The sequence below is a fragment of the Brachionichthys hirsutus genome, chromosome 20, assembly GCF_040956055.1.
Source record: "Brachionichthys hirsutus isolate HB-005 chromosome 20, CSIRO-AGI_Bhir_v1, whole genome shotgun sequence".
Taxonomy (NCBI): Eukaryota; Metazoa; Chordata; class Actinopteri; order Lophiiformes; family Brachionichthyidae; genus Brachionichthys; species Brachionichthys hirsutus.
This window is the reverse complement of record NC_090916.1, coordinates 3744731-3887925: the sequence shown is the minus strand read 5'-3', so window position 1 is coordinate 3887925 and position 143195 is coordinate 3744731. Positions and strand designations below refer to the sequence as shown.

General features: G+C 43.5%; 8 protein-coding genes across 10 annotated transcripts in view; 3 read left to right on the top strand and 5 right to left on the bottom strand.

Annotated features, from left to right (window-relative positions):
* Positions 1-8163: 8163 nt before the first annotated feature.
* Positions 8164-16645, bottom strand: sel1l (SEL1L adaptor subunit of SYVN1 ubiquitin ligase). Its single transcript, XM_068753593.1, has 21 exons — positions 16558-16645; positions 16382-16419; positions 15593-15785; positions 14420-14587; positions 13805-13910; positions 13249-13411; positions 13066-13119; positions 12890-12949; positions 12717-12798; positions 12461-12615; positions 12095-12151; positions 11951-12019; positions 11761-11838; positions 11526-11588; positions 11252-11339; positions 10948-11096; positions 10671-10836; positions 10506-10580; positions 10257-10429; positions 10059-10187; positions 8164-9954 (listed from the first exon to the last, which is right to left on the bottom strand). The coding sequence occupies exons 1-21, from the start codon at positions 16643-16645 to the stop codon at positions 9673-9675; spliced, it is 2436 nt and encodes an 811-aa protein (XP_068609694.1). The 3' UTR covers positions 8164-9672.
* Positions 16646-17753: 1108 nt separating this feature from the next.
* arhgap18 (Rho GTPase activating protein 18) lies at positions 17754-31628 on the bottom strand. The gene is made up of 19 exons (XM_068753795.1): positions 31342-31628; positions 25591-25846; positions 24966-25104; positions 24532-24614; positions 24219-24371; positions 23358-23412; positions 22698-22700; positions 22426-22541; positions 21774-21845; positions 21564-21657; positions 21157-21248; positions 20895-20975; positions 20618-20777; positions 20443-20525; positions 20157-20363; positions 19928-20062; positions 19306-19430; positions 19130-19185; positions 17754-19011 (listed from the first exon to the last, which is right to left on the bottom strand). Exons 1-19 carry the CDS (start codon positions 31476-31478, stop codon positions 18920-18922), a joined length of 2139 nt encoding a protein of 712 aa, XP_068609896.1. The 5' UTR covers positions 31479-31628; the 3' UTR covers positions 17754-18919.
* A 2335-nt stretch (positions 31629-33963) lies between these two features.
* Positions 33964-36987, bottom strand: LOC137909599 (inactive peptidyl-prolyl cis-trans isomerase FKBP6-like). Its single transcript, XM_068754063.1, has 9 exons — positions 36925-36987; positions 36153-36270; positions 35963-36052; positions 35658-35860; positions 35377-35496; positions 35058-35255; positions 34323-34432; positions 34053-34141; positions 33964-33968 (listed from the first exon to the last, which is right to left on the bottom strand). The coding sequence occupies exons 1-9, from the start codon at positions 36985-36987 to the stop codon at positions 33964-33966; spliced, it is 996 nt and encodes a 331-aa protein (XP_068610164.1).
* A 1139-nt stretch (positions 36988-38126) lies between these two features.
* Positions 38127-41505, bottom strand: tmem244 (transmembrane protein 244). The gene is made up of 6 exons (XM_068754020.1): positions 41413-41505; positions 39153-39238; positions 38988-39064; positions 38644-38769; positions 38395-38439; positions 38127-38224 (listed from the first exon to the last, which is right to left on the bottom strand). Exons 1-6 carry the CDS (start codon positions 41503-41505, stop codon positions 38127-38129), a joined length of 525 nt encoding a protein of 174 aa, XP_068610121.1.
* Positions 41506-53332: 11827 nt separating this feature from the next.
* tmem200a (transmembrane protein 200A) lies at positions 53333-55947 on the top strand. The gene is made up of 4 exons (XM_068753997.1): positions 53333-53433; positions 53656-53933; positions 54009-54172; positions 54654-55947. The coding sequence occupies exons 1-4, from the start codon at positions 53333-53335 to the stop codon at positions 55743-55745; spliced, it is 1635 nt and encodes a 544-aa protein (XP_068610098.1). The 3' UTR covers positions 55746-55947.
* Positions 55948-76142: 20195 nt separating this feature from the next.
* epb41l2 (erythrocyte membrane protein band 4.1 like 2) lies at positions 76143-109732 on the bottom strand. Its single transcript, XM_068753559.1, has 22 exons — positions 109640-109732; positions 98854-99077; positions 98551-98730; positions 97543-97779; positions 94983-95087; positions 94849-94891; positions 91845-91920; positions 90576-90672; positions 90349-90473; positions 90153-90240; positions 88390-88542; positions 88198-88295; positions 87549-87721; positions 87048-87112; positions 83134-83193; positions 81362-81529; positions 80165-80233; positions 79252-79881; positions 77697-77825; positions 77377-77475; positions 77145-77225; positions 76143-76250 (listed from the first exon to the last, which is right to left on the bottom strand). Exons 2-22 carry the CDS (start codon positions 99061-99063, stop codon positions 76143-76145), a joined length of 2994 nt encoding a protein of 997 aa, XP_068609660.1. The 5' UTR covers positions 99064-99077; positions 109640-109732.
* An 8541-nt stretch (positions 109733-118273) lies between these two features.
* On the top strand, positions 118274-132458 carry itpkb (inositol-trisphosphate 3-kinase B). Its single transcript, XM_068753963.1, has 11 exons — positions 118274-118320; positions 118608-118773; positions 118931-119224; positions 119366-120262; positions 128408-128507; positions 128731-128768; positions 128862-129037; positions 129707-129911; positions 131130-131231; positions 131643-131714; positions 131921-132458. Exons 1-11 carry the CDS (start codon positions 118274-118276, stop codon positions 132128-132130), a joined length of 2307 nt encoding a protein of 768 aa, XP_068610064.1. The 3' UTR covers positions 132131-132458.
* A 4377-nt stretch (positions 132459-136835) lies between these two features.
* coq8aa (coenzyme Q8A, genome duplicate a) overlaps positions 136836-143195 on the top strand; it is a 14089-nt gene continuing 7729 nt past the window's right edge. For all 3 annotated transcript variants that reach the window (XM_068753509.1, XM_068753510.1, XM_068753508.1), the window contains exons 1-6: positions 136836-136924; positions 140554-140652; positions 140899-140972; positions 141068-141312; positions 141402-141597; positions 141708-141774. In XM_068753509.1, the coding sequence (XP_068609610.1) occupies positions 140559-140652; positions 140899-140972; positions 141068-141312; positions 141402-141597; positions 141708-141774 (676 nt within the window). In that variant the 5' untranslated portion in view covers positions 136836-136924; positions 140554-140558. The remainder of the gene's footprint in view (positions 136925-140553; positions 140653-140898; positions 140973-141067; positions 141313-141401; positions 141598-141707; positions 141775-143195) is intronic.

Below are 143195 nucleotides of genomic sequence, written 5' to 3'. Positions count from 1 at the left end.
GACCGCGGCGGCACCCGCTTTTATAGGACGGCGAGCGAACAGGAAGTGACATCATCCCGGGACAAATGCGTAATGGTGCACCTGGAGACACCTTTGCGGCTGTCACGGCAGCGCAGGTTTAAAGCCCTGATAATAAAGCTGGATGATGAAGGTTTCTATTCAGAGCCATTAAGGGTACAGACCCCCCTTATGTTTGCTCAATGTCTGCTAAAATATACAACGAGATGATATAATGTACTACTATACAGAAGTACTGCCACTAAAGCAGCTACTAGTGAGGGTTAACAGGTAGACAGAGTTATCCTTTATGAAAACATTTATTTCAGCATATAATATGACCATTCTTCATTGTTGTTATGGCACACAAACCGTATGCATAAATAATAATAAAAAGCTAAACCTATCATTTAAAAACTATTATTCCACAACAATACGAGCTAGAAATATTTTCAGAGCAAAGATTGTTGTAATAAAACAATCACTTCAAGGATGAGTCATCAATTTCAAATAAAATATGCATATAATCTATAAGTAAAATGCGTTCTCCAGGAGATATAAATAAAACTTTGTATTCCCCCCCCCCCCAAGCAATGCAATTCTCTTTTGCTATTCAGTAGGGTAACATTTATATTTGATGTTACTGTCATGATGACATTGATAAATATATTAAATGGCAAGTTAGTAATTCTTATTTAAATCAAATAATGCCTTGACCAAAATTTTCACACCCAAATAATAAATGGAAACTATTTGGTGTTTCCAACCCAGCATTAGTAAAAATCTTTTACATTTGCCATAGACTAGTAACAACAATTACCTTTTATTCTTTCAAAATAAAGGCATCTGTATTGTTGTTTTTGTTGATTTGGGTTAGGGTTGTGTTGTTCAGACCCACTCAGGTCACCTTGTGCTGCTTTGACATTGCAGATTTAATGAAAAAGTTATTTACCATTATAATCAACCCAAGTACAATCTATTATGGAGAGGCCTTTCTACTAATATGTATGTACCATAATCCATTAATACAAAATGTCTTGAATCTGCTCAGCCAGTCTGAAAGGAGAAACAGAGATTTCATGGCATTGGCTCCATTACATTGTGTTCCAGCCAGAACAAAGCTGTATGATCAGACAGTTTTTGATGATAAAGTCTGTTGACTATCTGAACGTGTTGCTAGGCGACGGTTCATTGAAAATGATTGCTGTCATGGCTGTTAATGTGGCTGCTATTCTCATTGGAACAGGTGGCCCTTTTTTCCACATTACATACACCAAGACAATGCAGAAGCTACCCTTGTTAACATTTGATCTAAAATGAAACTGTATAAAAGATAACAAACAAAACGTATACATTAAATAAAAACAGTATTCAACGGTGAATAAATGATAACAGTAGGATCATAGATTTGGCAAATTTGCCGACAGGCAATTATATAACTATATTTGTCGTATAGAATAGAATAAAATCAATTCAAATACAAGAAATGCTTGTATTTGAATTTTGTATTTGAATGCATCTCATAAACAGATCATCATGTTATATGACGAGTTATTTAAGATTAATAGGCTGTACCTTGTTTTCTTTTGTAATGGTGTGTTGCCAAACTGCTTTAAATTCCTAATTGATTAATATTAATTTCACATAAAGGATGCATTGTATAATACAACCGACCTATGAAACATTCAAACCCAGTTTGCGTTGAGTAACGAGATGATTTTCTCTATTGTTAACGACACATTCATTAAAAATGACGCACAGGAAGAGTTCAGTTGTGTGGCTAAAGCTGTTTGCCATTTCATATTTCCTGCTGCACTGAGATCCCAAAGCGCTCATTACACTTTCAAAGGGATATTAAAGGGATATTTGCACCCTCCGTAATTGTCTCACATAAAGGCTTATATAAAATCCAGCAGCTGCAAGAACTGATTGAAATTTAAGTAGCTGTAACGTCCAAGATACATGGATGGTAATACAGAAAATACATATTTTAGATACTAAACTAAAAACTAAAAGTCGTTCCTTGGTAATAAATGAAAAGATGTATTTTATTTTTTTATAAATGTAGATTTTTTTTTTTGCTAAGTAAACACAGTAGAAAGGACACATTCAATGTCCTAAAGGTTTTAGTTGCATAATGTACTTTAAGAAATGTTTTACCGTGAAACATGTTTCACAAAACCAACCCATTCTGCTCAACTCGATCAATGCAGAGAACATTCAGTTTATTTTAGCGAGAAACCCGAGACGTTTTCCGTGCAGCATTCACCTGCCTTTACAATCACACTAATCAAACAACACACGTTGTGCTGTGTGCCCTCGGCCAGAAAGCAGTGAATAGGAAGCTCGTCGGTAGTAGATGATTATAAACCACAGCTACTTATCTGTGCAGATAAACAGCAATGAGTCCCAGCAAACATCAGGCGCTTTTGTTTGCTGTGCTGGGTTACTTTGCATCATCCAGAGCACAGTTCCTAATAACGTAGGTGCAGGCGCAGGATGATCTGATGAAGACACATGTGACTAAAATGTCCCTGGCTTCAACGGCAGCTTCTCTACAGGGGATACACTGCCTCCAAACAGTAACCAACGTAGCTGGAACATGCTAGTAATGTAATCCAGCAAAGTGAAAACTTTATAAATCCAAGATGTGCCAAACCCAAGAGGAGCAGCAGCAGGAAGAAGATAACGCTCTGAGGCAGAGACTGCAGGCGAGGCTGGCCTGACTTGGCTGCCATCGGTCGGGTGAAGATAAAAGGATGTTCCTGCAGAAGAACATGGAAGTTAGGATTTACCCTGCGTGCCGTCTCCCAGGGTATATTCAGGATTCATTTATTTTTGCATGCTTAAGCTCTTTAATATTTAATCTTTAAATATTAAAAACCAAATCATGACATTTTACAATCGTCCAGAGAGGATTTCATTCATATCACAACTGCACAAATAAAGAACATTTAATGTATTTTTAGGTTTAAAAATTATTCCATCTTTGAGCTCATTCTCATTGGTGCATGTTAGTCACTTGCAAACTCTTTTCTGCTTTTAGATACGTCTGATATGATACCAGAGAATAGCTGGACAAACAAAACCAGAAGACATTTGCCATTTGGAAATATTTCAGTGAAATATGTCAATTAATATGATCAAAACTGACATCTGAAATTTACAATACAAATATACTGTACTGTATACCTAATATATAATAGCCTCTTGGGACAGATTCTCCAAATCAGGCAAGTTTAAAATTACATTCTGTGCTCAGTAGTCACATTTATGGAAAGGCGACAACCTTTCTATAAATGCAACTACCGTAGCTCTAAACTATTTGTTTTTCTCCATATGAGAAATTATTATTAAGAATGGCTTCATTTGGTTCCTGGCCAGGTTTAGCCGATCATTAAAAAAACAATTTGAATGAAAGTTTTCAGGTTCGTGTGTTAAAATAAAAATGTCGTCCTACCACAGGGGGACAAATGAGACCGATGGGGTCAGAGAAGCTGCTCACAATCATCTTTCCTCCCTCTGGCTGAAACTGTGAACAGAACACAGAGACATGAGGAAAAAGACAATACACGGCTAAATAAATATTTCTAAATATCCTAATATTTGAATGGATTACCCCCAGCTTTTAATAATAAAACCTTCCATTAGATGGGAGATGGATGACCTTTAACCTCCTGTGACAATAACAAGTAGTGTCTTATTGTTCACCATGTTGTTCCAGAGCCCTTTAGCCAGCTCCTCGTGCCCCTTCATGGTGAAGTGGAAGCAGTCGTGAGTGAAGAAGGTCATGTCGATCTTACCATTCTGAAAAACAAAAACCCAATACGAAAGTGGATTAACTGATGGAGCATCTCTCCTGTGACTTTGGCTTATTGCTGTGGTCTCTGGGGGGGGGGGTTACCGGGAGGCGGGGAGGATCAGCGTGTTTCAGAAAGGGCTGAAGAATGACAGCAAAGTCGTTCCTGAAGAACCGGTCGCTGTGCAGCAGCTCCTCCAGTCTTCTCTGTTGATGGAAGAAACCTGAAGGTCACTTTATCTGCCTTTCCCTTGACTTTTACATATTTTTAAATTCGAAAAGGAACTATGAAACTACAGAAAAGGCATGATTGTAATTGCTGTTTTACAACCCTGCCCGTTCAGAAACCTGGAACTCCAGATTGACTTCTACCAGCTGACGGAGTTCCGGAGAACCGTGTCCTGGTTCTACCAGGCATGAGCAGAAAGACCTTAATGAGGGTGACATAAAAACATAAAGATAGCGTAAGGATTTAAAACAACTCAACCATTCTGATGCAGAATAAATGCAACATTAATAAATCCTGTAATATATCTAAAATAGCGGCAGTCGTTTGTCCTGAAAAGTGTCAGTTTCTGCTGGTGTTACTATAAAAGGTCTAATGTTTTAAAACATGCCTGTAAAAAAAAAAACACACCGAATGGTATTTGTCTATTTTTCACTCAGCCCTTTGATTATTTCCCCCAATATGAATTCAAAATTAAATTCTTAATGTAAGAATATACATTTATGTTGTACATTGGCTTCCCATCTGATTGTGATGTCACACAATTCTGTTCCTAAAACACACAAAACACATTACTTATTAACGGGAGGGGGTGGGGGGGTAAATGTTCATGTGAAGAAAGAGCAGCTGACCTTTGCAGCAGGCACCCTGGGGTGGGCTTCTGCACCTCCCTCAGAGTCTGCATGGGCAGGATCTGAACGACGTTAATGATCATCCGGGGAACCTGAAGGAGACAACGGTGAACTCCGGCACCAACACCGATGTGACGCCAACTCACGCAGCAAACGTCGTTTTCACCGGACCTCATTCATAAGCATTTCCAAGGAGACGGCCATATAGTGAATGAAGTTATCCACCGAGAAGAGAGCCTGCACAAAACACAGGAGACTCCGCAGAGATTAATGGCATGCTTGGCAACGAGACGCGTTTGTGTTGTACGAGCGGACACAAAAGAAAAGACCTTGTCTTTGCAGTAATCACAGATATCGTTCATGCCCATTAGGATGGTCAGGAGCTTCCAGTCCTGCTCGTAGTTCAGCCCCTGAGGGAAGAGAAAACAGATGCGAATGCAAAATGTGTTCCAAAACTGATCCGAGGGCAGCAGCAGCTTATCTCACATCCAGACTCACACAACAGGATATTACCGCACCTCATAACTCCTCAGCGTGTCAATCAAGTGTCTCGTCTGGCCAGGGAGGTTGCTAGGGAGTAAAAAAAAAACAAAAAACACTGAACTCTTTCTAATCAATAAAACAGAAGGTCAAAGATAGCACACAAACTCATTTTCTTCCAGCGGGTGGCACAAATCCAACGATGGCTACATTTAGCTGAAAGGGTCTGATGTCATAGGTGGGACTGGAACCCATAAACGGTTCACGTCACGCCGGCGACCCCCTCACAAGGTGTTGTGTCCGGTCACAGCCAGGTTGAATCCCGTGTCGCTGATGTGAGCTTCCATCCCGTGGACGGTCTTGCCAGGAGCTGCACCAAGCAGACCGGGGCTGAACAGCTTCACGATGTCTAAAGAGCACAAGTGTACCGTAAATATGATGAACTGTATCGGCTTTGTTTTACCGACGGCGATTTGATGGGAAGGTGAGATGTTGTCAGTGATTAAAACGTCTTACTTGCCAAAGTAATGACATCCTGAAACGTCCCGTAGCCTCCAACACTGCAGGACACGATACACATTAGTAATAGTACAAAGCCACATTAATAACGCAAACAAAGTACATTAAGCAAGCACAAATATCTTGTTCTGCAACTTTAACACTCTGCTCCGCTACTATGGAGGAAATAAATGTACTTGTGTTACCCATTGACAATTATCAGCATTATACTTTAAATGAAGGTGATTGCACCTGAAACATGTATAACTAAAATGACAGACAGACAAAACAGTCAGAAGATATTCATTTGGCAACTTCTCACTGTTTTCCAATCATCATTAATCATAATTAGCTGCAGTCCCTTAAAATATATATTTAAAAAACCCTGAAATATAAAACAGCTACTGCCGTCCTTTTACTTGCAAAACTTTAAATGCATTTTATTTCTTTATTATATAATAGTTACTAACTAGTTACTAACTTTTTAAAAGCTGGACTTGTAAAGCAACATGTCCATCCTGGGGTATTATTATACTTATACTTATTTCAAGCAAAGGATTGATTACTTATGTCATTTATTAATACATAAATGTTTATTGTTTTGAAGGATTATTAATGAAACACAATATGAGCAGCAGCATCTATTTCTTTATCTATGACATCACACAGAATGTCTCTCACCTCCACGACACGTGACGGAACTCGATGGGTATACCGAGCACAGTGGTGGCGTTGGCACCAATGGCCGTCTGAAAGGCAGATACACATCGGAGGAAAGTGTGAACATCTGGATTCTGTGATTGTCAGTACCGTATTCTGCTTCTTGAGGTTTTTCTAACCACAATAGAAAATTCTATTTCACAGCGGATGCCTGACATTTGAGAATTAACAACGCCTTTACTAAAAATGTGAGACGAGAGAAAAGAATAAAAAACATTGAGAAGTCTTCACTCATCATGATTTTAGTCGCATATTAATTAACCAACATTTCAAACATCACTCAGAGGCGTTTAAAGAAAACTTTTAATGCTTACTGTGAGAGAATCTCCCAAGGCGGCAATGACCTTGATATCTGCCGCCTTGACGAACTCGACTGGACCAAAGGAAGGAAGCAGAGAAAAGACAGAGGAGAAAGCGATGGATGAATGCAGACTGTCAACTCTTGGATAGCGGCTTGTTCTGGGGTCTGGTGTGTGTGCTTGTGTTTGTGTGTGTTTGTGTGTGTTTGTGTGTGTGTGTGTGGCCTTCACAGACCCGAGGAAGGGATGGAGGGAGACGGGCTCATATCTGGGCACTGGAACACGGGATGTTTGAAGCTCACCGGTCGCGTTTTCTCTGGGAACTCCTGGTGAAGGCAGGAGAGTCCTCAGACTTCTAAAAGACTTCCTCTCACACACTGGTGAACTTTGTGTCATACGTTGATATGAAACCTCAGTTGATTTGCATATCTCTCCAACAGCTGCGCTTGTTGTGCACATACTCAGGATGCCTGCTGGACCGTTGTCCCCATGGCAACCTGCCCCTCATGTTAGAAGTGGCATTGTTTGTAGCCATTTTGTTTCTGCTGCTTTCAACTGGTGTATTTGTAGCACAGCTGCCAGTCAAGGCCTCCTGGCGACAGGAGGCCCCGTAGAACTAGATTTGTTTAGATGTTATCAGTATCTAAACAGTTTTAGGATTGAGTAATGGAACCAGGTGTTAACGGTACCTTACTGAGGGACTCCTCGCTGTAGTGCCGGATCCCCTCCTCGTACTCCCACAACCAGTCGCTGCCTTAAAAATGATTCCATTCGAAAGTTTGAAATGCTCCAATACACTTTGTTGTCCAACGAAAAACAAAACAAACACTCAAAAATCACTATTAAAAAAAAAAAGGTACAAATCTCCACTTGTTTAAAACATTGCAACACAATCTGTTCTTTACTTTATTTTATTACAGCCCCTTATATAAGCTGTTAATGAATAAAGCCTCACGTGCTCTGACCTCCTGGATGTTCTAGCACTTACCTTTGACCGAGCGGGACGTGAGCACATATGTTGCCACGGCGATCCAAAGCCACTCCATGGTGGTACGTGTGTGTGTGCGCCGTTCAATGGGTCACCCCGGCCTATGGGCTGCACAATGCCATGCCGTTTTGCAGAGCGGTCACTTTACCCCACCCCCACCCCCACCCCCAGCCGATTGACAACCTGTAGGGTCAATCAGAGCCAGTCTGACCATTCAATCAATGTCAGCATAACAGCAGGAAAACAAGATGGCACACATGTTCTTGTGTAGAAATTGTCTGACTTCTCTAATTTAATAATAATCTAATAATATACGGTAACAGCCAAACTCGATATTGAATTGAAAATAGCACAAAAAGAACATGTCAAATGTGGAGCTGAAATTGTTGCACTGGCAAAGAGTGCAACAATTTAACAGACTTGAAATCACTGAATACGGCCATCATTTACATTTTATACCACATACCAAAACCTTTTGGAAAGAAAATAATAAAAATATGGAAGCGGGCTTTTAAATATCCATATATCATTTATTTAATTTCTTTACAAACTCGTATTTGCGATGGTAAAAATGCAGTCTTTGACATCCTTGAACAGCGTTTCATTGTAAACTCATTCCGAGTCGTTTGGGTATCGATGTGTGAAAGAATCTGTGAAACTAGAACCATTCTTATTGTCCTGCAAATAACATTTTACCATCCCTTGAGACTTCATTCATGCAATCCCACTGGCAGATAAGTGCTAAATAATTCAAACAACAAGCACGCTCTGTAGAATTGAACCAAATCAACTGCTCGTGGCAAAAAAGACAAACTTGTTTTAGAAATAGTGTCTGGCCTGGATTCATCTGAGCTGAAAGATGCAGGCAGAGCACAGAAATCCAACTTTTGTTGAGTGGGTGGAAATTCACACGACTGCTAAAGTTGTGTGAGCATAAGCGCGCGCACACACACACACACACACACCTAACCCACTTCTTCTCAGCTGTAGAATCAGTTCAGAGTTTGAGGCGCCGTTATATTGAAGTCTGCTCCAGTTTCCGCCTCAGCTAACACAAGGCTGCACGATCAAACACTGGTGAGGGATCGGAACAGCTGGGCGACGTTCCAAAAACAAACCTGTAGAATGAAATCAAAACCTGTGTGGAAAAAAAAAGCCACCAGTGTAAAAATAAAAAATAAAAGAACTTCTTTCTTTTGCTGAATTTGCTTTTGTGACGTTTTTCTCTGAATTAAACGCCCGTGATTCTCATTCTCTTCTTAACTACCATACAACATAAATCTCTCATTTCTGCACTAACATCGCTGAATAAACAAAATCCTTCCCTTTTCCTGAATTCCAAATATTTGCACACCTGACTGCTAAATTTAAAATGCACAACTGCAACTGTAAAGATGACTGCCACGTCTGCCCGCTCAATAAATGTCTGAAAATCAGAAGCCCACAATCCAAATCAAAACATCCGAAAACATGATGCTCTACAGCACTTAGATCAGGACTAGCAAAGGACTAGAAGAAAACAAAAAATCTAGTTCACATTTTTCTGCATGGATTTATTTCTAGATGCTCCTCAAAGTAAGGATCAAAGCCCGTCCGCTCGATTATTCTCTCCAGAAAGTGAGAAGAAACGACACACAAATCAGATTCAAACTATGCTTGCAGACTACGTTGATTGGTCAAGTCCCAGATGCTTCAGATGTGACAATCTCAACGTTATTTCCACAGTGGGGACAGGGTGCTTGCTGCAGTATCCCGAGTCTCTGACTAACAGGTCCCAGGTCTGTGGTATTCCTCCAATGCTTTGTTCATCAACACCTCCACCGCCTTTCTCACATACGGGACCAGCATATCTGAACGAGAGAAAGGGAGTCGAGACTGCACAGGCGAGCAGCTCATGTGAAGATGAGCAGGCGGAGTGGGGGAGGAGCCCACATTAGCAGGAATTCAGCTAGCGAGCGCGTGCGCTGCTCCACCGTGTGGCTGGCAGAGCCTCGTGTCCATTTCTGACTGCCCTCACTCCATCTGGTTTCCTCTCACTGCTGCTGCTGCTGCTGCTCCTCTTCCTCTTCCTCCTCCACCTCCTCCTCCTGCGCCGGACCCTGGGTCTCAGGATGCCCTTGCAAATGTTCCTGGGGTGGTCTCGGAGGAGGCGCCGGGGTAGGGGCGGGTGGGCGGAGGGGGACTATGATTTGGTGTTGGCGCTGTCTGTAGGCGATGACTGTGCCCAACAGCAGAGCGATCACAGTCATGAGGTAGAGGTCCCACTCTGGACCCAGAACCTGGTCCAGGTCCACCTGAGAAATGAGCTCGTTCAACTGACCCGAGCCAAACGGGAGAGGATGGAGGAGAAGGATCCATATGAGTCACGTCAATTCATTCTACTGAAGCGTTAACTGCAAATACAAGAGGCAGTACTCACGTTAAGATCCTGCAGGTACTGCAGAGTATAAATAAGACCCAGCTTACAAAGGGCCAAGAAGACCGGGACCTGGGCGTCAGGACTGGCTTCAGCGGCCATGTCGTAGAAACGCTTGGCTAGATGGACGTCCTGCATGAAACAGTCGGAAATCAGTTTGAGACAAACGAGTGAGGCATTCCAGAGGCGCCCTCAGCCCACCCGTTTGATGCCGAGTCCCTTCTCATGCATGTAGCCCAGGTTAAACATGGCCTGAGCGCTGTGCTGCTGCTCCGACGCCAGCCTGTAGTGGATGACGGCGGTCTCGTAGTCCACGTCCGTCCCGTAGCCGTAGAAGTGGTAGTCGCCGAGCTTAATCCTCGCCACGGTGTAACCTTCGAACGACGAGAGCATTAGCGGAAGGTTCCTCACAGGCAAACCGGACGAGAGGCAGATTGTGTGCAGCCTCACCTTGTGCCGCAGCTCGCGTCCAGTGCAGCAAGGCACGAGGGTAGGTCTCATTCTCACTGAAGATATTGACCCCTTCTATTAATGAGTCATACAATGATGTCACTCGTCTACTTTTCCCCACTTCCTTTGCTTCACATCGAGATATTAATGCCTTTTCTTTCTTACTCTGGTCCAGGACGAAGGCCACGTTACTCTGGGCCACCTCGTAGCCCTGTTCAGCCAGCAGCAGGTACTGGACCAGCGCAGCGTCTGTGTCGCCCTCCTTAAAGCTCCCGTAGGCCGTCATCAGGCGCTCCGACCAGCGGCCGCGCTCGCAGACGTTCTTGAAAAGCTGCACGGGCGACAGTCGGAGACAAAGAACATTTAGGTCAGTGTCGTCGAACGTGCAACAAAATAAAAGGGTAACCGTGGAGACTATCCGTCTCTTTCCAGGATGCCTCACCTCCACGGCAGTGTGGCAGGAACGCATCACCCCTGTTCCTGTAGCGTGCATCTGGGCCAAGTTGTAGAAGGCCAGGATGTGGCCCGACTGCGAGGCCAGGTTGAAGAACTTAAGTGCCTGCTTGTAATCACGCTTCACACCGATGCCGTCTGAGAGACAACAGGAGGACACAGGAATCATGAACTCGGGGAAGAAGAAAGACGGATACTAGTCAAGAGAGGGGGGTTCAATAAAGACTGATCAAATCTTCTGATGACGACAAAGGAAAGGGCCTCAGCTGCGCCTCACAGTAACAGACACTCACTGTAATACATGGTGCCCAGCTGGAGCTGTCCGTCCACCCAGCCCTGCTCCGCTGCCTTCTGGAAGTACTTCAACGCAAGCTCGTAGTTCTGAAGACACAAACAAGACAGTAAAACGAGGTGAGGGATCCTGGAAACTTCATTTCTTGAGCCTGAGCTTATTTTTGATAACATGTTTATCAATTATCTGGCAGCCTCTAACTATTCCTCTTAGCATGACGATAATTAGGAGATTAGCACCGCAGGTTGAGCTGGTATTTAAAAGTGTTCTCTTACCACTTGAACACCTCTGCCATATAGATAGGCCATGCCCAGGCCGCTCTGCCCCACTGGATTACCCTGGATTTAAAAACAATAAAAAAAAAGAAACAGAGGAAGTCAACTGAAGAACACGACAGTAAAGCAACAGAAACGTTTCTTAAAGATCAACAATGACCAGAATAGACACAAACACAACATGGTGAATTTTCCATGCTGAGATAAAGACTTAAGTTGTACCGGTAATGCTCACCAAGTCAGACGCCTTCTTAAAGTACTGCAGCGCTGTGTTATTGTCTTGAGCGATATACTCGCTGCCTTCTGAGTACATCTGAAGAACAGGAAGAGGCACACAGCTTAAAAATCGAACGTGTTAAACTGGTGTCATAATCAAATCGGGCAGTTTCCAGATACTAATAAGGCATGAAGCAGATCTCTTTCACCTTGCCAAGGAGAGCCATGGCGTGCGTGTTCCCTGCGTTTGCAGCCTGGGTGAAGTAGTCGTACGCCCTCTGTTGGACAGGAAGCGTCACAAATACCGGTCCACAGGAAGACGACGTTTAAAAGCACAATGAGGGAATGGTCACCTGAGGGTTTTGCTCTACTCCACGTCCTCCATGCAAGTGTAACTGGCCTAATCCCACCTATCGGCAGAAACAAAGAACATAGTTAGAACCATCTTCCTCCAAACAGGAACTGCAATACGGCCGACGTATCTGCATGCGCAGTGAAACATTTTTCATTGTAATTAGGAGCCGCCAACGATCTCTTTGAACAGGATTTACTCATTAGCATTTAATACTTAATCATTTTCCCTCAAAGTATCCATGATCAATACTTTTCAGTCAAATAGATGAACTCTTTGGGCAGGTTTCAGCGACGAAACGGATTTGAATGAAAGAATAAATGTCCGCATTGAACGAACGGCACAGAACGATCGTCGGCTCCTCTACCTGAGCTTGCACGTCTCCTTTCTCAGCCAGGAACTGGTAGTACTGGATCAGGTCCTCCTCCAGCATCCCGCTGTTAGAGCCCGGGTTCTCCACCTCATCCTGTAGCCTGATCCTCTGCACTGCTGAGCCCCCCGTCAGGGACACATCGCTGGCCACTGCGGGCAACGAGGGAGGGTCGAGAGACAGAATAACAGTCAGGGGATCCGCTTGCGAAGAACCGGACGCCATCATATAGCAAGAACTAGTAAATTCTGACCCTGGTTGGCTGCGAGCTTGTAGTGAGTTAGCGCCGACTCACAGCTCTGGGGAACTCCGACACCCCCCCAGTATCTGTATCCCTGATGGAACGATGACGGGAAATCATTTGAGTCTTTTACAAAAGGAAAAAAAGAATGCGTGCGTCTTTGCCGTTTTAACAAATCAACTCACGAGAATCATATGAGCAACCAAGTTCCCGCCCAGCGCACCAAAGGTGTAGTAAACCAAAGCCTAGAAGAGAAGGGAGACAATACGAGACAAGCATCCTTTCTGCAGAGGTCTTGTCCAGTATTATAATAGACATCAAAGTGAAGACATGGTGCCCTGGATAGACTGAAAAAACTAACCTTAGCCTGACTCGAGTTTACTCCAAGTCCCGCCGCATACAGAAATCCAAGCGCCTGTGGGAAAGTCGATAAAACCAAGAGTTATGCGACTTATTTTCAAAGACTATTCAATAAGATGTCATATTAATATGGTTTCAACACTTTCCAGGAGTAACAGTCAAAGTTTGGATGAAGCCTTTTTACCGTCTGAGCTTTTGGCGAGCCCTCGATGGCGAGTTTCTCAAACATTTCTCTGGCTCTCGTGATGTTCTGCTTCATGTAGTCTCCAAACAGCATGGCGTACGCCACCTTCTCCATGGCTTTGTGGTGGCCTTTCTGCGCTACTTTCAGCAGCTTTTCGTATAATCTGATGGCGTGGATAAACAGAGGCCGCGTGAGTCGGGTTGGATCGACTCAGTTAATGAACATTGTGTGTACTTAAACTGCAATAAACCCTAAAGCTAACAAGGACGTGCCAAGCTGGACACATAAAGCCATATCATTACATTACTAATCAGATCCAGGAAGATTGCCTGCTGGAAAGACATGAAGTTTTACTTGAGACAAAAATGTGTTTGTGTTGCAAAACAAAGAGTAATAAAAAAAATAAAAGGAACAAAGGCACGTCATCGTTGGTGGAGTAGGATTACTTGGTTGAATCTAAGATGAAGTAAAATTGCACATTACTTTCATTAAAAAAAAGATTGTTAACTTTTGATTCACATTCACAGAGAGGGAAATTCTGCTGGAATAAACTCACTCTTTCTTCTGGGTCTTTCTGGAGGTGACATTGAGCATGCGCAGGAACGTCTGATACTGCTCCTCGGCCTCCTCCGCTTGCAGCCTCTGCTGCGCCTGCTCCTCCGCTGAGGAGGAGGAACAAGGGAAGCCAATAAGAACAAACAGATGTTTGGGAACATTTGACAGTAAAGGGACGGTACAATTATTTTCATTTTGTAAATGAAAAGTGACATTTAGTAATTTGGGAAACACTTGTGTTATAGAAATACGTGTCAACCCTTCACTGAAAGGGTCAAAATACAGAGATACAAATGATGGATCGAAACAACGTAAAAATATTTCACAGCTTAATTCTAATATTTTGATAGCTTTGTAAATAAACTAGATGCAAAGTTATTCTAGAGCTTGAAAGAGAGACAGCAGGAGCGGTCGAACGAGCTACTGAGTAAATGGAGAGAGGGAGCCGAGAGAGCACAGCAGTGAGTTTCTCAGCACAAACCTATCAGAAGCGTGCGTCACTTAAAACTGATGCTGGTTTTGGCTTCACAATAATAAAACCCAGGTTTCCATGCTAGCTGTCTGTTGGAAGAACATTTCCAACACAATGACAGAGGCCGATAAGCCGAACACTTACTCTCGCAGAATCCCCACTTCTTCTCTGCGTCATAATCGTAGGTTGTGGCGCACCACAGTCGCCCGTCACCCCGCCCGTCAGTGGTACAGTCCGAGTATTCATTCCCCTGGAAACGGAATGGGAAGATGCACGGATCTCCATGGGATGTGCCTCCATTCACCACAGGAACTATATATATATAAAAAAGTATAAGTTTACAACTTCATATTAACAGCCAAAGCCTGCCGTTAGTAAATATACATTTTTGTACAAGATCAATTCTGCACTTGTGACAGAGGCTGGGGGAAATTCCAAAGCAGTTGAGTTAAATGATGCAACTTTCTCTGAGTCACAGGTGCAAGGTGCTGCTAATTTCCCACAGGGTTCAACAGTTCCTCCAGTCCGCCGCTACCCCGAAACCACATCCGCTGAGAATCAACAAACCTTTTGGCAGGTCCACAAGTTCATCGTCAGCAAAGCTTAGAAAATAAGAGTCTTCATTCTGAAGCACAGATGTGATGATTTAAGACAGAAATCCTGAAGGCAACAGAGCAGTAAGTCAAGCTTGACTGTCACCCAAAACAGGCCGAGGGCTCCTCCAGGAAAAGCTTACATAAGACGTAATTTCAGCTTTAACCATTCATTCATTATATAATATAAAGCACAAATATATCAGACCACTTCATGCACTGGGGGAAAAACTTAAGGTCTTAATTTAAGTCATAAGCAGGTACAATTAGTTTGAAATAGTCAGTCGCTATCTAAGAAACTGCTGAGTTCAAAAGCTCAACTTTACATCTCACTCAACCTTAAGTGGTCCTCGTCATCCTGCCACTTTAGTGGCACTCCTGCGGGTTTCCACAGGCAGCCACTTAGCTTAGCAGAGCCACATTTTCCACTGTATCCTCTCATCGGTAGTACAATGACTATTCCTTCCACTTCTGGCTTTTGTAGAACTAAAACAACAGTCGCTAACGTCAGTCATTTGCTTGTCGGACTGGTCGCCGCCACGTGATCCACTTCCACAAGCCGTATAAACAAAGGATGTTTTAAACATTCAACGCACTCGACATTAAAGACACACTTTAGAAGTTATGCGATGTGCAAAGTTACCAAACCGGCCAGTTATCCTGTGGTTTGTTTTTAATCGCTTGCACTGCGTTAAGTATTGAGAGTACCGACTGTGGATCTTACCTTCTTTGGGTTTCTCCTCAGGTGGAGGTGGCTGTTCAGGAAGGTCCTCCTTCACCTCTCCCTCTAGTCCACCCGAAGGCGTCTGGTTCTCCTCTTCTGCTTGGGAAACGTGTCCCGATGTCACAGATGCGCCGGACACAATTGCCGATGCAAGATGCGCTTCTTCCTCTTCAGAGTCCGGGTCATGGTAAGACTAGAACATAAATGATTGTCAATAAACAGATGAATGGGAAAGTCATGTTAGATATTAAATAGGATGACCACTGCAAAGGTAAAACCTATGGCGGGCCATGCCATAGAACATGAAATATTGGTTTAGTGTGAACGCTGGCTTCTCCCTTGCAACACTTACGTTCACACTTTTTGTTTGTTCTTGATTGCATTTGAGAAACTTCAACAATTTAGAAACTTTTTGATTCACGTATGCAGTAAATATACATATGTATACGTGTTCATTTTAGAGCCAATATACTACGCATGTCCTAATGCAATAATATAAAGACTTGCACTCGGACACACTGATGTATCGTCTCCAAAAGAATAACAAAAATGGATGCATTTGGTTAAGATTCAAATGTGAGAGAAAAACAGGTTTCAGGCAATAGCTTGGTTTAAAATCGTGCATCTCTTATCACACGGGGAAAATATCAGGTAATCCACTGGGTCGCTAGGAGAATGTGCCAAACCAAACATTATAGAAACAGATAATACCCCCCATAATTATATACTGGTCCACTGTTCATCCATATAATGCCAATCAGCCTCAGGGTCCCACAGTTCATAGAGTACCTTCAGCTGTGGGTCGTCAGTCTCATGCTGGCCTTCATCTGAAAAGTATTAACAGAGCAAATAAACAAATAAACTTGAGCTGGTCGAACCGGTTCTCTCCAGCTGCATGGAATAGTTGGACGAACGTGCACCCACTGCTGCAAGCACAAATAACAAAGAAAGAAAAACAGACTTACCAGCTGATATTCCTCTGACGAGGACCGCCAGTAGAACAGCGAACAGATAAAACGCTCTTGCCGTCCTTAGGTGTGTTTTATAACCCATCGCTTGGACGCTAACAGTCTGTGCTAGCTGTGGCTGCTATATCTATCACCAAACATCCAGTTAGCAGTTACAAACGGGTCACACGAGGATTCGCAGCATGAATTAACTCAAGACCGTCCCGCTAAAAACGAGCAATGTGCCCCTCGGGTTCAGCGACTTCGTTAATTTTAGCTGTCGTCACGAATTCCAATGCAGACCTCGCAGAGTAGTAAGTATCTGAGATGACGTTTGGGAAGCTAACAAGCTAGTGTAGCTTATCCGCCAAACAGCAACAAAAATGCGTCTTTTTCGCGATGGACGCAACTTCTCTGTCTCCGACTTGCTTGTCCGGTACCTTCCGGAACTTCAAGGGATTCGAGTTGAACAACAAGGTGCAAAAAGAAAAAAAACCTTAAGCCTTTGATTCACATTAAATATATAACAGTTAGCTAGGTTAAGCTACTACTGCTGATGGACACTTCCTATTCTCGCAGTGTGACCAATCGCAGCGCAGTTTAGTTTGACGGTAGCCAATCAAGAGCGAGCACAGATGCGTCAGCGAATCGGGTGCGTACACAGTTATGTTTGTCGCTGATGGGTTTGTCCACGACATCAAACGCTTTACACAGGCAGAGGTGGTTGCCTTGGAGAAACCGCTGGGAACAGACTCACAACGCTAATCATTTAGGTAAATACAAATATATCGATTATCAATGCATTAATGTATGCAACAAATGTGCTACTTTGTAACTTCATATATATATTAAAAAAAATTAAAGTTGAGAGAAAATGGTGTTTTTTAAAACATCAGGCTTGGTATGAGCATATGTTGTAACAAATCTAGGGATCATTGCTGCAAAAGGACTGCAGACACAAAATGGCATCAGTTTGAGGTTTGGGAGGCTGACAGGTCATAATTAATTTACTGTATCTGGTGTTCTAGATTTGGTTATGAATAAAAAAAGCATACATTATGTTTCTTCTTCCTCCTCCTCCTCTTTCGGCGTGTCCCATCAGAGGCAAATCAACCTTCTAGTCGGACACCATTTCTGCCATAACGGACCCGGGTATACAACCATTGTTTAATTTGAGATCATCAGACTGGAAGAATATTCATATAGTCTCACAAAATCAGGTCTTTGCATACATACACACTCAAAGCAGTTTGTGTGGTAATCAATAAGTGGATGTTTATTTACAGACTGATTTAGTGGTCTTTTCAGTGGCATTCATAAGACATCAGCCCATCCACAGTGAAGAGTACAGGAGAAAAATGAAAACAAAAGCTAAAAGTATCAGTGTCCTCGTACATTTTTAACTCATGTTGGAGTATCTTTGAAGAAGAGTCCATTTTTTTTACAATGAATTTGAAATCATTAATAAAGTCTTTGGTACAAAAGCTGAAAGGCCATTGTCTTGATGAATTCCACGTGAGCTTAGTCTCAAGCTGCTAAACATTCACGTAAAAAGTTCAAATGTGTCTGTTCACATTTATACACTGGATGAACAAACAAACATCTGCCAGTAGTTTATGGAGTTGTGATGCACAGCAATAATAAGGTGCCATAAAAACAGGCATTAATGCATGTCCCGGTGAGTTTTTGGTGACAATGAAATGGTAAGTTGCAGCATTAAGGGGTGTCGCAGAAGGAACCCCTCACATATAACACAGTTTAACCCACGCAGCCTTTTCACTGTAAGAGCCACAAAGTCAAAGCCATATCGGTTAAAATGAAATGTTGAATAAATTGCATAAATTAGAAATGTTATTGCTTGAAACGTCATTATTTCAGCAAAACGCTCCAGGGATTAGTGGCAGTTAATCACTGTTTATAACAATAATACTTAAAACATCACACAATATCAACAATTATAATGTGGATAGAGTACTGGGACAAACTGGGAGGAAAATAAAAATATTTTCACAACAGACAACATAGCAGTGTGCTTCAAACCAAACCATCTGACACTTTAGGCTAGTGATACCTGAGGCCCAAATTTACAACAAGAAGCGTGAAGTAGGGTTGGAAAAATTGGAAACCTAAAAGAAAATGAAAAAAAAAAAAAAAGCAAGTCTGGACAAATATTCCACACCGATGTCACCAAAACAATCTCAGACATTTTGAAACTGCCTTTGTACCACTTGTATTTTTGGCAGTTTTCAGGGCTAACAGGACCCACGCAAACAGCGGTGACCAAAATGGTTGGTGGAGAACCAACTAAAACAGGTTCCATTTCTTCTCGGTGAAGCACACACAGTGGTGAAAATGCAGATGGGTCCGACATCGAGCAGGGTTATCTCTGTACGGCCTTAATGACCCACTCTGCAGCAGGGTTCAGCTGGATGAGGTCTTTCATGTACGTCTCCCTATCCAGACATCTCTCTTCTGTGAACATGAAAAGGAGATGGAAGATAAACACTGATGTAATTTAAATACCTTTTAGCCTGGTAGCTGCGTCACTGGACACAAACACAGCAAGGAATTCGATTTCAACAGGACTCACTGATGTTTCCACCGATCTCATAGAGACACAGCTCTTCTCTTTTCTCCGTCTCCGAGCTATGTGGACAGAGAGACAAAGCACGAGAGCGATAGAAAAAGACAGTTGATGATGAGCCAACACTCAGCCGGATACTGGCTGTGTATATTTGTAGGAGGTGCTATAAGTGTACACATTACTTGTCCTGGCTGAAGAAGCGCGACAGCACGTCAGCAGCCTGTAACTCCTCTGTAAGCTGAACCGCCATGGACACTTTCCTGAACTGGGGAGCCTGGACTCGAATAAATCCCTGTGAATTGTCCTGCTGGAGACAAACCGGGAGGGAGAAAGCATCAAGTCAGTCACAAAGCCATGAACTCATTATGATAATGAGGACCAAAACAGTGTTGTCGTTGTTCATAAACACAAACAGGAGATGAGGACGTCGGACAACAAGAATGTGGATTTGGGTAAATTCCTGCTCTTCTGTTTAATAAACTCCAAACAGTCTTAGCTGCAGGACAAGCTTCACTGCAGTTATTCATTCAGCACTACATTAGCCAGTGGAACAGTACTCTCCAGAGGTACTTCTGTGAGCTTTCAGTAATATGTATTAGTAGCTTGCTTGCAAAAGAGTTTGTTGGTTTATTTATATTTTCTTGAACCGAAATATGAAGCGGTTGATTTGTGGAACTGTAAACTAAAAAAAGCTAAACCTGCCAGCTCTTAAACAACACATTATCTTATCGTATTATATCATAAAGCATTAGCAGCACTACTTTTCCCATGAATATGCGGCGCCACAGAATGAGTGACTGCTACCTCTGCGACCGCTTTGTCTGGCGGTTTGTCGGTGGTAATCTTCTTCAGCAGCTTTCTCATCGCTCTCTCTTTGTGTTGCTTGCGCTGACTTTCCATGTTTTGTTGTCTGACCTGGGTCACAATGAACTTGGGAATCTGGAGACAGAAACAACAGAGGAGGTTCGATTGCTTCAATGCACCAACAATAACAGTCCGCTCGTTCAGTTTACAGATGTGATTGGATGCTTACTGTCCACAGCAGATTTTGGTATCTGATCAGCAGCCTGACGATATTGGCCGTGCCAGCTGCCATGAAGCGTTCCTGCTGTTCCGTCACTTTGGAGCGGAAGCCCTTGAACATGAAGATGTTGGGCGCCATGATAACCGAGACGTTGTTCAGGGTCATTTTATTCTTGGCCTGATGGTCAATCACACTCTGGAAAAACTCCACCAGTGCCTGGAGAAGCAAACTAATAATTATAATACAGAAACAGCAGGGATTATCATCATTTATTTCAATCTGAGAATGCGTCTACCTTCAAAGTATCCCGATTGGCCTCGGGTAGCAAAAGGACCAGCAGGTTTAAAGCCTGCAGCTGTTGCTTCTTCGTGGGGAACTCTGTAAACACAAACATGCAATTCTTTTTACTTGACGCGGCGGTAAAGTTCTGCGATTGGGCTGAACACTTCATGAATAGACAGTGGACATACTGTCGACAGCAATAAATGCATTGAGGTACTCCACAGTTAGTAATGGATGGGGCAACTCCCTAATGAACAGCTTCAAAAGGCTGGCGGCGTCGTGCCGTTTCAACTGTTGCCATGGAAACATCCCGTCATAGAAAGAGGATTCGAGCTCCTGGCACAACGCCTGAATTTCAAACACAGATTCACACACAGGTAAGATTCCTTCACAGCTGTATGTGCTTAAAGGCCACGTCTGACCTTCGTAGAAAGCCTTCCATTGGCTGGCGGTGCGTTCACTGACCTTTACTCTAGTGGCCGCTCCAGGGATCCGCAGCAGCCCTTCAGTGTCTAATCCTCCCTCCTCCTCAATGTGGCAGATGAGCTAGGAATATGACAGAAAGAGAGATCAAGGTTATATAAAAACAGGTGGAAATTACTGTTGAGGTAGACGTGCTGGTAATAATAATCGCAGTGCAGCATCAGAGCAATATGAGCTAGTTTAAACGTGACTTTACAATGAACATTCTACAACACATTGACTTTCTGAACAGTTAATGTCTCACCCTCTGCAGTACGAATGGCACTTTGGCCCCGGGAGCCCGTCGCTGGTCCTGTTCCAACACAGTGGCAAGAGGAACACCGAATAGGCCGCTTTCTGCACAAACACAAACAACATGGGAAAGACAAGCACATCTTTATTATGAGCAAACTGTAAAGCACATAAAATAAAGAAAAAAAACTAAGGGGTTGAAAAAAAAGCCAGCAAACATGACAAAAATAGGAGCTAAAACAATTTTAAAGGGCATCTGAGACTGATGAGTGGTTACATCAGTGTGTTTTCAGCAGTGGCAGAAAACATGATCTCTACGCTTATTTGAATGTTTACATTTATAGTTTCAGGCTTGTTCAACAATCTGGCCTCTTTAAGATATGTGTGTGTGTGCGTGTGTATGTGTGTGTGTGCATGTACCTTTAGTCTTAACTTTGACAGGTTTATGAGGCTTAAGGTCAATCCCAGCAGTATCAAAGAGAGCAGCCGACTCTACAAGCACCAGTCTCAACACCTGATTGGGGGGGGGGGGGGGGGGGGGGGGAATTTTTCACATGATAACCCATCAGCTAGATAATCATTACATGTACAAACATGAAGCATCCTGATCTTGTCTCAAGAGCACGTTACCTTTTTCATATCCAGAGCAGACAGATCTCCTATTCTGGTTTGACCTGTTTTATCTCGGAGCAGCTTAAAGTTCTAGAGGAGAAAAAACACACAACATGCATCATACGTGCAAATGATGCATGTTGACAGTACAATATGAATTTAATTAGTAAGTGATACATGATCTTCAATGACCTCTGACAGGTGTTATATCATCGTCAACCACCAGATGGCACTAAAAGCCAGCCTTCAAACAGCTCCAAAACTGAACTATAGGTAGACAGATTATATTCTAAAGCACCTTAATCAACCTGAATAATCTACAACTTAAGAATTGAAGCAATTTAAACAGGAGCAGTAGCCATGCTTTTCCACTAAACGGAGCAAAAACTTGAAAGTTTAGGTTGAAAAATAAGTACTTCATATTATGTGAATTAAAGTTTTATTATGTGTGTTTTATTGAAACAAGACAAAAGCGTTAAAAAGATAACCCATTAAAAATGACTAGCCTGACACACAACAGTGATTACAGCAAGAATGCACTGGATCGGTTTGAAGACCGACAATAAATAATCACAAAGGCTGAACATGGGGTCAGTGTATTCAATTTAAAGAAAGATGGAATGAGGGAGTGAATTTACAGAGCCCGTGTAGACAGGTATGTGTGACTCACCGGTAGCTTGTCATCAGGGGGGTTCGGGTTTGTGACCTTTAACCAGGGACAGTTGTCCCTGTAAGTGAGCGCCTGCTCTGAAAAAGCCACTTCAACATTCAGCTCCGTCTCGGCTTCTGTTGAGATATAACGAAAAGAGAGAAATGAAAAGATACGGCCGCACGAGCCGTAGAGGTGTGAGTAAAGTGTAGTTGTGTACACACGGAGATGGGCGAGTAAGTTTTATTTGCTCAGTGATAAATTGGTTGCAGCTTAAAGGACACCAGAGAAACCTGCTACCTGTAAAACTTGATTGACTGACGTTGCAGCGGTACACAATATCCTCCTGAGATCCACCCAGCCAGTTAGCATGTCCTCTGTAATGGACAAATGTCCACTACAGAGGACATGCTAACTGGCTGGGTCTCAGGAGGATATAGAAGACCTTGTATGTAATTTTTTTTTTCCTAATGCACAATTCAAAGCAATGCAAATAAAGCTAATAATCAGGATAGAATTATAATGAATGAAGATTTTAAATAGAGCCTATGATTTTATTCTGATGCTAAAACAAGCTAGCTAGTATAGCTAAAGAAATGCATTTATATGGTTGCGTGGCGGCGGCTCCATGCTCTGGGTTCTAAACACAAAAAAATATTGGGTTCATTTCAAATTAAGTGCTGTGAAAATACTGGAATAACCAGTCCCGGAGGCAACGTGACCGTTACCCTACTGGAACATGAGCTAATTAGTTACCTTTGCTCCAAGAAAGGAATTGTGTTTCCGTTTCAGCGGCTGTTACAGTGTGTTTGGTATTGTATAGCACATTTAATACAGGCAGCGTTCAAAAGCAGTATGTATTAAAACGGGGTCCAGCAGAGCCTCGTGTCTGGCAACATCCCGGACTTTTGGGCCTCGGTTTGTCCGTCTCCATCGGGACTCGCGCGTCTCACCTGAAGCTGCATCTTTTTGTCCATTCTTACTTCCCTCTTCCAGTTGACTGTTCTGCTGCAGGGTGAGGAGCCCAAACACAAAATGGTTACATTTTATACGTGACGCATCATCTGTCTGTTAATTAGTGACTAAACTGAGTGTTTCTTTGCTACATAAACATAAAGCACATTTTCCGTACAATGACTGTGAATCTAGACTGCCTGGGGTTTTGAAGGAAATGAACTTTATAGCACTGGATTTAAACGTAAATCAAACATTTTGCCGACTGGTTACGGTTCCGTAACTGGTTAAGAAAATGATGACATGGATCATAATTACTAGGAAATTGCAAAATAGCACTTCCCTTGAGCTAAAAAGTTATTCTTCAACTGGTGTGCAGAATAGTCACGCTGCCAAAGAAGGAAGATAAAATGAATCATTCCTTTCTGACGTGACTTCTTGCTGACAGTTCACTCTGATAACAACAAAATAGATTAAGTATAAAGCTGCTTAGCATAAAGGCTACACCGAGCAAGGGGAGGCTGCAAGCTCGCTAGCTCCTCCTGGGGTCTCTGCAGTTTGCCTGCCGTATGGCGATGACAAACCAAACCAAAATTACAGTTTTTGTATGCATAAAATAGAAATCATGTCATATATGATTTTGCAAGGGGATGTAGCTGCCTCAGGAACAGACTCTGACCTAGGATCTGCGGATCGGAAGAGAGAATCCTGAACTCGCAGCCTCTAATATACGGTGCAAAAGTAAAACTATAGATTATATCTAGCAACGGTAAAAAATCAAGCCTTTCTTATAATTCCCAGTACTTTGTGCTTCCATGCTGAAAAAAACAGAATGTTTGTGCTTGTGTGCATCACTCAACCTTTTCAGGAGGTCTGAATATATCCCTGACATCGGGAACATGCTGGCGGTTACGTCGCCGTAGTAACGTCTGCTGTAGTGATGTCACGCGACGTTCTACAGCTGCTGCCTGAGTTCTGGTCAGCGTTGACAGGAACACCACGTTTTCTTCTTCCTGTCAGCATAACAAACAATAAGACTATATCCAATAACGCATTCCAACACGAGCTCAATGCACGACATGCCGTTTATCATACACTTGTGACCTGCAGATATGTACCAGATACACAATGACACAAGTCTGACAGTTTAAATGAGAGACAGACTCCAGATACCTGATCCAGGTCAGCTGCCAGTGAATCATCAAAAAGCCGTGCTAGCCCCGCCTCTGTAAGCCACGCCTCCTCCTGCTCACCTTCTGAAAGAGAAAGGGAACATGACGGACATTTGTTTTACTTTTTTATTAGGCTCCCAAGATGGTATGTTACAATCAGCGGGCTGTGATTCACGGTGATGGAGGCTGGTATGGATGAAAATAAGGGCTTCCGTTTACAGCCATTTATAGGAATATAGGAATGGAAACAGTTTCCTCTAACGGGAGGAGACGGAAGGTGTTATTTTGATAAACATCTAGTATTAACTTTGAGAAACAACCTCTCAGCATCATTGTAGTTCACTAAAGATAAATGAAATAGTGATGCGGTTAGAGGATAGCTTCCGTTCTCATCCTGAACCAGAGATGTAAAACAGCAAAAACATTGTGTCCTACCCTCTGGAATTTTCTGCTGCTCCTCCTCCTGTACTTCTCCTTCTCCTCCGACTTCTCCCCTCCCTTCTCCTCCTCCCGAGCGAGTGATATTCTCCACCTCTGTCCAGTAGTCGTCCATCTCCAGTTCATCCAGAGAATCCTGTGAGGCACACACACACACACACACACACACACACATCAGCATGTTGTATCATGTCAATTAAACTTCCCCTTTATCTTTCATATCTTGATTCTTCCTCAACTATTTTTTGTTGTTGTTGATCAAGTAAAAAAAAAAGACAAAAAAAAACTCCTACAGGCAAGATATCTTGTAGGAAAATAAATAAATAACAATATCAAACAGTCTGAACAAGACTGAAGTAAAATATGGCTGTGCGTGCACACACACACACACACACACACACACACACACACACACATTCACATTTGTATTTTATTCCATCGGTCTCCATTTTGGCCGGTTGCTCATTTAACCTTGTCATCTTAAAAAGCCTGAGATTGAACGAGCAGCTGAGCAAACGGCGTCACACGCCATTGTAATCAGACTCTGCCTGCTGCACGAGATGGATGACTCACCTCAGGAGGAAGGTACTATCAGCAGCATATGACCTCATTCCCAGCCTACCTGGGAGTTGCAGCGCTGACACGTGGGCCGCGGTCTGGACCTGGGGCTGTGCCTGGGGCTGTGCCTGGGGCTGTGCCTGGGGCTGGAGCCGGTCCTGGGGCTGGAGGAGGGCTGAGACTTGGGGCACGTGGTGACGCTGGGGTTGGGTAGTGAGGATGGGTCAGTGCTTGTGCTTTTTGTACCGCTCGTGCTGGAAGGCCCATGTCTGTCTTCATGAGTCAGGTTCTGCTGAACGGTGTACTGGCCTGCTCTGCGGCTGGAATAAACAGATCAAAGTGACAGATACCACCGGTGCATATTTTTTCTAACATATCTCGCGTGACCCACCCTGACAAAACTCGGCTTGATCTGAAAGTGTTGCTCACCAGGCCTGGAGTGAAACGACAGTTTCACTTGCGTTTTGCACCGTCGCACTGCGTACATTATTAAACACCATATACCGGTAAATAAATGGTGGTGTTTTGCTTTGCTTCCTTCCTTCCTCTTGCAGCGGATACGGTGGACGAGCCAGAGGGGTCAGCCGGTCACTCTAACGAGTGTGTCGAGTTCCCTCCCCGTCATCTGACGAGGATTCCAGCCGAGACTAAGAATAGCAGCTCTCACACGGCGACCTCACCAGCCTCCTCTACCGTCAGAATACTACCCGCCTTCAAAAGCAGGATGACCTCACGCAGGTTATCTCATGGTTGCAGCCAGAAGTGTGCACGGTCATATTTATCACTCGCACAGACACTCCCAGTTTGCTCGGCCGCGGCGGAATCGTGTCGGCTTTAAAGTGCCGCGATTTTAGACACAAAAAACAGAATGTCTGACGCTTTCTAAAGGATTTGAACCTCACATGTGGAAAACATCAGCCTCAGTAATAGCTTAGAGCCGTCGCAGCGTTCATGTTTGCAGCATCGGCCTTTAACATCCTTCTGACTCATCCATTCTCTATGGCCCTCCACAAATATGCACACAAATCACAAACACATGACTGCACGGCACCAAATAAGGGAACCCTGCTGCTGCTAGCGCTAACAAGCATTCGCCCAGGGAACGGAGCTGTAGATGTTCCAGCAAAAAACATAAAAAAATAAAGAGGTGTTGGTAAGTGATAAGGCGACTGGAAGGGAAGAGTGTATAATTCTACAAACACTATAATACTTTTCTCATGTAAGGGCTCTTCCTGTCAGGGTTCAAGCCTCTGGAAGAAGAAACGGGCTCGACGGGGGTTCCCCCTCTGGAAAACGCACAACAAACAGAAAAATGGGTGCTAATAGCGAACCTCATTAGCAGAGGTAAAGACACAAGTCTCATGTTTCACTCTGTTGAATCCAACCGAAGGCCCCCTTTGCTGTAGGAGGAAGAGGAAGTTCCATTATCCGACACGCCTTCTGTGTTCCACATCAAGCTACAGAGATGAGCTGGATCCAGCTTAAAGGCCGCACACGTCAACCATCGGGCTGGTCTCGCCTATCCAAGCACAAAGGTTTGTGGTGAACAGCTGAGCTTTCCTCACAGTTACATGCGAAACCGGAAGTGTCAGCAGTTACTGTGAGGTCAGAGCAACCTTCAAGTCTCTGCAAGTATAATTAAACGTCCTCCTGGTGGCTTAGTAAATAAGCCAAAACAAGAACGCAGTTCAAGATCGTGCAAACGCGAAAGCCAGCGATCCTCTTCCAACAGTACAAATTAATCTAAACAAACTGTTACGATTGAACAGCATTAAATTGATCCATGCTGTTCTGTATTAATTAATTTAGGATTATCAGTCCAGCATTACTCTGAGGGTCCCTGCTGAGTCGCATACCATGGCAGACCTCCTGCCACACACACACACACCTATTGTGTTTACCACTGGTACTTATAAACACACAGTCGACCTCCTTCCTTCCAGTGTTCTCTTTTCATCTCACTCCTCCTCTGCTCCTCGTCTACTTCCCCTCTTCCGATCCCTCACCGTAGAGATGGCGTTTCTTCCTTTCTGCTTGCTACTTTGTGTTTAATCCCTGCTTTCCTTTAATACCCTTCTCCTCCTCATAACACCACCTGCTTCCTCTCAGTGGGTCCCGTGCAATAAAACATGCCGCCCACACCTCTTGGTCTCCACAAACCCAACCGTAGCTGCTTACATCCTGATTCGTACTCGTCGATTCATTAAATGCGAGCGGCTGCGAGGAATGGAAAACTCTCTGGGTGTTGTGATGGGATAATGTATCAAATCACAACACGAGTTAATCATTTGCCTTCATTCAGAGCTACAGCATGAACGATGGTTTGACTCAACCATAAATCACAGATTACCAAACACACACACACACACACACACACACACACACCTTGGTCTCATGCAGTTAGTAGTTAAATGTACATTTTCCCTGCGTACGAAGTTAGGTCTGACACTCGGTTACCAATTATGAATTCACACAGATTTTACAGTTGTTTAGTATATGGTTAAGAACAACGTCAGAATGTCCAGAATTTATAATGAACTGCTATAAAAACAGACATTTACAGCCTGTAATGGATGAATGTTGACGACTCTGGTAATCCAATCTAAATCCATCACGAAGCTGACGTCTGTAGTTCTGACACTTGTGTGCTGCAAACTAAATGAACTACAATTTGGCTCACAAACATACAACTCCCCTGAAGAAGTCTTGAGATCACTTGATGGATCCCTCAACGTTTCATGTAGTATAATTATGTCCAACCCTATTTCAACAGTGGCTCTGGAAAGACGCCTGTAAAGCTGATGTCTTATGTGCTAATTAGCATTTACTATTAATTGCTATTACAGTTGAGCATTGTGCTAAAAAGCAGCATATTCATTGCCATTGTGATGATGCTGCCGTGTGTAATTTTATAACTGGTGTTAATCAAAATCTGTCTCTTGCGAGGCTGATTGCGCACTAAACCAGGAGACATGTGATTGGACGAGACACTCACACTTCATTTTCCATTTAAGTATGGACTCGTAGTTGCAGAAAACATATTTACAACCAAGTTAAATATTAAACGGCAGCCTCAGCGCGATTGCTGTCGACCGCACATAGACTTGTGAATCGCAGAAACACGACACGTAGCCTTCCTCCAACAATGCTGGACTTTTTCTGTGTCTTACGCAGACAAAGGTTAAAAGCTATTCAGTACATTTTATATAACATTTCTTTACACGCAATCGTAAAGGTCAGTCAGGCCGCCCTTGAGAATAAAACAAACACACTCGCTCTCTCAACTTTCATTGTTGACCTTTAAAACGCGACAGTGTGATTGTACTTTATTCACTCATCGCCTGCTTGGAACTACAGACGAATGAGGAGCGTGTGTGTGTGTGTGTGTGTGTGTGTTGTAAATGTAAGTCCCACACTGCGAGGAGCAAACAGGACTAGTGTGAAACATTATAACCCCAAAAAAGAGCCGGATCAAGCGCCGTTGGTTTGAATGAGTCACGATAGGAGGAAGGGAACTGAACGGAACGCACATGATCCGAGTGAGTCTGGAAGGAAGCCGTCAGCCGCAAAGCCCTCACCAAACTGAGACCATTTCACTCCAAAGTAGCGTAAATATAAAATACTGCACACAAGTATAGTTAACATCAGCATCACCAGAATGTTTATTGTACATTAACTGATGTACACTGCATAGCCCTAATATAGAGAACAAGCTCATTTATAGCTATTTGATATTGATAATTATTTTAAATCCATCGCATTTGAAAACCACTCATTATAAGCAATACTGTACATATTTTCAAATTGTGGTATTAGGACGACATTTTACAGAAATGTCTTATGAAGACACGCATTGACTTTCTGACTGAATGGCAGCTGTTGAGACGGAAGGACAGAGATTCCATTTTGCCAGCGCTAGAGGGATACTCGCATTCTTTCACATTTCATCATTGTGTCGGTCGCCAGTGTTCTATCGCAGCCCAGACTCCGTGTGTGTGTGTGTGTGTGTGTGTGTGTGTTCGCATCAACAGGTGCCAGCTGCCCTCTGTGGGAAACAGGCCATCTCTGTTCCCCCTCTTAGCACGGACAGGCTGGTTGAACGGATCGTCTTATTTTACTCTTGACGAAGCCACGCTGTGTGATCCGTTCAGTTCGTCTTCCTCGTCCCCGTCTGGTTGTGTCTCTGTCTTTCTGTGTGTTTCTCTGGATTGTATCCTTCTTTCCAGTGTGTCTGGTTACTCCTCTGCTCATATATGGAAGTACCGCCAGTCCCGCTCATCTGTAAATGTGTTAACTGAATCCAAATGACATTGCAGGGCGGCACGCTCCTCATGCATGTCGGACGTCCTGTAATCTTTCACAGCCTGTCCGCAGATTGTCTGTGCAGCATCGTGTTGCTGCTGCACGACACGGTGAATTAATCGAAACTATCTCTGTCCATCGGATACTTTTCTTACCCGGTGCAGCAACGCTGTGAAGCTGTGGTTCCTCTACATCACAGGAAAATACAACAAAAGATCAATTCTCTTTCTATCGGGATGACCAGAATTCACATGATGTGCTACTCCCCAAAGGACAGTGACCGAAGGCTCCGTAGGTCAGATGTCCACCGCTGGGACAAGGCCAGAAAATGTCTGTCTGTCTGTCTGTGTCTCTAATTTCCTGACTAGGGACACACACGCACACACACACACGCTGCTGTGGGAGGTGAGAGACAAAGGCAGGCTGTAATGTGATGCTGGTTTCTTTTCTATCTAGCTGGACAAGCCATCTGGAAAAACACACACACACACACGCATAGAGTGCATGTACACACACAGACACGCACAGGCAGCAAGAATAAACAGGCCCACTCTGTTATATATATATATATTTCTTTTGTTTTTTAGTTTATTGTGCAGCTGGTTCCCGTTCAGTGTGATGGCCACTCACTCACAATAGCAGAAGCTGACACGCAGGGTATCAGTATAAGAATGAATGGAGCAACCGAGGATCAAGAGCTCTTCTAAGCAGTTCACAAAAACCTGCCAATCGCTTTATTGATCGATTCAGCGCAAGCATTTTATGTTTCTTTGAAGAGTAAAAGAAGCTGATCATTGGCAGGTCTTAGCTCATTTTATATTTCCACATGCTGTGTTGTATTTTAGTTTTGGCTCGATGCTCATTTGAAGTATTAGTGATGATGACAGCTTCACGTTAGCGTTCGGACACTCATATAGACTAAACGATTGATTGCAGAAATTTTATTCATGATGGAAATAAAGATCACCTTTAACCTGCTCGTGTTGCTGAACATTTTACAATGTTAAACACAGAGAGGAGGATGAAGTTAACTAAATTATAATTATCAGATAATTTGTAGATTACAGACCAGACAATTTATTTTTATGGAACAATGTAATCTTTGATTTAAGTTTGCATATAAAGGTCTGATAGGCAACTTCTAGCCTTTGAAGGTTAGAAAACAAAGTCAAGGTGAACCTGCAGATCTGGTGATTAGATTAAATGGAAAAACAGAATCTAAGACTGAGAGAGGTCAGCCCCATGCTGGAAATAATACTATCAGGCTCTCTGGGATCGATTAACCAGACTCCAGTTGGGTTTGGGCATCCTTCAGCTAACTTAGTACAGGATGTTAGTTTCATTCACACACACACACACACACACACACACACACACACGCACACACACACGCACACACACACGTCTCCAGTCCATAATGAGGAAAACAATATGACAGTGACCTTTGCTCCGCCTCTCACACACACACACACACACACACACACACACACACACACACACTGATGTGTCCCACCTGGGCGCAGCGGGGTCTGAGTCCGGGGCTGCCGGACAGACCTTAGAACCCGGTCCACTTTTCGGCAACAGTTCCGCGTTGCTGTGGTAACCCGTTAAAACCACTCCCTGGGACTGCTGCTGCTGCTGCCGACTCATGTTTCTCCTCCTTTTCTTCTCTCAGTCTTTTACGCATCCGCTCATTATCCGATAGGTGGTCGATCTATCATTTACATATATATCGAACTATCATTCGGCCTACCTCTCCATCGTTGAGGTGTTCTTTAGCCAAACTCATTCTGGCACCGAACTCCCTCTGGTCGACTGGCGTGTGTTTGAGAGGAGCGGCAGGTCAGGGGCGGGACATCAGATACAAAGCAGACGAGGGATTGGTCGTAAACACTGCGTGACTTTTCGTGTGGTCTAGCGCCCTCTTCTGCTTCTAGAGCGAACTGACCGGCTTCCGGTTTTGAAGAAGGCTATTCAAAAAATCAATCAAAAACTTTTCTATAACTTTTCACACAAATCGTTTATTTAATCAAATGTCTAGACGGACTTTAAGATGCTGTCACACATCAGGAATTTAACATAAACTCTTTATATATCACATTCAATCTATTTATGGCTTTAAGAGGAATTGGGAAGTGTATGCCAGATGTTTTTGTTCCATAATAACTTTCAATGATCAACTTAAATTAATCACAGAAAACACAATGACACGAAAACAAAACAAAAATGCTAATTTCTTTTTCAAAAGACTTTCAGTGACGGACAAATGAAAGGCAAAATGTTCCGCAACAAGCAAGAAGTAATGCTTTCATGTACACCTCAACAGGCATAAGACGTCTGTGGGTTAATGAATAAAAGTACGACAAATGTACACGTCTTATAAAAAATGACTAAGCTGGACCAGGCAAGACTTATCGTTTTTTTATGTATTCAATGTTTTAATACATTTTTGCCGCTTTTCAGGTTATGGTTGGAGCAGAATATTATTTAAATTAGTTACACATTTGCTGCAGAACTGCAGGTTTTTTGTTGCCAAATCAGAATTTAGGGTTCCTGTTCTACACGTCTCATTTTAGCCCAACTGTCTTCATTTTCTCTTTCAGTGTCCGCTGGTTTTTATAGCAGCAGCTTTAATCCATCCATCCTTCTTGTAGACGTTGACGTCCGTTTATCCACCTTGTGGGTCACGGGTCTGCTGGAGCCTATCCCAGCTGACTATGGACAAGAGGCGACTGCGGATGAGACGCCAGCTCATCGTGGGGCCATAAGACATCTATGCAGCTATGTTTCAATAGATATTATATTAATAAATGCAAAGAACAATTTCAGGTCATAAAGATCATGTCGAAATTCTCAAAACAGCTACATACATTTAGATGTACCTCTTATTTCGAAAAAACTCAAGAGCGCCTTTAAATCAGCCACAGCAGTTAGTTACAAGTTACAACAGTAATATTTGGGCACCTAAAGGTGGAGCAAATACATAAATAAAATAAAACCCTCAAAAGCAGAGTGCAGCATCACACACTAGATGTTCTTCTGCTACTCGAGTCCTCACCTGAGCTGAAGGTAGCAGATAATTCTGGAGACCATCGTTTTGTCTGCGTCCAGTCGAGCCGCCTTAACCAGACCATGACCTCCTGGCTGTGTGTCGGAGACGGTGCTGAAACATGTTAGCAAGAGGATTAACCAAAGGAGGTCAATCAGCATGCCTCTCCTCCATCTGCTCCCGTCCACTTCTGATCCACACCCTCCTCTCTTTCCTCCTATCAATACATCCAGCCTCAAACTATCACATGGTGTGGAGCAGAAGATCAATGGTTGTTTACTATGAGAAATCTGAAAAATGACATTTGGATCCTGATAATTAGTTTTATTCATATTAGACTAAAAATGTTGGACAATTTTTAATTATATTATAAAGAAAACCTTACATCTAGTTCAGCCCAAGTCTCCCCTTGTTTATGTTGGCTTCACTGATTAAATGATATCTAACAGTTCAAGGACACGGTTCATTAATTTACCCTTTTATACAATTATTCTCCAAGCTCTTAACACTCTCCATTACTTTACATGTCTATACACAGCCTTTGTGTTTCTATATTGTGTAACTAAATCTTAAAACATGTTATCTGCCGTCATGCTATGGCACAAAATTAAATTCAATTGATTAAAAAGTTTTAATGTCCACACTTGATTTTAGCAAATTACACTGAGAAACACTCTGTGTGTAACTGGAGGTCATTTATTTTATTTCACACTGAATCAATACAAACAAAAAATATATTGTACAGACAAGAAGTTCAACATAGCATGAAAACAACTTATATTTATTTTTATACCACAAAAATGAGCAGTAATCTGACATATATTCCACACAAAATCACTTAGAAACAGAACAGCTTAACAGAACAATACAACAACTAATTTATTCCAGAAAAGCTTTTTCCAGCCTTATGCTGTAAATGTGAAATGTAATTTTAAAAAAGGTGGAAAAAAAATAGAACACAAATTCAAATATTGAGCCCAGATAAACAACATTTCTGATGAGGCAAATTAATTACGTTATAGGAGATTAATTCTACTTTGATTTAAATTGTTGAGAATCTGCAGCACTGGAGAGAAGATCTCCTCTTCACCCTGTAACACACAAACATGACTTTACTGACACTCCATCACAGGCCATACTAATGTTCATCGTGAGTTCTTCATGAGCATCGTTACCCGTTTGCTCGCGGTTCCACTTGTCCCTCAGGTCTCTGAACATCTTGGAGCACATGTCTTTCTCTCTGTCCAGGTTGCATTTATGACATCTGAAACAAGATTAATCATCTTCAGGGTTCCGTAGCCTGGTTTCTTTAACAGCACATGAAACACTACATCAAACAACACATTGAAAACTCTAATAAAGATGCATTAGGCTCAGGGATGTTGAAGCTACCGGTCTAACTCGCTTTAACTCTTTCTGAATGTGACAGCAATGCTTGGCCTTACATTGCCGCTTCTCTCAGCAGGTTGTTGATGTCGCTGTCAAAAGGCTTCTTTGCTTGAGCAGCCGTCAGGCAATCCATGGCGCTCTTGTACTCGCGCAGCTCCAGATACGCCTGAGACGGGCGCGTGGGTAGAAGCAGCAAAAAAGATGTTTGAGGTGGAGGAATACCTGCTCGTCGAAACCAAGGGCCATTTGTGACTCTCGGAATAACAGCAGAGTGATTGTCCAAGTTCAACTGTGCCTAAAATATATAAATAAGTACACCTGGAATGACATGGAACGCGGTAGGGACACTGAAAGAGCAAGTGGAAAGTTTCTTTGAATTCTGTGCATTCGGTGTTTGAGCTGTGGACGAACCCTCGAGCCATCCTCACGACTTTTAGCTACACTCTATAATAACCATTTTTTATTGAAATTAGAATTTAGATTGGGGTTCAACTGAATTAGAAGGTGTTGGTGGATGTATGCATTCTGACTGAACCGAGTGTCCTGGTGTTTAAATGGAGCATTTCACATATTTTAAGATATGCCGCTTCTTCCCTTTAATTTAGTGATTCTAATATATTCAGAAAAGTTAAATTCAAAGATCATGAGGGTGTTTGACCTTTCACTGTAGATTTTATTTGCCGACACAGATTTTAACCTGTATTTGGTAAATAGTTTTTGCTTAATTTGGACTCTGCACAAACCTTCAAGATGAACGATTATTTTTATCCCAGGGTTTGGCCCTTCCTCACCTGTCCGCAGCGGAACAGAGCCTTCGTGTTGGTAGATTCGATCTCCAAGGCGTTTTTGCCATATTTCAGAGCTTTGCTTGGGGAGTCCAGACGTAGCTCGGTGATAGAGAGGTTTAGAAAGAGAGGAAGAAGCGCTGCTGTGATCTTCTCCATCTCTGCGTCGCCGTTTCTTTCCCTGTTTTTCAGCAGCTTCGCCGCCTGATGGCCAGACATGGAATCGCATCACATTTTGGACCTCCTTGACAAGCACATTAACGTGGAACCTCACTAGATACTAAAATGGAACGTAAAAAAAACAATTTAACAGTTCACTATTCACCTGTTTATAGCGATCTTTGGCATTGTCGTAACGCCGCTGGCTGAAGCATCGGTTGCCTAGACTGCGTACGGTGCCGACGACTTGAAGAAGCGTGGACACGGGAGCTGCAATCTGCTCCTCCTGTGGAGAGATGAGGTCAAATGCACCACGGAGGAAGCGACTAAGAAAACGGAAAGCATCTATTGGGGTTTCTTTTTTTACATTATAAAGAAGAGTGCGGGCTATAAATACATCTATTATTCACATTACATTAAGATGTCGATCCCGTGAAGTCTCCCTACCAGACTGAGTGAGACGAAGTCATCCATCTGACCCGTGTAGAAAAAGTCGACGACCTGAACGTCATACAGAATCACGGCGGCAGCAGGGATGAGCGGAGGACAACCCAGCTCACCGTACGCATACTGGGGCTGGAACAGGAACCGGGAGAACTCGTCCTTCCTCATGGTCAACAGACCCATTTCAAGGCCAGCCAAAGTCACATCTGTGGAAATGATGGTTTCAAAAACAGAGACCTTTCTGTCGGGGGGGGGGGGGGTGCTCCTGAATGTCACAATCTTTATATGTTCACAGGCGCATCACCGACCTCGGCCTAACTTCATCATCTGTGGGTACTTGAAGTTCCTGGTTGTTTCAAAAGGATCCGGAGAATGTTCCAAGAAACCAGAGTAGCGCACTCAAGGAAGACAGACGAAAGAGAGGGAGGTTTTAACCAAATAAAATGTGACAAATAATAGGGTCAAGAGGTTTTAGAGGAAAACTGCAGCTGTAAATACTCAATACTGAAGCATTCTGGGGAACAGGTGGACCCTCTCCTGGTTTGATGACTTGTTTCAGGATCCCTCCATCTCCCAACAAATCCTCCATATGCTCGCGGAGATAGTGGAACGGAGTCTGGAGAAAAAAAAAGTGTGTTGAAATAAATTCACAATATTACAACAATAAATTAATTCTGTATTACATCCCAAATTAATTTTAAAATGCTATGAACCAAATCTTCATGAAATATAATTTAAAAAATTCAATTTGAAATTCATGCACAGATGTTAATTCTGAATTTTACAGACACCTGTGTGTGAGGTGGAACTATGCCTTTCTTACTCATGACCTATTAATGGCCTTGCACATCACAGTTGTCTTTATTCATCTTTTCTAGTTATTTAAATACTTAATCTTCTTGGTGAAAATAAATTTTCTTTGCAGGTCAGTCAGGTAAAGCTTGAAATACAAGGAATAAATTGTTGATGATCATAAAATATCTTCTCTAAATGTTTTTTTTATAACCACAGTGTACCCTTTGACTGCAGACTAATAGCAAACATTTCCTGCTGACTGTTAAGACTCATTAATTAGTTTATAAATTTAATTTAATCAGAACAGCGATCTCTGAACGAAAATATATTCCCTTTAAAAACACCAAAGAGCATTCAGAACAATTATCACTTAGTTATTTTGATTTATCTTATTTTTATTTATCAGCCAGCATGCTAGCTTAGCTAGCCGGGCCAACTAGCTTAGCTAGTTAGCTTAGCCGAACAGTGAACCTACCGTGCCAGGCTGCTCGTTTATCATCAGCCTCCGGATGCTGTGTTCCAGTCCGTTTCCCGGCATTTCGTCGGTGTTTGGCCGGTGTTTGGTCGGTGTTTGGTCGGTGTATGTTACCGCTGATAAACTCCACTTTACCGTATTAACACAGGCGGGTATCTTAATTGCTAGCGACAACAGCCGCTTGCGTAGTTTGGGCGCTGAGTTAAACTCAAGGTCACGTGACGGGCGTGAACAAACGAGACTGACCTGAGGTCAGCGCTGTTCCGTTGATATGCTTATCCCAATATAATATAAATATAAATATAAATGCAATAATAATGAAGCAATAACCCCTGATAGTAGATTATTTATGAAAAGGTGAATTACTTTCACTTATTGATTATACAATGTCATAAAGTGAAGTTTTGATGTTTTTCGCCAATTCCAGGAAGAATAGATGGGATCATGCATAACTTAAGTGTTTTGACTTTTTCAAAGAGTTTTTATACGAGGTGTGATGTGGGCAGTAAATGTTTTTAAAAATACATGAGAGTTGAGCTATACTACACGATGAGAGGATGAATGAATGAAAAGAGTAAAACAAATATCATTGCCAAGCTCCATATCGCCGCTTCGAGGCTCTCCGAGGAGGCCCGACTTTTCTCACAAATAATCACACTGGCTGATGTAAATCTAATCACACACACAGACACACGCAATCAATTCTTCTGCTGACAGTATTTAATGAAAAGGTCCAGTAGGTCCAGTAATAAAATTATTATGCATTAATAATATTGATCATCGCTCATCATGAAGCTCTAAAGGATGCAGGTTTGTAAGGAAATAACAAATATCCACTTTCTTCTTGCTGTCTAAGAAGATCATTTTCTTTATTAGAGTAGCATTGCACACTCTGCTATGTGAGAAATATAGACCACCACCTCTCTTAGCTTTCATTTTGAATGTGTTTGTAAAGAAAAAATAGAAAATAACATTCAAACTGTACAGAATATATTAAAAACACTCTTAAAATCGACAAAATCGCATCAGTTTTAGGATGTTAGCTAATCAGCAAATCTGTTGTACAACTATCAATGATATAAAAATGTTTTTGACTGATACCCTGCAGTTACCATGACTCTAACAATACAATCCTTTACATCACAGACATTTATCAAGACCAATAACCAGTAGCCGGTTAAACGCTTTCCTTGTTGAGATCATTAGAAGTTCTGCAGTTCAGCTGGATAAACAAAGTTGCTTCTAAAATATTTATAGGCCAGTAGCTGTCCTCCAAATATCATCATCACCAGACCGGAACCTGCAGAGAGGGGAGGAATGAAGAAGAAGCAAAACAGATCGATCACACCAGTCGGAGAGCAACAATTGTCCTTAAAAGGCCTGAATCTGAAGGGCTCAGTGAGCAGGCAAGAGTAATGGCTCGGGCCAGATAAAGGATGTGGACGAGTGAAGAGAGTGTGGGCGCCTTACCCAGAGCTATCCACCAGTGCTTGTCTGAAGGGAAGTCTGACATCACTGCAAAAACAAAGAAAGTTTAAGGGATAAAAACTACCTGTTGACCGAAATCACTGCACAGGATGTGTGTGTGTGTGTGTGTGTGTGTGTGCGTGCACCCACACATCTTTGGACAATGGCCTGTTATGTAACTAGGTTTCCAATCCAATCAGCTGTTCCTCTCTATTGATCCACTTGTGTGTGTGTGTGTGTGTGTGTGTGTACCTGCTACAGTCATCACGATATGCAGCAGTGTGACAGTTATTGCGTAATCCCAAACCCACTCCTCCACAATCCAGGCAAACACCAGCCCACCCAGAATGTAGGTCACTTCTGTTGATATTACACCGACTGGAAGAAGAGACAAAGCAACATGTACTGAAAGTAAACCTGCTGCAACTGCAATAGAAGACAAGTTCTTGACCGATCATGTAAAAGTAACATTATAATCCATAATATACTGTTTAATTGTAATTCCTATATATATATATATTTTTTTTTAAACTGTATTAGGTAGCATTAATCATATGCAAAGTTACTTTAATAAATGTGCACGGCTGCATTCTCACCCAGGTATTTGGGGTTCTGCCATGACGCTTGTGTTGTGTAATCAAACGGAGTCAACAGGCTGTTGATCTCATGAGCCCTGGAAACACACCAGAGGGCGATCAGCTTGTTCACCAACGGGGAGAGTCCTCGTCAGCCGCAGTAATCCCGAGTGTCTGTGTGAGTACCTGAGCAGGCCGATGCAGACGCTGACCACGATGTAGTACAGGGAGTAGAAGCACACCAAGCACATCAGCAGATTCTGCAGGACAACCTGAGGGGAGGGGAGAGACACCGATGTCATACCTGCTGGGTTATTGAAAGCAACAGATTACAGATTTATATTATTATAATTATTGATATTGGGTAATATACTGTATATAAATATACAGTATGGTATATAATGCTGGAGCCAAACCCAGCAGTCAAGGGGTGAGATGCGAGGTACACCCTGGACAAGCCGCCATGCAGGGCCACGCGCAGGCAGAAAATCATTCACACCAATGGCCAATTTAGTGTAACCAATTTGCCTAATTTGCATGTTTTTGGTGGTGGCAGGAAGCCGGAGAAGGCCGCCTTATTTTTTTCTCAGTGCAGTCATTTTTGATTTTTTTTGGGGCTGTGAGCTAAAATGTTGCCGCTATCTGGCAATGTTATTGGCAATTACGTTATTTTTATTTATGTTGAATTCAAACAGGTTTGTCCCATTGAGATCCAAGCTCTCTTTTACAAGAGATGACAATCTGGATCAGCACCTAAATGGAATGCTCCGCCTCCTCCAAAACAAATAACATTCCTTCACGGCTTTTTTGAGTAATACCAGAACAAAACAAAACAAAAACACCTCCTCATGAGAGACAAAGACAGTATGACACCACAGGACACGCAAACCTTCCGTCAGTGAACTGAATCTGACCAGATAATTTACTAACATAAGGATTCTAGTTCTGCTTCTCCGGGTTCTATATTAATGCGTTGGTTTTATATAGCACTTTTCTGGACAAAGACGCTTTACATTGTGCATTATTCATTCACTCCATACTTGGTGATGCTGAAGCTACTAGCCACAGCTGCCCTGGGGTAGACATCGACCTCTCGCAGACGCTGCTTTAGCTTCCTTTCATGTATGATTAATTGTAGCGTTTGGAGGTCGTGAGCTGCAATACGGCGGTAGATGAAAGAGATACAACAGCTCTCTGTTTTAGGTTGTCAAACACCGGCGTGAGTATTTACACGAGTAACTGTCAGGTCTGCCGGCGACGGGCCATTGCATTATACCTTAATGGAATGGAAGTCAAACCTCTGCAATGATGCAGTCTGTCTGTCTGTCTGTCTGTCTATCTATCTATCTATCTATCTATCTATCTATCTATCTATCTATCTATCTATCTATCTATCTATCTTCCAAGAGGATGTCTTCCAAACTCAATAATAAAACAATGTAGTAATATAAAATGAAGAAAACAAGTTTATTCTAGGCTTTGAGAGGTTAGAATAAAAGGAATATCACTTTGTGTTATCGCTCAAAGGGTTCCAGTATTGCTCTGGTGATATTTTAAAGTTGCAACCCAACAGTGAGGGATTGCTATAACATCTTTCACAGCCCATAGAATAGAGGATGCTGACACATTAGTTTATCTATCTAAATACTATCTGCAAAAATAACATTTCCATAAGCATAAATATCTATGTATTTTACATTTAATGCTAGTTAGCAAACTTTAATGGAAAATATAATCTCACTTTATGTTATTGTTAATATTTATCTTAATCTTCATTTTAATGTTAATCTTGATGTTGAAACAGCAGAAAGTGGTGAAATAAAAATAGAGTTCTATGAACAGGAGCTACGCCTGGAAGATTTACATGTAAATAAACACATGAATATTTGTAATAAAACCCACATGTCACATTGTCATGGCTTACCTCATTCTCAGCCTCAGATAGGTGGAGGCATCTGAGAGCAGGAGAGAGGCTGGGCTTTTGCTAATGCCTTCAGAGACAGCTAAAAACCTTGGTTTCTTTGTCACCTCCAGACTAGACTTTTCAGAAAAGTGATTTAGAAAGCAGCTCTCAGGTCTTAAATTCAACCCTGATGGTCTGATAAAAACGCACAGTAACAGAAATTAGGCTGTGAAATTAGGACATAGACCTCACACCACTCAAATACACAGCAATCATGAGGATAACAGGAATCAATGAACATCACGTAATTGTAATGTTGCTAACTTTGACAATAAAATTGCAGATCAAGTAATCAAATAATAATTGAATTGGACAAACATTTAAATCCTGCATAAAGATCACATCTTGGAAACCCTTGATATCAGTGGGCCGCCCGCTCAGATCAGACTCACTGATCGAGCTCGAGACCAGCTCTGCCCCCCCCCCCCCCCCCCCCCACACACACACATACACACACACTCCCACCCCATCCAGTGCCCTTACCCAGGTATCACTGGGCGTAGTCTTGAGCGAGAAGTGTCCATGGCGTTTTATGAGTGTGAATCCACAACACCGACAGCAGTAGTCCAACAACATGAATGGCTGCTGGTCTGAGCGAGAGGATCTAGGCTACATGCGTGTGTGTGTGAGAGAGAGCATGTCGGGAAGTGGAGAGGGAGGGCTGGATTAAGAGAAATGGGATTATTACTAAGAAGTCTGAGTCAATCCCAAAAGGGATAAAGGTGCACAGCGTATACTGAAGATAACCTAGAAGAAGGCTGCCTGGTTTTGGTATAAATGCACACATTTATATTTGGACATAATTGAGCCACATTATATTATTTATTTTATTTTACTGTGGATTCATCTCTTTTTAAAAATCTTTACTTTTGTCCAATCTTTCCACCCATTACGTTTGTCTTGCTTTCTTCTCCTTACTTTGTTACCTCCTCTTCCTCCCTCCGGTCTTTCTCACAGTGAAAAATAATCCTGAATGTAAATTCCTGATCTGACGGTAAATCCAGAAAACCAAGACCCACCTCTACAAAGTGATTGACAAAAATGCTTGATCACTATTTTATAATTTTGATAAAATAATCATAATAATTAAACACCCAACACATGCAAACAAACATGGAGACGGACGAGTCATGTAACCTCCTCCAACTCTTAATCATGAGCTAATAAAGTTCAGTGTTTACAGTTTAAGTCTCTTTTCAGGCAAACATTAGCTGGTTTTCTGGTTTATTAACTACACAGCTTTGGGTTTTGGACAAAACTCCATCAAGAATAAGATGTGGCGTATTTTAATCTGCAATTTAAGCCATTCTCTAACATTCTGTGGACAAAACGTTTCAGTGCTGACTTAAAAAAAAAAAATCTAATCATTTTATTCAAATTTTTTAGTGGGTTCTTTAACGCGACAGTTAAAAACGGCCTGGCAGTTTTTATCATGAACACTTGGTGGGAGTGTCGCCTCACCGGCAGCAACGACTCAATCCTCCAGTCAAGAGCTAACAAGAGAACAAGCCATGACAAAAACCACATGGACTGGAGATAAGTTGGGCTTGATTCAACACTTATGCTTCTGTCGTTCTGATAAGGCTGCCATAAATCTTATTGCTGTGTGATTTATTGCATTTTAACCTTTCAAATGAATATAAATCCCATTTGGAGGGTCTGCTCATCCATCATCTGCTCATTTAAAGATAACGAAGAAACGAGACACTGTTGTGGAGGAATGACGACAACATCCTCTCCCCCCCCCCCCGCACAAAGCTAAAGAAACCCTCAACGTCACAGCATGCGTCATCCGAATGTGAGGCTTGGTAAAACACACGCACGTGCAGCTGTGTGTGTGTGTGCGGGGTTGACTCGGCTGCCACGGTAACATGCATCATGGTAACCATAGTGATGGGGAGCAGGGAATTGTGTGTGTGTGTTTCACCACAGAAATGAAGGTACGTGCATCTTCATCACCTGAAATGAAAGGAATAAAAGAATTTTCCGAGAGTGATAAGAACAATAAATATGAGGAAAAGGAAAGGGGAAAGCGTGTAAAAGTAATAAAGAGATGTCTGCCACCAACTCCAAAGCTCACTAATTAACACATTATGTCATAGCATCAGGAGATGATAACCCCCCCCCCCACACACACACACACAAACTCACGCACACCTGTCATGAAAGGTGTAAAAGTGCTGCCAGTGAAGACAAAATATATGTTAATATGAGTGACGAAAAAGAGATTCTGCTTTGAAATATTCTGGAAAGCACATTGTACCCGCTTATTAGGTCATGTCCAGTGCAAGATTGTTGCCATGGAAATGTCAAATTAAATTTTCAAAAGAAAAATTATGTGTATTCTTGCTATGCATAAACAATAGAGCCTCAATAACCTCAAAGACAGGCTTAAAAGGAGTCATTATTCTCTCAAAAATAGGTTTGGGTTGAATTATTTTTCCAACATGTATTCCCTTTCCTTTTTGTTTCTTCTTATTTACTTATAAATTTAGTACATTTGGACACAAGACTGAAGCCTATTAGCAGTCCTTACACCTGATCTGAGAAACAGGATTGAGTGGAGCGTTTTCACCGTGTGAGCGTTACCAATCTGAATCGCTGCTTCGGCGTGGAGACGTCTTTCCCCGATATTTGAAGGCTGACACACGTCCCTCGCCCTCGCATGTCATCTGCTGGCCTCGGCTTTCCCTTCCACTCTGTATTCTCTTATCAAATGATGAATTCCTCTTATGTCTTCTCTTATTTCCAACTCATTTCTATTTCCAGCTTTTCGTCTCCTTCTCTCTTTTCCAAATTCCATCTCTTCTCTGTTGCTATTTCCCTTCAGTTATTTCACCGGCGACTCCCGTCCACAGCTGCTAATAATAATAAGGCTATAAAACAAGAAGTCAAAGCATTTTTTTTTTTTAATCCCATAATTCCAAGTGGTCTTGTAAACAAGAACTGTAACGGTTAACAATGTTAGGCTTCGTTTTTCCGCTCTCTCCACACCTCCATCTCCCCCTGGTTCTGGTTCTCCCTGCCCCCGTCTCTGTTTTCATTTCGATGTCTGGTGGAATGTAAATACAACCGGGGTCCGACTCCGGCATGGATCTCCACCAAGAGTTTTACAGCCGGCATGGGTTTTGTGTTTTTACGATCTTTACAGGCTCCAGATGTTTCCACAACTGTATGAGGGTGTTTCAGTGCTCGCTAACTTTATCTCAGCCCTATGAACCAAACATGCTCTCTCTCTTGCTCACACACACACACATGTCAAGCTCACTGTTCAGAAAGCCTGGTGTATTTTTCATTGAATCAGTTCCAGTATAAACACAGGAAATGACAAGCATGCCAACATCTGCAACGTTTTTGCTCTCCACCCCCCCTTTTCTATGCACAACCAAGAAATGTAAAAAGGCAATGCTGTGTTCTGCACATTTACTCTTATGGTTTGAGTCAAATTCTAAATAAGAACTCGTGTTTTGTTCTTTTTTATGTTGAAGGCAGCGGTGGCAGAGCGGGTTGGGAACCGGAGGGTCACTGGTTCAGGTCCCGGGCCCAGATAAAAGTGCGGAGTGTGGACTGATCTTCCTCCAGGGCACTGCTGAGGTGGAGGGCCCATATAGGGTAAGGGCAACTGGCTGTAAATATAAATGCATGCATGTTTCGAGGGGCCCATAGAAGTAGGGTGAAAATGGAATTCCGCCGAGTCGAATGCACAATGACAATAAAAGCTTTCTTCTGCAATGCTTATCTTTAATTAGTAGCAAAAACCACACCAAAACCTTAAACACCATCAATATCGCAAGTCTAACATCTCAGACATGCACAAGCAGAGTGTCCCCCCCCCCCATCAGCAGTGGTAATCCCCCTCCTCCTCCTCCTCCTCTTAGGGGTGCTACCTCATCCTGTGGGATAGTGGCCCACACTCCAGGCAGAGCTTCCTGCAGCGCGTGGAGGATGTTGTACACACACACTCAGTGTGTCTATCGTGAATGGTCCCAGTTGGAACTTGAGCAGCAGCACGTGTTTGTCCTGATTCTGGGTCATGACACACGGTTGACCGGGACACACGGCAGCCTGTCACTGTTCCTCCGGCGATATTAATGCCGGTGCAGAAGCGCCGCTGTGGAATGGTGAGCATTCCGCCACTCAGGGAACCTGTCTGGTCCCCTGGCCCACCTCCAACATGCCAAGAGCACAATCCTCACCTATATGGCCTTCTTAAAGAGGTCATCCGCTCTCCCTGATGTTTCGGCCTTTTTACAGACGTGCGTTGGATGAAGCTATCGTGTAAAAAGAAAAAAATGTTTTCAGACTCAAGATTACTCGCCAAAATGAGAAAAGCATGACCAAGACTCGTGTGTTGAGATCACAAATCCCACATTACAAAGAGACTGGGAGGCAATTTCAAAATAGAGAAAAGTTTTTGTTGTTTTGTCAGATTGGACCAAAGAAGACGCTTCATAAGCATTTCTCCGGACGCATGGACGTGTTGCAGATCTTATAACACAGAAGGAGTCCATCACGGAGCTGTTGGAACTGTCTGGCACGCGCCTGTCCACGCTGCAGGAAAGTTGAATTCCATAAGTGTGTGTGTGTGTGTGTGTGTGTGTGCGTGCGTGTGTTTAGAGTTCCGCTGCTCGAGCTGCGACACCGAATGTCAAGATGATGCTTTTTTTTTCATGACTTCTCCTGTCTTTTCTCCAGACCATGCGCGCCTCTTATCATCTGCACATCAAACGCCTCTTCCTCTCTCTCTCTCTCTCAATCTCCGTCACACACTGGCGCGCGCACTCACACACGCACACACACCCGTGAAAGCCTCTCGCATTCCCACAAGCGCATCGAAGCGCTCTGGAGGAACTACAAAGCCAGCTGCGTCCTCTGCCTGGCTGGGATGAATAAAACGCGCTTTATCCGCCGCTTCTCACTGAACGTATCAAATCTCTGCTCATATACTTTACAAAGTGTTTTGTGTCGTTTTTCCACGTTTGTTTTTGACGTGGAATTAAGTTTCTCAAACGCGTAAACCTGGATATAGTTTTACGCAGCGCAGTCAGCGGGGGATGTAACATCAGAGGCTTTTGGAGTCTCTTTTCCGATGAAACGATGAATATTTGATTGTTTTTTTTCCTGCAGGAATTCCAACCTGGGCGTTTTCAACTTTAAACAGTCGGTGCCGTGTTGACGGATTTTCCTTGGCTCGGAACAGAAGCGCGTTTCTCCGCCCTCGTCCTGAGCGCACATTCTCTTCCGATGGAGCAAGAGGAACAAAGTCCTCGTGATAGACCCTGAAAGCTCGCACATCTGTTTCACCTCATCGGTCTGTGGAGATGGGATTGAGCGCGCATTACGCGGGACCTTGGCGTTGAGTCCATGCTGGAGTAGCGTCCAAAGTGGAAGATGGATTATTACACCCCCCCAGGTTACGGGTTACCCCCCCCTCCGTGCCTGATGACGACACAGTGACCGTGAAAACTCGGCTTGTTGCAAAGGTAAGAACTGATCTGCCCCCCCCCCCCCCCCCCCCGCACACACACACACGCTCTTACAGTCTAATCTTTATATTTATATCCATATTTAATGACGTCTCCTTTAATATTTGATAAAAGAGAGGGATTAGCATGGTAGTTACACCGATCGATAATTTTCTACTGTAATTGATCGTGGTTATTGGACAGGGCTTTATTACCTATATGATATTACATTTGTTGTTTTCTGTGTTCGCTTTATGTATTTATTGATTTATTTATGGGGGAGGGAACTCGCGGTGTCTTGTCCTGACAGGATGTCAATACCTATGTCTTCTAAAATGGGTCAAAGGTCGTCAAATGAAGGGTCAGGGGTCATTTTCTGTGGAACTATTTGGACATAGCATATATTGAAAAGTGCTTCTTGCAATAGGTGCAGTAGTTTTGTGATTGGCTTCCGGCGTGGAGTTTGCATGTTCTCCCAGAGTGTATGCAGGTTCCCTCATGGGTTCTCTGGGTTTCTCCTACAGCCCAAAGAAATGTATTACAGATTAATAGGTGACTGCAAATTACCCATATCTATCAGCACTGTGTTGGAGACCATCAGATGGGATTAGCTCCCTGGAGATCATTTTCAAAGGCTGATGACTTCAGGAGCAAGTATTAATGGAGGGGATGACAGATCATAGAAAAACACTTTTTATGTGGACTATAGTTTGGGGAAAAGAGAACAGTGTCCTTTCTTTTCCAGCAGGAAAGAAAATGTAACTCAACGTGTTTGACTTAATTTACCATACTTGTTCATTGTAAATAAATGATGTGACCTTACCTCCAGACATCTTAAAGGCAGCTTTGATGATACTTTTTTATCAACAGCATAAAAAAAAGTATTAATATCTACTCCTTCCTGCAGAGATGAATGGCTGCATTACGTCTGTTATGTTTTTTTTTTTTCTGTGTTTGTGCCCTTAAAGATTCAGATTTCAACTCCACACTGATTTGAGTGCTTGTTAGACTGCGAGGTTGTAAAATCCAGCTAAAGCATGTTCTAAGAGGAAAACAGTTAAATATAGCCTAGAATAGACGAATACTGCCCTCCAGGGTGAAACGGCCTTAATCATTCTGCAGAGTGAAGGTCACTCATCCAAGGAAAAGCAACAGAATGCACGTTGAATTGAGTGGGGCTTCAACAACGGATGCTTTGTCTGCTTTTATTGTCTTTTTTAACGTAATGTAAATTATACTGGTGAATTTTGGAGTAACGCTCACCTTGAGAGTTGTTCCAAAGACTAGAGTCGTTCACTGAGCTTAACGAGCTCATAATGAGACGCTGCCAAATGTTTAACGCGAAAATGCAGTTTTAATTCTGGAAATCAGATGAAGCTCCTCCACACGTCACCACTCACGGGATAATCCTGTTTAAATACCCCCGAGTCAGCACTTCCTCCCTTCAGAGCAACGGTAAGAGATCATTCTATATGTTCACATCTGATGAGGTTATTCTGGGCTATAACCTAATGCCTGATGAAAAATAATCTCAATAATTTAAATATAAACCCCCACAAAGACCCTCAACACTCTCTGGATGCCACTTCTGCGGTCCAGTTGGGGACAGATTGAGCCTTAAAATGAGTGTGGGGGGGAGTGAAAAGCAGGACTGTGAGGAAGACAGAGTGAGTCATTTTGCTGGAATCAACAGGGGGGCTTCACTCCAGTACTAAAAAAAAACACACACATGCCTGGCAAGTATCTGATGATTGAACTGAATCCTTAATTCAATTGACTGGCTCTGAAAGGATCTCAGGAGTCAGTGACACGGATGAAGCATGGAGGACGTGCGGATTCATCCGAAGAACATTTTATCAATGAAGAAAAAACAAACAAGGCGAAGAAGAGGTCGAAGGATTTGACACCATGAGAAAATGTGCTGCCAAGAGGTCAGTGGGAAAACACACAGTGGCACGTTCTCCAGACGGATGTCTCACCGTTGATCGAGAGCCTGCAGGAGGAACGTGATGCACAAGCAGGAGCGCCGTGTCTGTTTACGCTTCTCATTCCGATCCTCTCAAATTCAGTCAGGATATTTCATCAGACTCGGGTCAGGATGCACCCAAACTTAAAGGCATGTAAAATGTAAAATGCCTTAGGGTCTAATTTATGATTGGGTTTCATTACCCTGTTTAGACCAGGTGTTTGTATCCATTCTGAGTGGCCTGATCAGAACGGGATAAGTGTAAGTACAGGTGCATGCTAATGAATGAATGCTAATGCATCCTGGTCTTTAGAACGCATGCTAAAAATGACATCTGTGAAACTAGAAGGAGCCACAAATGTAGGTGTAATAGTTTACATGCTGTTTGAGGTCCATTTTCTCTGGTGTAAATGACATGTGTAAGAGCTGCCATGGTAAGCAGCAAATGTTTTGTGATATTATTTCACCACTACTAGTAAATAAACTCCAGTGAAATGTGCATGTCTGCATCTGTCTGGTCCATCCTTTCTCTGCAACTCTGAATCAAGACGTAGGAATTACTCATTAAAAGGGTAAAAACAGCAGTAAAGCTGTATTGCGTCTAAACAGTAAGACTGAGATCTGAATAAAAAGAGATCTCGGCCTGCTTTAAGGAACATTATGCTTCATAATTTATGAAAGAGATTGTTTTACCATGATGGGCTTTCATACAGCAGCCCGCCCCCCCGCATTAAACTGCCGATTTTTGGTCAAACTAAGCATAAAGTAATTGCAGAGGTGTGAGTTTTGAAAACTCCTACATGTTGTGCATTTGTTGAAGCTTTAGGGACGTCCAACAATGAGGAGTGCATTAGAGAGTTATTTTGTCTGACCTTTTGTAAAAGGATCGCGGGAACTTCTTCCATTATGGGATGATGCTTTTTGGGTTGTTTGGAGGGACGTTAAGCGGATTTCCCAAAACTATCTCTGCCCGTAACTGCATTTCCTCCAAGAGGCCATTTGTTAAAGTGATTATCTACTGGCTAATGTAATAGTAAAGGCCACACAATGTGTAGTTTAAGGACGGAAACATGCAAAGCCAAGTGCGGCTTTAGATTTGTAAAAGATAACCGGCAGACGTCGAAAGATGCTCTGAAGAAGGTCTGACTTGCCTTTTACCTTGAAGGCAGCAGTGGTTCCAGCTTCGTGATATTATGATAGGTGACCTGAGCTGTCGCAGCGGGGGCTGCGGGGCATTTGTCTCTCCAATTACACACTATTTATCAGGCTTCAGGTTGGCCTCAGTTTACCATGCCAGAGCAGAAGCAAAAACACACCGGGAGACATAATAAATACTTTTATCACTCTTCTCAGCACTCTCCATTTTTACCTTCCTGAACAACCCTCTCGCTCCATCTGGGGGGGGGGGGGGGGGGGTCCCCATACCAGACGCCTTTCTCCATGATGTCTTAGTGAATACCGTGAGACAAACATTGCTCATCATTCTGTTGGAGCGAAATTGAGTTTGTTGTCGGCCAGCGCTCCTCATCTATTCTCTCGTTCCTGTCTTCCACCTCAGGCTTTTTTCTTCAGGACCTGATTTGTCACGTCTGTCCTGTCTCCATCTTTGTCTTTTCCTTCCACCTGTCCTGCGCTTTTTTAACTTTCTGACTCATTTGTGGAATTCAGTGAGGTGTGTAAAGCTTCAGGCACAAATTGCACCAAATATAATACGAGTGGCTCCCTGAGGGTAACGTCACTGTGTACATCCAAGCTTTTTCTTTTTCTTTTTCTGCTAACATCTTACATGCTAAACTGTGTTGTTCTCTCAAATGTGGCGTCTGCCATTCGCCGCCGCCTCCTCTCCTCGTTTCATCCCACTTGCCGATTCCCTGCCGTCACTCCGTGTTCCCTCCCAATTCTACTCCAGCTCCCGTTTGCTGCTTCTCTCCTCCTTTTTTCCCACTCTTCATCACACCTCTCTGAAAATGAATGACGTGTTGTAGCATAATATTTCCTTCATATTTTACACAAAAATAATGATATGCATCGTAATGATCTATAAGGAGTGCTCTTTTGTTAAACTATGGTCGTGTTAATGATATGCTCATTCCTGTGCACACAGCTGGTCGTTGCTATAGAAACCTGTCACTTATTTGGCAGCACGTGTAGTTGCTATAGGGACAGCGCATCAGGCGACGCCTCCTATAGATTACCCCCATTAATAGAATAAAGTAACACTTGAATGATTATTTTCTTTATTCTCCCTGGGTCTCAGGTGTGAGTGGGAATTTATTCCATGTGGTCACTGCACAGGTCCAGCATGTTCATCTGTGCTTTCTCATTAGGCTGCTGGGGCGAAGGCTCTTCATCGTCTCTGCCCCTCTTGTTTCTCACACCTGCCTTGTTAAAAGTACAGCTGCCCTCGCTTTGTTTTTCTCCTCTGTGCTCCATCAGTGAGAAGAGGAGAACTCCGCTCTCCTTTATCGTCAGGCAGAGCAACACCGGTTTGTGTTCTTCAGAAAAGCTTTTACCATTGTTTGACATCATTGAAAATAAGTGCTTCTTTATCACTCGTCTTCATATTTACTTCTCAGAAACTTTCCTTTCTTTCTCACAATTTTTCTTCCATTTATTCCTGTGTATGCCCATCTCTTCTTCTCTCACGAGAGGAAAACACTTACTTTTAAAACACTGTGTGGGTTCTAGACAAACACCAAGGAGTGAAAGAAGAGAATCGTTAGAGAGAGAGAGAGAAAAACAAAACTCAGCTTGGTTGTGTTTGTTCTTGTGTGATTCACCATATGTGGTACGCCACTTTCCTACAGAAGTATTACCAATAACGATCAAAAGGAAAAATGCATTAAGCTGTGACTGTGAGAAAGAGAAAATAGGATGCAAGAAGTTAAAGGCAAACATCTTTGTTTGATTGGGATTGTTGAAGCAGGCTGCAGTGTTCTGAGAGTTATTGAAGCAAAGCATGGATTTAGAGTGAGGAGGAGGAATGTAAGCAACTAACAAAATTAAAATTAGAAACGTTAAAATAGATCTGAGGACTGAGGGGAGGAGGAGGAGAAAGACAAACTGAGGGAGAGAGAGAGAGTGAGAGAGAGAAATAAGTTGAGAAAAAGGAAATTTGGGGAAGGAAATAATATTCATGGTCACATCCAGCATGAATGAGTCGACAGTCTGATGGAGAAAATGGGTGAAAATTGGGAGAGATTTGCAGACAGTGTGTTTTTCGTTGGAAGAAAAAGAAATATGGAGGCAGAAATCCAAACATTGACAGAACAGAAGACGCTCGTGTCTGTTTTCGTCCCCCCATGCTCAGCCTATTTTAGAGATGTGAACATAAAGTCTTAACCAAACGGAGTCATCTCGAATCTTCACCACAATGTTTCTGACATGCATGCGTTTGGAATTCACGAACAAAATAACAAGATGGTATATACGTAAAACATTTAAGTGTCATCATAGCTGTTAGTTCAGAATGGAATCAGCTGACGTTAATACAAAGGTTCAACCTTTGATAAGCTGAGGTGCTACCTCTGACCCACAAAGCCAAAGTGCACGAGCTGCAAAAACACCCATCTGAGAAAAACAGTTTCTCCAGGTTTCCTTTCAGCATTCTATTTTAGCACTGAGTGCACTATTGATCAGATGAGGATGAAGTGAATTTCAAGTATACTGTCGGCTCACTCTCAGGCTGACCTTGGTGGCCGTGCAGCTATAACTGATCTTTGTCTTTTTGGTGGAAAATTATTATTGGATGGATTGTAACTGTATTTAAAAATAGCTGTAGATAATAAAATTACAATGTTATTATTTCCTTTTCATTCAAAGGGGCCAACACAATACTTGTCTTTTCCATAAAGGATGCTGCTCACGAAGGTGTGACCTTTGTAGGTGTGACCTTTGCTAGGGCTGCGGTACCATGGTACGAGAGAGTCAGTAGTTACAGCAGTAATATATATGTTTTAGTTAAATATATTATAGGATTGGAAGAAATAGTGATAAACGAAAAACATTTAAATAACAATCTGTAGCAGAACCAAGCACTGAATCTGTGGCGATAAATTAGCTTTGCTGATTTCATCTGAAGAGCTGCATTTAAAATCTCCATTAAAAATATACATCTACTTAACATAAAATAAAGTTATCTTAATCCTCTTAACACTAAAACAGGACAATGCTAATGCTCAGGCGCAGCCAGATTAACGAGCATTAAAACCCAAATGAAGGCTCCCTTTAAGCCGTCGTTGTTTTCAGACCCTTTTAATTTTAATGTCTATTAATAGAGATCTGAGCAGCTGGAGAGCGCAAGTAAATAACAACAGAATAGGAAGGTACACATTTTAACTAAAATCTATCTGAGATTAAACACAAAAAACGTTTGCAATGTGTGTGTGTGTGTGTGTGTGTGTGTGCGCATTCTCTGTCCCTTGTTTTCTAGCTTCCTGTGTTACTCTCTCTCTCACAGGCAGAATACTGTAAGCAAACATCTGGCGAGGGTTTATCACTGTACAAGAAACACAAACACACACTGACACTCCTTGTCATGTTGTTCTGAAGTGTAGGAAGAAAAGAAAACAAGACGTTTGTGATGTATGTGCACATTTCTGTGAGCAGAGGCCTGCATCTGAATCACTGAGGAACATTTCTCAAGTCTGGAAAGACACAGAGTCTGAAACTTTCCTTCCAACCGCGGGTGAAAACTGTCTCGTGTTGTGTAAAACAAAATAAATGGAGCGGTAATCCCTGCAGGAAATGGTTCAATCCTCCAGATTGTGAGCGATGTTGGATTAATATCAAGACTTTTACTCCTTATTATAAGCACCTAGTTTGGTTTGCATATTTTTCAGTTACATCTTTTAAATGATTTGGCAAGAAACAGCTCTCCATCCCCCCATCATACTGGCATGACAGCACATACACACACATGCACGACATTCATCACAAATTCTGATTCTGCATGCGTGTCTGCAGGTTCAGCATGATGGCGGCAGCAGGTGTGCTGACAGGATTGGCTAAGCTAAAACGCCAAGACTCTGCCCGTTCTCAACACCGACCCGTAGCGTCAGAGGCTCCGCCCAGGTGATTAATACATTAATATAAAGAACAACCCAAGAGGTGTATTTAAAATGAGCCTTTTCACCAACTCACCACCTGTTAGGAACCCTAAAAATATATTTTTTTATTGTCATTAAATGCTCGTCTCAAAAGCTATGTAGAACAATTTGTTTTCTTTCCGTACTTCTCATTGGAATGGAATGGAATTTCCCTCTGGGTTTAATAAAGTATTCTGATTCTGAATAGAAAGCGTAAACGTCGCACCGACGTCGTGGTGGTACGTGGACGACTCCGCCTCTACTCTGCCTCCGGCTTTTTCCTCCTTCTGGGATTGGTGATCCTCGCCGTAGGGATCGGCATGGCGACACTGGGCTACTGGCCTCACAGTGGAACCTCGCCCTCGGCAGCTGAAGGAGCATCTCCGCCAGCGACCAATCGAGGAGCTAAGCTATCTGCCGCAAGTGAAGGAAAAGGAGCCACGGACGAAGAAATAGCGAAGACCAACGCTAGCCAGGATGTCCCAGGTAATTCACTTAAACTGAACTTGCCTTATGGTTTATGGAATAGCTCTGTCTGTCTTCCTTGTGCTCTGCATTTAGGCGCTCCGACCAAGCAGGCTGGAGGCGCTCTGGTGCGGTTCCTGGAGCAGCATCGTCACTCAGAGAGGATGAAGATGTTCGGGCCCTTCACCATGGGGATTGGGATTTTTATTTTCATCTGTGCCAACGCCATTCTTCATGAAAACAGAGATAGAGAGACAAAGGTATGTTATTTTATTAATTAAGGGTCCCAGCGCAACATTCTATGAGGGTATAAAGAAAATTAATGAAAGGAAAGAAACCAATTCTTAAAAAAAAAAGAGCTCCGAAAGCACAAAACCTTAAAGGAAGTAGAAGCATTCAACGTAATGAGATGGCCTCCTTCCTGTTCTTCATCCAGTTCCTACAAAATAAGAGGCACAGCATTCATATTCATTATCACTGCATGCAAATCCTATTTCTGCCAACCTCCTTCCACACATATCTCTACAGTTCTCCACTGGTCACATTTACTCTGTTCTTATAGCCTCTCCTTCCCTTTCCTGATGTGATTAATTCTCCCCCCCACCCCACCCTGCAGGTAATCCATATGACAGTTGTGTACTCCAACGTATCAAGCATAAACACGAATATAAAACACTGTCAGATAAATAAAAAAAGAAGTACTGCTGCTCCCACTAATGCTAGATTCTTCTTCTGCAACAGATCATCCATATGAGAGACATGTACTCCACAGTCATTGACATCCATCGACTCAGACAGAGAGAGCAAAAACGCCACCATCACAGAAACAGCACCTATTCGAGAGAAGCCGGGGATCTTCATGCCTTCGGCGACGATAATGCGGCGCGCTTGGCGGGAAACTCGCTCGGGTTCTCCTCTAGGGTTGGAAGCGGAGGAGGAGGGTCTACAGAAGAGGAGGAGGTGCTTTTAGGGGACGAGGAGTTTCGTCGACAAAAGGAGCGAGCGAAGTTGGATTGTAGCTTCGCAGGACTGCTTGCACCGCTCTACAAGGACCGCCCTTTCTGTAGCCCAGGGACTGGATTGGGCCGCTCAGATTCGGTGCGCCACCAGTGGCCAGTGGATGGAGATGTGGAGAAGGGTGGGCACCATGCACGCTCTATCGTCTCCTCCTCGATCTCTGCATTTACACTTCCAGTCATAAAACTCAACAACTGTGTTATTGATGAGCCGGAGATGGAGGCCATCACCGAGGAGGATAGGGGAGGGGAGAAGAGAGAGGGGGAGAGGTTTCAGCCTCTCAGCTCCATGGAATCTCTGGTGGTTCCTGTACCGTCCGTTGCCAAGGCCTCCAAACCGCCGGCCTTACACCGGAGTAACTCTGCCTCCTCCCACAGCTCGTCGCGCTCCTCTTCCTCCCTCTCCCCTGCTCCCTCCTCAACCTCAGGCTGCTGGCTCTCCCCAGGAGCCGCAAGGACTGACTTTGGCTCTAACTCCTCCCTGCACATGCTCAGCAGCCATTCCAAATCTCTGGACCTGGAGCGCCGACTGAGCATGCTCAGCGTGCACCAGGAGCAGCGGAAGCACCCCAGCTGGCCCCGCCTCGACCGTAGCAATAGCGGCAGCCGGGGCAGTAAAGGCTACGTGCGCCTGGAGGACAGGGAGGAGCAAGGGGAGCGTCTGTCAGATGTACCGCCGTCCGCTTCAGTGAGGCGTGACTACAGCAAGCGGGAGAAGCTGCTAATGATCTCAAGGTCACATAATAATCTGAGCTTTGAGCACGATGAGTTCAGCAGCAGGACACTGAAGAGGGGCAGCTCTGAAACCCGGTTCTGATGACCCTGAACTGAAGGCCGGAGAGTATCCTGTGTGAAAATTGTTCTACAGACAGTACGAGGGGGAAACCGATACGTTTGAGAGGCGTGCCACAGAGAAACTCTAAAACGCTTTCCAAGACTCAGCTGGTTGGAGGCTAGATAGAAATGGACTATCTTACATAGTCAAAGTCGTCCTTTCATCAAGATCAAGGTCCAGTGGTGCCGTTCTGTAGCTGACCCTAATCTGTGACCTCTGTAGAGGGAGGCTAGTAAAAAGATCCCCTCAAGGATAAATACAAAATAAATAAATCACACTGCATCATCATCATCATCATCACTTTAAGAGGAGGAGGCAATAATAATAGCATTAACAGTCATTAGGTTGTAATGTGCTGCGTAGGGTTTGCCTCGAACACTGAGATTGACAACGATTGATTCTGGACCAAATTAAAACAAAGATTGTTTGAAAAAAAAAAGTGCTTCTAAATTTCAAGTCAAAGATATGTTGGTGTTAGTGTTATATGATTGGTTTTAAAGGTGCTATGTGTGTGTGTGTGTGTCTGTCTGATCCTCACATTGTACATCGTAGTGGAATGCACAATACGCACGGAGATCAAAACAGATTCCGTAAACAACCCGACGCAGTCTAACGTTCCTCAAACACTGATTTCTCCCACATGGAAGGCGCAGCCAGAAAACAGTGTTCAATTAGGAAACAAGATTTATGAATTCAGCTGCGTGTAAAGAGGGAGAGGGAGAGGGGGTGGGGGGGGGGGGGGGGGGTCACACCGAAGATTCTCTAGGCCTCTAATTACATAGAGGCACAATGTGTTTGCAAGCTTCACCACCAAGCAGACGTGTCATTTTGTCCCGGTCCTAAATGTTACACATGTAATTTTACCGTCTTTTGTTCCACATTCAGTTTTCATCTTCAAGAGGACAGACCAGTTCATTGCGTAGGAATGACAGCCATGTTATATTGTGGTTATATTAATGGTGGATGTGTCAATGTTGAGAACTGTCCAAACACATTCAGGACCCGGGGTGCGGAGTTCTGTAGGCTACGTTCACACTGCACCCTGAAGTGACACAAATCAGATTTCTTTTTCATGCCAGTCTGAACGACACAGATCCGAAAAAATATCTGAATTAAGCATTAGGTGTGAACGTAGCAGAATCAGGTCTATAGATGTCCAGCATCTTTCAACCAAAGTAAATGTATTCACACAAAAAAATCAACCCAAGTTGAGTTCCAGGTACTTTTTGGGGGGGATACATTTAATTATAATTATTTTTTTATTTGAGTAATTTATGTTTAACTTGTTTCAGAGGGTAAACCGGCAGTGTCCCCCATATGAACAGACTTCCACTGAAAATCAGACAGAGCCATCAATAAGCAACAGCACAGAAGGAGGCTGCAAAACACATTTACAGTCTATGCTGCTCCACAGTTAGAACAGCGCGTCCTTTCCCCAGAACTATAATAAGTGTTTGTGTCCACAACAGGAAACTGTAAGTGACAGCAAGCATCGATGGCTCGGCTTCATTAGAAAAGATCTCAGGTTTAAACTAGAAATGCGCGTTCAGAGTTTGAATTCTTTTTCATTCACTTCAAAAAGGGAAGCAGGGGCCAACCAGCAAGCAAGACCTCTACCCCATTCTTCTCTCAGCAAAAATCTAAACACGATTACAGCATCCAGTCAGTGATTCGGATCAGCGCCAAGAACTTCTTTCTTGTCCATCATGCCTGATCGCATCATGTTTCATGAAAGTCAGACCAGAATTTCTTCTTTTTCCATAATCATGCCAGCAAACGGACTGAAAATGTGACCTGCATGGTCGAAGTAAGAATGTGATGTTCTGGCTCTGGAGTCAATCCAAGAGGAAATCACAAGTTTCACTTTTATCTTGTGTTTATCCAGGAAGTTGTAATCTCAATGTCCAGCTGAAATAACATTTATTTTTGTTGCCTGCTACAGCACACGAGGTCTGTTCTCCTTGAATAAAATAGAATGAAATGTTGATTTATTTATTTGTGGTACCCCCGTGATTCAGCAGAATATATTTATTGTAGAGGCTACATCATCGGTTCAATACAGCCAATAAATGTTTTGCATGAAGCAGTAACACCTGTGTCTTACGCTGGTGCGCACTCTGAGCTACACAATGAAACAAAATGCAGTTTAGTTCTGTACAAACATTCACCAGGGAATCAGACTCCGGTGCACAGTGTATTGGTAATTAGCTGCTCGGCTGCGCGAGCATGCAGACGGCGCTGCCGATGTCACGTTGTTCCAGTCAGATGCCGTCGTGGTTCTCAACGTCTTGACTCAACACGGAGATCTGTGCTTCTTAATTGCAATACTTTTGCATAGTTCTTTTGCGTCCCATTTCTTTCCGTTTCATCAGAAAATAATTAACTAGACACAGAAACACATGCTGACATTACATTTGACTACAAAAGGGAATGTCTACACACGTTTCCCGTTGGACCTGAGAGCCAAGCTGTTGCTGCCGCAGCCCTCAACACGTCTAATCGCACTTTTTAATTCACTTATTTTTGACAATAAATCAGCCGCTGAAGCCTAACATGTCATATATGAGTTAGATGTCGCTCATTGTCTCCGTCCTGTTTCGTGGGTCGGACACATTCATGCATTTATTACTGCAGTTAAAACATTCTGTACTACAGAAATTTCCCAGAACGCTTCACTAACTGGTTTCCAGCGGTTTATGAGTCAATGTTCAATTTTAGCCTCTCTCAAAATAAATAATTCTCAGTCAGTGAGAGGCAACAGGACCCTTTGGGAACATGCAGACACACACACACACACACACACACACACACACACACACACATGGTCTGCCTGTACATGCCCTCTATCTTTCCCTCTTTCTGTTGTCAACTCCTGCATACAAAATAGGCAAAGGGCTGGATGAGTCATCATAAATTATCATATGCTCTGTGGGAAAAGTGCGAACACACACACACACACGCACACACACCTACACACACACACACACAAACGCAAACATGGACACATGAGAGGACCAAAGATTTTGCTTAGATGAAAGCATACATGCATATTCCTCTCCAAAAGCAGTTACGAGCACACAAAAGCAGAAACACACACACACACACACACACACAATGCATTTCAAAGCACAAGCTGATGCTGTCTCATTGTCCGTTACCGAGGGCACAGATGATAATCCTAACCCTTTCTGAAGGCAGAAACACATTTAGGCAGCAGCGATAGCTGAAGTCACATCCAGTTACCAGTCAGCTGAAACGGCCTCGTCCCGTTGAGGCTTGCCTTCACGCCGTTGAGCCAGTTGAGGATTTTAAAGTGAATATGAAAGCGTAGGCCCAAATCTATTGAAACATCAGTTTTGCTCACAGCGTGTGACTCTGTGTGGTTGTTTTCGTACATATAAGATAAAATATAATGCCCTTGTGTACTCCCTCTGCTGTCCATTCACTCTTGAAAGACTTTCAGAACTCTTCAGACATTTCAGTTGAAAGAAAAAAAAAACTGTCTTGTCTCCTTGAAACATGCATCAGAGTCAAATTTCCAAAGAGCACGAAGGCCCTTTGGATACAAAACCGTCTGTTACTACAGTTTGCTTGCAAAGCGCATCTCCCTTCAAGACAGATTAATCAAAGCAACTGCATTAAATGTTTGAAATGTTTTTACTCCGTCTGTAAATCCAGAGGATCTGTTAGCCTTCACGATATTTAAACGTTCCACCGTCTCAGGGACACTGAGACCAGAGACGGCCATGTCTTCCACCACTCGGCTGTTTGGCCTTGAGCCAGATGTGACAGAAAAGCAGTCTGGGCCTTTTTACTGTCTTGGCTGTGTCACACACATCAGCTCGAGGAGCTACTGGGACTATAGTCTTACAAAATACTGTAAAATGTACCCGACATGCGAACAAAACAAAAGCATGGACTCCATTTACCGAAAAGATCAAGTTAAATCTTAAGGCGTTGTCAGAAGATCACAATCATTGTCTGGGTCAATATTGTCTACATACTTGTGCACGTTCCGTCAAGCATTTATTTATTAATTCAGCCTAGATCAAAGTTGTGGACCGGCCAATCACACGACTAGATTCATGAAATGTCACTGAATTGCTATATACAGGCAGAGTCACCCTCTGGTTATAGTTAGACTAAAATATACTGCGGATGAGGTACATTTCATGGAAATACAGGCAGTCCGTCTTCAGATCAGACTGGATAGATGCTGCCAACTATGGAGCCGAGCTACAGACTGAGCTGGAAAACACACTGCTACCTATATTTATGTCCAGTTTTTCAAGCTTTATGAATGTACCAGTAACGGTGCCATACGTGGGCAGTTGATTGACATGATCACTTACTAAACGGACTAATTACTCTGGCACATCTGGAGGGGAAACTGAATGGCTTGCAGATTATCCATTGAGGATGAATCCCTGGAGGGAGAAAGACATTAGAGCTGCTGCCACGGATAACAGAACCGGCGCGGTTTGTTGAAATTGTGATGGAATTGAATCTTCCAGCAGCATGCTGCTTCCTAGAGTGGTGAACGCTCGACTATTTACGTTTCCTGATCAGATAAATAACAGAAAATGATTCTATCAAGCTGGATTTAATATTCCAAACACTCGCGGGTGCTGCAGGCTGTACAGCACCGATTGAAATCTCAGTTAATTTCAGATTTTCAGGAAGTGTTTCAAATCGCTGCAGCAGAATAGCGGATAATCTTGAGTGCCAAAGATCGTTCCTTTCCCGAACGCAGCTGGAGGCACCCTCCTCCTTCACCGCCTTACCATCGCTATGTCATTTTTTTGACTCCCTCCTCGTCTTCCCTTATCCCTTTTGCTCCAAATCCCGTGTAATTATGCGTAAACGTGAGTCTCCACATCAGTGTGTGTCGCTGAAAGAGCCTGTCGGCGACAGATCCAGTGTGAGAGTGTGTATTCATGGGCTTATCCGTGGGTTTTTACACCTGCCATGAGGCAACAGTGGGGGTGCTAGCCTAGTTGCCATAGCAGCCCAAGATGTGCTCTGGACCCCTGCCTGAGATGTAAGCTCACACAAACACACTGAGCATTTTAAATGCATCATAACAGACAACCACAAAACGAATAAATTAATTAATCAATACGGAAAAATCGAGCCGTGATTTTGGCATTGCAATGACAATGGACAAGGTCAGCACAAGATGTCTGAGGCACTTGGTCTGGATTGATCCATTCACCGTCAGTGGGGAGGAATATATTCCTTCAGTATATTGAATAAGTTCAAACATGAGGCTCGGCTGCTGCCTTCCGCTCAGTCTCTATAGAACCATTCTGAAAGGCTGCAGCCGTAAAGAAGCTGCGCTGCAATGATGATGTAGCATCGGCTGAAGTAAAAGTGCATGAGAGAGCAACACACACACGCACACACGCACACACACACACCACCGCCAGCTGATTCACCAGGAGGAATTGCGTCTGCACCACATTCATTTCTGAATGGATTCTGTCTTTCTTCTTTCACCCGTTGGTTGCTTTTCTAAAATGGCATCTTGGGTTTTTTTTTTTTGTCTGCTTTCCCAAATGCTCAATCGCCTTCATCCTCATCTTCTTCACTTTTATCTCCTGTCTCTACTTCCTGCCACCCTGTTGCTTCACTGTTTGTATATGTTCCTGTATTTCTCCTCCTCCAGTTTCTCTCTCGTGTGTAGCACTGATCCCTCCGTTCTTCCGTGTCTCACTCCTTTGTAGTAACGTCACTGTGGAAGCCTGTTAAATTTTTCCCAGTGAATAAGTTCAAAGTATCTGAGATGACTCTTCTTCCATGGCGATGTGAAGCTGCTAAATATTGCAGGAACTGGAGCACGATGTTCATTTCAGAGCGTCCACAACAAGTCGGGTAATAACCGCATGCAGCACATGCAGGAACGTGGATATTTTCAGCTTCTCTATAGAAACCTGTGCATGGCTTATCATAACGCAACTCTCTGATCGAGCTGTTGACACCAGCAAACAGCTCAACTACACAACAACATGCATGCTGCAAACCGCTCACTGCATTTTAACCTGGGATCCAAGAAAATGACATTGAGGGTTTGCCCGTTAAAGCCAGTTCCAACCACCGGCTGTCGGAGGCTGGTCGACAACAACAAGCACACAGGAGAGATCATAAAAGCGAAGACGGGTCAACAGGAAATTCCTGCAGCCAACAGCGCAGCTCTTTGAACTTTCAGCATCTCACGGTGATAAAATTGCACATTTTGGATTTGCCTTTTATTGTGACCAATTCAAAGGATGGTGTTATTTAATAAGCATCATCACATACGCCGTCAGGCGGATGGATTGTCTGGGCGAATGTGTAGGCTGGAGATGGAATAAAAGCAGACGGGACAAGCAGAGGGACGGAGGGAGAGGCTCGTGGGAAATCAAGACATTGGAGAGGATTGTGGGCAGATGCATCCGAGAGTAAAGAGTGCACAAACGTGTGCAGATTGACAGAGAGGTCAGGCTAGTTGCATGCGTGCATGTGTAAACGTGTGGGCGGGTGTGTTTGTGGGATTCATCAGGCTCTTGAGACTCAGCAAACTAAAAGCTTTGTCACAACACACACATAGTAATGCGTTTGCATTCCCTTACTACACACGTATTTATACACACAAGGTACATTAAGTACGGGGCACTGTGCTGCTCAGTAGACACACACACACACACACACACACACAATGTTTTAGTCATTGCAGGAAGATGCTCGGCCTCATTAATAAACTACAGTGAATGCATGAATGGCCTAAGCTGCGCGTGTGTGTGTGTAGGTCATTGTGTCCTAATGTACAGAATGTGTGGACTAATTCACACAGTATACAACATTGTGTGTGTGCGTGTGTGTTCACAAATGTCGGCAAATGTGACATCCAATTACCGGTAGGTACAATATGTGTAAACATGGCTCATATTTGTGGCTGTGTGTGTGTGTGTGTGTGTGTGTGTGTGTGTGTGTGTGCATTTGCGTGTTAGAAAACGCCCCCTGCTGTGATTCCTGTGTCTGGAGGCATCATCACTTACTTAACCAATCAAGAGGAAGTATTCCACAACTTTCTTAACGGGCCAATTAAATTAGTGCTGCTGAAAGAAACGCCTTGCGGGCACTAATGTCCTCTCTCTCTCTCTCTCTCTCTCTCTCTCTCATCTGTGACTCCCTGGCTGTTACTCTCTACTGTCAATTATCCTCTTCCATCATCCTTTTCTCTTATGTTCCTTTGCTGACCCATCTCTGAAGTCAGAGTTATGAATTATATAGAGAGAGGCCTACACAGGACCTAAAAGCTCCTCTAGAAGTGTGTGTGTGTGAGAGAGAGAGAGAGAGAGAGAGAGAGAGAGATCAGAAATCCCAACGTCTGTACAGTAAAACTGTCCATTCTTAATTCAGTTGAGGATAAACTTACCTAAAAACAACCCTGCTTGGAGCAGTAAAAGGTGAGAGGCTTGCGGAGCTACAGAGGAGAGAACATTCTCCTGGGATATAAAGATGCACAAAAAAAACACAACAACATATAAGCTCTACGCTTATAAAATGCTATTAGCTGTGAAAATGATTAAATAAATCACATTTCCATGACAATAATCACAAATTTATGGTATACAAAAGCTGAAGCTACAACAGCGCATTGTGTTGCAACATCATGAGGAGGCTGGAGCGAGAGGTACGTGCACAGAGCCACTTTTTCCCCTCAATATACTATATATATATTTATTATATATTTTACAAAATAAAAAGTGAAATGAAAACTTTCTCAGAAGAACAGATGGTTGCTTCTCGCCACGGCTGCCTCTTTGGTGGGAAGCAATAATAAAACACAGCGCTAGCAAGCTCCATGATAATAATAGAAAACGCTGATAACTCTTTAAGCGTGCACGAGGCACCCATGTGAAGCAAAACGTGTCTCAGTAATATCGAATGCCTCTCGAATGATGGAGTTTTGTGTATACAGAATTTCTGCAGAGCTGGTATTATTAACCATCATGATGAAATGTGGGTTGAAGAACAAGTTAAGGGAATAAAGATGGGAGACAATAAAAAAAAAGTTATGAAGGAATGGGGCAAAACAAACAGGCAACAGGAGACGAGTATCCGACGCGATCTGTTGCAGCAAGGAGCTGCACCGTTGTAGAAGTCGGGATTAGGGATGCACAATATATTGTTTCCGCTTCAACTTTGCAATTAATGACATTTCAAATAAAGCAAATGGCCTCAAACACATCATGTTACATTATATATTATTACTGCTTGGCACAAAAGAAAAACGTTCTTATTTTCATTGACTTCAAGGGTAATCTTTTATTTCCACCACATTGTGATAAATATAGTATTCTGGTATTTAAATGTAAAATTACAGCAACTGAGTCAAAGGTTACCAAGAAAGGTGATGTCTTTATAAATCTACTACTTATTGTCTGCCTCACATCCACGCCGGCAGGCAAAAGACATTTCCCTGTGGATGAAAGTTTTTGCAAGCTTTTTCTTTTTCCTATTCAGAAATTGAAAATGGAGAGAGACGCATCTGTGTCTAAAGATGATCAATATAAGTTTCACCTTCTGAGGGCATCTGAGGATCAGACACAGCTTCAGCAGTTTTTAATGAAACACGACAGGCAGAACGTTTTCAGACCTTTCTGAAAACTATATTTACAGCAATACAGTACAACCCCCCCCCCCCCCCCCCCCCGTCACGCATCCTGTTCCATGCATCTTGTCCCAATATAGTCCCCTTTTTTCTTTCTTTTTACTTAAACTCTTCCCCACTCTTATCTCTTTCCTAAAAATCCCTTTTCTCTAAGTCTTCTCTCTGAATTAGTATTAAATGAAATTGAGGATTAGAGACGCTGCAATCCTCTTTTTAATCCTTCACTCTCAGGGGGACGCCACGCTTCTTGCAGAATGTGTCCCTTTAATGACGGAGTGACCTTCATCTATTCTCAGAAAAACAAACTGAAGGGAGAAAAAAAAAAAGATGTATTTTGAAAAGAATATTTCAAAAACAGGAGTAAATTTGTCAGTGTGTGTTTGCATGTGTTTAGAGAGAGAGAGAGAGAGAGAGAGAGAGAGAGAGCGATGGCTTAAATTTAAAGTAAATCTGAAGTGCCTTCATCCTCAGCCAGACAACTGTTAGCACTAAAGCTACGCAAAGCTTCTTTTCATAAAAGCGGCTCCAAAAATAGAAAGAAGAAAATAACTTGGAGACCCGCCTGGTCTGTGATGACTTTAAGATACCAAAGGGATGAGAGAGGCAAAACGATTTAGTGCTACAGTCCAGATGCAAGATAATAATTCCACCAAGAAACTGCTGTCTCCTAAAATACTGCGTTTCTGGAACGCATGCAGCTCAAACTTCCAAAGCGTTCCCAGGTCTCCAGCTCGGTGTCCCTGAGAATGTTTCTGCAACAATCCAGATTTATATTTCACTGTGATGGCAACGAAAGGCTGTTTAGAATACATCCCCAGAATCAAACCAACAACCTTCTGACATCCAGATGAGGTCAAACTGTTTTCAAACATTTTGATTTCTCAAGATGGACTGGATGAAGCTTTTCGATCTTCTTGGTAAGAATCTGCAATGACTGCGTGCCAGACGGTCCACTGAAAGCTCACCAAACAGGTCTGCATGGAAATCACGGAGGAATTTGGATATGAGTTACAGTCTATTGCCTGTGTGAGAATAATGACATTAATGTGCCACCGGTTCACCGGTTGATAAATGTCATTTGTGCAGCAATATAAATATGTGCACTGTAAATATCCGTTACAATCCTTTCTACTCTAAGTTCTAATCACAGCTTCAATAATAGGAAATGCATTCGGCTTGGAGCTCGCCTGAGAAGGCAGAGGACTCAGACAGGGGAGGGGAATGAGGGAAACGAGAGAGAGAGAGAGAGAGAGAGAGAGAGAGAGAGAGAGAGAGAGAGAGAGGCTGAGAGAGGCAGCAACTCGTCCCATTTTCCTCCCTTTATCTCTGCTCTTTCATTGCGGCCTCCTCCGCCTGAACACCAAATGCTCCCCACGTCTCCCAGCTCTCCCTCTCCATTATCTGCGTTTAAATGACCCCAGCTTCATCTGGGGGCGAGGTAACCTTTGATTCCATCCTTTTAATCTTTCTGACAATGCTTCTCTTTTTGTCTGCATACTTCTACCTCTTCTCTGAAAGTGCCCGAAAATGCATCCAACTTAAATGTCAACGTAACGAGGAGTCCTTTCATTTTCTCCCTCCCTCTCTGGGACAAATGAATATTCCTGAATATAAAAAAACCCCTCCTCCCCCGCCCATCAGCTCCATTGTGTTTGCTGCCTCTCACAGCGACTCTTCATCATAGAATGCGATGCAACCCGACATGCATGAGAGGAGGAAGCCAACGGAGGGTGAAGGTGAGGGAGGCGGCGTGCAGGGAGGCAGAGTCTTTGCACGCTGGCCTTCCTCAGGCTTTACAGTGTCAGACTCAAAACCTCCTCGTGGTCAGAAATGAATATATTTTCAAAAACATATCTCAGCTTTTTTTGGGGGCTTGTTTGGTTTGGATTAGGGAAATAAACAATGAAGAGATGGGAGTAGCTGCTGTCTGTGTTTAACTGACAAAATGTGTTGATATTGTGGCTTAAAGAATGAAATCTGTGTTATGAAATGTTACCTTCCCTTCTGCTGTCAGGATCTTAGCTTGTGTGGATGTGTGTGTGTGTGTGTGTGTGTGTAGATTCTCAGTCATCCAGGTCATAACTCCCGAGTTGAATAAATGCAGCTGGACTTGTAGGAAAAGCTTGAAGAGGTTTCATCTCTCATCCGAGCGTTAACGCCCCACGGGAAGTACAGAGCTGAAGAAGTCTCTTGGATGAGAGGGGAGACATCTTCAAGGTTTCCTTACAAGTCCAGCTGACTTCATTCAACACAGATATCTGTGCGTGTGTGTGTGTGCTTGCAGCAGCAGCGGCAGCAAAACACGCTACCCTCAGTCTTCTCTCTTTCTATATCCGCTCACTCTCTCTCCTCACTTTTGCATTTCACCTTGTCCTCCTTCTCTCCTCTTTCGTTCAGTAGAAATGGGATATGCTGTACTCTGTAGTCTCCCAGCCACTTTCCTCCCCTCCGGTCTGCTTTCCTGACTTCCAACTCTCACATCATTCCCTCCTCAATGTCTCATTCCCTCAGATCTCTCTTTCTTTCTCTCTCTCGCTCTCACACATTCATCCATCAAGTCTCTCTGCCACTCCTGCTGCCCATTCCCCTCTTACAGTCATATCTTTATTCCTCTCCACCCTTGAAATCAGGATTCTGTGATCACTTTCTAAATAAGTGTGAAGCTTTTTCTTTTTTTTAAACACAAATCATGTCAAGAATTTTTTTTTATGCTAAATATATTACCATTGCTATTCACCTTAACACAGGTGAATGGCGACATTTAATGGCAGCAGCTGTGCTGGAGGCTTTTGGAGTGTCTGGGATTGATCCGTTTCTTTTGTGTTAACGCACATCCATTACAAAGTGAATCCACAATCTAGTCAAGTGTCTGATTGTAGGGAAATGTCACACATCTTTACACGATGCTCAGGGCAAATCACATTAACCAAGCTGTGGTAACTATAGCGATGAGGATCACCGGCAAACCCCCCCCCCCCCCCGATGTAACTTGTTCCAAAAGGCCAAGAGGTTGCTATGACAACTAGCAGGAACACAAGAGGAAGTGAGAGAACCAAAGTTAGAGATGGCTCCCCGCACACACACACACACACACACACACATGGAGCAGATTAACATGAATGTTAATTAGGAGTAATATGTGAACATTTTTGACTCTGCTGTGAACAAACCTGCCCGGTCCCATCATCTTCTTAATCCTGAATTTGATTCCTGTGTTGTCTCTTTATCTCACTTCCACTCTCAATGTTCTTCCGAGCAAAAATGTGCTGCAACATGTGACTTCAATTGTTTTCAGCAAAATCTGCATTTCATCAATCCGCTTCTGTTCAGGAACGAACTTTGCCTGAACAAATGACTGAGTCATTAAAAGACAAAGTAATGACAGAAAAGCCCCTCCATATGTTTAATCACAAGGGGGGTGTAAAGAAGCGGCTGCTCCGACTGGACACGTGATCAAAAAAGCACTCGCTTCAACTGCCCAAGCATGAATCCAAATAAGGAACCGAAGACACGAATGATTTAAAAGTGAGGCAGAGACACAAACCAGGAACAGATACCCGAGCAGAGGCTCCACTAATGAACACAGACACTATTCAAGCGAATAATGGTGAGGCAATTTAGAAAATGGATAGTTGGATGCAGATTAATCGTTTCAGGCCCCCTACCTCCACCCATTCCACAGTGGGCTTTTTAAAATTTGAGGTGAAAATTATCATTCTGAAGCCACGCGAAGGGGTAATTATTTATAGTCTATTCTTGTATTCTTGCTTGAAGGCGAGAGAGCAAGATAAAACAAATAACTAGTAATGCTAAATAGCTCAAAAGCTTCCAAGATAGAGTAAGACCCATCTTCAGATTTAGTTTCAGCAGCTTTTCTATAATCCTGCCATCAAAAACAGAATCTCCTTGGCGGAGGTAGTTAGACAAACCAAACAGGGCAGCCACATGGACACCCAGAGAGTGAATTGAATTGGAATGGGATGGGATGGATGGATGGAGACAGTTGTGGTCCAACGCAAGTGTACCCACATTTTTCAAAAAGTCTTTGACAATATCTGCAGTCCGTATCCGATCCGGACAGACAGACAAACAAACGGCGGCGATCACATAGCCCCCCCCCCGCCTCGGTTGAGGTAAATATAGAGAATTATTGGGTCAAGCTGTAGTGGTTTTTATTAAATATGAAATCACATAACCCTGACAAGAAGTTAGTTCAAGCAGTATTTTAGTTGTTTTACAAATATTCAGGGACAAAATCACACTGAAAAATAAAGCTTCAAAATGTGAACAGCTATCAACGCATCAAAATATTCTAAAGTAAAATGCACCAAATCCCATTTTGTTTCTGCGTCATTGAAACTTAAAGGCTTATGAACACATCACAATCAAAGGGAATGGAGCACTTGAACGCACCGTCAAAGTGGCTCCCGTGCAGAACAGCAGCAGCAGCAGCAGCGACTACAGGGCTCCATCTGTGACGTGTTCAGGCACAGCATCGATATACTTTATTTGTGTTTGGCGCATCCTATCGAGCAGACAGATGGTTCCACGAGGAAGAGACATGAGAGAGTCGAGATGGATTCAACTCTCTGCACAATCAATGAACCGCAGGATCTGTTCCCATCACAGCTTTGAGCACACGGACAAACACCCGCCCACACATCACATCGCACAAACGATGTGTCATAACTATGCCATGCCGTGCCGAAAAGATGAGTGAGGAATTCTGAGTCACGCTGAGCAGCCACACCGTTCAAAATTAAAGAACACAACGGCAGGAGATTAAAATTTAGGGAAAGATGGAAAGTGTTGAGATTCCAGGAGTTGTGGAGCTCTCTCCTAACCGCCCCCCCCCCTGCCTCTCCATCACAGCTTCAAACCCCCCATCCTCCAAGGACATGATGCTGATGCAGCAGCCATCTGCAAATACTGAAAAAGATATTATTAGATCAATTAATTACAGATTACATAATTAATTCATCTCTTGACGGCAAAATAAGTATAACCACAATTTATATTACAGTAATACTGTAATAACACTGATGTGGCTGAGCTAGAATTTAAGTACACAAACGTTCTTCCGTCTCAATGAGGTCAAAGATGCGTTCGCTGCCTCAGCCTGCAGTCCGTAACGTTTGGTTTGGTGGGTGAAAACGTGGTTTAACCAGTAACAGGGCAGCATGTGAAAAGTTTCTAGCTGCATTTTGTAAATAGAAATAGAAAAATAGAAATGGAAATAACAACATATATCGTTTCACATGCAACAGGGAGCGCATCAAGTAGTTGAGAATTCAAGCAGATATTTTTTGGGGAAGGCCGAATTTTGTCACGAGTGTCACCAGATTTCGTTGAAGTGGCAGCGTTGAGGTTAATGCTCTCAGTTCTGTCTCAAAGTGATCAATAATCCCTCCATCAAAGTATCAGGCCATAAACATTCAGGATAATAAACAGACCACAGGCAGACACAGAAGGAGAAAGATAAACATTAGAACTCGATCTGCAATCAGGGGGAGCAGCTGAACAAAATCCACGAGGGGTGTGTGTTTTATGACTGAGCACAAAGATCTGGAGTTTCCCCATCAAAACATTTCTCCCGGTTACAAGCACAAACACACACACACACACACACACACACACACACACACACACACACGAGCACACACACACACACACGAGCACACACACACACACACACACACACACCTTTTGATACATTTGTATGCTTTCAGGACGCCGCATCCTGCAGCAATCCCACCGTGCACTGAAATCTATATTGTATTGTATCCCAGGCTCAACCAGTACAGCTAATCTTCTTAGCAATCACAAGGTTGACCTGTTGGAATGGAACAAAGTTCACATGATCAACGACAACAGAGGAGGTTGTTTCTACCAACGAGGGAGAGACGTGGAGAAGAGAAACTTCAGAGACAGAAAAAGGCAGAACCTTCACCTCCGTATCGTCTCTGTCTCGTCTCCTTGTGGAACTGCACTCTGGATTATTGCTCTAAACTGTGGAATGAACCTGAAGCCTGATTCCTCTCTAAATGCGTGATGTGACTACCGTCGCCGACTCGTCGACGCCGATCTCCACTCAAACCTTGACGCCATCAAGGATAACTGTCAGGACAAGTAAGTATTAATCCACCTTCGTCTGTGAGGATTTATTTGAGACGATTACATTTGACTTTTGCCTCTTTGGTAAATCAGAACCTTCCAGTAAATGTCAAGAGAAATCATTAGTCTGTATTTATTCTACTTTTCTACGTGTGCCACCATCGAAACCTTATGAAAACAACACCCAAAACTTTACAATCATGAAAGTCAATCGCTCAGTAGGTTTCGTTTCGGTGTGAACCCAATGCTCCTCTTCGTCGGTGCTCAGTAAAACATGCACCTCTGCTAGGAGTCAGCTTTAATTCAGCCAAACCTTTTCCATAAAAAAAAAAACACCCACAGTCCCAAAACAATAGTGGAACAGCCGACCACTGAAATTTGGTGCATCAGGACTGTCATTTTTATCCACGACAAAATGCACTTTCATCTATTTTAATTTAATTTATTTGCATTTTCTTAAACTTTATACCAAAGTATCTCCTCCTCCTCCTCCTCCTCCTCCTCCTCCCATGTAGGAGCAGCATGGAGGTCCTGAGCGGCCCCTGGGCTGATCTGGCTCTGCTCATTCGACAGGCCGTCACGCAGACAGACAGCTTTCTTCCTCTCTGGCTGTTCTCCCTGCTGCTGTTCCTGCCCGTCTGTCTGCTGCTGCTGCAACTGGTTGTCTTTTTCAGCTGGAAGCTCCGGCAGGGTACGCATCGTATTAACTTTTCATGCCGTGTTATATTTACTGAGGTGCCGTGCAGCTAAATAGAAGCTGGAGGCGGGTTCCTGTAGTCAGAGCCACACGTACTATAAATATCTACACTCAGAACCACAACGATTAATGTATAAAAATAGAAATACAAAAACAAGGCCCAGATATTCCTGCATTTATCAGTTATTTTTCCAAAGAAACATTTTACACCGTTAAGAAAGACATTTCATCTAAATCTATCCAGCAAAATAAAAAATAAAATAAAATAAATCACAGAACTGCGTGTATTCACAAACACGCAGACAACAAAACAACATCTGGGAGAAATCGCTGATTAATAATGCCTTCTGAAAACTATTCGACAGCTCATGCTGCTGGCAGATAGAAATATATGTGAGGCCCCTGAAGCTACGCTGCGCTCTAAATAATGAAAAGGAAAATGTGGAAAAGTGATATTTTAGGATGAAACTAAATTAGATAGTGAAAAACAGGTTTCTGATGTCATTAGTGCTCTGTTTAGTGTGTGTAAGAGCAGCAGCGAGCATTATTGTATAGTATGTATATGTCCTACATGTAACGTAAGGTATTCAAACACGTGTGTGTGTGTGTGTGTGTGTGTGTTTGGTTACATGGAAGCGCCTTGTACAGACTAAATTGTCTCATACAGTTACATAAAAGGAAATCCAGCCCGAAAGAGCCATTAATGTTGTAAATCTATAAACCTGGTGATTCTGCCGTCGATGAATCCCAAGCTAAAAGCCCAAACAAAGACGCCTGTCAATCAAAAAACGCAATAAATCGGGTTTCTCTGGGCCTCAAACATCAACAACACATTCTCTCATCAACGCGAGTAAACACAAACAGTTCTGTTGTTCTCTGGCAAAAAGAAGTCAGGAAGGGGAATAATAAATGCTTTCCAGTTAGATTTTGTCTCCAGAGAAAAATCCAGAAAATAAACAGAAATATTTTTCAAAACAACCAAATAATGAAGTGACAAGTTTTTCCTATTTAGGGATTTCCCCTCAATTTTTCCATTTCCATGGGAACACTTTCGATTTATGCTCATTCTGGTAATTGGTTTAGTTTCTGGAGCAGATGTACAATACTTTTCAATATTTACAGTTCTTAAAGGGCATCTTTTGATATTTGTATTTTCATCGTATGAATGGACTCAAGTTGAATTTCGGTTCCTTCTGACCTGAGTGGGATTTTCTCACCGGAACTTACTTTAACTTCAACTTGATCACCTCTGAAATACTCCTATGGGGCAGAGGATCCAGATTAATTTATGCTCAAACCAGTTATTGATTGATTTATTCAAACATTAAACCACTCTTTGGTGATCTGTTTTAAAGACTTGCTTCTCCAGCAGGAATGATCTTACACTTCACGCTGCCGTCAAAAAAACAATTGTTATATCGACAAATGTAGATCATCTATATATATCATGTACTGTATTTCTAGTTTTGTTTCCCATTTCTCCACAGCAGAGCGTGACCTGCAACGCAGCAGCGCCACCTACAGACGTACAGGAGGAAGTACACACCTGAGGAGGAGGAGCGTTGGATAACAAGCCAGACACTCCTGAAATGATGAGCTTTCTGACAAAAGCAAATCTATCTCAGGCAAAAAGGACTGATGCATAAAAAGAGAATAAGAAAACAACTTTTCTGACACTCGAGAATCTGGAGGCGTATTATTATTATTCAGATTTCATACTAGACAACCCTACAGGAGAGTAAAGGGAACTTTCTCTTCAGTATTTTATGTGCAGAAACACTTGTAATCAATAGAGCCACTGTGTGGAAGAATAAACAATCATGGCAGCTGATTTCAGAACAACAATACTTTATTTAAACAGTGTTACACAGGGGGAGGAGCCTCGAGACATTTAAGCTGCTACACAGGAAAACCCTACCGCTGATCATTGGTGAGAACGATGAGGCCGCTGTGGTTGGTTTTCCAAAAACATGTTTTGTTGAAAGTGATTTTTATTTTTTTTAATGAGTTAAAATACAAAACTATCCATATGCTGGTATTAATTTAAAATATGAACAGTATTACAAAGCCTGAGATACAACCGTGGAGAACACAGACCATTGAAGTTTGTCTTTTAAAACATACCTTTCATGAGAGAGATAATTGTGCCTTTATTATCATCAGTCATTGGCTTGGAGTAAGGCTATAAATTTGCTGTATCTTCTTTAATCTCAATAAAAGTTACCGATGACAAGACATTCAATTGTAAAAGCAAATTATTATAATTTTGTTTAGCTCAAACTTTCTCAAGACATTTTGGAAAACCAGACTTTGCAGCACCCAAAGCTCCTGTGATTGGTTAAAACGGACCCCCAAACCCGGGGAGAAGAGGTGAAATCTGGGGCTTTCAGTACAAAAAGAAATGGTGGCAGAACATGTGTATTAAAAATATTCAAGAGGGTGCACATTAAATCCCACCCTTTCATAACTAGATCACGCAAGACGAGACGCCGAATTGAGAAAATGAATAAACACAGCTGTTGATTTTCAAATGTTTAGTGTTCATTTTACTTTTTTGCATGTAAAGGAATTCAAGCTTCCCCTTCTATGGAATGTAACTTTAGTGCATAGCAGAGGTCAGATCAGTTTCCAGATAGTACGCCTCTGGACACACCGGCATCTGGACACACCACACACACTTCAGACGGGAGCATCCAGACAAATCCAGGCAGGTCCAGGTGGAATGTTTTTATACTCATGTGTTTTTAATGTGTGTTTTTCTATGTCAGCTAAACGCATTTGATAAGAGTACCTTGTTCTGACACATTTTTATGCCACCAGCATTTACACAAGCATCACATTTCTGTTCAAATCCGCTGAACATTTGGAGAAGAGGACAGAGAAAATGAATAAACACTTGTTCCATTTCTGTGACTTGTTTCCAGGTTTAAGATTCTGAGTGCTCTGGATCTGGGTGTGAAATGACGTGGCTCTTAAACAACACATAAAATCACCTTAATGGCGATGAACATTTGGTTGAGGTGAAACAGCAACAGCAACGCCAGCCTCGTGTCAGAATTGATCTTCTATAGACAAACTGTAGTAGAGATAATGTGTCATCTGCACACCCTCAAACCGAGCACAACAGAATCCATCCCACTATCTAGACTCAAGGTACACGTGCGAGATAGAAATGTGTGAAGACATGATCAATTTGATTCCAGATCTTGTTTCATTCAGCAGGTGTTAACGGAATGATCAGGTTTGGTAAAGAACAGAAGATTGGAGTAGATTTAAGTGTTAAACTGCGGCCAACAAAGAGTCTGATTAATAGTTAGACAAAAAAACAACGTAAACTGGTAATGGTAAAAATCCCATCATTGTGAATTTTGGTTTCAAGTTGATGTGACCTTGTGGTCTCATCCTGTCCCCGTGTTCGATAAAGCACACTTCTCACATTTTTTGTTTTATAGCAGGGTCCTCAGAAGAAAAAAGAATTATTCACAATTATTCATATGGAATAATCTTTGCCGTCTATCTCCCAATCATACCTCAGTTTACTGGTCATTTCTCCCAATTAAAAAAGATGCTCCCACATTCCCTGTAGCCCAATAACAATGGAAAGTGTCAAATAGTGGGCGGACCCAGGGGAAGCTAGCCAATTACAAGCTGCTCCCAACTAACAGCCTCCTTCCTGAATGCAGCGAGTCGTTTTCACCAGGTTTAAAGTCATTTCATTTTTAGTTTGAATGTATTTCAATTAGGAAATACAGTTAAACTAAATGTATTAGTTCAGATTCCTTCCATTTCCAGCTACTCGAGTAGCAAATAAATCATTTCCTCTTAGGAGATTGAAATAAACTGAACTGAATATGACCTCATTCTGCTGCTAGTCAAACAACGAGGAATGGAGACAAATATTAACTGTACTTGGTAAAAAATAGACAGAATGGTAACAAATGATGAGCCCGACTGTTTTTTTATGGTATAGTTTTTGTAATCAATGTGTATAAAATGCACCAATGTGACATGGCTGATTATCATTCATGTATTATTGAGTGAGATCTACTTGTTACTGTTAAACATTGAAACCTTTCCCCATGTTCATCTTCATTTTCACCATAATAAAGTGGAGGGAGACATTTTCCACATTTCCACCGAGAATCCAAGAACAAACCGTCAGTGTCGAATCGAAGGCTTTCACTTCTATGAATGATGAAGATAAAATCTTCCTCCATTTGAGACCACTAAAATTGTTTTTCCCCCCCATGTAAGAAATACTTTTTGAGTGTCACTGAAGGTCTATGGGGCCTCATCAGGGCTGGTTATCAGTGCATACCTACAGCTTGTATATTCGCAGCACATGACAGACTATCATCACTCGTTTGTAAAATAAAGGGGAAAAAAAGCACTATTAAAAAAAATAATAAAAATGCTACAAATGTTAAGCTAACAAAGTGGTTCTTTTTTTGTTCCCTCAGACAGAGCGAGAATATTTTTTTTTCCTCGCTTTAGGAGTCGGGTATATTTCGATGCACCGTAAGACAGACCAACTGCAAAGAGAGAAACGACGTTGTGAACTCCTTTCTTCGCCCTCGTCTCCCCCTCTTCAGTCAGTCAAGGATTGGTAGTCGTTGCAGATGGTGGTTCAACGTCAGAGAACACAGTGATGTTGGGCCATTCAGCTCTGAGGAGGAAGAGGTTAAACCCGTCAGTCTGGAAAGCCTGGGAGCAGAAAACTGGCCCTGAACGCATCACACACACACACACACACACACCTTCATCAGTCTCTGCACACATTCCTGAATGTAATATTCCTTTATTCTCCTTCAGCTTCACATGTGTGATTTTGGGCAGCTTCTCCAGTAATGGAGTAGTGATAATAATAATAATTATAAAAAAATAACATACTATTACTATTACCTGAATTCAGTCAATCCTCCTCCTCCTCAGCCAGTTCAGTTTCTTTATGAACCACCACTCTGGTAACAGACATGTCAGGGTGTTGCTCTTTGGCCTCCTTAATGGCCTGGGCCAGTGCCTGCAGCGCCGAGCACAGCAGGCAGTGGGGCAGGTGGGGGCGGGGCAGTGGGGAAGGTGGGTGGAGTTACATGGGAAAAGAAAATCATAGAAGAAGCATAAAGAAAATAACAATAATGCTGGATTTACAAGCAATGTGCTATTTTACTTCTTTGGGTTAGAGGCGGTAAACGAGATGAAGTAAAATGGCTTTGAATGAAGCAGAAGCATTAAGTGGAAAGAAATCCAACTTAATCCGCTGTGTAAATCCAGCCAATCAGACGGCAGGCAACTAAAACAAAGGATCAGGAATTCTGCTTCAAGAACAAGGCTTGAGCAAAATAATGTCTTTTCTCTGCACTGAATCAGATGTGATTTCCTCACATCTAAGGCACAGAAAAATATTTGACTGCTCAAATGAATTTCACAATCAAAGACAAAGACGAGCAACAAAACCAGGCAATGACTTATTTTATCTTATGAATGAATAAGTGAATAAAGAGATGCAGCAGGCCTGCAGGAAGGAGTGGGACTAATGGCGGTGGTCATCTCCAATCAGTGATTAACAACTCAAACTGATGCATTCAGAAGGAGAGCAGCATGGTGGACATGTCAGAGGACATCTGCCCCGTCGAGTCTAAGCAGTACTTAGACGCCAATAAAGTCAGCTGGAACGGAAGGTTCTGCAGCGTCATCACGAAAGCACCATGTTTTGTAAAAATGTAAGAGTTTCATCCCAAAGAGGATCCGGGCTGACAGATGAGGGTTACACACCCGGTCCCAAGAACCCTGAACGTTCTAGTGGCGAGGAGTCGAGCCAGAACCAGAAAATGATGCTCAATGCGAAGAACAGAACTAATCCCTAACCAAGCTGCTGAAACACAAAACGAGGAGCGGGGCGCTCTGACTAACTGACCTCGTCGTGGTCGATGTCGCAGTCTCCGGTGATGACGATCCGTTTTTCAATCCTCGTCTCCGACAGGCCGCCCTTTAACGTCTGCAACAAAGCGTGTCTCTCATAAAGGGCTCGCCAAGAAAATCCAAGGCCCATCTGTGTTGTGTGTGTGTGTGTGTGTGGGGGGGGGGGGCACACCATGATTCTGCATTTGTTTGCATAAGTGGTGATGCATGCTCGCGTGTGTCTGCACCTTGGTAATGTGCGTGGTTGTGGTCGTGCACAAAGACTCCGAGGTGATCGTCTGAGCGGTCATCAACACGCCAGGCTCTCCATCACCATTACCATCCAACTGGTGGCAGAGGAGACCAAAAAACAGATCAATACCTGCACATCAGCATGAGGACATCCATCATCCGGTTCTAGATCAGCTCTGTAGATGCAACCTCTACTCCTCTGGAGGAGGAGGAATGACTCGGGGGCATGAAGGGAGGTTTTATCGGACGTAAGCACGAACGCTAACAAGCTTCTAAATGCTAACACAACGCTCCCTGGGGTTTCTCCAATGTGCACCTGTGCAGCTTCATATGTGATGGTCTTGGTTTCCGTATGCACGATGGGCACTTCTTTTGTCGCTATCTCAGTTTTCTGGGCCGCAAAGGTGTCAGATATAGTCACCATTTCTGTCTTTACCACGGGCGGCTGGGGAGGGAGGGAGAGAGAGAGAGAGGTGAGGGGGGAGGAAAGGGGAGTGTTAATAGACCTGAGACTGTTAGAGGAAACGGCACGTTAGAATCTGAGCACTAGCTTTTACATCCAGGTCAATCACTCAGTAAAAGTAACTGTCCCTTTAATTATCTTCAAATGACTGTACTGAAAGTGCTGATTCAGAGAGTACTACGACAGATACAACAAAAATACACAACATATTCAGAGTTCATGCAAAAAAAAAAAAGAAAAAAAAAGGATCTTTTTGCTTGCAAAGTCATGCAAGCAAAAATGAGGAAACACAAAAACAGGAAAATGACTACGTCCACCAAGCGCACGACAACTACTGCACAACGTTGGTGTCACCATGCAACTCAGAGCACGACATGAGCGACGCACAAACAACTGGCAAGGTGACGCAGCGACCGATGTGCACACAGCATGCAGAGAGGGCATTCAGATGAGTGGGTGGCATTAATGATCTCTAAGATTCTGTTGCCATGGCCACAGTGACGTGCCAATTACAAGTTCATAGTGAGAGAAGCATCACTGCCAAACGCACGGATGGCACACAAACACTTCAAAAGTGGAATGTGGCATGCAGAACAGTAAAGTAAATATAAACCTAAATGCATCACGCACATCCCCACCGAGGGCCCATTTACTTCACAACAATGGAAACCAACAGGAAGCAGCAGCAACACACACACACACGCACACACACACACACACACAGGGAACACTACAGGCAGGAGTGAACTGGGAACGCAGGTAACAACGTCTGAAGATGAATGAAGGAATGAAGGAGAGGAAAGCAACAGAAAAGATCAAACGAAAGGGATGAAAATAGAAAATTAGATTAAATACCAAGTTGGATGGTAATTTGACACCGACACCAAAACACAGACGACATGAAATGACTTCCAAACTGTGCTGGGTTGATTTTACTGGGAATACATTTACTTCCCGGTTGAGTGGCATTCCGTTAACTATTGGCAAGCATCAACTTCCCATTGGACGTGGATCCGCCCACTTTTATTAGCACATATTTGCCATTGATTTGCTTGTTTTTTTGTTATAACTGTGAGACTCACAGGATACTTTAGATCAGATTGTTTCCCTTCCCAAGATGACTCCTATATTTAATAAATCATCCTTTTTGCTAAATTGTTTGAATTTTCCACCTTCAACCCAAAACACTCTGATTCCTTTTTAAAGGAGTTCTAACTTTATATTTGACAAGGTTCAAGCTGAAAGGAGTTTTCATGGAATATTCGGATGCACACGGGGCTTAAATATTTTATGCAGCAAGAAGGAAACCGGCACTCAGGTAAGCAGGAAGGAAAATAAAAGTGGGTTCTACAGCTGGTGGGAGGAGCCAAAGCCCAGGAAGATCCACGATGCCAGAGAAGACTTTTACCTCAGAGCAACAAATAACCTGTGGCCGTGGCTCGATTTGGACCAGAGAGGCTTCGCCGTTCATTTTCGGCTCTCCCTCTCCCCCTGTAGGGCCGCCCATCTTCATCACGCTCGCCTCACACCGGGCGAGACCATTAGGAGCTTCATCGGGTGTCATCATCGGCTCATCCGTGCTTTCCTCCACCTCATCGACTTCTTCCTCCTTCTCCTCTCCCGTTTTCTCTGTGCTCGACTCGCCTGCCTCTCTGCTGGTGACTTCTACTGGTTGACTGGCCTCAGCTGGGTGGGAGGGCGTGTCCAGAACAGATGCGTCATGCTCGAGCCTCTTCTCCTCTTCCTTCTCGTGTTCTTCATCCTCTTCCTTCTCCTCCGGTATTTGTGTGCGAGCGATGGATACCGAGACATTCGGATGGTACTCGGCTTCGTCCTCGCTCTCGCTCTCAGAGGAAACGCTCTCCTGCTTCGTCACATTTGTTTCCACCACTACAGATACTTCCTGGCCAAGTGTCACTTCCTGCTCTTTTGTTTCCTGTTCTGTAGGTGAGCCGACTGTAACCGTGACAATTCCGGGTTTGGGCGCTTTGGAAAGCTCTTGGACGACAACCGTTTCTTCAATTTCAACTTCGGTTGTCTATAATACACACACACACATGCGCGCACACACACACACACACACAAAAACGCATGGGAAAAAGAAACATGATCATTGAACGTAAAGTATAAATAAAAAAAGTATAATTATTAAACAAAGAAAAGGAATAAAAAGTACGATGGAGATGTTTAACTGTTGACAAAGAGACAAAACGACAGGAAGACAAATGAACAGTCAGAAGAGAAACTTTACGAAAGAGACACGAAGGAAACGATGGATGGAAAGCGTCAGGAATGGATTAACGGAAGGAAGTTGGCACCACCTTTACAGGCTCTCTGGTATCAGTGGGGGTGTTAGCAGCAGCAGCTGCTTCCGTCTGAGGCTCACTCACCTGCGTAACAGACAGGTTACCATGACAATGGGTCAATCAAAATCTAGCAGTGACATCATCATTACGACACCATAATTACACGGTACTGTGACGCTTGTCACCAGGGCACGGGGGAAAGAAACAAGTGTGCCATTTTGTTAGCGCTTCTCCCTCTCTCTGATTTTCCTTTTTTATTCTATCCCTCTGTCTGTTCCCACCACGTTTCAATCACTTTGATTCCAGGCATGAGAGGCGGGGTGTAGAGTTCAGAGAGGGAGACAGCAGAAGATCCATTGAGGTGGATTAACAATGTACAGATTACAGATATTAATATTTGCTACTTTACAGTTATCCCCCCCCCCCAAAGGAAGATCAGAACACAGATGTCCTTCAATCATCCTTTGCATCCAGTGTTCCTCATATTAGATTTATCACGCCAACGATTCAGGATGATGGAAAACAGGCTAACCAATAAATGCTAACTGAAAGGAAAGTGAACCAACTCTTAAATGCGAATTAAAAGCCTTGTGGTGCAGAGTGACAGCTGAGGAAGATGTGGTTATATCCCCATCTAGTGGTGGGTCAAGAGTGATGGAGGCAGAAACAGCTGCAAAATAAAAAGTACTGAAAAGTACAAAAGCTATCTCTTCTTCAAGGCTCTACATAGAGACACACAGAGGAGAGAAATGATGGGGTGAGTTGAGAGAAGATGGAGAAAGCCTTTTAAAAATGCAACATGATATAAACACGTGCAGCAGTACAGGGAGAAAGCAGACCGTCTTTGCATCTGAACCAAATTAAAGAGATTTGTTTAGGGAATCATGCGGTGCAGAAAGAGGTTTTAAAATATGATGCAAGCTTGCGCAGCTTGAATGAGATGACGATTTAGAGAAATACAACAAAGACCGGTCAGATCCGTAGAAAGAAACCCCCCCCAATGAGAAAAAAAGACTCCATGCAGTCCATCGAGTGGCGAGTGAGCGAAACAACAGGAAAACACCATCAGGATAAAAGCATCACATGAAAACACCAACCAAAGAAAGGGTTTAACAGGACGTTCAAAGTATTTCAGAGCAGCTGAACAAAGTCTGTAAATAACGTGACCACCTTTTCTCAAGTCGCTGACAGAGACATCCAGAAAAGACGTACCACAATCTGCTGTTGAAAACGCATCGTTGGAGCGGGGGAGGAGGTGAGACGCGTCTCCCACTGGTTGGGCCGAGGAGGAGAGGGAGGCGGCGCCTCCATAAAGGAACGTTTTAGCTGGCTAATGCTAGCTTGGTGTTTCAGAACCTCTTCTTGAGTCTTATCATGGTCCTGATGAGGGAGGGGAGGGGAGGAGAAAGGGAGGGAGGGAGGGAGGGAGGAAGGGAAGGGTAAAGGGGGAAGCGGGAGGAGAGTAAATGAGGAGTAATGGGTGGGACAGAAACATGGAGATGAATCAAGGGATGATCAACAGGTCAGTAGATACCGAGGGAAGCAGAAAACAAGGAGGAGAGGAAAGGAGGATGAGGGGGGAGGCGTGGAAGGGAGGAGGATAAAGGGAGAGGGATGGGATGGAGAATTTGGTTCAACAAGTCACAGGAACATTAGTCCGTCAATCAGGAGGACAAGATGGAAGCCGTGTCTCACTGCAGCCTCGCTTTGACGGTATAAAAACCTTAAATGTGGCTCATTACTTTTGATTTGTTTCATGAGTGCTAATGTGTGTTTCTAGCAGGCTGCGGTGAAACCAGGCCTCACCATCTCGTTGTCGTTTTTCTTGCATCACTCAAGAAGCAGCAGCAAACAGGAAGCGGAACATGAAGCCGACAGTGGTGATGTCACTCGTGGAACTTTCCCTCTCATTGATTTGATTTCGTTGGTGACATTTCTCACACTGCATCACCATCAGCCCCATGTTGTCCAAACGTTTTAGTGCGTTATGAAACCATCACTCCATGCTGGCCAGCCAATCACCAGGAGACTGGGGGGGGGAGGCCCCTCCCACGTGGGATGATTAGTCGGGTTAGATGCAGCCGACTGGCAAGTAATCAAAGTCTCCAACAATCAAGGAGTGGAAACACGGCAATGTAGGAAGGTCACAAAACAGCCGTCAACATGCACTGAAAGTCACTTTGTGTGCCCTGACCCTATTCACAAAGCCGCCACTGGGAACACTGGTTCCTTCAGTCAGCATCCCTGATCTGATCAGTTCAAGCCGTTGTCGTTCTCTTCGATCAATCGATACTTATTGAAGATGAAACTATAGCAGACGTACGTTTAAAGCCTCATCGATCTTCTCTGCAGTGGTTTAACGCCACAATGAGCCAAAAACCATCCCGTAAAGCAAACATGGCTACCGCGTTACATTAGCCTTCACTGTTTCTGTGGTTTTGGCTATGCAATGTTCCATAGGTCGTCGTCATCTTTCTATTTAGCCTTTCGTTTTCGAGCATGAAGTAAACGGCGCCCGCGTTCAGTCATATTACAGAAAAAACAAATCAAAGTCAAATTAGGTTATAAATCTTCAAAATGCTACGAAAGGCAGAACTGAAATGACGAGTAGCTCTATTAATATTAAAATGTGTTTTTAGCGTAGCTTAAATTGTTGCGCGTGTAAATCCATCAAGTTTCCTCCTCCTCGTGTTAAAAATGGCTGCTTTATGAACAAGGACAGTCCAGCTCTCAAGCTAATAGCAAAACATTTTCAGTTGTAATATATTACATAAGCAAGAACTGCATTGTTGACTTTTTAAATCCTGACATCCACACACACACACACATAAAGACATGCCAGCATGCATGTAGAGCCTGAGAGTGCGAGAGGGCAGCGGTCCTGTACGGTCGGTAAAGGGTACAGGGAGTTGTAGTTCTGATGGCATCAGAGTGCACAGAAACGTGATTCTCATTTTCAGCCATCAGACGATGCCAGTACCAACCTCCAACATTAAATTACTGTGCCTCACATAAATATTGTCCCCATGCACTCTCATTGGACTCTGGAAAGCAGCAAAAACAAAAAAGAAAAGAAAAGTGAAATGCAGAAAATGAATTTTAAAAATGTAGAAATTCAACAAAAAACAAAACAAAAGGAATCATAAAATATAAATACAAAAAGGCATGTGGGATACAGCTTACATATCTTTAATTGTGCCGATGGGTACAAACATTTTGCGAATATGAAATTCTAGCGCTTGTACCCCACGCACATCTAAAAACCTTCCAGATATCACGACACCAGCAGATGCTTGCGGCAGGAAAAAAATCAGAAGTGATAAAGAACCACAGATACGAACCAAAAACAAAACCGAAAAGGTGAAACCATAAACCACAGCAGAGCAATCGGGTGAACGAGCACGAGGATCGGCTCTCACACCCAAACCAACAACCCAGCCAAAGCAGATGAAACAGCCGACAGACCGAATACACAATCAAATAACCCGTAACAGTTTGTGAACCTGAGTGGGCGGGGCCTCACTGGCGCCGAGCGACTGTTGGACGGTTGAAGCCATTGAGGAAGTAAGAAGAGGTTAGGTTTAATGCACCGAAGGCGTTCATACCCGCGACCAGCTGTACAGTACAGTCGTCCTCACTAAAGTCAAAACATTTATTTTGCATTATTTTCTGACAAATTTGCAAAGCATGCCGGGTAATAAACAGGCCCAACAGACCTGATGGGGCAGGGGTTCCGTATTGGCAGGTTTAAAGTCCGCCTCCTCAAGCTTCAGAGTCTAAGTCATGGCGATGGCAATCATGATAAAATGAGGAAGGGAGGAAAAATTGGAAATGGATAATGGGAAAAGCCGGATTGTGGTCTGGCAACCATGATATCAGAGAATACCGCCGGTCAGGTGACATTTAACTAATGACACAGGTTGCAATTCCGATTTAAATCTCATTTTCAATGAAAACATAGAAATTTGCCGTCGCATCAAAAAGTAACATTTGCTACATTTGCATGGGAAAAGGAAAAAAAATAAAAAAATAAAAATGCTCTGGTTTTCCAGCGGATATTGTACTCCAGAGGTTCATTTGTACTCGAGTAGAATTACAGTTGTAAGAGCAGAACATGCCGGAAAGTAATCGCACATCTGTTCTACCTGCAGCCAATCAAGATCACGCTCAATATTTACCACAGAAAAGCCTTTACACAGTTTGATCTAAAGCAAAATGAATGACAGGCAGGGGGTGGGGGGGGATTCTTAAGGTCAGGGTTGAGGACACATGTAACACCGTTTACTCTTAACACTCATCAGCAAATATATGCAAATAGCTAAATGGAGCTACTGCTCTACGCTAGGCTTCTGTTGGCACAACTAAACTGAAATTATTATCTGGGAGTCACCGTTTCTCTGCTCTAGAGAGGCAGAATGACACGCCTGATCTGGAGTCAAGTTAAGCATTAGCGCTATTAAATCGATACCATTATGTCACTTCATGTGATGAGTGAGATTTAATGTGCTGAAGGGGTAAACAGAGGTATTGCACATGACTCCGCACATCATTACAGGTTACTGTACTTTGCTACTACATTGCACGTTAAGTTATACAACTCTTTCACTACAGCTTTTAAATATCTCAAAATATCAATCTGCTCTCTGCATTATATTGCTGATCCTTTATCAACCATGATTTTCAACAGCTTCTTTAACATGCTTATCTTTGTCTTTATCTTAATCAACACAGCAGCGTGGGCGGGGTGCAGGTACGGTGGGAAATAAGATACATCAAGAGGGGTGAATGTACAGACGCAGTTTCTACATTCAAACGAAGAGCAGAGATGAATGGTGGAGGGTTCTGGGGTGCGTTTACGCAGCAGGGTCACACATCTCCTGCGTCCAGCTAGCACTGGCGTGAGCCTGGGGTCTGATGCGTGGAGGCGTGAGCGCGGGATGCAGAGGAGAGGTCTGCCTGTTAAAACCAGAGCTGGACCGATCCTCAGACTTAGCATTTGGTGCTTGGGTGGCAAATATATCCAAAACTGCCTCCTTGCGTTGGCTGGAGACCGCGTTCTCTAGGTAACATAGGGTAAAGCCAAGGGGTGTGGCTAAAATCAGGGCAAAGATCAGAGATTGGCTGGCTGTCAACATCACGATTAATAGGAAGACGACCAGCAGGGAGGGCAAGAAGAAGGGGGAAGGATTCAGGAGGTAGCGACGCATGGATGGCGTTAGGTCGGAGCGAGAGAGAAAGGAGAAGGGCGAGACAGAAGAGACATACGAGTGCAGAGGAGAGAGAGAGGAGAGGGAGTAAACAGGAGGAGCAGATAAATGTAGACGCGCCGGGCGCCAGAGAAGATTAGGGACCAAAGTAATCAATTTAGTTTGCAAATAGTTAGTAATAAATGCCACTAAACGAGTCCGCTGCAAGGCCAAACTGTTAAGAATGTGACGTAATCCGGGCGCAGTCAAACCGGAACCGATGACATCAGCGGCTCTGGCAAGGAAAATATTTAATTTATCTGCTGATTTGGAAGTGAGCTTAGACACAGTCAGGGTAAAAAAGCTCAGCCTCTTTGATAATCCTGGAAACAGCCCGGGGGGGAGGCATCTGCTCCTATTCTCCCCCACATGGGACAGAAAACACAGGATAAGAGAAACACATTTAATCACACCCTTCAGAGAGAACCAGCTCTGCCAGGTTGATACGCCGGCTGTTGCTCTGGTTTCAGCCTGGCAACCCTCCTCAACAACCAACAGCTCTGGGGTGTGTGTCTGAGGGACTTTGATTGGACAAGAGTCCAGGGGGGGTTGCTTGAGTTGCTCGAGACCAGCTGGTTGCTGATCAGAGAAAGGAAAGGCGACGTTTGAGGGAAAGATCCAAGGTGCGTGTGAGGCAGCGGCGTCATCCGTCAGATCGTCCTCGGAAATGTCGGAGAGGCCGTGGTCGAGCTCGGAGATCGAATCGAGGGAAGGAGGGGTGGAGGAGAGTGAAGATGATGAAGAGAATGACAGAGGAAACATGAAAATTGACTGATGGACGTGGAAGATAAACACAGGAGAAAAAGAAAGGCACAGAAAGAAGAGAGAGAAAGAAAGGGGAGGAAAAGTCCCGCGTGCACAAAGCAGTGAGCAACGCCGTTAAACAACCAGAATAATCAAGCAATGCGTGTTAAAATATCATTTCATCAAACATGAAATGATGATTAAAGCGTGGGCATGCGAGAGGGGAGTGATCAAAGCAAAAAAAAAAAAAAAAAAAAATGTGTGGAGGAAGAAAGAGAGGGGAAAAAGACATAACATTAGTCGACACCAAAAACAGGTTAAAGTGAACATAGCAGGGTTTTACAGAATCAAACCGCGAGCAGAAACAGTGTCAGGGGGGGGCGCCGTCACCAAGCAGAGGTCAGGGCCACGATGCTTAGGTGTGAACGAAGAAGAGGGAAAGTGAGGAAAACGGGGGGGGGATGCATAACGTGTGAAGACTGTACAAGCCTAAAACTCCCCAGTACTGTCGTACGGCCTGATATGGCTATTTCCTCCTGCTGCTACCCCGGTAGACGGCCTTTGAGAGCAGCCCGCTGGAAACCTGCTGCATGGTTCGCGTATCTAACCACATGCAGCAATGTGAGCACAACAACCCAGGAAAAATGCAAGGAGTTAAAACGTTATCATGATTACAATGCTGACCTTTACAGGAAGTAAAAGGCTGCCCCCCCCCCTCCAAGGCTGAAGCAAAGAATGTCACAGCTTTTATCTTTAGATTTAACTTGTGTGTTTGATATGAAAAGGAATGACAGTTGAGGGACAACAAAAAAAAAGGCACAGAGAAAGAGCAAACAATCTTTTTTCCTTGTTTGTGTTGATCTCCTGTCGCTTGTATCCACGCACGGTGAAAACATACGTGCACACACCTTAGAGTCGGAGTGGAGCTCCCGGCCGTTCTCAACCCCGGCCTCAGTTATGCTGATCGCTGGTGCTGTGGAAAGAGAAACAAATGAACGCAAACTGTCTTATCATTACGTTGATAATTACGACCTTGTTCGGTTCAAGCTTGCGTCTTTTTTCACTCTCCGGGGTCACGAAACACTTTTAACAGATGAAGGTCAGAGTTCGAACAAAAGCAAACGGACAATAGCTGAATCATTTGCCGTTGCTTTACTTGTCGGTTCAGCGGTGAAGACAGCAATTATTGTTAACCAAACTTTTCACATGCTGACTTCTGGTTTCGAATTTAAGTAGAAAAAAAACAACATTTAATTGCAACTACGACGCTGGCTTGCAGTAGAAAAGTCTGTACAGCAGGGGGCGATACAGGACGGTTAAATAACCTGACGCATGACGTGCCCAAAAACAGAACGGTCACCTTAATCTGCTTCTTGGTGCGACGTTTTAAATTTGCTGGTGCATCTTACCTCCATCCAGACTGCGGCTGATGCGTTTAGATGAGGTGCGTTCAAAGCTGGGTGCAGGTCTGTCTATGAGGGTGCTGGCCAGGCGGGTCTGGGCCTGGGTCCGCCCGCTGTAACGGAACTTAGAGCCCAGGGTCAGGAATCGGGCCTTGGTGGGAGGTTCTGGTGAATTTAACCTAGAGAGAAGAGACAGAAAGAGGAGGAGGGTGAGGAAGATAGAAAGGAGCATAGGAATATGAATTTTAAAAAGGTTTTCTTTTTTTAGGGGAGGGGGGTTGGCTTACTTTGTGATAAAATGTAACAGTCCCAACAATATGTGAACGTACAAAGATGTTTGCAGGATCCCGAACAGGATATTAAAGATTTATTCTCACACACCCAGACATTGAAACAACAGTGATGGACACCTGACTCTTCTCTGTGTGTGTGTGTGTGTGTGCGTGCGTAGCCCCGAGCATCAAGCTGGTCAAACAAGATACACTTTCTCGGTTTATTGTTTGGAAAGAGGGCGAGCCTCTTGCTCAGCCCGATGAAACAGATATTTCTTTATTGAAGGTTACCCAACAGCGCGCTCCGTTACCCTGAACTCACACCAGACGACCTCAGACAACCTCAGACATCAGGGCAAACGTAGAACGCAAGCTTGGTCTACCTGAAGAAGCTGTGATTCTCCACGCAGACTTTCCACAGCCTTTTGGCAGATCGGTGATTCTGGAGTTTGAATCCCACCGTGCTCTCGAACTGCTCCGTCTAAAAAGAAAGGAAAGAAAGGATGAACAGAAATGATATTATAAACCTTATGCGGTAGGAACATGCATTTTCCTTTGCGTCCGTGTGCGCATACCTCTCCTGGTCTGATCTTTATGTAGAAGTTGTTCCTCTTGTATGAAATCTTGAGTATTTTGGGCCAGGCAAATCTATTGATTCGGAGTCTGTCCTTGTAAACAAGGAGCCCGCTGGCACACACACCAAGCATGATGTCCACGCCCTCAGAATCCTGCATTGTTCAGATTCACACACACATGAAAACGCATTTTTACGGTGAAAACGCTCACCCCTGTGTGCATCTTTAAAAGCTGTGTGTGTGTGTGTATCAATCGATTTCTAAAGTACTTTGCTAATGTTATACAGAAACTCATTTACCACTCTCACTCAAGCAATGCCAGTCGGTCGGACTCTAATACACTGATTGACAAAGCTTCTAAATCCAAAGCCACCTGGAAACGGTATGAGATGGTATTGATTATTGCAGTGAATGAGCAGGATAGAGCTGCAGGACTAATGGACTCTCCTGATAATGTTTTTCATGTCACATTGCCTTAGCCTGCTATCAGCTGTGTGAGGAAACAAAACGCAGAGAAGCAGGAGCAGCTTTCATCTGACGTCTTCCGTACAAGAACGACATATTAACAACCTGCTGAGCCACACTGATAACCGATAAGCATCGCACTCAAATGTCATCACAATGGTCAAAACGTCTTTAAATAGCCATTGCTTTCTGTTCAAGATAAATTGGCCAAACTTTATTAATTGAAAAAGTTCCCCTGTGAATAAATTTGCAGAGAAAAAGTGAGAGTACAGAAAAAAAAGAAAAAAGATTTGCCCCTCAAATTCCCATAAGTTAGGAATGCAATAAATAAAATAAAATATATTTATCATTTACAACACCATCTGCTGCAGTCATTAGCCGCCTGCTTCTATCTTTGCATTGTAAAATAGTAACGCATGGCTTAAATACTCAAATACAATATTTCTGTCTTTCAAGAGTCGCCATCCCAAATCATAAACACAACCATGAATTTGTGCCGCTTCCTGTTTGACCCTGACCCGTTCCACTCCCAAGTGATTAGTTGGGTCGATCGCAGCTACAGAAATATAAATATGGTTGTGGCCCCCGTCCAGGCGGTCATCAAGAGGACACTGAGGACGGTCTGTCCTAAGAGAAACTATGATTGCGTCACGTCATGAACGTTATTCAAATATAGCTGCGGAGGTAACCACATGTTCAGTACGGACACCGAAGCTTTGAATGAAATCGGATCGTCTAGTCTACTCTTAATGCACGATGATGCAAAGAACAAATGTGATAAGATGCAGCATCTGGGTTTTTATGGTTCTGTCTTTTGCTCTTCTGGAGCGGAGACATTCATTCTGTCATGGAGCAGATCCTCCCCCACATCTTTGTCCATTGATCATGTCAGCCTCCGGATTTTGTCCCGACAGACGGAGAATGTGTGGGCTGCAACCACGTTGCGTCTCTCTCACTGTTTCCATCGCCGTCCTCATCTCACCCTCTCCTCTATCTGTCCTGTCTTTGTCCTTCATGTATTCTCAATCACGTATCCTCCATTTCTATTTTCAGACTCTCTCTCATGCATATTTTACCCCATTTTCCAGCCCATCACAAGCACAAAAACACATTCCTGCCATGACCTGCTATCCCAGGGACTGCGACTGGCTGTTCCCATGGCAATGGCCTCCCTCAATGTTTGTACAGCTGACACACACACACACACACACACACAGAAATGGCACAAACATGCCGACACAAATACAGTTGCCACATCAAAGAACCTCCGATTAATCCTCTAGGAGGAGAGGAGAGACCTTAGCATGGTGCAGGTCCACCCCATACATGGAGAGCTTCTTGGCGTTCTCTAGGAACTGGGTGTCGGCCTGTGCTGGTGTCATTCCCCTAAAACACACAGAGAACAAGATGCTCGCTCACACCAGGATCATGCCACCTTATTTTATAGGAAAACTAAAAAGCATTTTGGGTGCTTTTAGCTGTCCTCTCTCTGACCTGTGAGACTTGTGGAGTTCCAGAATCTTCTCCTCCATCTCTTTGTTCTGATTGGGTGCAAAGGCTCGCTGGTTGATGTAGTCCAGAGGCCGAGGCTGGTCGGGCTCGTAGTCGCCAAATTCTGCCTGTAAACCAAAAGGAAACAGTTGGTGAACATCTTCACAACGGTGTGGAAACTGCACACACACACACACACACACACACACACACACACACGCACGCACTACCTGCAGTGTGTATGAGCCCAGCAGTGTGTGAGTGACAAACGAGCAAGGTAATCGACCCGAAGCCACATCTTCACGGAGCTGCAGACACAGCAGGTACCTGCAGGAGGAGGAGAGGAAGCAGGTCCGGTTTGGTTCAGAGTCACTTTGTTTTCAAACTTGCTCTGAGCTTTTCTTTCACAAAAAAGGAACAAGCTCCTTTGTCCGTGACGGCAAAACAAAAAAAAAAGAAGCCATCCGACTCGCCAGATTGCCTCGCCTCCTCTGAGACCGAGGTCAGCTGGCGAGTATTAAATGTCTTTGCTGCTACATTTTACAGCATGCTTTTGTTAGCATGCTGGTTTACTGGGATAACATTTGATGTCCAGTGCTTACCGTGACGGATGTGTGGATTTATCAAAGTGTAATCTATCCACTGCTGTGAACCTTCGCGAAAGAACTGACAATGGAGCGTCTGTTCATTCTGTTCAGACACCTCGGGGTGCTGGAAGACGTCATCCCGGGACAGACACTGGTTTAAATCCAAGCTCTTACATTAAAGTCTACCACATGAGGACAACAGACACACCTATATCTGTATGCAGTGCTTTAGGAGAGGCAGCAGTTACACAGTGGAGAGGAGTTGTATGTGTGTGTGCGTGTTGGTAAGCGTCCTCAACTAACCTTTAGCTACAGAAGAGCCATCATGTAAGCGGTTCGCTCCATTACACACACTCACACACTCCATCTGACTTGCTGCTCGCGCGCCGCCTGGCTGTGTGTGTGTGCGTGTGCCCACATAAGTACGAATATAAAGGATTTAAAAATATGCACAGTCAACTTGTGTCCGTTTTTTTTTTGTTGCTTTCCGTTTAGCCTTAGACCCGGAGATCAGCTTCTGTTTGTATAATAGAAGGGGATTTACTTGTAGTGACAATCGCACCCGTTTCTGCAGTTCTACAACCAATTTGCAGAGCCTTCCTGAAACTTCCTGCTCCTTATTGAGGCATCAGAACCGGCAATTTGAATGTTTCAGACCGCAGTCACTCTCACCGGGGCCCATTTTCAGCAATGAAAGCTGCAGCTGATCGTTTACAACCTGCTCTGGGATTCGAGTCTGTTGCTCAACGGCACAAAAAAGAAAAACATTGTGCTTGCAGGGAAAGAGTTTGGAGGAGGCCTCTGTTGAAGAGTTGTTAGTGCAACACATGTTTGGTTCGGATGCAGCCTTAAAGTTCGCTACATGCCGGACACATTCTGTTTGTGTGTGTGTGTGCGCGTGTGTGTGTTTACCTGGTGATGTCTTCAGTTAGCTGCGAAGGGTCAGGTGGGTAGAATTTAACGTTGAAAGCGAACTGCCAGTTGTTACCTGGACAAGTGAACAACAAGGTCACAAGAAAGTTGAATATGGGACTGAGGCTTGCCTGCGACGTACGAGCGCTTTGAAATACGAGCATAGATTTGAGATGCGAGCGCGCATCCAGATGTTGATAAGTACAACCCTCAAACAGAAGGATGCTATCAAGAACACAAAGCCATCCAAAGAACTATTATGTCCAAGTTTATATAAGTGTACATGTAAAGTACAAATACTGTATTATAAAGTGTTATGTACCCCCCCCCCCCCGACGTGCTCTCGTCTGTCTCGATATTTTATATTACAGTAATACTGTAAATCATCTAGTGTGTGTGTGTGTGTGTCTATAGCAATTTAAAAACATTGCTTCCATTGTTATTAGCGTTGATTCGAGTATTATTTGACGGCAGGAACAGATTTTGCAGCTATTTTATAACGTAAATTGAGTTGAAATTGATTTGAGTTCCGATCTCGAGCCAGGAACGAATGATACTTGTATGTCAAGGCATTACTGTAATTCCATCCATGCTCCCAGCCCGTATCACCCATCTGTCTAATGCTGAACAGCTTTTAGGCTGTGTTAAGCTTCGGTACTTCCCTCATGCAGACGCACATGCAAGAACTCAGACCGAATAGACTCTAGAATAGAATAGAATAGAATAGAAAGCCTTTATTGTCCTTGCATAGTGGCTACACAATGAGATTAGGAGCGCTGCTCCATCCGGCATGAATTTACATCAAGAAATAAAATGTCCCCCCCATTCTCATTGCCGTAAGAGGCCTTATTGCCAGCCGCCCACACGCACAAACACACACACACACACACACATAAGGTGGGGACCCCTCTCACATGGAAAATTCCATCTGGTAAAAGCTGACATCACATTGAGCCCATTTCCTCCTCCAGTCATGCACATCATCGTGCAACTGCACACAGACGCATGTAAATGCATGCGGTGACATACAGCATCTTCACACGTGTGCAGCTGCAACCCACAAAGGCAGGAAGAGGGGTGACCTCTAAAACAAAACCCTCCCTCTGCAACTGGCTGAAAAAAACACCAAACAAGGTGAAAAATCCACTCCCAGGTTCACGCACGCATGGTGCTTGTTCTTATTCGTTTCACTGATTTCGTTTTGCTGCTGAACACACAGAAAGAGTGAATTCTGAGTGCACCCAGCTCCCGCCTTTGCATGCATGCGTGTGTCGAGGCGAGTTATGCGTCCGGGGCTGAGATGGAGTTTGTGCATCAAAGCACTAAGAGCTTTGAGAGTCTCTCTTGGGACAGGTTTACCTTTCTGCAGGACCAAGTGTTGATGCAAGGCACATACACACGCCGACCATATCAACATCCAATCCTCCATCAGTCTGTGACTCCCTTCGGTCACTCTTCTCTCTTCCCATCATGCCTTTTTGTAGAGCTTATCCCTTTAAAGTACATTTTCTACATCTAGAAATGACTTTGAGGTAACCTGACCCTAATGTTTTTAAACACGCTTGCTCTCATGAGCTTGGGCTTGATGATTTCCGTCTTATTGCTGGACTGCTCACCAGCCACTAGGATCTGATGGCTTAGCTTGATAATATGAACATCATGTGTGGCTGCAGTTAAACATTACAAGCAGCCACGCGACGAAACCTTTCTGCTCGGGTTCCAGTGACATTCAGCGCAACTTCAATACTGGAACAACAGCTTGTGCTCATTATCTGTAAAAGTGAAATCTAAGAAGCAGCTCAGCGTTCGACTTTACGGTGTTTATGTTGAGCTCTAGGAACGACTGAGTACTTTAAGCATTTATTATGATGGACTTCACTGTGTTTTTTTTTGACGGTTAGGTTTCATTTTTGTCTTTCCGACTAATATTAGTTACAGATTTCCATTTCACAGCGTAAAATCTGTCTTCCCGTCAGCTCAATGTGGATCATTGCCAATGGTTTCCTAGAGACATAAGAGATAGTCCAGAATGCCCAATCAGCGTGTCACACAGCCTTTATACCAAAAGACAGATCCTCCCATCTACAAGTGGATGGGTGGGTGGACAAGAAAAGCAGAGCACAAGGATCTACTTGATCTCCTAAAAACTATTACAAAAAGATGTACAGTATATATCTCAGCGACAAATGTTTAAGTCTTAGCTCAGAGTAACGTAGAACCCACGGGATATATAATGCATTCCCATTATAAACACACACAAATATGCAGTAAAGAGTGCATACACCAGCGGGCATGTTTACCACATGATGTCTGCACACGGCCAGCTGTAACTGCCTCACATGCACCAATACTAAAATAACACTTTATGAGTCCAAATTATAGGTTTTCCCTCCCCTTAAAAGTTTAAGTCTGTGTGTAAAAATCCCATTTTGTTTTATATTGTAAAACAACAACAACAGAACGTGAAGCAAAAGCACAGACTGAAGCGTTTCTCTCAAAGAATGTCAGCGGGAGTTACTAGAATGCGTTTCAAAGTCCCTAGAATAAATGATCATGCAAGAAACAAACAGTCCCACCACAAATAACATAACCTCCCATCAGGAGGGAGGAGGAGGAGCAGCCTAACTCATCCCAGCGCTGCAAGATTACGTTTGCCAATGTATTTATGAGGACGGAACTCATTGACGATGAAGACAAGACACCGCCACACCTCGCCCCGCATTTAGAAACTCTCCCACAGTGGATAAAGAGATGGATGAATAATGAAACGGCACAATCACACGCTCCGTGCTGCCAGCGGTGAGCAGACCGAGGGCGACTGGTTTCAGGTGTCTCAGGCTTTGTTCCGCTTAATTAAAAGGTGCTTTTTGCTTGAACTCTTATCAGTTCATTATTTATTATTTCATTAGATGTGCAAGGTTTCTTTATGTGTGAAACATCTTGCAGGCGGCAGGACGGACGGATGGATTTACAATAGGAGTGTGAGCTGAAGAACAAAACTCACTGCGTATCTGTCTTTTGATTTCTTTAGTGGGATCCAACCAGCACTGCAGAGACCAAACGAGAGTTAAACAGAGTCACAAGACAGTATACAGACATGAACATCTTCTGTATGTGTGTGTGTGTGTGTGCGCATACCTGCTGTTCATGGCTGTCCACATATGTCAGACCAAAGTAGTCCTTTTCCATGAGATTAAGGTGCTCACACACCTTAAAGAATAAGTACTGACCCTTAGCACGTTTCTGCAGAGAGATTCAAACACCAAGATTCAAGTTTACAATTGTTATTTATTTTTGATTACATTAATTCAAGCTGAAAATAATGCTCCAAATATAAAAACCTCCATACTCAACTATGACAATGACATTTAGCACATGTACAAGCATAAAGACCTCTACCCAACATATCAGGCCAGCGAGCGTGGCAAGACTGGATGTAAAGAGGATGAAAGAGTGTCCTGAGACCGATGAAAACATCCGTGGTATTTTCCTAAACTCGCTGAAGCACAGACGCCACATACAGAAACTCAGCGTGGATGCCTTGGAGAATGTGACCTTTCATGGTATGTCTGTGTGAGTGTGCCTCAGAGCAAGGCATTTCCTCAGAACAATTCTTTTCAGGCCGCGCAGTCGCAGATTTTTTCTTTTTTTTTTTTATTCGCAAATGCCTGACAGACACTGATCTGCACGATACGAGGGTGTCCGGATAAGGCCTCTCACCGTACGTAATAGTACTTAGATATCGAGTAGCAGCTGCTAGATATGGGTTAAAATCTTCATCATGTTACAACTTCCATCTCACACAACATGAAAAGCTGCAAAAGCTAAATTATCTTAAATCCCTCATCGCTAAATAAAAACCACCATCATTACACGATTAGTTATGTCTGGATCAAGTTGTTTAAATGTAATAACGGGGAAGAAAAACACCATATAATGATCATGACACATTCCTGACCAAAACCTAACGCAGTAGTTAAACCGTGTGACATTAAAATCCTGCTGAAACCGATACCAAGGAAATTCTTAGATGCAGCGTTAGGATCATGTGATGCTAAAACTTCCCTTCGAGTCCGGAATCACAACGAGAGTAGGACAACTGTCTGGAAAATAAAACATAAAATACACAGTAATTTGATTAGGCTTATAGTAGTAGTGTGTGTGTGTGTGTGTGGTATTTTATGTGTTGGAGGCCTGCTGGGCAAAATAGAAAATGTCATCTCTGGAATGTATTGTGCATCGCTCCCTCTCGCGACCTGAATATGACAGTGTGTGTAGGGATGGATGGGTGTGTGTGTGTGTGTGCGCGCGTAGGGATGGATGTGTGTGTGTGTGTGTGTGTGTGTGTGTGTGCGCAGCAGGACAAAAGCATCTAGCAGCAGCATCAGCGTTTTCTGTAGCGAGACAATGCAGCCACTGTTCAAACGACCTTAGACACTCACAGCCGCACTAATGGGCGTTGGCACCGGGCAGATAAGGGAAAAGGGCTCTGCCGTGGTGACCGGCTTACATCGCCCAAACCAAAGAGGGACAATCCAGGCACAGAGGAGGCTCACTGCCCCCCCCCCCCCCCCCCGAGCCACCCTTGAATCAGGCATGTAACTTCCAACAGCTCCAGTGGACTGGATGGGGCTATTCCGGGAAGCCTTCCACTGATTGTGAGAGTGTGGGAATGAGAGGATGGGTATAGCTTTAAAAACAAAATAAAATAAATAAATAGAGCATGCTGTTTGGGAAGGACATGCCTTAACCACAAATCATGGTAATGATGAGGACTAACACAGATGTAGAAGGAATATCAGACGGTCGGCCACGGTGGAGAGACACCAAACGACACTTCTGGGTTCTTCCTTTGCTACTTTCAGGGCGAAGTGTTCTCTGCATTGTTACACCAGCATGTGGGTATGTGCAGGGAGGCTTAGAGCATGTGCCTGTTCGGAAGCAGCAGATGCAGACCACTAATCTGGTGGGACCCTCATAATCTGCCAGTTTTTTAGCGTGTGTGTGTGTGTGTGTGCGTGTGTGTGCGCGTGCGTGCGTGCGTAACCAGACAAGCCCCTGTAGCGCGTCCTGGATTCATCCCCTAAACCCCACCCAAAGCCTGTGAGTGGGTGCTTCTGCCATAACTGCACCTTGAGTCAGAAAGTTAAACACCCCCCCCCGACGCTCACACCGAGACACACACGCAGAAAGACACACACCGAGACACACACACACCAGCTCTGATCCCATTAGCAATTATATCACTGACGTGTGGACTGGCAAGAGGACATGATGGACAGTGAGGCAAACGTCTTTGTCAGGAGCCAGAAGAAATAAAACGTCTCATTAATCCTCCTGCTAAGGAATGATGCCGCTAGTTAAAGGGACTATTTTGTCTTCCGCCATTACCGCGAGGACATTTGTTCTGCAGGCCTGCTCCTGTGCTCCGTGCGTTCTGCAGCTTTGGTTCCACGTGAACCGAGCTAACCCCGATGTGCTTTCTTTTCTTGACTGAGGAGATGTTGAAGAGCATGTGGGGCGGTGTTTAAATAACCAGCAGCAGCAGGACAGGCTGCTGGAACACCGGATTGGAACGAGACGGAAAGTCGACCTTCCAAGTCCTCAGATTCGCTGCATCCAGACCCTTCTAATGGATCGACTCGAAATATCATCCCCCTCTTCATCGCGCGCATGTGCATCCGCGTCCGAGTCTCACCTCCACTTCACACGCGTAGTCCGTCCCGTCCAGGAGGGTCACATGACACACCACCAGCTTCATCTTGGTCTTCCTCACCAGGCGAAGAGGAGACTGGAAAATAGAGGTCTGGCCTCCTCCTTCCTGTTGGTCTTCAGTTTTCCCTTCCTGCTCCTTCGCTCCTTCCTCCTCTTTTATCACCTTGGATTTCTCAGGACTTTTCTCGGGACTCACTTGCACCTTCTCCTCCTTTGCAGGCTGAACGATAGAGGAGAGAAAATAATGTCAAGACACCTAAAATCTGGTTTTCCCCCCGAAACCAAGTCAGGATGAACCGTTTTCTCTTCCTGCTCAAGGTTGAATATCGTGATATGAAATGCAGGCGTTCCTTTTTGGCTTGATCACTAAAATACTGACGTCATCGGGTGGGCCTGGGTGTCTTAATGCGATCACTGCCTGTGTGTGTTTCATTATTTCTCTCCCTCCGTCTCGTAGCCGAGGCGATGGAGGACATCTGCTCAGGCCTGGGGGGGGGGGGGGGGGACGTGTTTGGAGATGTTTTCATCTTGTAGCAGGGGAAAACACACACCGACACGTGGCATCAAGGGAAAACAACTTGCATTCCATTTGTAAATAGTAAATAATTATAGGAATCAAATATTTTATTTGAGGAATGTACCGTAATTCTTTTCCTTTTCTTGCAGAGCGATTGAAATGAAGATTGCAGCTTATGGCCACAGATTTGAGTGTATATTCATAATGTTATATTGTTATCTGTCGCCAGCCTTTGAGGTGCGGGTGGATGCTTTTGACGTTTTTGTGCAGAGCTACGCTAGCTGTAGCTTCTCACAGTGTGGACCGACACACGCTTCACTCATTTTAGGGGCGGATGCTTCGACATTTTTTACATTTTTCCTTCCCTCGCTCATCGATAATCTGTGAACGTCCGTGCGAGGCCTTGAGCAGCCTGCTGGGAAAACCCCCGTGAACGTTGTCGTTCAGCGCATGAGCCCGACGTACCGATGATACCTCAGCGTCTGCGCCGGCAGGACATTCCGCTTCCGTTTCCGTCGCTTGCTCCGACTTCGCGGCGTCCTTCTCTTCCACTTCCTCTGCGTGACCGTTCACTTCTAGGGTGGGCCCCTCCTCTTCCTGCGTCACCTTGCTCGCGGCGTCCTCCGTGAGTGGGATCTCCGTGGTCGGGGAGGTCTTCAGGGGTCAGGCGGTATCAAAACGCATTAACACACAGTTATGTTTGGAACATAAAACAACTAACAGGTATTAAATCGAGGTTCCAGAACGTCATTTGTAATTATTTAATAAGCCTTCTACCTGGCTCTGAGACTTCTGCTTCTTAAGCCACGTCGGCAGATAACGAGATATTCCTTTTCCCTCTTTCCCGTTCGGACTTTCCTCCACCTCTCCCTCGACGGTCGCTGCCTCGCGAGTTTCTTCTGTGACTTTTTCCGACTGGTCCGACTGAGCGACCGACTCCTCTGCTTTCTCCTTCACCTCCGTCTCGGAGCCCGCCTCTGTTGTCATGGTGACACGTCAACCTGAAAAGAGAGAGAGAGAGAGAGAGAGAAAGATGGAAAGGGATGAGAGAGTTGGAAGATAATTAGATGTGAGAGACGGTGAATATTAAGATGTGCTGACTGCGGGTTTGTCGGGTTCTAGCAAATCATGGAGAGCTGGAGAAAAATCAGTCAGGCGGTATTTGGAGCAAAAATTAAACTTTCATGACTTGCATCTTTTATAAATGTGCCTCCTGTTTCTTTTTCATTGAGGGATTAATGTTCTTCCTTTTCTTTAAAATGATAATTCCTCTGTGTAAATATATCATTCCGTACTGCAAGTCAGCTCAGTTAGGAAATACCCAAGCCCAAAGCCAAGTCAAGAATCCAGCCCTTTGGATCGCAGCGCCGAAAAACATCCATTTCTTCGGCTGGAGATGTTTGAGTTTTATGCGAGTATACACAAAAAAAGCAACGGTAACAATGTCATGATGTCACACAAGGACTTCCATATGGCCCAACAGCTGGCTCACAGCTGGCGTGCACACATTTGCATAAAACACCCACCAATACACACAAGGAAAGCAGAGGAATTACTCAACTCTTAACATGTGAGTCATCCTATAACCATGGAGCCGGGGTGCACACACACACACACACACACACACACACACACACACACACACAGCCTATAACAGCAACAGACACAAATTTTTTTGATAACATGAGATGACCAGAGGTCTGGAGGAGTTTCTACCTGAACAGTTCGCTGTATGTGTGTGTGTGTGCGTGCACGCGTGGATGTGCATTCAGCATTGGGGTCAAACATGATTCAGACGCGATGAATTCATTGTCATTCACTGTCCTCCACATTATGCAGCTTTCTCAGCGTCACCGTCCCCCTCTCTAATTCTATTATTCATCACCTTCATTTTACTTCTTACCATCTCACCAATTACGCGACTCTCATTTCTGGCCTGTTACCTTCAATGAGAGAGGACACACACACACACACACACACACACAGCGAATAGTCACTTTGATTTATCAGATGTTACTGATTTCTCAGCAGCTACTGGATGGACTGATACGAGACTTGAATAATTAATGTCCCCCCCCCTTGAGCATATTTTTGTCTTTGAGCATTTGTCAGAATAACCTGTTCGTTCTTCCGACCACCCAAGAACCATGTAAAGCCGTCTGTCGCTACAACCTCCGAGCCGTTCCCCTAAGATGTTGTGTGTTTTTAAATGCATCAGAGTGTGTTGGCGTGAGTTGGCATCCGACTGAAGCTTTTTTATAAAGATGTTTGTCACGGCCTCGCTGGCCTGCTTTAAACCGCCCCTCCCTCTACGACAGCCGGACACCGGGAACCTTGTTCAACCTCTCTCAAAGCTTTCAAGCCCACTCTGCTCTCTCTCTCCATCTCTGTCCATCCACCCACCCACTCTACTCTCTGTGTCACCAGATCTCTGTACTCACCTCTCTCTCTCTCTCTCTCACTCGCTCTCCTCTGTTGATTCCTGTTTTCCAGAACCCTTTCAAGCCCCCTCCCATTGTTGGCTTGCATTATTTCCCCCTAAACCCCTCCTTTACCTCTCTTCTTCCCACAGTCCATGAAAATAGCAGCGACATTACAACAGCCTCCAGTACATTTAAGTGAGACTGAACTGAACTGAACTCCTCTTCACGAGGAAGAGTTGTAGCGATGGCTCTTCTCAAACGGTGAATTAGCAGCGTTCCACGTATTCCCTCATCTTATCGTTATCTAAAAGCTTCACGTATCTGCCGATGACAGCTTATCAGTATTTATTTTAGATTCACATGGTATTTTTAATCTTATTTGCTTGCACCACACTCAGATTAGAGGGTTTTTTTTAACTAAAAGTTCCACTGACTGTAAATGTTCAATGAACTCGTAATAGAGTATGAAAAATTAGCTGCTTTGCCACACAAAAACCTAGAAGCAGTCGTCCATCATGTTTCTGTTCTTAAAGCAAACACTCAACTAATGGTCTTACCTATCGTTGCCTCCTCTTTTCTCCTGTAACGCCACTCCTTTTGCCTCCTCTAATTATTCACTCTCTTTTTTGCACCTCTCTCCCTTTTACTCCTCCAGTTTTTGGTTTTCCGCGACCTCCTAGTAAGATTCCCGTCCTACAAACACATCGCGGCTGATGCCCCCCTCCATCCTCTCCTCTCCTCTCCTCTCCTCCTTCCCTCGAGACTCGCTCCGAGAAACGAGGGCAGAAAACGAGAGAGAGAACTGGGTTGCTGGGGTGGGTGGAGACGGCGAAGAGGAGGGTGTGTGTGAAAGAATGGAGAAAAGCAGAGGAGAAGAAAGTGCAGGAAGAAGAGAGAGACGAACAATAAATGGGAAGCGGGGGGTAATTGTGTTTGCCTATTGGGCCTGATTACTAACTAAAAATTATATTCGTAAAGTTCTATTAAGACGCAATAGACGACTGAAGGAAATGCACTACTACCTAGGATAAAGTAAAGTAATACGATATTATAACGAACTTCCTGGTCTGGTCTGCAGTAAAGAGATTAGCTTTCTTTTAAAGAGGTAAACAGGGGAGAACTGGAGAGGAGAGGCGTGGACGTTTTTCACCTTCGTTTTTCTTCAACTATCTGATGATGAAGAAGATATGACAACACACACACACCCGTCCTCCCCCCCCACTCCGACACAAATGGGAAGGGGCACAGAGGAGAGGAACTGCCTTCCATGGCAACGACATTCATGGACTACAACTATAAATCCCCATGGAGGCAAGAGATTACCACAGCAAAAATACAGATTAGTGGGCAGGCGTAGAAGTGACAATAGAGATTATTACCGTGCATAAACCCATTTCAGGTCAGATTAGATGTTACATGCTGAACATACAGAAAATTGCAAAGCCATCAGCACCCCCCCCCCCCCCCCCCCCCCCCCCCCCCCCCTCCTACTCGACATATCGCCGAGTCATCACAGCCAACAGAAAACAGTGCTTGGTTTATTGATGGCCTACAAAATGATACCAAATCCGGAGTCCAGGGCAGATGGTATGCTAACTGCTAACTGCTAGTAACACTTGTTCCTCAAAAGACACGCAGCTATCAAACCAATGTTCTCTGGATCTATCCCCTATTGAGACAATCAAGGGTGTATCAGAGGGAAACTGTTGCTAGTTTTCAAAGTTAAGACGTAGATTTTGCTATTTTAGACACTTAATTCATCATGAATGTCTGGTGGGGGGAAATATGCAGCCCATCAAGTCTCCACAGATATATTTCAGTCTTAAGGACCAAGACCGCCAACCACAGATTCATGGCTCTAGCATGGGTTAAAATAAAATCCTGATATTTGTTCTGGTCATAGAAACAGAACCCAAAATGTGAACTGAAGCGAGATCCATAAAAAAAGAAGACCTTTCTGACAGCTGAATGCAACATTTTCAAAAGGAAGAATTAGAACTACAATGACCACAATCCAGTTGAAATGAACTCAAACTCCCAAAACAGTGAGGCAACAACCCGACAACTATTCTATTCTACTGCAATACACATGAACTGAATCTCAATCTGGGCATGATCTGTCCATCTACCGAGCAATGACGCGTGCACGTGCACACACACACACACACACACACACACACACACACACATACACACAAGAAGCAGACCACGTGTAACCAAAAGGGTCATCACACACTCAGAGAAGCTGAACATTATGAGATTGTGTTGAAACTCACCAACAAAAATCACATTCACACTCGATGGTGTGAAAATTCAGAACACGCCCCCAAGTCCCTTCACGCCGCACTCAAACGGTGGATTACACAAAGGATAATCCCCGTGTATGTTTGTGTGTCTGTCTGCCTCTCCGCCAGCTGTCTTCCTCTCCTCCTCCTCCTCCTCCTCTTCTTCCTCCCTCCCCCCTCTCGGGTGCACCTGATCAACACCTGTCTGTGTTCAGAACACAACCGCCCACGCTAAAGCCCCCAGGTGCCTCTGCACCGTCTTCAACAAATGAACGGTCGGTTCATAAGGTGTGGTTACAGACTGTGTCATCACTTTAATTACTCTACCATTACTTCCAGCTCATAACTACCGGTGCCATTAACAGCTGCAGAACTTTACGGCATAAACCACCGAGTTCAACAACACCGGCGTTCCCTTATTCAACCGCGAGTCGTATCCGTCCCAACTAGAACTAAAATAGTCTGCAAATGACGGATGTAACGTTTTATTGTCACGCAAATTCCAATTTATTTGTCAGTTTGTAAAGTTTGATCCAAAGTTGTTTCAAAATTCTGACAATTTAATTTTGCAAATAAAAAAAAAATAAAAAACACAAAATGAAAACACTTGGAAAAACAAAAAAGGTGCCTGATGAAGGGAAACGACACATCACAAATCCCAGCTCCTGAAGTTGTTCTCTTTGTAAGAGTGGAAGAACAGCGGGTCAAGCTCATAACGACCATTGTTGCCTGCTAAACGCCCCTATTCAGCGATTAAAGCAGTCGGGCGGGAGCGCCTTGTCAGCGTGAACGTGTGAATGGTTGTGCATGTGTGGAGAGGGTGAGGCAAGAGCAAAAGAGAGGATGCAGTTTACTCTGTGAAAAGGATGGAGGGTGGGGGGGGTAAGAAAGGAGGCGTTACCTGGGGGGAGAGAAAAGAGCAGGTGTGTAAAGAGAAAAGAAAGGCGGTGAAAACTGACACACCTCGACAGTCTCAGCCCTAAAATAGGAGAGGGTGCGGCGCTACTATGGTGAAGTACAGCCCATAGGGGCTGGAGACAATCGGGGGGGGGGGGGGGCATGAGGGCTCATCAGTGGCAAGTTGATGCACATGGAGCAGGTAAGATCACAGACCGCTGGTTAGAGAGTCAACATGTTATTCACAGGGTTTCCCCCGCAAAGATTTACAGCAGAGCCCCCCCCCCCCCCACCTCAGATGAAACAAAGAGCCTCTGAAATACAACACCAGGATTAAGCTTCAGAGGAAACCAGCAGTGACGACACAGCCTGCAGGAAAGGTTCGAAACACTGAGGAACCCAAACGCCGTGTGTTTGTTCAGATCCGCCGGTGAATCAGGACGTCCGTTTCTCACTGCACGGTTACTCCATGAACTTTAACTTCTTACTATCTATCGGCGCGGTAATAGTCCCGCTGGACCGCGGTACTTTGGTTTAGTCCTCCAGGGGAACAGTTTACGAGGCTTGTGGGCGCTCAAGCCTCGTAAACTGTCGCTTGAGGAAGAAACAACGTCCAAGTCGCTGTTCATGAATAACATCAAGCAACATTCATGATTATCCCCTGAAAGAGCGCCGTGTTCCGGCAAAATAGCACGATCGGGACGAGAAGTAGCCATCGTAATAAAGGCACCGAAACGCACATCTGTAATTCAGCGTAGCCGTTGCTATAGCCTCTTGGCGCGTCGCAAAGCACGAGCCATACGGGATCCAGCCTTTCACTCTCCGCGGCTAAAAGGTTTGCGTTTTGGAAGCCACGATATTCCTACACCAGGAAATATAACCCCATGACACAAACGCGCATCAAAATGCGAAATGTGTTTTCTCAGGCATCGGGTCAACGACATAACTAGAGAGATTATATAGGCGCCTGTATCAGCTGATCCCAGAGCAGCGCCCTCTGGCCCTGTAGCAGGAAACAGGAAGCGAGGCAAATCGGGGAACCAAAACCCTCTCTGTATCATACTTTGGGATGATGCGTCGAGGCAGCGTAAGATCAGGGCAGTTGAAGAATCTATGACGGCTGATCTCGTTCTTTGAACTCGCTTCCAGGAGTGACAGCGGCCACCTGAAACACTGATTCACATCTGGAGGAATGTAGTCCTCGTTCTATAGGCAAGGCTGATGTTTTTAATCAATATAGGACTGACTGATTGAGCAGCTGAGTGATAAAATGACTGATGATCAGCACTGGTTATTGTCCTGCACCAAGGTTAACCCTTTCAAAATAAAAGGGGCCAGCTGCTTCCTTCTACCTCATCAGGAAACGATGAGCAATGAAACATGGCGTCTTTATTTACTTATACTATCATTGCAGCTGCTCAGAGGTGAGAAAATTCATTTGGATTTCTTTTATGTAGGTTAAAAAGACCTTCTCTCCCACACCTCGTCCACTGATACAGCATACAGGCCAGGGTTTTGACCCTTGACCTGTGCAATGCTCCTGATGAAGACTCCTCTTCATCTGAATCTGCTCTTCAAACATTTCGCCAACCTCTCCTCAAAGGTCTGCTTGGCCTCCCTCTCAACCCTCACGCCCCAGAAAACTCCTCATCCCTCCCTCTTTAGGCCCCTGGCACGCTATCAACACCTCCTCCGCGAATGAATGGTCAACTCGTGATGATTGATGTAATTTAATGAATGATTAAAGGATGAACGAGCGGATCCATCAATCGCAGACAGAATGGCTGCCTGAACGGCTGCCTGAATGATAAGATCCACCAGATAGCAGCTGATGTGCAGCGTCAGCGTCAAAGGCACGACTCGCCCAAAATAAAGCACGTTTGAATCCTGCCTTTCCTTCCAGGCACAGCGCGGCGTCATCGCGGAAACAAGTCAACTGCATCTCCCGATTACTCTCTGCATGATTGCGTTGAGGTTCTATGCTCCACCCTATTCCCTTTCCGCATGCTAGGGCCCCTGCATGCGTGTGTGTGTGTGTGCGGTTGTTTCAAGGGGCCCGTTGTACAACGAATAATTCCGTTGTGTGCTTGCAGTGTAACAATGATAACAATAAAGCTTTCTCTCATTCTCTTTGCAAACCTGTGACTTCCTGTTTAAAGTGACCAGTAGGCTGATTTCAACTAAAGCTCACGTAAACGGAAGGTCAGTGAACACAACTATAACATCTACACAGTCTACCGTTACATGGTGGAAGCTTTTATGGACAATATCCACATTCAAAACACAATATTAGCATCTCATCAATGTTGAGGAAGCATATCTTGAAGTTGTAGCGCTGATTAACGGTTATGAGACCAACAGAAAATCATCATCAAAACTGATTAGAATAGTTTAAAGTGCGTGTTCTCTGGCGTCGATGATTCGTCGCCGCGTTGTGACGGATGTTTAGCTCACACGGCGCTATTTAAAAGCATCTTTTTTTGGGGGGGGCCCCCGATATAAACCACATGCCAACATTTCCTCCCGTAGCCTCTGAAGCGGACGCCTTCTGAACGATGAGGCTCCGCTCCATCCTGCCAGGCTCTGCTCAGCCTCTCTGGCAGAATGTGACCCTTAATCGGTTTTTAACTGCGTTGGGCCCGCAGCCAAAGCCACGGGCCCACACTCCGTTTGATTCTATTGCTTCTTTCAGAGCTGGACACTTGCTCGTTTGCCCTCTCTTTCTTGCTCTGGTGCAAAAAAAAAGTGCCCCTTTAAACAGGGATTTCTGATTCTCCGCTAATAGAGCCTGCTATTTGACAAAACACCACAAATCTATTAACCTGCTAACTCGAGCCTGTTGGTTCAGAGAAAGAACACAAATACTTCAACAGTAACACAACAATGTATTTCATTAAACACTCTGGGTCCAGCGTTGGCTTTCAGACACCCTCTTACGCAGATAAACATCCTCTCCCTCTACCACCAGTCCCCTTTTTTTTTTACTCTCTCGCCCCAGCCATCCTCCACCTCGACGGTGGCGATAAGCTGAACATGCATTTCAGTTTCCATTTATCCACGCCTCTCTGACTTTCTCTCCACGAATTGGAGTCCCGCCGAGCCGAGCGCCTCTGAAAGCTGGCGGTTGATGCTCTGTCGGGCATGGCTGACCGCTGCGCTGCAGAATATGTCCGCCTTCGTAATTGTTGTGGCCTTCCCGAATATCACTACAATGGCAGAGGAGACAATGGATTGTGATTTAGACACACAGGAATCAGCTACACTTTCAGAAAGGAAGAGGAGGACATAAAGAGCTGATCCACGCCGTAACCAACTGAAGGGAGTTTTCTCTGTGCTTCTTTTCTCAGCATGTCAGCAGTCCTTCAGTCTGATACCGGACAGTACGACTACTTATCTATTGGGGTTAGGGTTGATGCGTTTTGCTCCCTTTGATCCGACAGGGTCAGGATGAAAACACGCAAACACCGAGTGATGTTCCCTAGACTTTCCGAATGGTTAAGCAATATCTCTGACTCTCTCCATCGCTTTCTCTCGCTCTCTCTCGCTTGTGTTTTCCTTGCTTTCGCCTTTTGTCACTCTCTATCTCCAGTTCCCTATTTTTGTCCGCTTGTCGTCATACCCTTGATAGAAGACCAGAAAAAAGAAAGTGTGTGTTCTTTGTGCAAATCGACGAATCTGTCTGTTCTCTCGCAAAAAAACAACAATTGTTTCAGATTTTTTTGTTATAAAAAGGCATCTGTGGGAAAATGAAGCAAAATTAAATCATTTCAAAAAGGGCAATTCAATTTAAAATAAATACAAATAATAATAAAAGCACACTAAAATTACTGTAAATGAAATGCTTTAGCTCGTCATGAGAAGAAAAATTGTGCAGTCATTCTCGATAAGCCAGAAATGGTCGCAGCGACCTTTAATGAGCAGATTCTCCCACCAGACCAACCAATTAGGGCTCATCTCATTAGCGGGTTTGACAGAGCCACCAGTGTTCTGCACATCTCGGGAGGCTGAGAATGAACACGGCCCCTGATGATGACAGATAAACTGTCCACACAGAGACAGGCCTGGCAGGAGAAGAACAAGAGCAGCAGACATGCCAACAGCTGGAGCTGCGCACGTGCAGAACGATAAATGCTCCAATGCAGAGGCTGCGTCTGCTATGGCTATCATCAGAAACGCTTCAATCTCTTTAGAACGCATTAAGGAGCATCATGCAATTTGATGCAAAAGTTTCCCCTTCACGCACTAAATAACAAACACAATACAAGTCTACGCAACAGCACTGCAGAAAGATTATATGCCCTATTCAAACAGGGGGGGTAAATGAACACCACGGTCGCTTTGAGATTCTTAGTTACGGTGCTGTTGTACAAGTTTGGATTCTCAAACTAATCAGGAACTCATTTAAGTGGAAAATAGTCTTTCAGTCAGTAAACCTTAGAGGGATTGTACTTTTTTTAAAAACCGGAATAAAACATGGATCTCCATAAAATGATCTACGGCTCATTCTCACATCCATGTAGCCGACAGGCCGTGTGGCTGGCTGGATGACAACCCCGTTATGTAATCCATCAGTTCTCCCCTGGCTCCCACTCATCTCTTTGAGAGGCTTAGATTTGGACTAAAAGATTATGGCCCGGTCTTCCATTTTCAAACAAAAGGCAATTACGCTTCCATCAAGCTACTTCTAGGTGTAAGAAATAATTGATGGAAATAATTACGTTTGAGTAGTCTTCCACTTTCTGGATATTACCATAACAGAGAGACAAAAAAAAAAAAAAACAGCAAACTTTACTCTAGTTTCCATTTATCGACCTCCACTTCTGCAGAGAACCGAGTATAGCATCTACGTTTATGCGTACGGAAACGCAACTGTAGTTTATACCCATCACAATGGCTGCACAGAGTATAACAAAAGGTCACAGGGGTCTTCAGACTTTTCATTCTCGATTTCCCCTAAGTCAATTAATGGAAAACAAATGCACTCCTATTCTTACCAATAGGCGCAATAAGACGTGAACAGATATCGTTCCAAAAGCTCCCACTAACTGTACATTAGGGACCACGTCACAAACAATCATTCCTAACATTTGCCTGTCTTTTCAGAAAAGGAAAAGGCGTCAATCAGCCTGAGAACTGGTCAACTGACCGTGGCACCGTACAGAAAACGAAATAATGGCCCGACTTTCTGCACGTCAGCACAATTTAAAGTCGATCACAAGTCGAACCCTCACCATCTGTCTGAGTCACACCAATGTAAAGCACTGAACAACCAAATCCAAGACTTTTGATCTTAAATCATTATGATGTGATTTTAGCATCTTTGATGCCCAAACCACGTCAGCTGCCACTATAGAAGGCACCTTAAATTAAAATGGTACTTTAAACGTGTTTCATTTAGTTATTGCCGGCAAAACACGAAGGAAAGGAGGACTGTACTGCTCTAACATTCTATCTAATAAATATATTCATATTCATCATCAAGACACACTAAAATCACAAAACCATTGATGTGACCCAGCGGTGGGAAGCAGCGACACAAACAGTCCCATAATTCAGATTGAAGATTCTTTATTGTCATTATGCTAACATAAAAAAGCAAAACAAGGAAATATGTACACAAAAATAGAATCACATAGCTTTGATGTTTAGCATCACGTTAAAGAATCATCCACCAAATAATGCTCGTTGGCTTCAGGACTTCACCTCCACCAGGAAACACAACCACAGCGCCGCGGCGGCGTCGATTCATTTAGGATTTGACTTTAACACGCTCGTGAAGGCGGGCTTCGAACATGTGATGCTAGCCGCTTAAAGCGACTTAACCTACGGCGGGACATGAAAGCATCTGAGGCGGAGAAGATAACCGGGGACAACGCAGAAGAGAGGCGCCGTAAAGGAGCGCCTCGCATCGACGGCATCGCCCCGCGATTTCTAACACGCGTTGATATGAATCGTTACCTGATGGATTCTTCAACGACGCCTGTGTGGAAGTTTTACAAACGTGGCCTTTCACTCCGCTGCCCTCCAAACATAAAGCACGGGTCCCTCCACCTACCTCAGGCTCCCAAAAAAACCTCCACCACGCTAAATACCGACAATCTGGCAAAGGCTTAGAGCAGACGTGTCCATCAATCTCAAGACCCGCCCCATACAGTGAAAAACATCTTTTCACTCCCTCCCATTGGCTAGAAGGATACTGTATTAAATGTTGAGACATGATTGGTCACTTGCGCTATCCAGTCACGTTAGAGGGCCGTTCCAAGTGGACGGACCACTCCTAGTGTGGCAAGGCAGCGCCCTCTAGAGGATGAATATAATCACTGTTATATCGTTAGCCTCATCGCATAATTGCCCAAATTATTATTATTATTTGTAATTATTAATTATTATTATATTTAATCTCCTAACACTGCTGCTTAAACCTGCCTTATTTGCCACCGGAACGCTTGTTTCTGCTTCCGCCCTAGTCATTTCTTTGACAGGCATTTTTGACGCACAAAGATGGCGGCCCCCATGAAAAAGAGGGTTCTGCTGGCCACAATTGAAGCATTAGCTCTTCTATTTGATTCACCTGGTAAGATAGTTCATATTTCTATACAGTAAATGTACTTTCAGTCATTCATAGGGATTAGGAACTGTGCCATGCCTTCCTGGGAGACACGCAAGATGTATATCCAGACTTTAATGGAAAATGTAAGTGGTTAGTCCCAGCAGATATGTCATCTGGTTTCACGGCAGCTTTACTTTTAATGTGTCTTGATTGGCTATTTTACTTTCCTTTAACCGCAGGTGGCCATAAAGCAGAAGAAAGGCGGTGTTACATCAAGGAGAAAAATGTCTCTATCATGCCGCTTGCAACTGGCAGATAGAACTTGTTCACACATCTGGTTGAACTCACTGTTACAATACCAATAAAAAAATACTTTACTGTCCTTGCAGAAAAGTTTGTTTTTTGCTTGTTTTCCAAAAACATTCAAATATGATTTTATGATTTTTATGCTATTAGGCTAACAATATGTTGTTTGTGACTTCTGTCTGTGAAAGGTGCTAGATTAATAAAATGTACTTACTTACTTAATTCTTTAAAAATATATATTATTTTGAGACCACAATTGCTACCGTTGGAATAGGCATTTATGGATTTTAATTATTTCTTAGAAATTGCACATTAATAGCAAGTATTTATCAAAATCAGTCCGGGAAATGCAACAATTTTGGTCAGTATTGATCCATAATTAAAGGATTATTTATTACAAAACAACTGACAATCAATAGAAGTTGATGAATCTGTTTGTTTGCACACACAAAGGGCAACTACTGCTTTGCACCTACACCGACTCTCTCAATCAGATTATGGAAGATCATGAGATCGAATTATAGTATAAGGCAGCATGGAAGTTTGACATCTACTGAAGAGGAGCAAACTAACAGGTAAAAACAACCACTGTGTATAATAGGATGGTAGGAGCATCTCTGACAGAATGAGTGAATTATTCATATATAACTGATTTTAAAAGATGTTTTTTTCAAAACTCTACTCGAGCTGGATCCCATGCAGAATCTTGGATCAAGGCAGGGTGTGTTTCTGTGGACTCACCATTAATAGTGCGGTGTGGGTCCAGTAGAGATGCAGAGCAGCCCGGGAGAGCATGCACACACACACAAACACAGAGTAGCAGAAATTCAGGCACCGCACATCACTGGTTTATTTTATGAGCAGCATCTGCCATGGGTACATTCTTCACATTTAGATGACAATCCATCAAGCTAATATATTCCCGAAATAACACTGATTTTACAGGCTATTACAGGGTCCTTTTGAAAGCGGTGTCCTCCATGATTATTTACCGCCCAGATCAAATACACACAACAAATCTCTCCGGCACGACACGACAGCCAATGGAACAAATCATGCACCTACTATATTACATCTTGGACTAATGACACAATTTATGCAGGAATAACTACATTAAAGTTGCCTCCTGTTGTCCTTTCAACTCAGTAGTCCTTAAATTGAAACTGATTACATCCTGCATCCGGAGGATGCACACACAAGACAGTGTCTAGAGAGAAATATAATTTCATGTCAATAGACTCATTGTTTAGTACTTGGAGTGTTCATTTTAATGTGCACAACCACATAGTCTTTGTTTTTGTCCACATTATCTTGGATTCTGAGGGTCTGTTTTATTGCTCGCTCTTTACATAAACATGCACAACACTGATATGGTCACACTGAAGTAAATTAGTTGCATCTCCACATCTTCCTACATCTCCAATAGCACAAAAAAGTCAAGAAAGGCAGCGAAATTGTACCTGTTTGCCAAAGGTCCCGTATTGCAAAAATAGTTCCAACACTGAGATTAAGACTTGACTTTAAAGCTGATCCGGCTGCTCTTAAGGTCTCTCTCTCTTTCTCGCTCTCTCAAAAACCTGTCATTGCAGCAGGCAAGCATGAACTCTTTATTCCTTGCTGAATGCCAAGGCTGACAGTGTATCTGAACAGCTGCAGTAACAGTGTCCTGTGCTGTAGACCAGTAGCTCATACTCCCATCCTAAGATGTGCAGGGCTGGTTAACACATGGTCCAACAGCCAGGGAGCTGCCGATCCACAACTCCCCACGCAGGCATGAGATCAAGCTGGTGCAGGGGATTAGTGGCAAGCCATTCTGAGGAGAATTATCCTGGCAAAGCCATCTGGCTATAGCATAGCATAGCACACTAAGATAACAATAGTCCAGGCAACACTGAACACACTACCCCACAGTCGTACTTCCACTCTAAACTGAGAGAAAAAATATTTGTATTAATGAAATACTGTTGTCAATTTCACAAAGCAGTAAATTATGTCCCTGTCCACCATGAATGATTTATTTAGTACGTGCATTGTGATTTAAAATATACTCAAATGCATAAATATGAATTTCATGTATGATAATTATGTTGACTGTGAACTGTTTTTGAACAACATAAATAAAGGGTTACAAATAATCATAATTTCTGACTGAAATAGATGTGGCATTATTAGTCTGAGGTTTATGATATGAGATTTGAGAGTTTAAAAATAATTACAAACACAAATATTAAAGTATAACTGGACAATTGTATTATTTCTTTACTACTGACAGTGTTTATTTAAGTTTATAATAAACAAAGAATGTCTGGTAAATCATGTGGAGAAATGGCAATTCATCTTCTCTGAGATCGTTTAGTTTGAAATATTTTAACATTTTGTAAACCTCTCCATAATAAATATTTCAGAGGCTCTATTACTCTAGACCAGTGGTCCCCAAACTACGGCCCTGACAGCGTATGAGCATACACACACACACACACACAAAACATCCACTACACTCCAGCACGCTCACATCGCGAAGGGTGGTTTACCTGGAAAGCAGCTGACAAGCTATTAGACTGTATAGAATATATCTCAGTATCGCGCCTCTTCTCTTGGAATCTTCACACCAATAACAAGAGAGTGAGTAAATATTTGCATGCCTTTTTGTTTTATGGAATATTAGCCTATCCCTCCCTCCCTTCCTTCATCTTCCTTTGCAGAAGGGACACTCCTTTACATGTAAAGTAATTCCAAACTCCAGAATCAGGTGTCAGCCAAGAAAAACTGGAAGAGCGTTAAAGACAGACAGGCCGACCCGTGGGTGGCGCCTCTGACTGATCTCTGCCAGTGAAGGGCGGAATGACAATAGAAAGTTAGTTTACTCTAGAACCAGTTTTATGTCGTGCCTGTGATGCTGGCGTGTCCACCAGGCATTCTGAAACTGTCTTTACTGTATGGTGAGCATTGGAGGAGGTTATGTGAACACTCTCTATTTTATCAGTCTATTCTCCTGTTTTTTTGTTTGTTTCTTTGCAAGATACATCTCAAAAATGTTTGTGAGGATTTTTTTAATAAACTTTGCTTGTCAAAGAATCTTCAGTAAATGAGGAGGTTATAAAATCAAATCACGAGGTCGACCCAGGTATACGGATACTCATTCTGGATCAGCTTTTCTTGTTTAAGATAGATCATTTGTTCATTCATTCATTAATAGTTGAAAAAACCAAATGCATGGACAACTCCCGACATTCACTGGTTCACAGTAAGGCAACGGAGCGGAGTTACAGATGTAGCTGCATCTGTGAAAAGTAGGACGTTAGTGGGAAGATAATTCATAAACACATGATTCCAAATACTAAGAGAAGATTTCCGGGGGTTAAGGGATTAGACAGCAATAATTACGACCCAATTCATAACAGGTTTGGGTGCTATTAAAACATTAATGTAGCAGAGTGTGATGATTTTCTGATTCTTTTTTACATTCAATTCAATTCAAATGCGTCAGTGTCAATCATTTTTACAAATATGTGCTTGCTCTGACTTTCCTGCCACCATCATGTCCCAAAGCACCAAATTGGTAACTGCGCTATCCACTGCACTACTGTGCTGCCCACTGCAAATAGTATATTACAATAATGATAAATAACATACAAAAATGCTGAATGAATAGGAGCAGAAAGGTGGTTGATCTTATACGACCTGTCCCTTCTAATTGTATTTCTCCCCCCCCCCCCCCATTGATTCTGCCGATATTTACAGCAGTAATATTTCCATGGCCACTAGATGGAAGCTTTGCATCATCTCCCCGATACAAAAAAGTCTGCTTCTAAGTTACTCTACTTGCGTTTTCTTTTCTTTTTTCTTTTGAATAAATATTCCTGGTTCTATCCCAAGACTGGAGGGAGGTGTCTGGTTTTATTCCCTTCCCTAAGCCGACAAACGATTATGAGAAATGTCTGCGTTGGATCAAAGAACACACGACCAGTTGAATCCATCAAGAAAGTGAAATGGAAAACATAAATAACTAACAACTACTAAAGTGACAGAGAATCATAGTGCACAATAGAGTTTAATTTGCACCACAGTAGGTTTAGGTCTAATGTTAGGAGCTCCCTAGAGCTCTAAGTACAGTTATTATTCTGTGTTTTAATAGTTATTATTAGTGTTGGGGCTCATTCTCTGTCAGATTTAACCTGATATTTACGTCAGTGTTGCACACAAATGTTACAGTAACAGGTTTAACACGTCGCTCTGCTTACGGAAAAACTGCTGGATGGATCTTGATGAAATTATATCTGAAGTTGGGTCTTGGTCTAACTTAGATCCAATAAAATTTGACCAAAAGAATCTGGGTTTTCCCATTTACTTATAATGGCAGCTTTTTTCTTTCTTTTTTTTTTTTTTTATCATATCTTATAAAATATGCATTAAATTCACTCAACAAAAATCAGTCACAAAGGGGTCCGGATATGCACTGTCATGAAAACTGTCCATTCCTGATCCAGAATGAGGTCAGGAAAACAATAACCCTTTTATGGATTCAAAAATACACATAAACTCAGATTCACTTTTACTTTTCATGGTTGGTGTATAAAGATACCAAGAACAATTTAAAAACCTTTTGATGATGATCCAGATCACCATGTGGGTGAGAGGGGGAGAGAGAGAGAGAGAGAGAGAGAGAGAGAGAGAGAGAGAGAGCGAAAGAAAGAGAGAGAGAGAGAGAGGGAGAGGGAGGCTGCCTCGCTCTTCCGGATTGAGACGCACAGACAAACGGCGCTTCACTGCTGCAGCACAATGACAACGGGAACCCACCAGATCCAGAACCAGAACCAGAACCAGATCCGAACACTGCGCCCCACCGGCCCGTCCAGAACCACTTTGACGCCCCCCTGAAATAACCGAGGAGAAACCGCCGGAGGAAAGTAAAGACGTTTTGCAGTCTTCTTCTGCGGAGGAGGACTTTTAGTAAAAAAAAAAAGAAAGTTGAAGAAGAAGCGGCGTCGCTTATTGAAGACGCCAAAAACCCGCACAGGAGACCAGAATGTCAGTTTAAAGCGTAACAGACGGCGAGCAGCACCGGCGGAACATCATCCACGGCCGGGAGGAGAGAGGAGGTGAGACCTGAGACCTCCACGCCACGACACGACCTGCGTCCGTGGAGCTGTTCTTATGGTTTATTACAGCTTTATAACTGCAGCTTTAAAGCCAGCAGTGAAAGGGTTACATGTCTAGTCATCGTTATAATTAGTGGAGAAATGAGGAAGTGGCGGTAAAACAATTAAATGTCTTTATTATCCTTCGATCCGTCTTTCAGCAAAGCTGGAGAAAAGTTAAAGCACTTCATCTTTAGCTTTTAACACGTCGCCAAATGTTCATGAAATGTTCTTGGGTTGCATCTATAATCAAACTTTCTGTCACGTGACAGATCAATCAAAACACTGGTCTTCTCCTTCATCTGCAGGCCTTTTGATCTATACTGGAACCATTAACTGGGTTCTGTCTCGCTGTCAGCGTGGATTAAATCCTTTATTTGCATTGGTGGAGTGTGTTTTACGTAATCGTTTACTTAACCTTAACTCGGATAAAACAATATTATCATCATCATATCATTGATGCCAAAGTCTTATGGCCGAACGCACCAGAGACGACGATGGATTGATACTGCCAATACAAATATATGCATATATATATATATATATTTATATACATGCGTTCTGCTTATGTAAAGTTCAATAAATAACAATCGGCGTCTTGTAAACGTTCTGAGCCGAGCTGCTCTTTTGAGGCGTCTTGCCCTCTTTCTGTAGGCAGGTGGACGCTTTGGAGCATCGTCAGTCCCGCCCCATCTGACCCGGAGCCGCTCAGGGACGGCGTTCAGATTGATCTTACAGACGAGGAGACGCCGCCGTCGTTACAGGCAGCATTTGTCTCAATGTGTTTCCAGGTTTGCTGCACCAAAAGGTTGCATTGTGATCAGAGGTTAAGAGCAGCGTCAAGGTCGCGTGTGTATTTTTGGTATCTTGTTGGGTTTCACAGTGAGACTGAGGAAATTAGATTTGTTGCTGAGTGTTTCTTTCCTGTAGCTTTTGCCCCCCCCCCCCCCACACACACACCATTATGTTTACCGCGCTAATTTTCCATTGTGGCCAATGGTGCCGTCTGTTCACGATTTTTCTCTCGTGAACTTTGGCTACCTTCCCCGGGAAAAATTGGACATATTGACAAAGAGAAATGAGAGAATTCAGAATTCACGCAGCCTTTAGGATGCAGCCGAAAGAGTTCGTGACACCGACAGACGGTACGTCCACTCCTTCTGGATGAACGCTTCAAAATAGGCTACTGAACCGGGAGTAGCCAGTAAGGCTATCCCAGTTCTCCCACTATCCTCCCGCTTCTCCTCGCCACCTATTCGAGATCTGAATCGCATTGTTGACGCCGAACCTTTGCCGGAGTCCAAAGAGCAGAGAGAAAGGCTCTTCTTGCTTTCTAGGGGTCCGAGCTGCATCGCTTCGTTGTGCTGACTCGATAAAATACGCATCATTTCACTGTCCGTAAATATCTTACCGCCTTTATTCCCATTTAAATTCATATTTATGTGGCATTTGAGATTGAATTTAAAATGCTTTGCCTGGTCCTCTAGATTTCTGTCACATCAGACTGTAAGTCGACCGACTTATCGGTGCTGACGTCACTCGGAAAGCTCAAGATGAATGTCCATTTAGAGTCCTGGAACCAACGCGCCCCTGAACGCCTCTTTAAAGAGGAATTCCTGCAGATTGTTTTCATCAGGGAGCTAAAATCACAGGTTTTGGTTCGTGGAGGCTCGTTACACGTAAAAGTGCTCGACCTTCACTGCTGCGTAGCTAAAAATAGAGACTTAGTCGTTTCAGACGAAATGATTCTCAGACACAATCAGATCTTCCTGATTATTCCTCTTGAGCTCGTTTGGACACGTCTCAATAATTCCGTGTTTAACGCTACAATCAAAGCCCCCGTGGCTTCATCTGCATCGATTCATGAGCTGCTGTTTTCTCTCCCCCTTTCCCCCCCACTCTCAAACCTTCCTTCTCCACCTGGGTCTCATCCTGCGGTCTTTTCTGCCTGCGTTTGGACCTCCTGCCCTTTTCCGCTCTTCCTCCCTCTGCACGGTTCTCTTTATCTCCATCTTTCTGCACTTTTCCATGCGCCTCCCTCCATGTTTTCACTGAAAGAATGTTACCTAATTTTTTTATTTTTAGACTCAAGCAAACTCGTGAACCGTGTGGAGCTTGGTCAGGCTGAACTTTGTCGACTGTGGAAAATGGAAAAGCTTGCTGTTTGATCCACAAAGAACATTTAATAAACTCAGCTTTTATGAAACACGGACGGGATCGTACCACACTCATATTAATCCCCCCCCCCTTTCCTCTTTCACTTTCCTTACAGTTTTTATTATTTTTGTTTAGATGTCATTCCTCTACAAACAATATGTCCTTTATTTTAGCCACACAAGCGCTCCTCTGTCAGATCGCCTCCCAGGAATGAGAAATTGGACTTCCAGTTATTTTCGACCTGACACTTCCTCGAATTGATTTGAATTCCTTTCCTTTTTTCCAGTGGCGGGAGCAGAATTTCCTGCCACTGCTGACTGAACGCCGAGGAAACGCTGTTCTCCGGACCTCCCTGCAGCTTCGGTGGGGGTGGGGGGGGGGGGGGGGGGGCTGTTATCAGATGTGTTCCCAGCATTCAGAACCCCTGGCCCGGCCGCGGGAATGGCAGCCTCTGCCGTGAAGCTGAACGGCCTGGCCATCATGAACAGGTCTGCGTTGTTTGTTTGTTTGTTTTTTCCAACCGTGTCGTGTTTTTAAACGCGTTTGTCATCATGATTGACGTCACCTGAGAAGTGGTCAGACCAGGTTGGCAACATTGGCGACATAAAAAAAAGGGTGTACCGGTAATACACTTCGTATGATGTAATAACTAGTTTATAATGAGATTACTGGCCCCGCTCTGCTGTTACGGCTCGCTATAACATTACTGTAAGAGTTGCAACTGATCATGAACACACGTAAACAACAAACAAATCCTCCTCTGTTCTCTCTGCAGCAGTAACCAGTTTCACCCCCAGCCAGGCTCCTCTAGAACCTCCTCCCCCACCAGAACCAGTCCAGTGGGCCGGCCTGTGCTGCCGGTCCCAGGTCGCAGCACCTACTGCCAGTTGCTGGGTGGAGGAGCCCTTGGTGGAGGTCTCTACCCCCCAACTAGCCCTAAGGTAAGCCACACTGTAAAAGAAAATAATAAAAATAATGGCGTCTGTTTTTAAAGAAGAAAAATAAAGAGCTGTTTTTCTAACTGGTTTTCAGGATCATTGCCTCTCAACAGGTAAATGGCGTCCTACTCCTAATCTCCTCTTGTGCCTCCTTCCGTAGTCGAGCCCTCGGACATTAGGCCGAGCCCTCGCCTTCCCCACGCCATCCTCGCTCTCTCCCAGCCCCACCCCTCGTGCTCGCTCCCCCTCCCCTCGGAACCCGGAGCTCCTAGGAGTCAATGTTGGCCAGCGGGTCCGACGACTGAGTTCATCCAGTGGGGAGGAGAGAGGGGAGGAGAGAGGGGAAGGAGAAGGACAGGAGGAGCGGTGCGGAGAGTCAGGAGGAGAGACCCGAGAGGAGAGGAGACGCCAGGCACAGCTGCTGCAGATCCACAGAGAGCTGCAAAACGTGGAGGTGATTGAATCTGCCTCGTCTTTGTCTAGTTAGCGACCGAACTGAGTGTTTCGGTCGCATATCCTAGTTTCTACATCTAGCAACTCATTCAAACCAACGATTTGGAGCTACACTTTAACAACAAATATCTCTGTCTTGCAGGTCAGGGGAAAAGTTGGCATTTTTGAGGCCCATATTTCGGGAATCCGCGCCCAGGTGCATACCAGCGAGCTCCAGCGCAGCCCTCGACCGCCGCGACGGTCTCCTAACCAGACGCTTCCCCCTCTCAGCCAGCGAAGCAGAGCCCCTGAATGCCCAATGACCCAACCACAGGCGCTCCAGGTCCCCCCTGTCGTCCAAAATGGAAGCGAAAGGGAGGAAGATGCAATCAGAGGAGCAAGAAAGGAGGGAGTACAGGATGAAGGTGAGAGCGGTAGCGGTGCTGCTAATACGAGCACTGAGGATAAGACACTGATTGGTCAGAACGGCTGCCATTCAGAAACAACAATGCAAAGTCCCCGTCTCGACGGACCTCTGGGGGTTCAGGAGACATTAAACCCAGATGCAACGGCGGAAAGAGATAAAAGAGGAGGAGAAAGAGTGAGAGAAAACGAGGGACTGGACATAGAAAACAAACAAGCGCTGGGAGAACAGACTGAGAGAAAGGGGAGGGATGGCAAAGAGGACCAGTTGTGTTTTGAGGTGCCGATCCAGATGTTGGCAAACAGGTCGGAGGTGAAAACGGAGACGTCTGTTTTCCCTCAAGCGCAAAGCGGCGGATCACCTGATGCCACCTGTCACACCTCCGACCACGCTCCCTCCATCCCTGCAGTCATAATCACTGACCACGGCCTGGAAAGCCAACCTCAAAGTTCTGCGTGCACCGCTGTCCCCGGGCCGAAGTCCGCCACCTGCTCCCTCAGGAAGCTGTCCTCCTCCTCCGCCTCCTCGGCCGGATTCTCCTCGTCTTGGGAAGAGTCGGAGGAGGATGTTTCCAGCGACGCAGAGAAAGGCGAGCAGCTCCTCAGCCCTGCAGTCCTCACGTCCAAGCAGAAGGCAGTAAGTCAAGCCGGAGGGCGCGCGTCTACAGCCGGCATTTGTGTTGCGTGCGTTTGTGTTGTGATCGCCAGGCAGCGAACGCACACGAAAAGGTCGCACAACTAGATGCTCGGAGACGTCCCGCGTCAAATTGGCCTGAGCTCCCTGCATGAGTAACGGTTGACATTCACAGTAACAAAGGCAGCTCTGTGCCGCGACCTGTGTGTGTGTGTGTGTGTGTGTACATTTAGGTGTGTTTTTAGTGCATGGACAGTGCGTGTGTGTGTGAGAGAAAGTGCGAGTGATAGAAAAGGGGAAAGGAAGATCATTTTCCAGTCACACACACTTAGTCTTCGCCTGCATGGATGCGGTTCAGCGAGGAGGCGTGTTTGGGGATACGTGTGTGCGTGTGTGTGTGTGTGTGTGTGTGTGTGTGTGTGTGTGTGCGTGTGCGTGTGCGGGTGGGTGAGTGGGAGTGTTTTATTTGTAGCAGGAGAAGATCACGAGGGCATCTCACTTCTGCTTTGAAACACACTTTAACAAAGGTTTATATAACTGATTTTTTTTGTTGTTTCTTGAACGATGTTGATTTCGTGAAATTGGACTCTGGCTGAAGAAGGAAACGTTTATTTTCTCTTCTCGCCGTTCCTAAATCCCAGCAGAGCTTTAAAACAGCACAGGTACTTCTGACCACGCTGTTATTTAAATATTGGCAATGCAGTTAATGCGCTCGTCATCTTGTGTTTGTGTGTGTGTGGCGAATTTCTTTTTTTTTTTATGTGTTTCAAAATTGGGCATGAAAAAGTGGCGCGACATTAATGTGTGTGTGCACAACAGCTCAAGCGAGTTTTAATAATAATAATAATAATAATACATTTTATTTATATAGCGCTTTCCTGAAAACTCAAAGACGCTTTTCTTTGCAACGCCACCCCGTAAGATTTATGAGACTCCAGTTTGGTGTCATTTTCTTATATATTTGCTCACCCTCCTTTCCCCCCCCCAAACCAGTTTCCCATCTGACCTGGATTACAAACGATTTGTTTTTAAACGAACTGCATTTGAATGGTGTTTGTGTTGCTCTTTGCATATTTTCCCATTGGTGTTTCCCTTCATCCTGACAAAGGAAGAGTCGGATGCTCCTGCTGGTTGACTTGAAGGAGAGATTCGGTTTGTGGTAAATTGTTGTGGATTGTAAGAACACAGATGTCAAAAATGCAGATTATTCATCTTCTCCTTTTTAATCCCGTCACTGTCTCTGATCGTTAGTTTAAGGAATCCTGCAAGAGGCGAACATGTAGGTGCGCATTCGGGTGTGTGGGAGGTATGTAGGAAAGGAGAAGGAGAGAGAGAGGGGGGGTGGGGGGGGGGGGGATTTCTGAGAGGAAGACTGATTCCTCCAGAAAGAAACAACATAAAGCAAGTAATCTAGGAAACCTAGAACTACGTGTTTGCTTACACTGACATTCAATTAAACACAGCTCCTCTTCACAATGTTATCTCTTTGAGGATGATTAGATGTAATTCATTGTTGTACCATCAAACACGAGATCAGACCAATAAAAGGAAAATGAGGCGAGGCCATGAGGCGTTTAAAGAACTAACATGTAACTAAAACACACATAATATTAAAAACAAACACGTGATTCAACATAACGATAGAAAGAATGAAATGTCACAGCTAAAGGCTGATTTCTATTTTGTATTAAAACCTCTTCTGAAAGAGGCGCCGATGCTACGGGTTCGAGTTCATCGGTCTGCGGTGGATTGGAATCCGTGCTTTCCTGTCTCGACGCCTCTGCTGAGCGGGAACGGAGGAGAACGTGCCAGCGGCGAAGGGCCGATGAAGCCTCCATATGCACGTTACGTTTAATCAGCTCCACACCCACCAAAGCTGCACCGAACCCGACGGCTTCACATTAACCCTTGATGACCTGTCGTAAGAAGACCTATTCAGTGTGCAGCAGAGGGAGAGAGACAGCTTCACTTTTGAACTTCTCAGAGATGATGAAAAGAAGCTGAAGATCAGGAGGATCTTCAGCTTGTCAATTTAAGGCGCGTTGTCAATTCAATCTGTAATCTGTCCTGCAGCCATGTTTGTCTTCTGGAATGAAGCCGATATCCATATTGTTCGACTGTAAAACTCCCAATCACACCCCGACACGCCCTCCGCACAGAGGATACAGCCTGCGTGGTAAACTTGAGAGATACTGAAGGTTTCTCTCAGACAACAACACTTTCACTACCTCTGCTCAACGATCAGTCACACACACACACACATACACACACACATACACACACACACAGACTGACCCAATCGTTCAGCCGCACCTCCGTTTGTTTGTCCCACCACAAATCGGAGTGGAGTCTTAGTGAAGTGGGTGGACTCAAACTATCAGCACACACACCCACGCATACACACACACACACACACACACACACACACACACGCATACACACACACACACACTGAGACGCACTGTGTTTGCACAGCAGTGGAAAATCTTCACTACCGCGGTGGCCTGTTGCCTAGCAGCCTTATGACGTCAAACCGAGTTTCCCTCTCGCAGCTGTGTGTGTGTGTGTGTGTGTGTGTGTGTGTGAGAGAGAGAGAGAGAAAGAGAGTCTCTGAAGTTTCTGGGTGTCCAGCTTTTTTCTTTCTGTGCTACAGGGTGCCTATCTAATTTATTGTAAGTGGGAAGCACTGGACGATTCTTTATTTATAAGCTGAGGCTTTGGTTTGACCGTGTACCTCGTATTGAACCCCGTGCGGTTTCACATGGTTCTTCGATGTGACGGAGGCGCGCTTTAGGGAAGCCCTGCTGGATGTCGTACATGAAGTGCAGCTCATTGACAGAATATCGCTTGTATTTCTGTGCTATTACTATTATTACAGTAAATCGTGATGTTTACTACCTAACCAAAGAGCGACATCACAAACAACCACCCTTTTCTTTTCGTCGTCCCGCTCAGCTGGGGCTTTTTTATTTTTATGCAATGGTTGTTGGTTTTGCTGAGCTGTTTTTCCCATCGGCCAGCCTCGGTTGCTAAGAGACTCATCATGCACCATCAGAGCATCTACTTCTTGTTGTTTTAGCGTGCATTACACTCCCTGCAGTCAAAATGTGTCTCTCAGCCTAAACTTTGCAGACGCAGACAGTTGACATATTTGTATCTGCAAGGGGACCTTGTGGTGAGCGATAGCAGGCTTGTTGTTTCCTCATTGTTTCTCTGTTGAAAACATGCATCAGTGTTTCCCCTGCTTCTGAACATCACTTCATCCCAGGGTGATCCTCAGCCCTGAGTTGTTTTTGACTATATCTCACCCGTCTCCTCCTCCGTTGGTTCCTCCCTATATGCAAATGAGTGAAACCCGTTGATCCAAATTGTGTTGCATTCAATTTTTTTAAAATAGCTTTAATAATAATTGCTCTTAGTAAATAAACTGCAAATTCGCTGCCTCAAGGCTTGGCTGCGGATTTTCAAAAATAAAATAAAAATCGGAAACACAAATTTCTAGAAGATAAGTAACCAATAACAACCCTTCGAACTCTTTGTGTGTCTTTTTTTCCCCCCCCTTTTGTTTGTAGTCAGCGGCGGATGTGGAAAATACTGTCGCTGAGGCAAGTGGCAACCCCACCCCACCACACTTCCTGTCTGCAAGAAGTTCCTTCTCTTACCATTTCCTCTCTCTCCCTCCCTCAATGGAAACTTCTCTGTTTTTCCTGCTCTTGTCATCCAGCTGGTCTGGGGATAAAGATAGGAGAGATGAAGAAACCAGAGAGCAATGAGCCAGAAAAAGATGAAAGCGCAAGAGGCCGACTGTGAGGGAAGCCGGAGACAGACCGAGTGGAATTTTCACAGTTTCTTTATTGTGTCCAGCTTCGCTTATTTAAAAAACAAAGACATTGTTTAAAAATCAGTAGATTGTTCTTATGCAGCATCTTTCTGGTCTAACTGACTGCTCAAAGCATGCTAACACCAGTTAGCATTCAGGCACAACATTTATATAGTGGCGGCAGAATCCACCAAATGGAGCAGCCGCTTAGAGCAATTCAGCATTCGGCGTCTTTATCACGCGAACTGCAGGAGCTGAGGAGAGTCAGAGCCTCAAAAATAAGCGTCCTTCCAGATATTTCTTGCTGCAGAATGCGTCTTATAGCTCCACTTCTGTAAACGCTGATGTTTCCTATGATGGATCGGTTTTATCTACGTTCGATCGTTGGGCTGTTTGAGAATAGCGTGCACAGCCACTACCTCGACTAACAGGTCTAGAATTACTGGTTGGATGAGCTTGAATTGACTTTATTTGGATCCGCTTTAGCCCTGACTGATTTTTTTAATATTTATTTAGGCGCATTGAATTCAGATGTTTGACTTAATACATCGCTGTTCCATGTTTGGTTTAAGGAGGCCCAGGTATCCGCTGTAAAGTCAGCATTAGCAGACTAGATTTAATTTTTGCTCAGATGCTTATAAATGATTTTGTTTTTTTTCCCTTTTTTTTGTTTAACCTTAGATTTGTGCAGATAAATTGATTGATTGAGTCCCTTCAAGAATGTTTGCAGGCATGACTTTCCATCAGCACATATAACTCATGAAGACACATCCTTGCAAATTGAAAATTGAAAAGATGATCATCACACATGCACAGAGATTTACTTTCTAAATAGATTTGGTAGACGGTGACTTCATCCGCTCCCCAAAGAGCGGCTGAGAGCTGCTCTGAAGGGTTTTTTCTTTTCTCTTCTCTTCTTTTTTTAACTGTAACAATCTTTCATTCATTGTCTGTCAGCATTGTGCAAACAGCCACACTCAAGACAAACAGAGTTTGGGCCAATACACTTGAGCAAGCCTATATGCAGGTGACGAGACTAACACTCATGAATGTGTGAGCCTCTCAGCTGGGTGGGAATTTGCATGTCCAGGTAATGTTCATCCTCGGTTTTGACAATCAAATGATCCACTGTGTACACACAGACACACACGAGTTTTCCCAGGGCGTAGAAACAGGAGCGAGAGAGAAAGAGGTTGGGCATGCTTTGCTCGAGGGAGACTCATAATCAGGTTGTCCCCATCCCAGGTGACAGAGAGCGCATCAACCATGGTGTGGTCTGTCTGGATGTGTTCATTGTGGAGTGTAGTTGTGTCAGTTGGAGCCATCTTTTTTATTACCTTGATCCACCTCTGCACCGCCCACCGCCAGGTACTCTTATGTCAGGCTCGCAGAATACTTGTAATATCTGGATTTATTCCTTTTTATTATTATTAGTGTCGTTTTATGGAGCTATAAATGTGGTGGTAAAGGTGGCGGTTATAGTTGGAGTCTTACGCACAGCACACAAACCAAACTTCATTCCTCCTCTGATCACATTTTAATGCCTCCGTCTCCTAAACCTGCGACGTCTGTTATTACTCACACCTGAGATAGACCAGGCTTTCTCTCTCCTCCCTTCTGTCTGCCCTCCGCTCATCACACACACACACACACACACACACCAGCTGGAAGTGGGGAACGTTGTGGACGGATGACAGAGCTGATGGAGGAAGCACAGACTGTGGCGACTTACCAAGCTGCAGCCTGATAGTCCTGCTCGCTTGCTAACTGGATAGACATTCTAAAGACATACCGTCCTTGAATTGGAAGGTCAGAACAGAGACTGAAAGTGTTTTATCAAAAGTCATTAACGATCATATTACGAGAGCATTTGTAGGATCTCATTTGAAAAATCCATTTGCAGTCGGTGTGCGTCGATAAATAAATAGGTTTACTCGCTGTAGGCCACCATCATTTCACTTTTTGTTTTGGGTTTGTATTTAATCAAGAGATCCCTTCAGTGAACTCCTAGAAGTACTGAATACTTTAAATGCTTACGAGCCTTAATAATATCCCAGGGTCAAGCCGCTCTTTTTCAGGCGACTAATCTTGCAGTTAATTTCCTCCACATGATCTGTCAATGTGTGTGTTTGTGTGTTTTACCTCCTCAGTGGTGCAGAGAAAAGCCCCCTCACTTGATTCTTCTTTAAAATGAAAGAGAGAGAGAGAAAAAAAAACATGTCCAGAGATGTGTGTGTGTGTGTGCATCTAACCATAGATAGTCATGCTATCAGCTGATGAATTTTCACCAGGTCCAGATTATGCGACATGGGTTAAATAGCTCCTTCTATGGTCCTCTTCTCACTTATCTTATCCTCTCCTCTTCCCACATCCCTCCTCTTCTCTCTCTTCTGTGGGTATTTGTAGACATAATATTGTTTCTCTTTGTATGTGCAGGAAACCCCATGTGTGAGATCAGACTACGAACATGAAGGGAATAATCATTTGTGCCTGTGTGATACGCCATTGCAGGATAAAGAGACTTAGAGATGCAAGCCGTACGAAGCGTTTCTAATTTCTTACTGTGTTTTTGTGGGGGAACTCCTCAAAACATCCCTCATTGTTTCTCTGCATCGAAGTTGCCACGGCGTCGCACAGCCATCCATTGTTTAAGCCCACAGTTTTTTTTCCATCTGTTGAGATGCTGCATCCATAAAATGCCGTCTTTCTTGTCAGTTATATTATTCCGTGAGAGTGTTGCTTCAATCCGGTGATGCAGCAGGTGAACTGGGCATGCAAGAATGTGTGTGTGCGTGTAAGCAAAGTAAGCAAAGTGTGTGAGTGTGTCTGCGATGAACTGGCGGACCCGGATTTTGGAATTAGCGGTTAAGAAAATGAATGTCTCTGAACGTGCTGTTGGCCATGCCGTTGGTTTTCATTGGATAATTATTACAAGTCAAAGCAAATATTTAAAGAAAAAGAAATGCAACATATTGACATGCGAAAAACAAAGCTGCTTAGTTTGGTGGTAGTTCGGGTGAGACCTTTCCAGTGATAAATAACTAAAGCCGCCCTCCTTTTTTTGTTTTTTTCTCAAATTCTAATCCAATGAGCTCAGCATAAAGGTCGGAGAATATTACGGCTCATTGGATTAGAATTTGAGTGAAAAGCAAAAAAGGAGGGCGGTTTTAGTTATTTATCACTGGAAAGGTTTTTCGCATGTCAATATGTTGCATTTCTTTTTCTTTAAATATTTGCTTGTAATAATTATCCAATGAAAACCAACGACATGGCCAAGAGCACCAAAATCCGGGTCTGCCAGTTCAGCGCAGACACACTCACACACTTTTCTTACTTTGCTTACACACACACACACACACACACACATTCTTGCATGCCCAGTTCACCTAAGTTGCGTGTTTTTGGTGGTGGGAGGAACCTGGAGAGAACCCACGCAGACACTGGGAGAACAAACAAACTCCTCACAGAAAGAGTTGGATTTGAAGCACTTTGGGCTTCCTTGCTGTGACATCTATCTATCAGTTATTTTAGATAATTCTGTTTTTGGAATTTAATTGTGAAAAATGTTAAAATATCTTTAAAAAAACAACTCATGTATATCTGTAAGAGGATAGTGGGATAAAATAAGATGTGTACAGTAAGCTGATGAGGTAATTGTTGCCTCAGACCTATTTCTGCTGTTGAGTATCGATACTTGCGCAGATGGAAGGTCTCAGAGACAGAAATTTCCACCTGTCTGTAATCACTTAGATAAAGGATTGTTGGCAACTTGGTGTGTGTCAGGTGGTGAATTCATTTGTTTATGTGTGTGTGTGTGTGTGTGTCTGTAGTGCATGGTAGGACTGCTGATCCTGGACAAAATGAATACGTGTGTTACCAGGGGAAACCCCATCTTGATCCTCCAGGGTTTAATTTAAGTGCTCTAAAGCAGCTGCTCAAAACTGAAGAAGAAAAATGAGAAAGTGTGGGAGTGTACAGAGATTTAAAACAGCTTCCCCACATTGTGAAGCATGATTGTGGACAATGAAAAATGAGGTCGGGAAGAAAAGAGTATAAACCTCCCCAACATCAAGGTGTGCATGGATTTAAAAATGTCCTTGTGCGTATATTTGATCTTTAGATTGGTCCGAAGGACCGGACGAATACTCAGCAAAAGAAGATTACAGTGAGCTTTACGCGTCTTAACGGAATCTGACTATTCGTCCCTGATTGTTTTCACTGACAGACACTAAAGCAGCTCCGACAGAAAGCGGTTGTTCAAATCCCAATTTGAGATGCGACACTTTGAAGGAATGGCCGACCTAACTTGTGCGTGTTTCTATTTGTAGCACAAATCTTGGAAGAAGATAAAAAACATGGTTCACTGGTCCCCGTTTGTCATGTCCTTCAAGAAGAAATACCCCTGGATTCAACTGGCTGGACATGCAGGTTTGTGGACACACACACACACACACACACACATTGGAATGCGTTCCTGCATGCACATTGGCTTTTCCCTGGTGTACAACGGATAAGGCAAGAAAAGAAAGGAAACATCTCAAGTGTTGTTTTGTACTAACTCCTAATCTCACACAACCCTGACTAATGTCAACAAAGCCACTCCGTCTCTGCATCTTAAGCTGCCTCGCAGTAAACGTTGCTGTTTCGACAGGGAGCTTCAAGGCAGGAGCCAATGGCCGGATTTTAAAAGTATGAAACGTTTTCACAACAATCGCCCCTTCACTGCATATTTTTCATGCACCGAGTACAGAATAACAAGGGACTGTGTTTGATATCCCTCAGAAACACTGTGATTGTGAGCAACGATGTTTGTCCCTCTTGATGAGAGACATCCTGTGCCCCTTTGTCCCGGGTTACCACGGAGATATAGAGAAGGATGGTCAGAGATACAACCAGATGGAGGATCTGCTGGCTGAGTTTGACCTCCCATGCGTGATGGACTGCAAGATGGGAGTGAGGTAAGGTTTCACATCTGTGTTGCAAAGGTCAGGGTGAGCATGATGATCACAAATGCTGCTCATGTTCCTTTGCCTTTTCTGTTGCAAAGAAATTCAACATGCACATACAGTATATAGAGTACATAACATTTAAATAAATGAGACGAGGTCGCTGAGAGACCCTGAATCCATTTTTATTTTTTCATGCAAGTAGCTAAATAATGCACAAACAAAAGCACGGAGTAGCACGAGGTGTCATGCCGTCTGCTTGGGATCCAGATTCATCTGCAGCCTCCTGTTAGCTGCTATGCCTCACAGATGTCATCTTCACACCTCTTCATCTGCCTCCGCCAGGTCCTCCCACCGCTCAGCGCTTGTGTCCGTCAATCATCCTGTTTTCTTCTCAGTGTTCTTTGTTTTTTTTTTCATACGCCTGCCAAAGGTGCATCTAACGTTACCTTTGTCTGTCCTTATGTTTCGAGGGTGTGTCGTTCCCTTAAATTTTTATGAACCCTAAAGATAATTAGTTCCTTCAGTTGACTTATTCCTACATTTATATGATCATGTAACCTTTTCTTTCCATGCCAGTGTATTCATCTGTCATAGATTCTAAGCCAACGCCTTCCGACATTAACACAAAACCTTTTTTCAGTATCACGCACATCTCTATACTTTTTTCTAACTCTTTAGAACCTACCTCGAGGAAGAGTTGGCCAAGGCTCGTAAGAAGCCCTCTCCAAGACCTGACATGTATCAGAAAATGATTGAGGTTGATCCTGAGGCACCGACACCAGAGGAAAAAGAGCTTAAAGTGGTGACCAAACCCAGATACATGCAGTGGAGGGAGACCATCAGCTCAACAGCCACCCTGGGATTCAGGATAGAGGGAGTCAAGGTAAGACTCAGACTCTTATCTGTGTGTGTTTTTCTTTTAGGGGTGTCCTTCAAGGGTATGATCTAACTTCCTGTTTTGAACAGCAACTTCCTCTAAAGTGCAGGAGTTCCTTTGTTATACATGAGGCCTGTCTGTGGCAGCTCTGCATGTCTCAGCATCTGGCACTGACACTTACTGCACAGACAACCCGACAGACAACAGACAGACAGACGGACACACACACACACACAGTTTGTTTGAGCGAGAGAGAAATGTTGGCCTCTGCTGTCTTAATTTGTGGGTTGTTGCTATATAAGGACATTCATGGCCTCCGGGTGGTCTGTTTCCATGACACTGAGGGTTATCCCCAGAAACAGAGCGTCTCTCTCTCTGTGTGTGTGTGTGTGCGCATGCGTGCATGAGAGAGAGAGAGAGAGACTCATCTGTACTCAGCACTGAGCCTTAAAGGGAAAAATAGTTCTGGCTCCAAACAGTACCTTGTTGCCTGGCAGCCAGCAAAATAAAAATTAATTTAGCCTACTTTGGACCAACCAGTTGTCTCCCACGACTGGTCCAGCTTCTGATGCTTGTTACCCACACACTGATGCTGCAGCCTCTGTCCTGCTGCTGCTGAGGCCACGCCCACAAGGGATCAATTCAAAATGTACGCCTTTATGTGACACATTAGACCGATCGGGTCTGTGTGTAATACATCGGCGGGTGTATTGGCTGGGGCGCCCTCAGGTAGTCAACAGAGAATGAATGGTCTTCTATTTTGATTATCAATAATTGTTCATGTAATTTTTTTAATGCATATATTGTTTGACTAACGGACACTTGTTAACTGGAACAATGAAACAGTTAAACATAATTATAAATAATCAATATATTGTGACATTTTCCATCAGCTCATCTCTGTATTTGCAGCAGCAGGTCAACAATGGACGGTCAACTATTGGGAGAAATCCAGTTTGTGTGTGTTGGACTACTTGATCAATAAAATAGTATTTATTAAAGGAGTGATACTGCTGCTTGTAAATATCTATAAATAGCTAGGATTCGGCGTTCCCTCCACTCACTGTTGTTCGATGCTCCTTCTCTCGTCCCCGTCTTTCCAGCTTAGCAAGAAGCCTAGAAGTTGGAGTTAATGGAGTCGGAGACTAAAAACAAACGTTTATTTACGCCCTATCCTCTCCTCTCCTCTCCTCTCCTCTCCTCTCCTCTCCTCTCCTCTCCTAGAAGGAGGATGGGACAGTGAACAGAGATTTTAAGAAAACAAAGACGAGAGAGCAAGTTATTGAAGCCTTCCAGGGCTTCACCAAAGGAAATAAAGACATACTGGTGAGTGCGCACACTCGTGTGTGTGTGTGTGTGTGTGTGTGTGTGCGTGTTTCCCATGGCATTGTTGAAACGACACGTGAGAGTGTTTATCTTACATTGCAATCCTCATTTGTTTTTCGTCTCACATGGCGGTCAAGGCTATTCACGTACACACACAAACACACAGATTCTTGGGCCTTAGAAAAGGGAAGTCCTTGGGAACTCCCTCAGCCTCAACAAACGCACACACACACACACACTCACAGGACTGTTTTCATTTAAATTCATCAGGGCAGGCGTTCATTGGACTAGCCTCTAGGTGAGTAGTTAATGTCTGAGTCTATCAGAGGCCTGTTCTGCAGGCTGCATCAGAGGTGAGGAGAACTGAGTCAAATATACATTAAGTCTTTTTTTTTTTGTTTGCTTTAACAGAACGGTTATTTAACCAGACTGGAGCAGGTGAGAGATACTCTGGAGATCTCCCCATTCTTCAAAGTCCATGAGGTAAAGACTGTGGTGGAACCTGCTGATCTCTGATCTCTGTACGGCTGCTGCTCTAAAACATGCAAATATAATGTTTTCTATCATTTTTACCACAACATTTTAAAACTTCTTGAACACGATGTTTGGTCCTCTTAAAAAATATGCAGTAATAAATGAAAGAAGCAGAGTCTGTGATTGTTTCCTGTTTCCTCATTGTGTCGCTGCAGGTGATTGGCAGCTCCTTGTTATTCGTTCATGACAGTTCGGGAAGGGCCAAAGTATGGATGATTGATTTTGGGAAAACCATGCCTCTTGCTATCGGGGAGGAACTAACCCACCGAGCATTATGGGTAGAAGGCAACAGAGAGGACGGCTACCTGTTTGGACTGGACAGTTTAGTGGATATCATTTCAACCATGGTGAACTCTGGAACATGAAGTTTTACATCCAAGTGAACATTCGGACACATAAAAAAAAAACACTTCCATTCATTGTTCCTCTCTCTGAGGAGCACTTTGGGCTTCCTCAAGGATTCCCTTCACTGGAGACTACATCATCCCATAACCATGTCTAGCCAAGTACACTCACCTTTCCACCCACTTCTAGCCCTTTTTGCGATCCTCATATTCCACAATGGAATCTCTTTTGGTGTGATCCTCGTACCTTAGGGCAATGCCCGAAAAGAATGCTTTCATAGAAAATGTTTTAACTTGTCATAGCAGGAAAAACAAGAATGGAATTATTGACTCAGTTCCATCAACCATCCCAGTAAGCCTTCCATGTGAGCCAGCATGCACAATATCATTCATTTTATTATGTGTATTTGCGTGTGTGTGTGTGTGTGTGTGTTTGGTTCGTTTGTCTTTTTGTCTGCTGTGAAAAAAAAGTCTATTTTTACATATACACTTACAGACTATGGGAATCCTCCAATTAAAAACATCAAATGTAGATTGTCTCACAAAAATTGAAATCTGATGGATACAAATCCCATAAACTTGCCAAAACGAATTACTCAACTGAATTCAATGCTCTTTTATTTGCCACCACAACAATAGTGGCTGACTGGGTGAAATATATCTGCAGCCATGAAACACTCCATTTATGTTGATGCAACTTTTATTAGTACCGGTACTACTATACAGGTAGCATAAAGTACTTAATATCAAATTAAAATCACAAAGTGTGAATATATATCATCCTTTTTAATTAACCTCAAGCCCATTTGTTCTTTTTTGAAGATGCAAGTTTAACGACAGAAAAAAATATAATTTTGTTTTTATTTTATTTTTAAATAATTTTATAATACAGCTGGGCACTGTTATGTTTTAACAAATGTTACTCGGACATCAGTAATAGTTTGTCTATTTGAGACTACTTTCAGCAGCAAATTAAGGCACATGTTTATCTGAATATTTTATTTACGATTACTTCATGGCACCCAGTGGCTCTGGGCTGTACACAGATAAAACTATTTGTTGATAATAATTGGTTTTTAAAAAGGAAAAATAGATATATTTTAAACCACTTTTTGTGTTGACATTTTTTACCTGGTATTAATATCATTTGTTTTTCTAATTTTCTTCAAAAAGATGCTTATTCCTCCTTATATTCAACATATTGTAATCTCATAAATCTCTTTATACACTTTAAAAATGAAAATCTGAATCCTCCAAATTAGACATTATATGGCGTGAGAGTATCCCCCCCAGCCATGCTGACTGAGAAACAGATTCCACCTTAGCGCAGCTGTAATTCTTCACCAGCATAACCACATTTAATTGTTTTGAATTTTGTCTTTATCAGAACATCAGTCTTTTAAGAAATAATCTACGCTTGCCTGCAGTTCCACCATGAGAAATTGTTCCGTTTAGTGTTTTTGACTTATTAAAATGTAATTTTAGGCATGATTTACAGTGAAAAACAAAACTAGTCCTTTAGCTGTATTTCACCTGTTGCTGAACGGTCACTCTGAGTGAAGATGCTGCTGATTGGTCGGTGAGGTCTTCAGGGGCAGACGTGTTTGTCTCGCAGTAATCTGTGGTGCTCAATCACACATCTCACTGTAGTTTCAGTGTGTTGTGGATATGGAGATCGTTGTTACAAATGTCCATAGTATTTATCTGACCAAACAGTTTTCACTCTTTTCCATCTTGCTTGGGATTGTTCACCACGTACACCAACATTTATAATGTTTGATGTGGTCCTTGTAACATTTGGTTAGTGTAATGAAATCCTGTGGAACACTTAGCAGCCATGAACAATCTTATTTAAGATAAGATATACATTGCCATGACTTCACAGAGCTGAAAAACAGGTTCTTCAAATGTTTCGATGGACTTTTCACTCAAATTGAACTGTTTGTTTCTGTGCTTGGTCTTACTGGGCTGCATGTCTGGAATTAATTTGTTTCATTCTGTTTTTATTTATAATATAATTATTTGATAAGGGTAACAGGTTATTGAATGAATGAATGAATGAATATATATTACAAACTAAACACCTTGTAGGATCCATTATATCATGTGTGGTTTGGTCTTCTGTTGATGTTTGCAGTGACATTAGGCGGATTGTAATTCCATGCAGTGCCTTCTGTAAAGAAATAGTTTGACATTTTGGGCAAAGCAGTCAGTAAACATTAGGCTTGCAAGTGGTTAGCTTAGCAACAAACAAACAAAATGAAAGCAACGGGAAAAACAATTGTGTGGTATACGTAACGTACCTATGGACAACGACTAGCTGTTTCCCCTTGCTTCCAGTATTTTTGCCAAGCTAAGCAAACTAGCTGTTGGGGGTAGCCGAATTATTTATCTCCCAGAAATAAAAAATAAACAACTTTATTTCCGAAATTGTAAGACAATGTCCTAAAGACTTGTAGTATTTCAATCCCCATTGAGCACTTGTCAGTCCATCTATCTATCTATCTATCTATCTATCTATCTATCTATCTATCTATCTATCTATCTATCTATCTATCTATCTATCTATCTATCTATCTATCTATCTATCTATCTATCTATCTATCTATCTATCTATCTATCTATCGATCGATCGATCGATCGATCGATCGATCGATCTATCTATCTATCTATCTATCTATCTATCTATCTATCTATCTATCTATCTATCTATCTATCTATCTATCTATCTATCTATCTATCTATCTATCTATCTCTATCTATCTATCTATCTATCTATCTATCTATCTATCTATCTATCTATCTATCTATCTATCTATCTATCTATCTATCTATCTATCTATCTATCTATCTATCTATCTATCTATCTATCTATCTATCTATCTATCTATCTATCTATCTATCTATCTATCTATCTATCTATCTTCTTTATATTACTGCACTGTACCAAAAACTGTTGGTCGATTGGTGTGAATAGGGATCAGAGCTCCCTGTGGCAGATACAGACTCTTGTCCTGTGTCCAGCAGGACAAGCCAGAGGGGCCCCCATGCTGCTGCTCCTTGACCACATTAATATCTGTGTTTGCATGGGGGGGTGATTTGCCTTTCAAATCCCTGACCACAACAGCAACAACATCCGGAGCAGGTTGTGTTCTTCCAGACACAGACCTCATCTGGGATCTGCTGAAGCCACTGTTCCAGTTTGGAGTTCACCGCCGTAAATGCTCCGATCACCACTGGGACCACTCTGAGTTTTTTCTTTTACCTTCCTCTTCTGGTATTTCTTGATCTCAATGTGGCACATTCAGATGTTGCTCTCCGCTGGGATCCGCATATCTATTACTCTTGTTCTGCTACCATTATGTCTGGATGGTAAACCACATGGTGCCTTCCATCACCTAATCCATACCCGACACAGATGTTCCTATACACACTATGACAGCCACTTGGTGATGCTGATGCCTTCTATGGATTCTGTCCCAGCTTGCATCTCAAACCTCAGTGTGTGTTGGACTGTCTCACTGCTTGCACCTTGGGTCGGTCTGTTGTGGTCGATCCATACTTCTGTGGCTCTTCTGCCACGATCAGGACGCCCAAAGCAAGCTTCTAACATTTTATAGCCACTGATTTATTGATGATTGCCACTCTCCCTATCTGCTGGTGACACACCCCACACAGGAGATTGGTCTTTAACAATATTTCCACTTTATAAAACAGAATGTCTGTCACTGGAAATCTGTGCTGCACTCTGCTGTCATTTCACTGACACTGCAGGCTACCATCTAAAATAGGTCAACAAATTATTCTTTTTTTTCAAACTACAAGTTAAAAAAAGACTTTATAAAGGATAGTAACAGTTGTCAGCTGATTATTTTATTCATTCATTCCTGTTGTGATTGTTGTTTATGCACCTAAATATTATTACAATCACATTGATATTCCGGTTTCGGGTTACAACCTAGATTTACACATTTAAATTTGTGATTGAGTACAATTGTGTGACTTTTCATTCTCAAACTTCTGTTTTAATCGTGTGGGAATAAATTGTCGTTCTGTTCGGCGGCTATCAACGACGTTGTGCCGCCGTCCTCCGACCAACAACAGGGGGCAGAAAAGCGCCATTTAAATACAACTACGCGGTTGGCACGTGTGCGATGTTTGCGTGTAATGTTACACTTTATTGCCATTACTTATTGATCACGTGTCTCTTGTCAAACTGGAAGTTACACGCACGAACACGGCAATAACCTCTAACATGCAAAACTGCAGCTTGTTGTTCTTCCCAGACGGACCAATGAGGAGCCGCGTCTCAGACGCGACCCACTGTCACGGGACCAATAGGAGCCAAGGAAAGGCGGGCGGAAGGGCGCAGTAAAGTTTAGCAGCGTTGATGTTTGAGCGTTTTGTAAATGGTGAAGTTATGCGGTCATATTAGCTATAAACGCTGTTTTTCAATGGCGGCAAGCAGAAGGGGAGAAATGTAAAGTGAAGTAAATTAAACGACAAACATATGCGCGAAGAGTTTTTTTATTAAACGATATAAATACACACGTATATGCGATCCTACACCTAGCTAGCGCTAGCTGGCTGGGTCGGAAGTGGGTGCGGGTTGCGTGGCGTGCGTGGCGTGCGTGGCTCTGCGCTTGCTTCACGAAGTTGATAAATAAAGGCTTGACCTCGTGGCGAAGAGGGAGGGACGACCGGATTAAGCGTGGGCACAACCGAGTGGGAATAAACCGCAGAGCTCATCCCACGAGAGGCGAGCCGTCCTGTATGCGTTGACCTTGTTGCACGAGTGAACGGACGCTGCTGCAGGTGAGAGTCTTAAATGCTATCACGCATTAGCATGCATCAGTTAATGAGTATGCGTTTTAAAATAGATTAACAATAATAACAATTAACAATAATTTAACACCAAATCCTCTGCAGCGCCGTGACGTCAGAGCCTGCTTACTTCAAACTTTACTACAACGCAGTAGTGATTGTTGTTGTTTGTGTTTTTATTTTCTGCATGTAAGATCTTTCCACAAATCTACCAACTTCTGTCGTCCGCAGGCAAAGTTGCTGTAACGTTAGTTTAACATGCGCGTTTAAGAGGAAGGTGATAATCGGATTATGATCCGCGTGGAATAGCGCTGTTGACATTAGATGTACTTTTGCAGAGTGAAAATATCCAATCTGCGCGTCATGAGCTGTAGTTTCACAGTGGATGCAGGAAACAGCTTCTTGATTTTTGACTTTTGTAGTCATGTCTAGCTGCTCTAAAGTAAAAAGTTTATTTCCTTTGCTTAAAACTCTGTTTAATATTGGCTCGACGTGTTTTCACAAATGGTACAATTGAAACTTCATTATCTTAATCTTAATTAACTTGATCTGTGTATAGAGTGTGCCGTACCTGAAGGGTGAAGGTACATTAAAATTGTTGCTTCCAAACCAAGAGCAAGATGTGGAAATAAAAGAGGCAATTTTTCAAACGTTTAGTCCTCCAACATGCAGGAAAACCAAAAACGTCGTGATTTGAGCAGGTCGGATCGACTGGCAGAAGATTTGGGTCATGAATGAATGGATCAGCATCAATGCGACACACTTCAAAGCCTTTAACCAGCAAACAGCTGTTTTCTGGTGGACAATAAATGGACATCCATCCTATAATAAAACATACTCTGCTCACAGACCATACATACAATCAGGGTTAAACTATAATTAGAAAATAATTTATTTGTGCGATTGTGAAACATCCGAAATTCTTTCTTAATTTAGATATAATTAGTGTCATTTTGAGTGTATGTACTAAATACAAATATAAACTAAATGTACGTTGCAGCCGTTTGACCTAGAGGGGCCATCTTTGCTGTCAGTCCAAAGTAACGGGCAGCAATGCAATTAATTGGAAATGATCGAATTAGACCATGACAGTATTGTACTTTCATTGTTTATTCATAGTCACAGAGGAGTCGCCGTGGTTACGGCTTCATGCCGGCAGCTCGGTTAAAGATAGAAATGCCTGGTGGAGTAACAATAATAGTTTTCTAATGTGGAGGATTATAAAGTTGCCTCCCACTATCAGGCCCAGCGGTAATTTAGTTAAGTTGTGCATAGAGGTACTTCATCCCATAGAATGCTTTTGCTGAGTGGAATTGCTGAAGCAGACGGCGACTATAATGAAAGAGACATTAAGAGATGAAAACCCTAAACAGTCAGAATCATTCATACTTTGGCAGAGAATTGTAGCGTCTGCTTCACTGATGATATATTCTTTTTCTTTTTTTGCTACTGTGGGAAACGTGATTTTGTTCACGTTTGCCTCGGTAGTCGTGATGAAGTTGCTCTTGTCGTTGGTCACCGTTGCACTGCAGTGTTTCCTTTGGCTCCGGTTCAGCGGTAGCTATAGTGAACAGCCCTCAGATATAGATGCACACTCAGTAAATTTCAAAGCAGTGACTCATGGATCTGCTTGAGAAGGAATCCCATCAGAGCTAGAGATAGAAACTGAGGTTTCACAAGAGGGAGCTCCGCAGTGAAACCGTATTTCATGCGGCTACTCTCTCTTGCTCACTGAGCATCCAGTCTGACTCCTCCAGAGTTTTCTAGATTCATATATTGTCCTCTCCTCCTACATTGATTGGGGCAGAGATGGACAGCTGGAACCACTGAGGCAACGCAGCCCATATTGGCAAACGGGAAGTTGCTCAATAGATTATATTTTGCAATTAACAGTCGCTTTTTCCCCTTTTTGACATTTATTTAACTGGTGTTTACAACTGAAACAGTTTGCACGTTGATTAAAGAAGGTTTCAAGTATGTTCTCGGATGGCGTGCACGCATGCGTTCCGTGACGCGTGCAGCTTTTGTCCGTAGGTTTCTTTATCTTAGTGCTTTCCTATATTGGATCACAGCATACTAGAAACCAGTATTACTGGAATCTATATGCTGAAGTCTCAGTGTTTACAGACCTTTACCCTTATAGCTCTGTTCATTTGCACACGACGAGGTTCATGCAGTTCTACGCACCTTTTAACCACGTTGTTTACACGAAACATGAAGACGCGGTCCAGAAGTCCTGACTGGAAATGTCAGAATAATTGTTTGCAGGCAGGAGTAAGTTAGTAACAAGATTGCAAAGTTTCACAACCAGCGACCCCTAACCCCGCTGAGCAAAGAGTTCATTGATCAACACTTTTCAAGTTGACATTTGACACAAACGTCTCCCCTCCTGTCCCCGTAGTCCGCTGGAGTTGGGATCGCGACAAAAGCAAACTTGACACTTTTATTATTATTAGCGTCTAATTCTTTTCGTCACGTCCCATAAAGGACATTTGGGCCAGGCCAAGTTTTATAGGCCTCCTGGGAAATGGATCATTTATAGCACAATAATGTTCACAGAAGAATTGATTCCGTGTTTGCGCTCCCGCAATAGTTCAAATGTCGCTAGAGAGCAGCAGTTAAACACGAATGTTAAAATCCCAAGCAATCCCCGAATGGTCAAAGTCTGACAGTCCTGCAAAGTCATCAATAAAGTTTTGACAATATTTCAGTGACGTGTTACAGAAGAACCCGAGAAATCAAACGAAAGGGCAGCAGCACCTTAGATGAAAGCTGAGGATTTCTAAAATGATTCAGCGTTTTGTGACCTATGATTTCCCACCTGTCCCGAAAACACAACAACACCGAGGACCGACAACCGACTCGCTGTCTCTGTTTGTGTAGCAGCAGTCGCTTATTGTTTACTCTGTCAGATTTTTCCAGTGATACCATTTCCAAGTGAGCTGTGTTGAACATGTGGTCACACCTGTAACCCACACACACACACACGCACACACGCACACACACCGGCCTTGTAGAAAGTAATCTCTCCGCCCTATCAGTAGCACGAGGACGTGAGCGCTAACGTGGGACGCTACAGTAAGTCTGCACAAAACGTGTGCTTTTGTTTGCTGACTTGCAGGAACAGGTTAAGACCAGAAACTTTCTGACTCCTGTCATTCGTCAGCTTTCTGCACACAAAAGGGAATCTGTTTCAGTTTGGTGTCAGCATCAGAACAAAACCAATCATTTCTGCATTATTATTATTATTCTCTTTGATCTTTCACGTTCTCCTTTCAGGATTCACGCCCATAATTCTTTCCCTCTTGCTTCCCGTGAAATTCCCAGATCCTGTCCCGGATCATGTTGTTCGCTTTTATAGCACGTATGCGCGGTATTCCCCTCTTCTTTTCTTGCGTGTGCCTGTGGAATGCTCACACAGGGATTGCAGGTCACGAGTATTTTTAGGCTGAGTATGTGACAGCTGTATGTATGTGTGTGTGTGTGTGTGTGTGTGTGTGTGTGCGCGCTTCTGTTTGGCACCAGACTCGCCAATGACGAGCATTTCTCTGTCCGTGCTTTGACTCCTTGTGTGTTTGCCGTTTAATAACGGAGATGCTGTGTTTCTCCTCTGTCTCTAGCCGTCATGGCCGGCGATATGATGCTACTGATGCGAGGGTTGGGGAAGTTGAGCCAGGCAATCGTAGAGACCCAGAGCAGCACGCTGCGCAGTGGAGCAGGTGAGTCCTACAAGCCTATTGATCTCCTAAATGCTAATGTTTTACACGTGGATGCTAATTGAATAGCTTTGTTCATTAACTGTAAAATAAATGAACAATTTTTTAAAAAATGTATGCTTCTATAAAATAAAAGGATTTCCTATTTTATGCTGTCATGGTTACCTGAACAGAACAGGCCAAGTTTAGATGTCTGACGTTTCATGTATTTTTAACGAGTTGAAACATTTATGATTTTTTGTAACCCAGGAGTTACCGCTGCAGTCCAAAGTGTCCAATCAGCTGCTGAGCAGGGCTTCTCTGCCGCTGTGACGAAAATGCAGGTGATGATGACATGATGAAGAACTCGAGGCTCCATTCCACGTCAAAAGAGTACTCTGTATTTGTTTCAACACCTTTTATTATTGTTTCTGTTCAGGAGATGACTGGTCAGCAGCAGACCTCGTCATGGGAGTCAGAGTTTGACTTTCCTCAGGAAGAGGGGGCCTCAGAGTTCAGCGGGGAAGATGTGGATTTTAAAGTGGACCACACAGGAAGTAGTTATGATGCAGCAGCACCTCACGGCTCAGCAGGCCAGACCGGGAAACCGTCATTGTTCGAGGGATACAAAGATCCCAGCAAACAGTTTGGCGGACACACCAGATCATACCACCAAGATGCCAAGTATAAAAGAGCCTCTTACTCGTTATCGATCGGGAAAGGTTTGTGAGGGTAGATGCGATCACTTTTTGTTTTTGTTTTCGGTGTTGCAGGCATTTTGTTGGAAAGCAGCGTCTCTACAAACACAGCGGGAACACACATTTGTGGAGACCGCTGTACTGTCGGCATCAGATCGGTCGGCTCGGGAGCTACCATCAGGACCAGTCCACGGTCGGGGGTCTGACGGCCGAAGACATTGAGAAAGCAAGACAGAGCAAGCGGGCCGAGATGAAACCGCACAAGCAGATGGTAACTCCTGCTCGACACGACCTCTTAGACGTGGATGCAAACATGTGGCTTTCTTTTCAGAACTTTATATTCTTTTTATAGAATGCTGTATTTTTCTGCTTCTTCTTTAGCTGAGCGAGCGAGCCAGAGAGAGGAAAGTCCCCGTGACCCGGCTTAGTCGATTGGCCAACTTTGGAGGTACAGTTCTGTGACGATCCTGTCGGACTCGGTAGCTGACTGCATCTGTCGGTTTGTGTCTCTGCATTTAGTAGGCAGTTCTTCAGTTAAATAATGATAGCAAAAAGGCTAAAACGTTTGGCTTCTTTACTACTTAACTATTACTTTTTACGGATTTGTGTCCAAAATGTGACGCGCTACTGAGTTGCTAACATCCAGGACACTTCACAAGGTAATCCACAGTCTAATGCTGCCACCTCCTCTATAAGATCTGGACACCTGTTGCTCTTATCTCATTGCATGACCTTATCAAAGTCTGAAAAGTGTGAAGTGTCAGAACAACACCTTACCGTGTGTGTGTGTACAGGATGTACAGATATGAAAACCAAATTTAAAAAAAGCACTTGAGAGGAAATAAGAGAAACACAGAGTAATGTAACTAACATGAGTCAATTCCCGTGTCCAATCCGCGGTCGACTTGTACTTGAGCAAACACTCGAGGAATTAGGTCAAGCGCACTGTTGCCAGTCCTCATTAATGGACCTTTGTTCCCGTCCAAAGGAAAACACTCCGTGATAGTCAAGAAATGTTTCCAGCACTTAAGCTGCGAGGGGGAAATATGTGTTGATCTTTTCCTGCCGCCTCTTCTCTGTGCCTACGAGCAATAACGCATGCAAAGAAGTACAAAATAATAATAATACCATAAGCCAATTTAGATTATGTTTAAAATAAGTTATGAAAAAAATGGTGCTTAAATGTAAAAGAAAAGTTAGTTATCTGTTCCCTCAAATTGTTCCAGTTATTTAACCAGCGCTGAAAAGTACGTAAGATTATTCCAGTCTCAAAATCACATCTCTACGGTGTTTCAAGTGGTGAAATGTTCACATCGGCGAGATGAGAAGCATCAGGTGTCGCTGAACGGCGGCTTCACTTCACGCCGATGACCGATCCGTCAGCAGGTGGCCCTGAGCTGGAGGGAGAAACGAGATGTCTGGAACGTGAATCCAGGCTGTCATGAGTCAGACGCTCTGGCAAAGAAACGTTCGGCTCATGCGGACGACGGTGAGACGCGGGAGGTCGAGCCGCGGTGATTCAGCATGTTGACAGTGGTAATATTTAGAAGGTGGGGGGCGGGGGGGGACGTGTCCTCGGCCTGTCCTTCTCCTGCACATGTTGTTGACAAGTTACTTACATTTGTATTGACAGTTAGGTACAAGTAGAGATAATAATATGCGTAAGATTCAGCAAAGCTGTTTCTTCTTTCTTTCTTTCTGTTTTTATTTTCAGGATGTTTGCGCAAGTTAAAATAATGCACCTGTTCACTTGCAGATAATTTACATCCTGGGCAGGTTGACAAACACAAGCCGCACGTAGGTCACCTGAAGTACAGATCAAGGTGCTACAAATGAATGAAGCCAGTAAAACAGGCCTCGTGAAACTAT

Bases quoted from the DNA above. Each gene is read 5' to 3' on its own strand.
- sel1l (XM_068753593.1), bottom strand. From the start codon at position 16,645: ATGGGTTATAAAACACACCTAAGGACGGCAAGAGCGTTTTATCTGTTC. The intron at 12,950-13,065 runs GTTAGTTTTTTC...CTTCTCTTCTAG, and splicing joins TAAACTCGAGTCAGGCTAAG to GCTTTGGTTTACTACACCTT. The intron at 10,430-10,505 runs GTGAGGCTGCAC...CGTCGTTCGAAG, and splicing joins GACGCGAGCTGCGGCACAAG to GTTACACCGTGGCGAGGATT.
- arhgap18 (XM_068753795.1), bottom strand. From the start codon at position 31,478: ATGAGTCGGCAGCAGCAGCAGCAGTCCCAGGGAGTGGTTTTAACGGGT. The intron at 25,847-31,341 runs GTGGGACACATC...TGTTTATTCCAG, and splicing joins TCAGACCCCGCTGCGCCCAG to CCGCAGAGCAGGCCAGTACA. The intron at 19,431-19,927 runs GTAGCAGTCACT...GTTTGTCTCCAG, and splicing joins CAGACAAAGCGGTCGCAGAG to CAGGACAATTCACAGGGATT.
- LOC137909599 (XM_068754063.1), bottom strand. From the start codon at position 36,987: ATGCCGGGAAACGGACTGGAACACAGCATCCGGAGGCTGATGATAAAC. The intron at 35,861-35,962 runs GTCGGTGATGCG...TCATTTCCACAG, and splicing joins GATGATGAAGTTAGGCCGAG to ATGTGACTTTGGCTGGCCTT. The intron at 35,256-35,376 runs GTGAATAGTGAA...TCTGGCCATCAG, and splicing joins CCAAAGATCGCTATAAACAG to GCGGCGAAGCTGCTGAAAAA.
- tmem244 (XM_068754020.1), bottom strand. From the start codon at position 41,505: ATGTTGTTGGACTACTGCTGTCGGTGTTGTGGATTCACACTCATAAAA. The intron at 39,239-41,412 runs GTAAGGGCACTG...CCCTCCCCTCAG, and splicing joins CTACGCCCAGTGATACCTGG to GTTGTCCTGCAGAATCTGCT. The intron at 38,770-38,987 runs GTGAGAATGCAG...CTCTTCTTCCAG, and splicing joins GCAGAACCCCAAATACCTGG to TCGGTGTAATATCAACAGAA.
- tmem200a (XM_068753997.1), top strand. From the start codon at position 53,333: ATGATGGCGGCAGCAGGTGTGCTGACAGGATTGGCTAAGCTAAAACGC. The intron at 53,934-54,008 runs GTAATTCACTTA...CTCTGCATTTAG, and splicing joins CGCTAGCCAGGATGTCCCAG to GCGCTCCGACCAAGCAGGCT. The intron at 54,173-54,653 runs GTATGTTATTTT...CTTCTGCAACAG, and splicing joins ACAGAGATAGAGAGACAAAG to ATCATCCATATGAGAGACAT.
- epb41l2 (XM_068753559.1), bottom strand. From the start codon at position 99,063: ATGACAACAGAGGCGGGCTCCGAGACGGAGGTGAAGGAGAAAGCAGAG. The intron at 83,194-87,047 runs GTGTGTGCACGT...GCTGCTTTCCAG, and splicing joins AGCTCCACTCCGACTCTAAG to AGTCCAATGAGAGTGCATGG. The intron at 80,234-81,361 runs GTACGTCTTTTC...TCTGTTACGCAG, and splicing joins GTTTTCAACAGCAGATTGTG to GTGAGTGAGCCTCAGACGGA.
- itpkb (XM_068753963.1), top strand. From the start codon at position 118,274: ATGGCAGCCTCTGCCGTGAAGCTGAACGGCCTGGCCATCATGAACAG. The intron at 118,321-118,607 runs GTCTGCGTTGTT...TTCTCTCTGCAG, and splicing joins GGCCTGGCCATCATGAACAG to CAGTAACCAGTTTCACCCCC. The intron at 128,769-128,861 runs GTATGAAACGTT...GATATCCCTCAG, and splicing joins CCAATGGCCGGATTTTAAAA to AAACACTGTGATTGTGAGCA.